The 144,179-nt window shown below is 46.9% G+C and overlaps 2 protein-coding genes across 2 annotated transcripts; both read right to left on the bottom strand.

Moving 5' to 3' along the window:
• Positions 1-39,074: 39,074 nt before the first annotated feature.
• On the bottom strand, positions 39,075-84,569 carry LOC144823829 (uncharacterized). Its single transcript, XM_078682728.1, has 3 exons — positions 84,315-84,569; positions 50,930-51,921; positions 39,075-39,583 (listed from the first exon to the last, which is right to left on the bottom strand). Exons 2-3 carry the CDS (start codon positions 51,205-51,207, stop codon positions 39,127-39,129), a joined length of 735 nt encoding a protein of 244 aa, XP_078538854.1. The 5' UTR covers positions 51,208-51,921; positions 84,315-84,569; the 3' UTR covers positions 39,075-39,126.
• A 42,059-nt stretch (positions 84,570-126,628) lies between these two features.
• LOC144758266 (uncharacterized) lies at positions 126,629-128,083 on the bottom strand. Its single transcript, XM_078646419.1, has one exon. It carries the CDS (start codon positions 128,081-128,083, stop codon positions 126,629-126,631), a length of 1,455 nt encoding a protein of 484 aa, XP_078502545.1.
• Positions 128,084-144,179: the final 16,096 nt, after the last annotated feature.

Below are 144,179 nucleotides of genomic sequence, written 5' to 3'. Positions count from 1 at the left end.
CGCTACGGCCAGTCCGGCCCTGGAAGCTTGTCATCTACAGAACCATTGGTCCTAAAGCCTTGTTAAAGGGGGGAGTGGGTTTTCAGGAATGGGCTGGGGGTGTGTAGGGGGTTGGGTAGGCATGGGTGATGGGTGGGAGGGGATATGGGTGTTTTGGTGGGTTAAAAGTAAAAATAAATTCCACAGTATCAATTTGAAAAAAATGTTTGGATACCGAAGATATGGTACATTTTGTAAAACTGCAGTAATGATTGGCCTGCATTCTGTTTCTCTCTTTTTATTTGTTTTCAATAGCTAGCAGGGGGGTCAAAATATGTTCCTTAAATGTATGTGGCCTCAATAATTATAATAAGAGAAAAAGGGTTGCTACAGATCTCCACACGACCCAACCAGATTTATTATGCATTCAAGAGACACATATTTCTTGCGGGAAATGTAACATGCTGACAGACTTAGGGCTTTCACATCTTGTCTCCTCACAACAATCGTCAGTGACGCGTGGTGTTGCAATACTTGCTAAACCTGCTATACAGACTACAGGTCATTTTTTAGCGGATAAACTGGGGCGGTGGGCTATTGTGGAATGTGTCTTGGGTAGTATTAAATTTACACTTTGCACTATTTACGGTTCTAATCTTGATTAATCAGTAGTTCTGAAAGAATTAAATATAGAACTTGCATCTTGGCTGTTTGTGGAGACTTTAATATTAATTTGTTAAAAAAAGAATTACAAATTAAGTTACAAGGATACACGGGTCGGAAACCTAGAGTATTTAAAGCTTCATATAATCTGATAAATGATCATGGTCTATTAGATGCATGGGATAATTTCCAACCAACAGCGCCTGGTTATACTTTTTATTGTTTTCCTCACTGGAAATTGGTACGTCTTGAATACTTTTTTATATCTGCTGCATATCTTACGGGGCGCTGAAGCATATATTTCCTAGGATCACCTCTGACCATGCTCCCATAGTCTTAGAAATACCTACACTTTCTGTTAGTTACATTCCAAGAGCTTTCTCATTTGATAGGAAACTATGCCTTGATAATAACTTTAAAGAACATATGCATAGATGGATTAAGGACTTTTTTGATTATAATCGACAATCAGCTCATGTAGCGGCTGGGTGGGGCACTTTTAAAGCCTGTTTTAGAGGTGAAGTACTGAGCTTTGGCATACACTATCGAAAGAAAGCTAAATTGGAATTACAAGAATTATATTCTAAACTGAGATTGGCTGAGGGAAAATTGACACAGGGAATTACAAAAAGAAAAGATGTAGCAGATCTTGAAACCAAGGCTGCAAGACGCTGCACAAATATCAATACTCTTTGGAACAAACAAAATACTAGGAAATATCTGATTTATAAAAGACAATGTCATGAGTATGGTGAGGCGGTAGGTCGCTGCTTAGCGTTACGATTACGGATGAAGGAAGCTTCCCAGAGCATTTTGGGTCTTAGGGATAACTCAGGGGTAATTATTCATGACCCTCAAGGGATACTTGCAATTTTTCATCAGTTCTACACAGATTCATACACTCAGCAGAAACCACAGGATGTAGTAAATAACTTATCTATTGTAGGGGATATATTACAGGTAGATCCAGAGGAGTCAGAGGTATTAGATAGTCCAATTACAATGGAGGAGTTAGAGATGGCTATCAACAATCTGGCGATTGGGAAAGCTGCTGGGCCGGACAAACTCCCAGGGGAGGTTTACAGGGTCTTTTTTCATGATATTAAGAATGAGATGTTAGCTACTATTCGAGCCGCACAAAATGGGCATGCACCTAAATCGTGGGATGAGGCCACAATAGTGGTTTTTTAGAAGAAGGGGAAACCATCAGAAATGCCTGGATCTTACAGACCGATTTCCTTGGTTAATTGTGATGGAAAAATTTACGCTAAAATATTGACCAATCGGCTGGCCAAGGTTATTCTCCCGTTATTCTCCCTGAATCAGCATGGGTTCATACCTCGTAGAGGGATGGTGGCTCATGTTAATAAGGTTGTGACTTTATTTGATATTGATCAGGCCGAAGTGCGGGACTTGGGGTTAATACTGTTAGACACTGAAAAAGCATTTGATCGCGTTGTTTGGGACTATTTATGGAACATCATGAATCGGGCAGGATTTGGACACAGGTTTATGCAGGCCTTACAGATATTGTACTAGTCCCCGTTTGCCAGAATTTTTGCAATGGGTGTGGTATCGGAAGCAGTTAAAATAACTAGAGGAACTTGACAAGGATGCCCCTGCTCCCCCCTGCTGTTCGTTCTGTATATCAACCCTTTTGTAGACATGCTGGGAAAAAGTTCCCTAGTTAAACCCTTTATAGTTCGGGAGATTTCACATTCTGTGTTTGCTTATGCGGACGATATAGCCATTACTACTGTAGATCCGGTCACAGCTATTACAGAGGTGAAATGCTTAGCACAAAGCATTTGGGCAGATATCAGGTTATAAGCTCAATATAACAAAAACACAAATATTATGTACAAATAATATTATGTCAGCTGATTTAAGAATGGTTAAAGAAGTAACGTATTTAGGGATTAAAGTTCGAGTATCTATGAAAGAACTGGTAGAACTCAACTGGTTAGATATAATGATTAGGATTAAAGAATCCTTAGAAAGATGGGGGCGGCTACATCTTACATTGGTGGGCAGAGGTAACATCTTAAAAATTAACATATTGCCTAGGGTTTTATATTTTTTTAGATCTATCCCTTTAGAAGATACGCGGGCTCAACTTCAACAACTGCAATCTCTGTGTGTTAAATTCCTTTGGGCCCCGGGTAAACCTAGACGAGCTATAAGGTTTATGACTCTTGCAACAGAAAGGGGGAACTGGTCGATACCCAACTTTACATTTTATTATATGGTCCGGGATGGCCGCCACCCCTTCCACCATCAATCCCAATGGTAGGAGACAGACACAGTTTTGAACTTTTGGAAGGCAGGGGGGCCTCGCGACCCCCCCGGCCGTATTTATTAAAATATGAAACAAATTTAAAACTTTAAATAAAAACGTTTCATTTATCATGTACAAAATTCAACTTCCATTACACTTGATGAAGACAGGTATTGAGGCTAACCTTAACAAATCTCTAATACAAAGATTTTCCTAGCCGAGTCTAACATCATGGCATCGTGCATTGTATACGAATTTTGTACATCCTATCGTTAAGGGCCAACGGCAAGGTCTTAACCGGTGTCAGATCCCTATCACCAAATCCGCCCTCTCGTAGTGGCGCATGCGCAGAGGGCTCTACCCTCGTAGCCAACCGTAACTTCCCTTGTCATGGGGGCCCCTTTTCCACTCTGCGCCATCTTAAGGTCGTCCGAGTTCCCGTGCGGCGTAACCGTAAGAAGGACAGCATAGACTCCCCCCCTTTCCCCACACTCTCTTCCGCCGCAGCGGATATCTGGCCCCCGGGAAATTCGTGGGAGGGGCATATAGCCGTCTCCCCCTGGGAGGGGCCTATGGCCGTCTCCCCCTGGGCGATCCCATCCGTACTGGGTGCCGCCCCCCCATGGGAGGGGCCAATGGCCACCTCCCCCCAGGCGCTCCCATCCATACTGGGTGGCGCCCCCACTAGGGACCTTGAAAACTGCTCACCGATCATGACCTTACCGCCCGACCGAAGACTAATAAATACGACAGTTTAGGAAACTACTAAATGGAGAAAAAGACAACCTATGCAAAATTTCTATCGCAGCTGGGTGTATTTCTCACCGTTACTCCCGCCCTTGTGGAGCGGGAATCCCCAATCTTATACATATTGCTACGAAGGAGAAAAGGTCATATGATACCGTTTATACAACTCTACAAAGGAAAAAGAGGCCTATCAACAGGTAGTCAGTTGCGTAAACAATCTCGACTCAGTCTGGACACGACGTTCTCTGTGCCCTAATCAAATGCTGATTACTATCTTGCTTCATCCCGAACTCTGCATCAGGGGCTGGTGGGTGGGTCAAAAAACTGCTGCTTGTTCCCTTGTTGGCTCACGAGCGACGAGTGGTGCAACCTTCAGAGCGCGGGAACAAGAGGACGCCTGCTTGGGCCCCGCGCCTTTTAAACTTCCACGGGTAGGCGGGGCGGCATCCCCCTCCCGCCCACAAGTGCACGGACTTCCGGGCGGGGGTTTAGGACAACCCTCGTATGCGGCGGGGGCGTGCTCCGGCCACGCCACTTCGGGCATACCAGCCGGGGCGACGCCCCTCGCCTGCACAAGGTTTCCCGGGCGGGCGGGGCACCCAGCCATACGTTCGGGATGACCGAGAGGTTCCCCCTTTCCATATGGTCCGGGATGCCCGCCACCCCTTCCACCATCAATCCCAATGGTAGGAGACAGACACAGTTTTGAACTTTTGGAAGGCAGGGGGGCCTCGCGACCCCCCCGGCCGTATTTATTAAATTATGAAACAAATTTAAAACTTTAAATAAAAACGTTTCATTTATCATGTACAAAATTCATTACACTTGATGAAGACAGGTATTGAGGCTAACCTTAACAAATCTCTAATACAAAGATTTTCCTAGCCGAGTCTAACATCATGGCATCGTGCATTGTATACGAATTTTGTACATCCTATCGTTAAGGGCCAACGGCAAGGTCTTAACCGGTGTCAGATCCCTATCACTAAATCCGCCCTCTCGTAGTGGCGCATGCGCAGAGGGCTCTACCCTCGTAGCCAACCGTAACTTCCCATGTCATGGGGGCCACTTTTCCACTCTGCGCCATCTTAAGGTCGTCTGAGTTTCCGTGCGGGGTAACCGTAAGAAGGACAGCGTAAACTCCCCCCCTTTCCCCGCACTCTCTTCCGCCGCAGCGGATATCCGGCCCACGGGAAATTCGCGGGAGGGGCATATGGCCGTCTTCCCCTGGGCGATCCCATCCGTACTGGGTGCCGCCCCCCGTGGGAGGCGCCAATGGCCGCCTCCCCCCAGGCGCTCCCATCCATACTGGGTGGCGCCCCCACTAGGGACCTTGAAAACTGCTCACCGATCATGACCTTACCGCCCAAGGCCAGATAGTTGACCGACTATCTGGCCCCCCCCACAACTCCTATAGGTCATGTCTCCTCAATCCCACTAGCCAGGCTAGGAAGTCTCCTATCAATATGTCATTCCCCGCCCTGGACAGGTGTACCCCATCGTGAGAATAACAGTGGTCCCCCCAGATGCACCCGTGAGGTATACTGTGAAGGTGGGCAGACCGAAACAACTTCTCCATCTTATTGTTGACCCTTTTTACCGAATGGTTCAACGCTGTTGTGGACCGCCCACCCCTCCATACCCTCCTGGGAATAATGTGTGACCAGGCTAGTGTGCACCCCGGGAGGGTTTTCGCCAACCAACTAACTGTTGTCAGTATGTGCTCGATTAAGGCCCGTCTGCCCAATCTCACCAAGTCATTGCCCCCAATGTGCACTATGACTACTGATGGCGGTGACCTGTGCCGCCCTACCAATTCTTCGACAAAACATTGCAGTTGGTCAATGCCCAAACCGCCCCGTCCATAAAAGGACACCCTAAAACCATATTCCTCAGATGTGTGAATCGCATCACCTGCTCTGAATATGTCCGCGGCCCGTCTCACGTATGAGTGGCCCACGACCCAGACCACTCGTCGTCCCTCCTTTGCTCCTGACGTGGTGGATAGCTGATACTGGGCCGATCCCAGTTCCCGCCCTGCGTCACAGGTCCGTGAAACTGTAATCCAAACAAAAGACAAAGAACGTGAGTGCACATCTTCCATGAATCACAACATATGCAACCGCACGTACCGTTTAACAGTCCGAAGACCATCGCCCCAACTGTTTAACTTTGTCTGCCTGCAGACCCCTGGCCGTCGCTTCCGTAGCGGCTCCAATCCTGAAAGAATGAGTCCCAAAATCACTTGACTTCAAGCCCGCCGCTGCAATTGTCATTGCCAGCACCCTTTGGAACTGAAATCTTGTTAACGGGGTGTCGTCCGTATGCCGCAGCATGGCCCCTCCCCATGTCGCCACCCTTTGCTGTAGGTAGGCCTCCACGTGCGCCACTTGACAACAAGGACTACCAAGAGCGCGCTGCAACACAATGCTACTCCCCTGGGCCTCTTGGTCTGTCTTGGACCTGGCAATCGTGATGAGCAGGGAATCCCCTCTCACTTGCACGTGGTCCCTACGCAGACCCCCCTCGGTATCCCTTTTATTGGTAGCCACTAGTTCGCCTATTCGCAGGGCCCCATAGAATGCCAGCGCAAATGCTGCCCGGAATAGGACAACTTCACTAGGTGAGGAGCATGTCGCCTCCAGTGCAGCAAGCAAGATGGTTAACCTGTCAAATCCTATTGGATGCCTAGTATCCTTCTTGCGCCCCTCTAGGCGCCGCCAGCCCTGCAGAGCCTTCCTGACCATGAAGGAATCTGTGGGGTCCCCGACCCCCCGGAGCTGAGCCATAAACGATATGGCGGCCTTATACCGACTGGCGGTTGCCGCCGACCGGCCTTCCTCATGAAGAACCACTAAAAATTGGGCAAAGGCGCCCTCCTGACCCCACTTATGCTCCCATGCGGGACCCAAAAAGGCGCAGTACGCACGGAACGCCCCTTCATAAGCTTTCCTTGTCCTGAGCCCTAGACTGGCTGCCACGAGGTCTTGTAATCCGGAGCGCCGATTTGCCACAGTGCTTCGGGAAATGGCGCTGCCGCTAGCTCTGCTGATGGTAAACACTCCCTGAATGCCTGCATTTTGAAACGAGAGAGCGCATCCGCTGCATTATTCAGTATTCCCGGCACATGTTTTGCCCTGAATTGCACATTCAGCTTTAAGCACTGCAACACAATTTCCTTTAACAATCGCAATATCCATTTGCAGCGTGCTGCCTGTTGGTTAATGCATTCTACTACAGTCATGTTTTCCGACCAGAATATCACCGAGTTATTCCTGAACTCTTCTGGCCAGGCCAATAATGCCACCCAAATCGGGAACAACTCTAGGAAACAAATGTTGTTCGTCAGGCCACTTGTCGCCCACCACGCTGGCCATCTCTGGGCCGACCAGCAATTCCCCAGGATTGCGCCAAACCCCACACTGCCCGCCGAGTCTGTCCAAAGACCCAACTCTGCTGACGAGGCCGGGGCTTGGTCCAGACTACCCGACCATTGAAGTCCGCCAGGAATGCCAGCCAAATGAGCATGTCCTGACGAACCTCGGCTGACAGCCTCGTGCGATGGTGCCCTTCCCTGAGGCCCACCATGGCGTGAGCAATGGATCGTGAGAACGGGCGAGCCATCAGCATCACCCGTAGCGCAAAATTTAGCTGTCCCACAGTTTGCTGCAGTTGGTGCAGTGTCACTTTTCCGCTTTTAAGACATTGCTGCAAGGAGGCCCTGAATTTGGCGACCTTTTCCATCGGCAAACGGAAGCAGCCTTCCACGGAGTTTAGTTCGATGCCCAGAAACTCCAGGGAGGTAGTCGGCCCCACCGTTTTACCTGGTGCCAATGGCACCCTGAAACGCCGCATGAGCACGCAAAAATCCTGCAATGCCCTTGCACAGTCCTGAGAGCCAGCTTGGCCGAGAAACAAGAAATCATCCAGATAATGCATCACATGCTGATGCCCTGAGACCACGGTCGGGTTGTGCGTAACGGATAATTGGTTCCTGCACAATGGGGACCCCCGAAAGTCACCCGCCGGGATCCTGAAGCCATATGAGAAGCCATCCCGCAGGATCCCGGCGGACACTCGATCAGGGTATTTGCTTAGCCAGGGGGTCATAGCCAAAATCTCCACGGGTGACTGCGTGATCCTCCGTGACACCGTGTCAATCCTGCTTAGTACCCCCTTTTCCCCGGTAACATTGCCCTTGGATCGGCAGCTAGTTTCGGGGTGGGAGGTGTTGCCACAACCTGCGCAGGCATGCCTAAACCTGCATGTTCCCTGCGGCCTACTACATGTTCCTTTGTTGAAACCCCAACATACCCCTCGCTTGCCTCCATTCCCACCCGATCTCGACTGAAAGTCTCCTCCGTGGGCTGGCCGTAAGGGCTGCGGCTGCTTCTGTTGAACCGCCTTGAAACCATTTGTGCTCGACCCCGTCCCTACCACCGAGCCTGGCGTGAACTGCCCATGCCAAGATACAGTATCCAAACAATCCCAAGTCAATGAATCATTAAACTCTTTCGCTTTTCTAAAAGACACATCGTACCCTTTCCATGCGTCCCCCCCGTATTTTTCATTGTAGCCCACGATCCTGCTCTGGTAGCAAGCCAGGGCTCCCAATAATTCCGGTGTTCGTTCATTTATTATGGCCACAAACACAGAGAAGGCCCTAATCCAGGCCATCATAGTCTCCTCCACCCTGAATTCCGCCATTTTGGCCCTCCATTCACTTGGGTGTAAGAATTCCTTCTGGGTCTTGGCATACTCAAATTCTCGATTGTCCGTCAACAATGAAAACATATTAATATACTTATTGGCCCATACCTACTCTTTCGTGACCATCGGCACATGTTGTGCCAGGCTTTCCCGCCTCGATGGTATAGCCCCCTCCCCCATTATTGGGAGCGACCTCTTACCATCTTCCGCCGTATCTCCGGTCTTGTCTGTTGCCGGATTTTGGTTCTCGCCTGCGGCCGGGCTCGCCACCTGTAGAGGGATAGAAGGCATGTTCCCCCCCCAGACCCTCTCGCCCGCCTGAGCTCGTCGATGATTTGCCTGGCCTTCGCGGCTGGATCTTCCGCAGCCGCGGACCCTCCCGCTCCCTTCTTCAACCAAGGCAATACCGCTGCTAAATGTACCGCCAGCTCGGGGGGTATCTGTTCCTTATCAATTGGTGTGACAATCACAGGGATCGGCAATCCCCCCTCCGGAGCGGGCACCGGGTCAGCCGCCGGGTCACTGGGACAAGCGGGACTTCCATCGGGACCGGGGCCTCGCTAGGAACCCTTTTCCCTTTCTTCATTTTTCCCTTATTCCCTCCCGGAGTGATATTTGGCAAAGCAGGCCCCGCAACCCTCTTAGGTCTCCCTGCTGGCCCGCCCTGAGCTTCCACTTTTTTCTGGAGCACCGCTAAACTGCGATCCATTCGGTCCATTTTACCAAATTTTCTGTCCATCGCCGACATGCGAGTTACCAGTGTGCGCAGCATTCGGTCCATCTCGGAGCTCTTTCCACTCTTTTTTCCAGGCATATCAGCTATTCTGCTCTCCTCTCTGGCTCCTTCGATCACAGAACACGCCTGGACAACTGAAACAGAAAGAACAACGATTACCACGTTCAAAAAACTGCTGCTTGTTCCCTTGAGGGCTCACGAGCGACGAGTGGTGCAACCTTCAGAGCGCGGGAACAAGAGGACGCCTGCTTGGGCCCCGCGCCTTTTAACCTTCCACGGGTAGGCGGGCGGGGCGGCATCCCCCTCCCTCCCACAAGTGCACGGACTTCCGGGCGGGGGTTTAGGACAACCCTCATATGCGGCGGGGGCGTGCTCCGGCCACGCCACTTCGGGCATACCAGCCGGGGCGACGCCCCTCGCCTGCACAAGGTTTCCCGGGCGGGCGGGGCACCCAGCCATACGTTCGGGAAGACCGAGAGGTCCCCCATTTCCATAATGCATGTTTTTTGTTAAAAATGCGGGTAACGTTGACTGGAGAAGAGGTTAGTAATATAGCAGAAGCTCTGTCAATTTTTCAATTGTTGCTTGAGGCGGAGGTAAAAAATTGTAGGTTCAAAGAAGTTGATGGTAGTTACTATAAGAAAACACGCTTTAAAGGTGTGGAAAGGTATACGGAATTTTTTTTCTTTGGAGGAGTTAACATATTATACACCTACAAATGCCTCAAAGTTCCTCCCACCCATTTTTTGGAACTATGTTGCGCTAAGTTGGAGAAATAAAGGCATCCTGCAAATTGGTGACTTTTATGAGGCTGGGGGGTTTTGCCATACATTTTTGGACTTTGCAAGGCAATACAATGTATCCAAGATGCAGTTTTAAACATTTCTTCAAATTCGGGACTTCCTTGGTAGGAAAAAGTTAGTACCAGAACCGCATAAACTCATTGAAATGAAGAACCGGGTTATTTAAGACCCAGCGGCGTCAGGGGACACGCCCAAAGTCTCCGAGTTCACCTGTCTTCTAAACACAGAGACACAGAATCTTCTTGGTGACGTCAAATATCGTATTTATTGGCTGCAACCAGAAACAGAGGTCCACGAAGTACAATGGCTGTATATTCGTAGGAGACTGCTCAATTTTTACAAAGCAAGCCATCCTTTTTATGCCAAAAATCACATTCCAGACAAATACCTTACATTTACAAACTGTCCAATCACATGTATCTAAATCAGAGCTATCACATGACGGTAAAACCCACTTTTCGGTTGCCCAGCCCACGATCGATCATTGGTCGAACCCAACATTTTTCATTTTTGATCCTCAATCTTGATCAGCTACTGGGAAAGGAACTGGCCTAACAAGTTTGCTTCGAAATCATCAGCCTATGTGAGGGCAACCACAAAATGGCTGCCGTACACAAAATGGAACCCAAGGGTTCAGAATGAAACCCCTAAATACGTAGTGAATCCATCGGTGTAACGTAACGAAAACACTCATGCTTGCCGTACTAACTGGTTACGGTTCGCTAATACCAAATTCGTAACAAAACAATGACCTTTATGAAACGGGTTCAGGATTCACGGAACCTCAGAAAGTATAAGGCGTCAGGAGAAAATAGGGGTGCTGTATAAGATTCTTTTATCCTCTACGGTAGACGATTTGGAGAAATATAATATTAAATGGGCTAATGCATTGGGAGAACATGAGATATCCTTAGAGAAAGCCATCATAATGTCTAGGGGAACCCTTCTATCTGCAGACTTAAAGACCGAATGTTCTAAAACTGCTTTCGATTTATATTATACTCCCACAAAGATACTGAAATGGGGGGGGGTGGGGTGGAAGGGTAGTAAATGCTTTAGCTGTGGGAGGGACAATGCTGATGATTTACATATTTTTTATTCTTGTAGCAAACTGTCTAGCTATATCTCGGATATCAAAATGTTTTTGTCAGAGATTACTGGAATACCTATTAAAATTACTGCAGCTATGATGCTATTAGGTATTGAACAGGATCTAGAAATTGGGAAACCTATGTTCAAACATCGTTATTTAATTTTTATGGCCATGGTTGTTGCTCGTCTCTGTACTGCTGCTGTTTGGCTTCAGTCTGAGGCCCCCGCTTTTGAAAGGTGGCGAGCCAAAATGTATAATATATTTAAATTAGAATTTAGTCTGTACTCGGCAAAAGGCTCAATTAAACGAAAGACTGGTATTTCTATTTGGGGGGCCTTTTACGAGCATATGAATGTATGAAATAGGATGTATTATATTGTTTTGATACTGTGGAGTAATAAATAAAAATTAAAAAACAAACAGCTCGAATGTGCATTATTGCTTAAAGAAAATAACATCAAGCAGACATTTATAACAGAGACCTGGTTTGACAATACCTCTGGACCAGATCTAGTTAAAGTAACACCGTTAAATCAAACCCTGGCACACATATACGAAGATTATTACAAGTCAATAACTTATATTCAAGGCACAGTCATAAATAATGTGAGTAGTTTAATGATTTTCTTGTTGTGACTCCAGCCAACACGTGTTTTGACGCTCGGGACAAGACACCGGCAACTTCCTCAGGGCTTAGTAAAGATGGGACAGTCATATGTGCCTTCTGACTGGTTATAATTCCGTCCCAGCCTAATTGTGGCTGGGAAAAATTCAATGATTCTACCAGATGTTCTATCCTATCAAATATCAGCGATCCACAATATAAAATCAGTCTTGTGCTTAAATACAGGCTGCGTGTTAAGTCAGCCACTTTTACGCCGAATATGGCAGGGTTCGCGCCGTAACAGATTCCTGGCACCTCAGTATGGCCGCAGTGAGTAACTAGATACACACCGAGAATAGTGAGCGCCATCTCCACCCAGGGCACAATCATCCCAACCAGTATTAATTAAAGTAACACCGCCGGGCTTTCTTTGCTATTCTCATGACAGACCCATCAGGAGAGGTGGGGGCTGGCAGTTATTTACCATAACTCATTGGAACCCTCCTTACTCCCAGCCTCAAATGCTGCTTGCAAAGCCCTAGCGTTCAGTGTACGCACCTCCGGTAATGACCCATTTAAAGGAATTCCTCTCTATCACACTCCTGGTCCCAGAGGAGAGTTTCTGGAATCCATTGAGACACTATTAGAAGATGGGCTATGCTCAATTGTTTTTACTGTCATGGGGGACTTCAACTTCTATCTTGAAGATGCCCAAGTCCCAGATACAGTAAAGCTGTGCCAAATGATGAGCGGTGGGGATCTCAAGCAGATCTATTCTAATCTTCCCAATTTGAGCTGCACAGCAGTGCTGCCGCTCCCTTGGACAGATCACTCTGCTATTCTATTCCAAGTGGCACAGTTAATGTATCCTCAAGGTAAAACCTGAGCCCAAGAATAAGATAGCCACAAGGGTCTGGAAAGATATCAACAGCATAAAACTAGGAAACCTACTCATAGAGACTGCCCAGGACCTACAGAAGGGAGTTGACGATGCAACTGTGGCCTATACGGAATGGGTAGAGGCAGCTTGCAATAAACTTGCCCCGATAAAATGGCGGACTCCTAAACAGATACGTCCATCAGCCCCTTGGTATTCGGATGAATTAAAAGTACAAAAACTAGCCTGTAAAAGGTTTGAGCGACTTTGGAGAAGTGCCTACCTCAAAACTGACAAACATGCCTACAAAGAAAGCCTCTCCTTCTACAAGAGACTACTTCAGGACACAAAAAAGAGGTTCTTTTTGGAGCAGATAAATTTGGTTAAATCTTCGTCCAAAGAACTCTTTAGAACAATCGCTAAAGTTACAGTCCCCCAAACGCCTACAATTCAAAGTAGCCCAGAACTGTGTGAAAATCTCGCCTCTGCTTTTTAGTTAAAGGACGAGGTTATATTTTCATCTTTTTTGCTCACACAAGTGAATGATATTTGAGACTCCACAATGATGGAACCTAATGGGTCAAACGTAACATCAACGATAGACAGCTTCTCTCACCTGGATACACAAGACGTGACTAATATCCTGATGTATTTTCAATCTGGTTCTCCGTTGGATCCATGCCCTGCCATCGTGATAAAGTTAATTCCAGATACCACTGCGGTAGCTCTCACTCCTTTATTTAATAACATTTTTAATATGGGACAGTTCCAGAAGAAATGGAAAATGGCATCAAATCTGCCCTTGCTGAAAAAACAGAACCTCGACCCCAAAGCCCTGAACAACTACAGACCTATCTCTCGCCTCCCACTACTCGCGAAAATGATTGAGAAAGCCCTGAATGTGCAACTCAGTCAATTCCTGCAGATTAACAACATTTTAGACCCAACGCAGTTTGGCTTTAGAGCGGAGCACAGCACCCAACTAGCTTTGATCAATCCACCCTGGAGGTTAGAGAGGCCTTGGACCAAGGAGGCGTCGCAATTCTGATCATGTTATATCTCTCGGCGGCCTGCGATATGGTCCATCATAAAGTTTTGATGGACCGGCTTTCCAAAAGTGGAGTTCAAGGCATGGCCTGGAACCTCCTTAAATCATTCCTTACTGATAGATCATAATCAGTGGATCTGGATAAGGCCAGGTCCAAGCCTCTCTAATTGCCATGTGGGGTATCCCAGGGGTCCTCCTTAAGTCACACACTTTTTAACGTATATGTGTCACCGCTGGGAGCCCTGATAAGGACATTCGGGTTCCAATTGACGTCCTATGCAGATGACATGCAGATAGTACTGTCCCTTCAGCGGGGCCAGGAAGTGGAAGCTGGTAGGAAATGTCATGACTGCATGAAAGCTATCTCGGGTTGGATGGCATCCAATTGCCTGAGATTGAATTCCAGGGAAACCAAAGTCATTATCTTCAGGAAAAACATCAACATCTGGACACCAGAAAGGTGGCCTAGTGAGCTAGGAAAGCTACCAGAACCAGCTGAAAATTTGAAGAACTTGGGGGTGATTGTTGACAGGAAACTCACTTTAGAAGACCAGATCAACGGGTTGGTCTCCTAATGTTTTTTGTCCTCAGAATTCTGAGGAAAGTAAAGTTTCTTCTTTCTGGAGACAGTTTGAGGACTGCAGTTACAGCACTTATCATGGCACGCTTGGACTACTGTAACGGTCTCTATCTGAACATTCAAAAGAGACTTTTGAACAAACTCCAAGAAGAGCAGAACGCTGCAGCGAGGCTGTTGACGGGTACGCCTAGTTTTGTCTCAGTTAAGAGGGAACTAAGGCAGCTCCACTGGCTCCCTGTGAAACAGCGAGCTCAGTTCAAAGCCCCCTGCACAGTTTTCAAGGCACTAAATGGTAATGGCCCTATTTTTTTGAATCAACGATTTCAATGGTACGTCCCTAGCAAAACCTTGCGCTCTTAGACAGCAAAACAAGTGATCATTCCTTCAGTCAAAAGGGCCTCATGGGGTGGTAGGAGTTTTATTACCTCCGCCTCTAAGGACTGGAATGACCAACATTCCACCTTAGAAATGCAACTGGGCTCCTTTCCTTTAGAAGGCATCTGAAAACGTAGTTTTTTACAGCACAGAAACATCACTTTGAGGAAACCATTTTGGCAGTAATCAGAGCCAGGACACCTTAGGGTAACAACTGCGCTTTATACAATTTAATAACATAACATAACCCGACATAGCTGAGGAGTGCTGCTGCCTGTGGACAGTTGAAAGTCAGAATTTCCACAAAAAAAGGAACAGCTGTTGGATCATTGGGTGATGAGTGACTGGGTGAGATGCTCCTGGGTTTGAAGTGTGACTGTGCGATTTTATATTCATTGTGTACACCTTTTAATAATTATTGTTGAAAATCAGCAGCTAAGACCCACATATATTATGATTACACTGCTCAATGTTATTTGAATTACTTGAGTGTTTGTTTTCGGTTTGTGCTAGAGGTGGGTGAAGTTGCAAGGGCTTTATGTCCGCAACACTGTAAAGTTTTTACAAACTTTGCAATCTTTGTGAACTTCATCAGTTCCGCAAAGCATTTTCTTTGTTTAACGGTTTAATAACGCTTTAACTCACCCTATATTTTCAGGGGAAAAGTACTAAAAAAATCACTACTTTTTTGAGAAAATACTCTGATAAAAAAAATGATGATTAAATTTGCCTTCAATTGGGAAATTTGGTAACTTTCAACTTGATTGGTTTGGATGTAAACTAAGTACTAGGCCTGGACATGCATGTAGCAACTCAGAGGAAAACTGCTCCTACAATGAAAGGGATTTCAAGTAACCCCCCCCACACACACACACACACTTCCCCACCTACTTCCAGTATCAGGTAGGGGAGCCAAAGCAATAGAAATGGTCAGGTTGTCAGGCACATCAGGGACACAGGACAACCAGCATGTAACAGCAAACAGCCAGACAGCCAGACAGACGGACACATACCTGCCCTCCCCACCATCAGCCAGCAGCATTCCCCTTAGGGATGCAAACGAACACAGTGGTACCCTGACGAATAATCTGCTGCCATCACAGCCAGTCACATCATAGCATTGTTAGAAGGGGAACTATCCACTCTCAGTGTGATTGGGGTACACTTTGGCCGTTTATAGTCTCTTGGTGTATGGGATCACAGGAGACTGGATGTGTATTCCACGTAGTATTGAAGACATCAAGTAATTAACCAGAGAGGATACAACGGTTGCTATCTGAAGAAGGTGATCTTCACACGGATCGAACCCCGTGTGGGAAAACCACAGTTTTCTTTTCCCCCTCAACTGTTCACAAACTAAATGCGGTTCTCATTGGGTAAGAGATTGAAGCATTCAGTCACAGGGGGCAAGTCAACAAACGAACAGCGAGAGCCGAGCAAAGAGTGTGCACAGATTTCTCATAGAGCGCTAAGATGCAGTGCAATGTGAACAGATTTTTCACAGTGCAGTAAGATGCAGTGAAGTGGCACAAATTCCTCAGTACAGTAAGATGCATTGTAGTGTCACAGATTCCTCATAGAGCATTAAAGGGCAGTGTGCAAAGATCTGTCACAGTGCATTAAGATGCAGTGCAGCGTGCACATATTCCTCATAGTGCAGTAAGATGCAGTGCACAGATTCCTCACAGTGCAGTAAGATGCAGTGCAGAGTGCACAGATTTCTCATAGTGCAGTGAAATTCAGTGCAGTGTGCACATATTTCTCACAGTGCATTAAGATGCAGTGCAGTCCTGTCAAGTATCACGCCTTAGACGTGACTCTAACGCATTGCAGTGTGGTGATCCGCATTACCGCACTGAAATGCATTGTCACGCATGTGCATAGTGCTTTAGCAGCCTCACTGAAGCTCTACCTTAACATATTTCACGGAGTGACTTGGCAGCTGGTAGCGCACCGCTGGTGGCGGCGCGCGGTTCCCATGCAAGCTTGAGTCTTGCAGTTAAGGCTGCTGGCTCACAGTCTGATGTGCAACAATGTTTCATTGTCAATATTTCCCGTGGCGCGGTTCTTACAGCCTGACGTCACGGTAGTGCCCAGTGTAATTAGAAGTCTGGCGCCATGGGGGTAGGAGGTGGCGTCACGTCCTGCCACTAAAGGCGGGGAGTGTTTTTTTCAGAGGAAACGGGCCGCTTCTTGGGCTGGATTGGCAGGCGCCGCCCCAGTTATGGAGCTTGGAGCGCTGCCTGCTGCTCACACCTGCCAGGGCCCGGCCGCCGTCGTGTGCTGTCCCCAACTTCCCACGGTGCCTGCCCGCAGATAGGTGGGTAAATGTCGATTTTAATTGCTAAGTATTTTTGAGATGGTTGCGTAGGTGTAAATGTTCGGCTTGCACATTTGCAAAATAAACTAGAGGTGTAAATGTTACAGTTCGGTTTGCCCCTTTGCAAAATTAACTAGAGGTTGCCAATTTTGAAAGTTATCATATTTTTGGTAAAAATATGGGCACTGTGTCAAAGCGAGATAAAGATCTGACGTGCCCACCGTTCTACAATTAGGTATAATGGCGACCCCTCACCTCCGCCCTCATTTCTTTGGCTGTGTAAAGTGTAGTCTGTTCCATCGTGCACTGCCTTGAAATGGTATGTTGCACCTGACTGAATCTGTGAAGTGTGTGTCGTGTGGGGGAGGGTGTCCTTTTATGCGCATCTGAGTTAAATACTGTTCTGATTTCAAAACAACAGCAACACACAATATGTCTACATATCCTTCCCCCGCGGAACATTCCAGCCATTGCCTGACAACTTAGAGGTGCATTCTTTCCCCGTCCCCATGAAATGCCTGGCCTCTCTGCTGAGAGTGTCAGTGAGAGGCCTGTAGCCGTTGCTGATGATGTGTAGCTGGACATAGTGAAGCGGGACCAGACGTCTGGCACGGTGCTTGTTGTCATAGATTTTATTATACAAACTCGATAACAGCGGTGAAAAGCTGGTTGCGTGCAGCAGCCGTAAGAACACCTGAAGGCCCAGAGTAACCATCCACTTCTGGTGATTGCCCACTCTCTTTGCTGCCTATTCCTGGAGGTTACATAGTTTAATGAATAATTTCATTGCCAGATGCTGTCAAGAGGCTCAGACAAGTACACTTTTGCTGCTGGGGTGAGTGTACCATCTGTGTAAACTTCGGTAGAGCCTACTCAGCCTTTAATCCTTCCAAGGTTAATCCATTGAGTAGAAGAATACCGTATAGAAACGAAAATGTATGGTATTTCAGCACTACATAAAATGCTGTTATTATGACCATTTTCTGGTTACAACTAATTGCCAAGTGCTCAACTTTATCCTGGTGGCCGGTATCATATCAGGTAAGAATAGGTTTATATGAAAATTAGCTATTGTTGCCCCAAACTAAAACTGAAATGGAAATTAGTTTTACGCAATTCAACTACTGCTGCCAGAAAACTTTATGGGGCGGTCACTACTAACATGGCTGGTTAAAATGCAGCACCACTTTCAGTCTCTCTCCAAGAACTCATTCACTCTGTTTTTAACCCTTTAATGGGGGTTGCAAGGGTACACCCACAGTGAGCTCACTTCCTTTCGTATCTTGCTCACTCAAAATCAGGCCTGCCTGTTGATATGTTCTGGCAAGGCGTGCCTGTGCTGTGACTACGCTGCATGACTTTTTAGAATTGCCAGGAGGCAGACATTCCAGCCCCTCACCAAAAGCCCACTAGCTTTGCAGCAGGCAGCAGCAGTAAATGAACTCTTTACTGATGTGCTCGAGCCTGCCCTGGTCAGGTCAAGAGAGCAGTCGGTCTGCTGCATCCTAGCGCCAGATATCAGAGTGACAACTTGGATAACTTCATGTCTGCAGCCAGCAGACTCTCATGCAGGTGGACTTACAGCAGCCCTGAGCCTGGCCCTCAGCACAAGCACCACTGCAAGGTCACAAGTGAAGCGCTCCGATGGGCAGACACACTCCCACAGGCACTTGTGAACTGGCAGCCTGGGGGGTCGCACACTAAGTCTCTGACTGTACTGAAGTTCACTCTGACCGCTGCTGGCATGTGTTTTATTAGTAGGAGGCCAAAATTCCAATTAGTTTACACCAAAATGAGTCGGAGGCATAGGTTTCCTAATTTATATTTCACTCATTTGAAACGCACAAAAAAGTAATGTGTGCAGCGATGTGGGTTAACCTGTTACATCCACAAAGAATGAATGAATGCATGAAATAATTTGAGCTGAATGTTGTGTCTTCAATGAATTCTTAGAGTTTCTTGTTGCTCAAATGGATGTAATTTCTATTATTTATATGTTTTCCTATATGTTTAATTTGCTCGTGAGAAAGTGTCACTTATAGTCATTGAAATGTCAGTCATAATTACACTGCAATTATGAAAATGTCACACACAGTCATATGAATCCATGGCAGCTTTGGCAGAGCAGTGCACAGATCCTCTCTTTAAAACAAATGATGACCACAAACAGCCCCAGGGCCGGACGGAACCCCCCTTCCCCCAGAGGTCCCTGGTTAGAAGAGCCCGGCTCCTGAAGGAGATTTCCTCCAGGATCATTCAATCTATGTCTACAAACGCAGCAGAAGGTGCTGACAATCTCCTACCTGAGCAGAAACCAGTGCAGACATTTCCAGGCTCTCTCCTCCTCCTAGGGCTGGGGTGGGGCTGGTGCAGATGTGGGGTCTTGGAGAGGTGGTGGGGGGGCTGTGAGGGTCTGAAGATGAAGATAACTGCACAGACAGACAGGGTGTCCTTGCTCCTCTGCAGCAGGCTTGACACAGAGGGAGAGGCTGTAATTGATGTCAACACCTGCTGCTTGTACTGTCTCTGCCACCGCTGACCTGGAACAGGAAACCCTTCTCCCTTTCACACATGTGCTCAGTGGATTTTATCAGCAGGCGAGGAGCGCCCTCTGCTGGCCACTTAAAGAACCATCGCATCCAGTCTCGAGTAGATTTACACAAACAAGCGCTTTGTGGCCGGAAAAGCCTGGGTTTTTAGATGTCTCAGAAAGTATTTTACAGCTTCACTTCACATGAGTATCTTCAAAACACTGATGCAGAGATCTAAAGAGTATTTACAGAAAGTTGTGAACTGGAAGTGACAGTTTATATTTCTTAAATAAATGAGAATATGTGTTAGTGGTGCAATTAAAATGGACAGCTTATTCATTTATCATGTAATTTTTTAACGCTTTATTTATTAGGTTTTTTAGATGCACATCATGGTGCATAGCAAAGTAAATAGATAAAAATACCATGCAATTTCATACACCAGACCAAATACAGTGTGGCATAAGTCATATGTCAAAGCGAAAATTAAAAGAACAGAGTTTTTCTAATTTTTCTGTGTTTTTGGGTTATTCCTTATTAAGCATAGCCACCGTTTTAGATTGCTATGAGTGACATTTCAATGACTATGAGTGACACTTTCTTGCCAGCATACTTCATAGCTGCCAAGGTTTCAGATTGCTATGTGTGACATTTTCATAATTTCAGGGCAATTATGAGTGGCAGAATGTACTAATAGCCTTATAGCCTTTCGTAGCAGGGCTATACAGCTATTAAAGTCCCGCTGTTTCGTTAAAGTCCCTCGCCTTCGGCTCGGGCCTTTAACGATTCAGCGGGCCTTTAATAGACTATGGAATTGTGACCCTCAGTGGTCTCCCTTTAGCAACAACTGCACCCCTAAGAGCCTCCTTGAACGCTGCCTCGAGACTCATTACGGGCTCAAGAAAATACTCTCATATAACCCCCGACTTGAAATCTCTGAAATGGCTGCCCTTTGAAGCCAGAATACAACAGAAAATTGCTGTGATGACACACGCGGCTGTACACCACAGTGCACCTAACTACCTCACTCAAAAGCTAACTATATCAGGAGGGTCGAGATCCAACAGAAGTTCAAAAAACCTACTCTTGAAACCTCGCAGATTCCGGAAGGAAAAAACATACAAACGCTCCTTCTCAGGAATGGCGCCGAGGATCTGGAACGCACTCCCTCCCGAAACCAGGCTTATCTCCTCCACGGCCTTCTTTAAGAAAGAGGTGAAAGCCATCCTCATGGCTAAGTTCACCTGAACTTTAATGTCTGTTCCTCAGTGACTTTCGTGCCGCTTGGGTATTACTGGTTTCATGTCTGTCTAATGTCAAATAATGTCATATGTTGCATGATCTAGATTTGTTTATTCCTCGTGTTTGCCACAATTACATGATGGTCAGTCGATCCTTTTATGCTACTCACTAAATATCTATTATTAGACTATTCATGTTAGCCTACTGTATATCGAGGCCCCTTCCCCTTGCTCCCTGTAACTTTTAGATACTTATAGCATAAGTTCTCCTGATTTTTATCGTAGTTGTATGTAAGACTCAGTATCGTCTTTTATTTTCGCTTATCTGATTGTTTACTGACATTCTATTAGAACATGACTGCTATCCGATCATGCTACTGAAGTTTATATTGCACCCAATATTATGTCACGTCACCCTCATGCTATCGTGACGCCCTGTTTCTGTGAAGCGCTCTGATATCTGTAAAGATCTTGTTCGCGCTATATAAAACTCTGAATAAATAAATAGCCGTTATAGCCCGCTACGGCGGGCTATAAGGCTATATTAGAACATTGGAATGTTGGGAGCTCCATTGAAAACAATGGAGTGCTCTGGGCTTATAATGGCTGGTATAAGCCTGGAGCTCCAACATTCCAATGTTTCTATGTTCACAGCTCTGGCTGTGAACAAAGGCTTCAGGGAGCCTGAGGGGATTCCAATCCCCTCACGCTCCCAAAAGGCTTTGTTTTTTTTGTTAGAACATTCTGTCCTCTAGTGCCAGAATGTTCTAATAGCCTTATAGACCTTCTTGGCTGGGCTATCCCGCTATTAAAGTCCCTCTCCCTTGTTTAACGCTGGAGAGCTCCTTTAATAGCTGGTATTGCCCTCTACGGCGGGCTATAAGGCTATAGTAAAATCAAGCGATGGGAAACCCATAAATATCATAAGCTGTATTATTTCCAAAAGACTTTTAGCTCACTCTGCTAAAAAGCATTAACAGTTGAATGGCAGCCTAGCGCCCGGAGTCCACCATGCTGCTCGCTACCTGCAAGTTCAGTGGCACCACAATCAGTGGCTCTAAAGCATGGTCACGGCCTAAAACGAGTTAGTGTGCACAAAACTACTGAGGCAGACTGTGTGACTGGACAGTTCTCAGTAACACGGCCGCAGGCAGCTCCAGATCATGACCGGGCTTTTAAAAGCATAGTGAACTTAAGTATTACCGTTAGGAGAATTAAGCACAGCAACTTACTTCTATGGGGCAACAGACGGGCACTGTTCCCGCTCGCACTCCTGGACTTTCGTTGCAACCAATGCCACGCAAAAATCTGGCTAACAGACTGACTGGACTCAGAGAAACCACTCCTGCAGCCACGGTCCGTGCTTCATACTTCGTGACCCTCAGCCTGCTTGCCACCTGTGTCGAGTGGGTCTCGTCAATGACATTCCTTAGCATAATTAATTAATAAATAAATACCGCCGCTGTGTGAGTGGCTCTTCCATGTTGCCAGCAGGAGGTACTTTCACGAGGAGTCTGCCCTGGAATGTTCGGGATAATTATCACGCTTCAAAATAGTTCACACTTCTGCTTCAAGCCCTAGTGGGAGCCCGCTCTTCTCGGGGCGTGCTGCACCAGAGCACCCACCACACCATTCGATTGTAGGGGCTGAGCATAATTATCTATTTTATTTCTTTGGACTGTCTTTGTCTGTTGTCTTTAGCCATGCTGGACCTTCAATACTTTGCCCCTAGCTGACAGTCTGCAGTCTGCAAGCGCCTTAATCCACGTGGTGCCCCGAGTAGCCATCTCCAATGGGGCCCCACAAGGACCCGACACAGCTCAATGTTCAATACAGTTAGGGGGCCCCCCTGTCAGCCCCCGGCCGCCACACTATGGCCCTGTCTCCCACCTCTCAGGTCCCATGGCCCGGCCTCGGTGCTGGTCAGACTTACTGTGGTCCGGAGCATAAAATATTTGCCCCAGTTGAGGCCTAGTAAGCTGTACATGGGTCATCTTCAATTAGTTTAGCCACCGTGCTTCATTCAGGCTATGTGGGACCCATCTCGGGCGGGGCACTCTCTTGCCTCTGGGTGCCGCTTTGCTGTCCTGAAACTCCTTTCGACAGCCCCACCCACTTGTGCTCACAATCCCTGGGCATCAGGGATCTCCAGCAGCGGCCCGGGGCTCTGGTTTCACTACGGCCCGCGGTGCCTCCATCGGGCTCCACTTCCGCCCGTAACTTAAGAAGGCTCAGTTCAGCATCCTCGTTGTCCGTGTATTTATTTGCGCAAGACATTCATGACGTCCAGTTTTAAAATGTCTGTGCTGCGGTGCAAGCAGTAGTGCCAAGATTTGCCGCAGTTCCACTCCTCTGCCTACTCAACCATGACCCCCGCTTGCGCCAAATGTGGCAGCTGAGCGTAGCGTACGTACTGCCCAGCCCCTGACGTCAGGCTGTGACAGTGGCGCAGCGGTGGGCGAGAATGCACTTGGGTTTTTAAAAAGATACATTGTAGCAGCCTCACTGCTGTGCTACTGGCAACGCGCGCGCGGGCCGGCAAGTGACTTCTGTGGGAGCAGGCGTGCACGCAAGCTAGCAGCCTCGAGTGGCCAGTAGTGTACTTTTAGCCTTTGTGTGACAGCAGAGAGAGTGGCATCAAATGCGTGACAATGCATTGCAGTGCGGTGATGTGGATCACCATGCTGAAATGCGTTAGTGTCACACCTGATGCGTGATACTTGACAGGACTGATACTGAGGCGAAGAAGAAGAGGAAAGCATATAAATATCAGAAATTACACCCATCTGAGCAACAAAAAACTAAAACGTTAAGTGCTGCAAAGCACCAGAAATGGAAGGGCACTAACCTAGTGCACTTGTACAGTCAAAGGCACAACACTACTGTTAACTGCTGCAACTAGTTAAAATATCTAAAACACTCCTAAAACCATTCATAAGAAATAGCTGTGTCACCTATGGTTTCACCATTCATTTTCCCCATGCATGCCATGATGTAAAGCTGTTTCTGTGATATCGACTGATGGAGCTAAATCTGTTTGTCTATTTCTGTATTACACAAGCAGCACAAATGGAGTAATTCATAAGGATTCATGCTGACTGCTGTGATTTGTGTCCCAAATCAGAAGGCACGCTGGACGTGAGAGGAGCTCTATGAACTGGTGGATGTCACCAGATTCAAAGTACTAGTGTTGCCAGATGATAGCAACAATTCCATGGGCCCGGGCAGGTAGGAAATTGAACTAGGGACATGTTGCCACAGCCTCAGATACCTGCTGCAGGATGGGCCGGTGTTCTACGGGCACAAAAAGACGCGGAGCTCAAATCAACGTTACACCCACAGAAAAGCAATTAGTCATGCCAGCTTTCACTAGCCTTAGTACACCCACTGGGCCCTAGGCTTTTTGCTGGCAATCAATTGAGGCAAAGGACGAACATCACTGGCCAGGCGGCTCTCTCTGTCCAACGCAGGACCCGGGTCCAGTCTTGTCGGATGTGAGAGGCCAGACACAGATTTCCGCTGCCTCACCCTTCATAATTATAGTCCACTAACAGTAGTCAGGTCACAGCCTGGCATGAGACTAACCCATTTCATTGTGTTGGTCCGCATCACCGCACTGAAATGCGAAGTCACGCATTATAGCGCCTCCTCAGCTGCTATCATGCACCATGACTGAGTGGCAATGCGCGTTGTGTGCTGTTCCCGCTAGTTTTCAGGGGCGTGCTCATGATCTGCTCCTCGCACCTCTGTACTTTGTTACAATGTATTGGGACTGGACACACCAAGGGCTGATACCACGCCGCATCACTGAGGAGTCACTACCGAATGGCTTGGCTACTTAGATACTTAAAATATGATTGTGAAGCCTTGAGACATTGTAATAAGCGGGGGGTGAGTCACAGAGTAACCCTGCAGTGCTGCCAGCCCTCGCTACCTGCAGCGATGCGAGTGCGTGGCATTTCAGGAAGTGTTCACTGACACTTGTCAGTGTGTTGGGCAAATTATTGGTAGCACAAGTCCTCTTCGCCGCTCGCACCACGGCATTGTGGATGAGGATCGATTCCCGGACCCAGAGTTGGCCACGCCTGACTTGCCATTTTGGTGCAGCTGGTCAGCATTGCCATATGCTCATCAGCCCGGCAGTATGGATTCCGTGAGTTACCATATCATACACAGGCTGAGCCACCAGCACCAGCAATAGAGCTGATGCCAGTCCGAGTCAGCAGATTGCCCCCTGCCAGAGTGAGTACTGTCCCCGTAACACACACAAAGGAGTAGGAATGTGGATAATAAAAGTTGGCACATGCTCAGTGAGAAAAAACTGCCCTCACTTACAAAATTGTGACATGCTCCATCATTGGGGTTGCTTACTAACAACCTTGTGTTCCATGATGTCCCTTGCCCCATGAGCATCTATCTGTGAATAAAACTAAATAAAATATGAGAAATACAAACAAATGAACATGCTGTGTGGCTATAGAAAAAACTTGATGAACAAAAACGTAGGAGAGACACAAGTTAATGCGAACCTTAGTCGTAACCACACAGAAGTACCATTAGATGCCAGAAATACAATACAAAGTTTTCTATACACTCCCTAGAGGAACACCACACAGTAAATGACCTACCTTGGACGGTGCAGCACTAACCCAGAATCAGACCATCTACAGAGGATAAAAAGAGATTACTCTTAACGAGGGAACAGGAGTGGGTGTACAGACTAAAAACCCACGTGGGGGGATTGAATGATGATATCCCTTGAAACACCCTGAATATATACAGTTGACCACTATATAGACTCCAGTTTTGATTAGTGGCCCCCTTGACTCCTAACTCCCCCACATTGATGGAACTTTTCCCGTCTTAGGGTAGGAGGAGGACAGCAACTCGCCACCTACATGGAAAGAGTTGGAGAATGTCCAGGAAGAGTACCCACCTTGACGAAGTAAGGAGCTAGGGGTAGGATTCTGTGGGATGGAACATCTACAAGATGTGGACATAGATTACGGTACTGGGTGTGCAGATACACAGACAAAGTAAATACGTGATTGCTTACTTTAATTATGACAATGTGTGGTAGTACACACGTGTATATCATGAACTGCAGCATTTCCACGGTAATCTAGGCATTTTTTCAGCATCATGACCCTTACGACTGTGTGAAATGACACTATGAGTTGCTTACGAATTAATTTATTTTCCACATTTATACTGGGTGTGCAGTTACACCGACAAAGTATAAAAGTGATTGCTTACTTTAATTTTGACTATGTGTGGTGGTCTACACATTTATATTGTGAACTGGAGCATTTCCACTCTAATTTAGGCATTTTTTCCAAGTCATGACCCTTAGAACTATGTCAAATGGCACTACGAGTTGCTTCCAGATTTATTGATTTTTCCCCATTTAAACATATCAAATAATCATGCCGATTTATAACACCATTATGTATATGTTTTATCTCCTTATAGAGATTGACTATAGAAGGTCCCTCCCAACCCCTTGCTAATCCTAGCGATTCGCATGGTGAAACTCGTTGAGAGAGATTTTCATGCGCAGCATTAGTGTGTGCATTTGATTAAAACGGATTTTGGTGCGGACACTGTTCCACGATGAATGTTTAGACCGATTTGGACGCGATACTTGGGTACTGTGAGCTTTGAGGGAAGAAGCACCCAGGGGTATGGATTTTCCACTCCCTGATACTTTGTGGCGGATCAAATGAAATCTAGTAATAATTCTCTCCCCTCCGTGTGCTTTTCCCACAGATTACGAAGTGTGCGTGAAATAGGGAACACCATGTTGGAAGGAATGCATTCCATGGATACCTAAGCCAGGATCAGAGGGGACTACGTTTTGGGATCCGGAGGGTCCTGATGAATGCCAGAGTGACCTGACAGTGTGGGCACGATTTAAATGGCAGAAACATGTAGACGCCTTGGCAGTAAGGAGGGGTGAAGGAATCTTAATCTTTTCCTGTAACCCCCACCCTTCACGTTTTAAAAACTAGCCAGAGGACCCAGGAATAAAGTTTCGAGTGGGCACACATCCAAGCTAGTTTTAACTTTCACTAGCTGCACTTTTCTTCGGTGAGCCCAAATTTTCATTGTTTTCCCCTCCCCTTTGCTCCACACCAGGCGTTGGTCTGCGCAGGGGTGTTAGTAACCAACCCAATGATGAAGCATGTCACAATTTTGTGAGTGAGCAGTTTTTTCTCTACCTGAGCATGTGTCACCTTTTATTATCCACTTCCCTACTCCTTTGTGTGTGTTGCAGTCATAAATTGGGGAGGTCGGAATAGGGATTTCACCTCTCCCCCCTTCAGGTTGTGTTAAAGTGAGTGCTGTCACCATCGGAGTGTGTACAGTGGCACATGAACATGAATCATGCAGGGGTGGTGTTGGTTGCACCACAGGCCCGGGAGTCCACGACGAGTTGTTGCAGGCTGGCCATGCAGTGAGTCCATCTGTTGCAGCAGCACCAGTTTTCCGTTGTAGAAGTAAGTACCTGAGAGCGAGCCAGCATTCATCCGTCTTCATGTAAACTTGTGCCATATCTGTTATTTGCTTTCAAAAGACTATTCATACATAGCTACCAAGGTTTCAGGTTGCTATATGTGACATATTTCATATTTTCTGTGTAATTATGAGTGACATTTCAATGACTATGAGTGACACTATCTCCGTCACCACTGACCAGAGTCGCCCAACGTCACCGGAGCGGCCAAAGACACTTCTGATGCAGAGAGACAAAAAATGAGCATTTGAACGTGGCATTTCTTGAGACCAGTTGTGAGTAGCCCTGTAGCTTGTCCCATTTCTCCTCAGTGAATTGTTTGCTCTATGTTTCCTCCTATGTTCTGCATTTGAATCACCTGGTATAATTCGGTCACAGCCTTACATCCAGTGACCAACATACAGGTGGGCTTACTGGTGGGATTTTAGTAGGGTATTTGTCACACATTAAATAAAGGCATTTTTTGCTTAAAAAATCATTAGTATTCCACCAGAATCAGAACTGTCGATAGGTATGTGTCTGTTCATTGGTCAGCGCATTCTGCCCTGTCGTCTTCCGTTAATTTCGACCTTTCCTGAAGCATGCCCTGGTACTTGTGTGTCCTTCCACTGTTTGGGTTGTGGGATCTACTTTTCCCTGCTCCCTTGATGTCTGCTTACAAACACTTTTAGCCTCACAGGCATACTCTGTGTGAATGTATTTAGTTACCAGAGGCTTTATTTCTCTTTTTAATAATTCATTTTATAGTTTTCTTTTAATGATATTCATGTATATATTTTAATCTTGCCTTGTAACTAGCCCTTAGCAGATGCACATCCAGACCGCATACTTTAAATACTTTGCTCAACATTCTTTGTTTAAGTCTTAATTTCAATCAGACCTACACTTTAAACTCTACCTGTGACTGTATGTCATTGACAGATGCACATCCTGGACGCATACATTTCTGTCAACCATTTAAAATAAATGTTCATCTATACTACTATAATAAAGCAGAAACGTTCAGGCTTTGAGGCGGGTAAACTCGGGAACCATTGCGCCAATCTACACACCCGATACACCGTTGAAATCGGCAGGGTGTGTAGATGGTTATAGGCTACATAAATTAAAAAAATAAACGTTATTTAAAATTTTGGATTAAAAAAAAAAGTAGTCCCTCAAAAGTAGCGCAGCCGCGACATGCGTGGTTACGTTAGGAGCACGGGGAGGAGCGGCGGTCGGGGAAGCCTGAGGACAAGAAAGAGGAGGCAAACGGTGCACTACAAATGTCAGACAAACGGTGCATTACAGGAGGAAAACGAGGAAAAAGTGACGTGTAGCCAGAGGGGTTTTCGATGCTGTAAACGTTTGAGCCACCTCGGCTTCCGTAGGATAATCCCATGCTCTTCTCAATGGGACTCTGTGCTCCGCCGTTAATAAAGTGCGCAACGAAGGCCTACACACGGTCAGGAGAAAAACGGTACCCCCTCGAACGAGGCCACCTTCTGTCAAAAAGGGGAGAGTTTGCTCACATAACTGTCAGCGGTGAATATGTTATTGTTTAGATGCGTTTGCTTCACTATAGGAGATTATATTTATATAGGAATATTTCCTTCACGAATACCTGCGTCCCTTGGGTGGAGTGGAAGGAAGGGGGTGGATGGACGTGTGCATGAGGAAAAAGTGACGTGGGCAGGTTACAAAAGTGGGGCGGGCGGGGGCCCTGAAGCAAAGTAAATTACAGGAGGAAGAAGTGACGTCTGCAGGTTACAAAAGCGGGGCGGGAGGGGGCCCTGAAGCCTAATTGCTCCCGGGCAACGTCGGGACGGGCTGCTAGTATTATATATTTTTACAGACTTGAATTGCAACAGATTTTTACTTTTAAATATATCTACTTAACCAGACTTATAATGCTACATCTTACCCCAGCACCCATACTACCAACCTGCCGTAAGAAAATAAAGAGCTATGACGCAGCCAGTGCTTGCCACGTCAGAGCTCTTTTATCCTAACTGTACTATTTGGTTTAGTTTTTCATGAAATCGGTTGATGTTTTCACACTTTCGAGACAACAGTGTTGCGTAATAAAAGTGTTTTTCATAAACTGATATATGGTTTCTTTGCTGCTATATGATAACTTAAGTTTGTTTGACAAACTCAATATATTTTCAAAAGCTCACAAAGTATTGCAATCTGTTCTTTCACAAACTTTTCCTTTCATTATTTTAACTGACCTTACTGCTGCAAAGAACCTGAAATATAAGTAAGGGCACTCGTGACAGGCCCCTGCGGTGAGCGGGCCTGAGCCAGCTTTATGAAACTGAACAGAAGTCAACTAGTTGTGCAGACAGTCCATGACTGTAGAGCTCTGAGCTGTGTAACTTTCACAATTGCTTAAGGATCTCCCAGCTGTGAAGTTACTTTGTGCATCTGCCTGCATACAAGGAAATGCAGAGCAGCCTCTCAGTTAAACTAACACTTACAGGCGGAATAACGAAGTGGATTTGGCATCCGGTGCTGCAGGAGACAGTACGGGCTAATCAGGTTGAAGATGCAGTCCCTCCTCCAGCAGACAACAGGTCTCCTGGGATTTGTACCCTTTACCAAGCAGCTGCAGTGGTGTGGCGTCCAGGGCTGCATTTGTTAGTCCCGCCCTATATAGCGTGTAGAAGATGTGACCCATCTTCCTCCAACAGCAGACAAACAGTTCTCCTGGGACTAATAGTCACTTTAGCAGGCAGTCTGCTGACAGTGTGCATGGCTCTTTGTCGATAATGAATGCTTGCCACAGTGGGCTGCTCTCCAGACCAGGCCGAAGGGGGCTTTTACGGGTGGTCAGTCATAGCTCCGATCCTGTGCTTTCCTGTCTCCTCTGATTCTGTACTCTTGCATGGACACATACTGACTGGGTTACTACTTTGTCCCTTTACCATAGGAGAGCAGAGCCACAGAAAGCACAGTCCCTAGAGACTGCCTGTGCCTAGGGGCGATAGCCAGGCTAAGGTGTCAAGCACAGGAAATACATGCCTATAAGAAACACTTTGCTTCGGGGGTCGTTCCCATCTCTGGCCCAAGGGTTCCTTTGCTAACAGTCCATTCTCTCAAACTCAGATGCCTTTTTCAGCACCTTTAGTACTACAGCTGCCTCCAGGCCTCCTTCCTGTCATGCGGGTTCTCTCTTTTTTCCCACAATGTAGGATACAGACTTGGTATACATAATAACCTACCAAGTGTCTTTTCTGACACTGAAAGTCTCAGTCTTATTAAAGACAGCATTACTATTCCACTAACGTGACTTATAGTGGTAATGCGGTCCTTGTTGTTCAGAAATAAAGACTTGACAATAAATGCGTACATTAAATAACAGTATACTTATCTACACTAATCGTAGGCTGAGACATAATGCAATAATTAATTATACACAATATAAGTTGGAGACTCTTACATTAATTCAGCACAAGTCCGCCTCCAATAAGAGTAGGAGTATTGTCAATTAAAATAACCTATAAGAAACAGGTATAGGATTTTTCTTTTAGCAGAGTTTACATTTTTTCTCTAGAAGTTAGGAGTAGGAATTCAGAAAACTCCCAAAATCTTCGATCACTGAATTCTTTATTATTTCAATCTTTAAAAAAGCCTCAGCCAACGTGTTTCGTTCCACTGGAACTTCGTCAGGGCTCGATAATCACTTGCGGCCACATGCATCAACCTATTTAGGAAGTGCAAACGGTGCAAATCGGTAAATTCGGCCATTTGCGATTCCTAAATAACTTTTTGGGATGCATCATACATTTTTGTGAAATTCGCTATTTTTAGCGATTTCCAAAAATGCGATTGCTTTTAAGGAATCGCAAATTTGCGATTCCTTAAAAGCAATGCATGATTGTTTTTCAAATTGCGAATTAGCAATTAGGGGGTGCAAATTAACACGAGGTTGAACCTCGTGGTAATTTGCGAAAAGTTATGAAAATGCTAAAAAATGCATTTTTTAAACTTTCATGTTACAGACACACATGTCCTTAGGACATGTGTGTGTGAAACATGCACTTTAAAATACATTTCAGGGGTGCAGGGGAGGGTCCTTTGGACCCCCCTCTGCACCCTTGGAATGCATTAACAAATTGCGAATCGCATTTTCAAATTCGCAATTTGTAAATGCCTTCCCATTGACTCCTATGGGCGTTTTGGCCCATAGGAATCAATGGGATTTGCGAAATCGCAATTAGGAATTCGCATAATATTTGCGATTCGGTAAAAATAGCGATTTTTAGCGAATCGCAAATATTATGCGAATAAAATCATGCATCCCATTTTGCGATTCCTTATTTGCGATTCCCTAAAAATCGCAAATAAGGAATCGCAAAACCTTACAATGATGCATGTGGCTGTTGAAGTTTAGTACATGAGATCCCAGGTCAGTCTTTTACTGAGTTCCCGATACGATAGCTCGCATCTTCAGGTTGAGATTGGATGGTCACATGACTGGGGGGCCGTCTGGGTGTACACATCTTTGGGGATTATAAATACTTCTACTCTTATTGAAGACGGACCTTATTTACTATTTCCTTGAGGGCTTACTATTGCTCTTGGAGGACCACGGGCCGAATTGAACACTATAGCCCATCAGAGTCTTTTTCTTGAATTATAACACCTCATCAGTTCTCACAAGATTGCCAAAGGTCTATGTGCGAGAACTTGTGGTACCTATGATACTTGCTGATGAAATAGATGCAACCTTCCTTGTTTACTAGTAACAAGACTTGAGAGAATATGAATATGCATGGTCTAATCTGACCTGGGATCTCATGTACTAAACTTCAAGTGATTATTGAGCCCTGATGAAGTTTCAGTGGAACGAAACGCGTTGGCTGAGGCTTTTTTAAAGATTGAAATAATAAAGAATTCAGTGATAGAAGATTTTAGGAGTTTTCTGAATTTTGCGTCTTGGTGCACCGTCCTTTTTGGAAAACGTCTGGTATCTGTTGATCAGTGGAGCATATGTGTGGCAAGCTCCGGACGTGCTTTGCACATAACAAGGACTAATTTGGTGACTGTAAAATTGAGGAGCCTAACCAGGGTCAGCCATACGGTTTGTTTTTTGAGGAGTAGGAATTCTTATTCATTCATAAATTCTTTATTTTGGCTAGTTTCGCCATAAAAAGAGTACAAGATAAAAACATTGATTAAAAAGAGATTATGCATAGAGTTCATTTAAGTTGGCACAATAAGTTATAAATTTCATGCAACGTATAATACACGTATTCACAGTACAATAATCTTATAAATATTTAGTCATTAACATTCATTTGCGGTTAAGTGCCGTCGCTTAAACCACATGGCTAACAAGTACTTAGAAAGTGCAAATACAATGTGTCCAGATGTATTCGTTTTAAGAATTCTAAAAGCATATATACAATGTAGAAAACCCAGATTTTTACATAAAGGTACTAGCCAATGCTTCTTGGATTTACTGTACGCTGGACAAAAGAAGAGGACATGGAGTTCATCCTCTACGTCACAGCTACATCCTGGGCAAGACTTATTTATAGAGGCTGACCATTTGCTTGTAAAAGCTCTTAAGGGTAAAGTACCGTATCTCCATTGTTTAAAAAGTTTCCTGGCTAAAATCGGATAAACAACATCCATAAAATCCTCAAAAAAGTAGGAAACCTTGAATAATAAAAGGAATTGGTCAAAGTGCCAGCATGGGAGTCGTACAAAACAGAATTACGTTTTTTGTCCATAAAAATCCTAGTAAGGGACTTACCCGAAACCTCGCGACAGCCCCTTTCCGGATCATGCCACAGGGCAGGTAATCCCAATCTCTCAAATTCATGTTTAAGGAACATCAACCAGGGAATTTTTGCTGCACTATTATAACTTAGTATTTGCTTAAGCTCTAGCCTATAATTCAGCAGATCTGGCGTTGTCCAGAGCCTGCGTCAGAACCTAAGAGGTTTGAGTGCCAGCTCATCTTCTATGGGACTCAGCCCTAGATCTAGACTTAAGGGGAGAAGCGGGGTGCTTTACGGAAGTGTTCATAACTGTCTGATGAATTTAGTTTCCATTTTAGGGATTTCAGACCTGCATGAGTGCCCCCATAACTCCCCACCATAGAGAACCGCAGCCCTCGCTTGAGTCTTATAAATCTCCAGTGCGGGGTTCACTGGTTTAAAGGTCGAAGTGTTGGAGACTCTAAGAATGCCCCCCGCCAGCTGGGACAGTTTCATTTGCGATTTTACTTGTTGGGGTCCCCAGGACAAATTTTCATGCAGTGTAACCCCTAAATACTGGAAAGTCGTAACCCTTTCCAATCTCGCAGAACCCAGAATAGGATTAGGACGGGAGGATGCCGGAGGATTAAATATCATAAATTTCGTTTTGTCAACATTTATTTCCAATCCACGGCATTGACGGAAATCCCCAAAGCCGTCCAATATTCGTTGGATCCCCATAGGGGACTTGGAAAGCAGGAGGGTGTCATCAGCTAACATAATCGCCGGCACCCTCCTGCCTGCCAACCTTGGCGCATCATTATTAGGGACATCATCCAGATGTGAGATTACGCCATTTACGTAGAGGCAAAACAGGGTTGGGGCCAAAAGGCACCCCTGCCTCACCCCCCTGTCAACTGGGAACCTAGATGACAGCGCCCCATTCCTCCCACATCTTACCTGTGCATAGTTACCCGTATGTAACCTCATCAAGACATTCAGGAGTTGGGACGGAGTCCGTGTCTGCCCATAGGAGCGGGCAGACCAGAATGACAGGCCGGCTCCCGCGGCAGCACGGAAACGTGCAGGCCAGTTGGGAAGCTGTGATTGACTTGCATTGATCATGTTACCAAATATGATATGTACCTGTCATTCCAAGTGATGCTTAGGCATGTATTCTTGCTAATGCGTTAGTTCAACAACCAGACTGTCAGCCACTGTGATTTAAATATGTATACTGTATGGTCAGTATGAGATGCTCCTCTGAAGACCCAGGGATAGCCAGGTTGGTGGAGATCACTAAATATGGTGGATGGTAGTCCAACGGGGTAGTGGAAGTTGTTACGCCTGCTCCTCTGGCAGACCGTGGGCTACCTGTCAAACTATAAATGAGGGGGACAGTCTTCAAATGTAACTCAAAATAGACGGGCTGGATTCAGACGTGGTGGACAGGGCACTCTATCAAAAACGCAACTAAGCATTATATCACCCAAAACAATGGTCCACCCACCAGCCCTGTTTAGAGGTGGACGGATTGTCAGCCTTTAATCAGAATTTTTTTTAAATGTATTTGACAAATTCATGTTTAAAGCCCTTGTATGGCAGACTGCTTTCAAGTACTAAACATTCTGTGGTATTTTTATGGATTATTAACAAGAGAAGTGACAGACATATTTTCAGCACCTCTCACTCTGAGAGAAGGCACACTGGCGAGAATAGTCCCCTCTAATGCCACCTGTGGCAGACTCCTGCTGAAAGCAGTGATGCTATGAAGACTAGGGTCCTCTAATGCCACGTGTGGCAGACTCCTGCTGAAAGCAGTCACGCTATCGAGATCAGTTGACCACTCTAGGGCCAAATAAACTAGGCTCTTTGCTGACATCACAAATTATCTTTATAGTTTAGGAACTAAATCTCATTTAAGTTTTCCTATACAATCAACAGTCAAATACCATGAATTTAAATAAATGTGTTGTTTTATTACATATCAAAAAACATACATTTCTTATTAACATGTAAAATCTAGTCATGATTGTGTACATTCCATAGCATCATGATTGTTCTTGCTGTATCATAATTTAGTTCATGTAAATGTTAAAGTAAATCCTGGTACACACCTCTGTAGTGTGGTTTCAAAAAGGCTCTTGGATGTCCATACATGGGTGGTGTTTGGATGTTTGGTTATGTATCAGTAATACAGATCTATAAATTACTGGGTTTCAAATGTATTATGCCACTAATGGCCGTACAAACCACTTGTTCTTGAATATAAATTGTCCAGTTTAGAACTTGTTGCTGTTGACGTGAAAGTAAAGTGAGTTTGACCCTGGAGCAAACCCCTGTATCGTGTTTTGTATAAGGATGGGTGCTGAAGAGCAGTCTTGTTGCTGTTCCTCAATTGCTGGGTGGTGGTGATGATGGTCGGCAGCAGAAAGAACTTCCCAGACTCAGCACTTTGTTAAAATGAACTCAGTGTAAAGCATTCGTTTCTACTATCTTTGGCTACTGAAGATGTATCCTTTCTTCTGATGTGCATATTATATCTGTGACACCGGCAGCCAATGTAGTTTGCGGATGGAACTAGCAATGGAACGGATTCTCAGCAGACCAAGGAGGGCCTGGGCCTGGGCTGCTACATTTTGTGCCTTTTGTAAACACAGTATCTCTGCCCTATTGGTCCCGATATATAGGGAGATCGCATAGTTCAGTCTAGAGAGTACTGTGGCCTGAATGATTACCTGATGGATGGTAGGGTCGAAGAAACCCAGCAAAGGATTAAGCCCACGTAGGAGCCCGAAACAAACTCCGGCTACCACCTTAGTCTGGGTTTGAAAAGAAGGTCTAATCAGAATCCTAGATTTTTTACTGCCGTTTTAAGAGCCGGCGGAGGGCCCAAAGAGGACAGTTACCAGAGGTCACTCCACAGATGGATATCTTTGCCCACCACCAAGATCTCCGATTTGTTGCCATTGAGCTGAAGACAATTGCCCGTTATCCAATCTGCAATAGCTGCCCAGAGTCGTCAGATAATGCCACCACCAGCTGTGAGTCATCCGCGTAAGATACCACAGCTAATCCTCTGCTCCTGGCCACTGTTGCCAGAGATTGGATATAGATGTTAAAAAGAGTTGGGCTTAAAGCTTGTAAATGAAAACCTGAATATCATTTGTGTCAAAACTCAGTATCTTTTGTGTTCCTTTACTTATGAATCCATATTTCTTTTCCAGTGCAAAGGATCAAGAAATGTAAAGCAGCGAGTCAATATTTCTGGATTCCAAGAGCTGAATTATTTACTGTTAAAGATTCAATCTTTACCTAATCGTCAAGCTTTCAGAAACCTATTAAGAACTAAACTTTTCAAATGCTTTCTCTCTGATCAATAATGTTGCCATCATGCAAGGATTTTGTCCTTTCACCAGTTTGGTTGGGTGATTCTCTGTAAATAAGAAACATCTAAAATATAATCAGATACAATTAATCTGGCCGTGAATCATTTACAGTCAGTGGTGAGCCAGCGAATTTCCCAAGACTCCAGCTTGATATTGGACACCTCTGGGGAAGTGCCACTATGGTGGGTGCATGAACAGATGCATGTGATGATCGAAATGAGAGTCTTTTGCCCTGCGTCAGGGCTTCGGGTGTAAATGTTGTGCACTGCAAGTACTATTTCTCACATTACAGGTCACAATTTACTTCTACTTCTTCTGCCTTTGAACGTTGTTCTCTAGCAGCTGTCATTGAACCGGTTGTTGCACAAAATGAACTAACACCAAAATCAGCTAGAAATATTCTCCAGTCTGTGCTTGTTAAACTTGTTCAAGTGTGTTGTGTTTATAGGTTTTATCACTAATCCCTGTAGTTTGTTGAAAATCCTTTCCACAACTACTTCCAAGTCCACTGCAATGGTATGGTTTCTCCCCTGTATGTGTTTGCTGATGTCTTCGTAGAATTGATAATCGACTAAAGTACTTTGCACATTCACCTCACTTGAATGGCTTTTCCCCAGTGTGTGTTCGCTGATGTCTTTGGAGATTTGATAACCGACTGAAGCTCTTCACACATTCACTGCACTTGAACGGTTTTTCCCCTGTGTGTGTTCGCTGATGTCTCCTGAGATGTGAGGAATCAGTAAAACTACTTCCACATTCACTGCACTTGTATGGTTTTTTCCCAGTGTGTGTTCGCTGGTGCCTCCGGAGGGTTGATAAATGACTGAATTTCTTCACACATTCAGTGCAATGGTATGGTTTTTCCCCTGTGTGTGTACGCTGGTGGCTCCGGAGGGTTGATAACTGACGGAATTTCTTCACACATTCATTGCAATGGTATAGTTTTTCCCCAGTGTGTGTTCGATTATGTTGCAACAACTAAGAGGTCTTTTAGTGCTACAGAGTAATATGGCGCACACCTGGGTAACCGCTGATTGGTGTATAATAGCAAAGTGAACAGTGTAGGCAATGGGGCGAGTGGTAACACCTCCCAACCACTCAATTAGATCAGAATTCTGGTCTGTATCGATTAGAACTGCAATGCCCCTGCACTAAACACAAATTGTATGGTATGATAATAAAACGTAGTTAAATACAATGGTTAATATAATTGCAGCAATCCAAACACATAGTGAGTATTCAAAGTTCAGTGATCAAGAGCACAAAAAGAAGCTGTGATAAGATCAATGGTCCGTTCATATGTTCATTTTCTGTTTAATGTTCCCAAAACATAAGCCAACACGTGTTTCATCGCAGGGAGCAACTGCGAATCTTCAGGGCTGAACAAAAAATACAAATAGGGTTGTGTAAGAACATATTCTGTTTGTGCCAAACTTAACGTAAATGACTGTATGGTGTGCACCAAAGTGACAGGAAGCATGCCTATAGGGTGACTTGGAGTGTTTGTGTTGGGAAAGAAACATACATCAGGTGACATATGTGAATAAGAAACGACATATGTCAGGTCTACAAAAAGAGATATGTTTTCATGAAAAAATTATAAAATAATACACTGGCCGGTTTGAAAGGTGAGTGAGGTGAAATAAGTGTGTCCGGTAGGCAGGACGGTATCCCATGTGACTCCTAGCTATAACATATCGCAATCGGGTAAAAAGAAATGTCTGAATTATACATTTGTAAGTTTGGGCTAATATTAGTAGTGCTCTAAGTATTCTGATGAGTCTGGTACATTCTAGATATAAATTCGGTGCAGGTCACGCTATCCGTTTGTAGGGTTATGGTACGATGTATGGGGCCTTATTTAAGAATATACACTCAAACATAGAAATCTCATATTGGTCGATACGTAAAGTCACTGGCCTACCTGGAAAAGATGGCTCATATGATAAGTGTTCTAAGTCGGAAACACCAAAGTATAAGGGCGCGAAAGAGCCGGTCAGTGTGTAGACTCTGGTTCTTGTCTACAGAGAGGAGTGTAGATGGTACGTAGTCAAAAAAAAATATTGCACCAGAAAGCAAAAAGCAAAAAGCAAAAAACACAAAAGAAAGCAAGAAGGAAACTAATGACTCGTGAGAGATATATATAATTGACAAAGGCTGGGTGTAGGTATGCTCCTACGTAAGCATAGTGATAATCATACTATGGTGATGAGGTAGTGACGGTGCAGAGTAAACGCAATTCGGCAAAAGTCTTTTGCACAAAAGGGGGATAGGATAAATTCTACTCGTATTGGGGGCAGCATGTCACTTTCTGTGATCACACTTATTCAGAATCCCTCCATCACTATCCGTGAGGCAGACAAAGGAGGAAACATTGTAGTAATGAACGCCGACGACTACAACAATGAGATATCAAATCAATTAGCAGACCCCTCTTGCTATGAACCCTTTGCATCCAACCCCATGGGTGTACTCACAAAGACTATAAATGACCATTTACTCAAATGGAAAGAAGATGGTCTTCTAAATGACAATGAACATATGTATCTGAAAGTATCTAAACCAACCTACCCGTGGCTGTATACCCTTCCTAAGATCCACAAGGATCTTCCTTTTCCTCCAGGAAGACCTATAGTGTCAGGCATCGGAGGCCCGACGGAAAGGATAGCGGAATATGTGGACGTGTTTCTGGGCCCACTGGTCAGAAACTTACCATCATATATCCAGGATTCAAAACACATTCTCAGCTTGCTAGGTGATTTAGAATGGCAACCAGGGACCACGCTAGTCACTATGGATGTTGTTGCCCTCTACACCAGCATCAATCCAAAGCTAGGCATTGAGGCAATTACTAAAGTACTATCCAAACGTCCGGCCTCCCTTTGGGCACACACAGAAATGTTAATTTCTATGATGAACATAATTTTAAACAAAAAACAGTTCTAATGTGTTCGATTATGTATTTGTAGGTCTAATAACCGACTAAAGCTCTTCACACATTCACTGCACTGGAATGGTTTTCCCACTGTGTGTGTTCGGTGATGAATCCTGAGATTTGAGGAATCACTAAAACTACTTCCACAATCATTGCAATGGTATGGTTTTTCCCCAGTGTGTGTTCGGTGATGTGATTGGAGATTTGATAACCGACTGAAGCTCTTCACACATTCACTGCACTGGAATGGCTTTTCCCCTGTGTGTGTTCGGTGATGAATCCTGAGATTTGAGGAATCACTAAAACTACTTCCACATTCATTGCAATGGTATGGTTTTTCCCCTGTGTGTGTTTGCTGATGTCTTTGGAGTTGTGATAAACGACTGAAGCTCTTCACACATTCAGTGCAATGGTACGGTTTTTCCCCTGTGTGTGTTCGCTGATGTCTTTGGAGTTCTGATAACCTGTGGAAAAGTAAATTTTGCCATGTTCTGTGTCCCTACGCGTCCTCCATCATATGTTATGTGTGCACGATTAATATGCATATGTATTCCCCATGTTCGATTAATGACGCAATTACAGTTGTGTCCATCTCTAGTATGTCTATTTCCAGTTCTCGTGAATACTACGAATATCAGGCCTATGTAAAGTTACGTTGCCACGTTTCTCAGTGTGCACGTTATTCCATTGTAAAGTCCCCGGACACCAGATTCAGCTCCTGTCTCCTGAAGCCCTCGCTGAGGAGCGATACAGCCCCCACCTGTATCCCTGACCCTTCACTTGCTTCCTGCCTCACAGTGCCCGGTTCAGCCTGGCTCTGCCTCTGAGTCTGCCAAGAGTATGTTATGATCCTAGTTATCAGTCCAGCCCTCCTTCTCTGCATTCCTAAAGCTACTGAACCGCATCAATAGTTTCCGTCATTGTCTAGCCTTTACGTCTCCATGTAAGAGAAATACTGTATTTTATGGTCATTTAATATTCTTCATCACGCACTACATGTAGAATAATGCATGCTCCAGTCTTAGAGTCTGTTAGCCTTTACCCCGATAACTTTTGTATTCTATCAACATGTTCTCTAAACATCAGATACTAGATACTGTTTAGGTACATGTCGCCCTGACTCTCCAGACTTCAGTCTCTGCTCCTAACACAGAGTTCGTAGCCCCCAGCTTCTCCTAGTAATACGTCATTGCCAGTTTGCGCGCACCATCAGGTTAGAGGTCCCGGCTCCTTAGGTAGCCCCCTCCATGTTTCCGCCCTATTCATGACATATTCTGTTACGTTTGCATCACATGTCTATGTATACGCCCTGTTACACCTACTTTCACCCTTATCTTTCGCGACTGCTACGCGTCACACCCTTTGCTCCACCCACTGCTCCGCCTATCATATGTACTGTAATGCAACTGTTTTAATATATATATGCCTGTGTATTGTTATTAAAGGTTACGCTAGTCCTTTCCCAGAGCGCGCTCATCCCAGATCCAGCCCCGGCAGCTGCCGGGCCACGCTATCCAATCCGGCCCCCCCTGCCGGGCCCTGCCATCCTATTCCTATGCAGGTTGTCCTGTTCCTGTCCTTTATGCTGTAATAAACCTGCAAACTCCTACTACCTCGAATCTTGACTCTTATTTATTGAGCTATCTGTTATTGCTATGCCTAGTCAAACCTAGATCCGGTATTATTTATTTATATACCACATAATGGCGCCCGAATAGGGACTTGCCCTTTCCCCACGCGCCGGTGAAGCCACGCCGGCCCCCTGACCCTCTGCAGCCGTGACGGAACCATACCGTGCACCGGCAGATATTTCTGCTTCAAGTATCCCTCAGGCCCACGGAGGAGACGGAGGTGGCGGTCCAGCATCCAGACGAGGCGGTGGAGGAACGCGGCGAGTCCCGACCAGAGCCCAAGCCGAGAGTCCAAGGTCCGAGGTATCCGGAGGCCCACCCGTAACAGAAGTCCGAAGTTCGTCCGTCCGGCGTCGAAGCAGTCCAGTCCAGTCCGAGGCCTTCCGTTCTTGCTGCCCGGTGAGTACCGTTGCTGGGGTAGTATCTAGACAGGGTCAATCTAAATTGTCTCTGGTCCGATGGGTCTGGGTACGCAGATCTGAAACGAAGTGTTCACCTAGGTGGATACGGGTCTTGATGCGTCCCTTTATGGGACCGGTATGTTCCGTGCTGTTTCAGCAGCGCATCCAGTAATTCTAGCCTGTTCCGTTCTCGAGAAATTCATGTGTTTCTGTTCTCAGTGTTCCAGGTAGTATTCTGTCCGAACTGTTGCTTCATAATGTTATTCAATGTATTTTCAATGTCGTGGTATGCCTGAATTGTTTTCTCAAATGTTATTGTTCCTCGTGTATTGTATGGTGTTCAGATTCAAGTTTGCAATGTCCCTCTTTTCGAGATTACGTCAGTTAAAAACTAGAAAGGGTCTGCTAGAAGAAGCAGTTCCTGTCCCGCCTAGGGACAGTCCAGGTCATTTTATGTATCAGAAGCATGGCATAAGTGCCATATTATATCTAGATTTATGGGTAGAGTATACCAAAGAGTTAGAGGAAAAGTATAGATGGCCCGTATCAGGTACGTGGAATGCCGAGTGCATCATGAGAGTAGAAGAGGCATTATGGAAAAAGAAAGCCAGACAGTCACAGAAAGATGCCATTGAGTTATGGCGCAAAGAATCTCATAAAAGAACCGAAAAAGAAATCAGAAAGTCTGAATTAAGTAGAGAATCCTTAGAGCGAGCACAAGAAAAAGAATTAATCGAGATAGGTGAACGAGTTAAAGCCGAACAGTCAGACAGACAGAGGCATGCTCTTATTAAGGGTATGTATCCTCTTCTTGCCGAGGGCTTGCCAAAAGCGACCCCGGAGGCATTCAGTAATTTTCCGCCACCCTTAGTTCCGACCAAGCTACGTCACAAACCGACCGCAGCTGATATTTTCATTTCGTCCTATTTGGACGACACAGTCCCGGAATATGCAAAACCCGCATCGCCAGTCCCTGTAAATCAGGCACTTCCCGCTCCTCCAGACACCGGAGTACCTGTTACGGTACCCCCGGTCCAGCCCGCCATACAAGTCCAGCCTGCATTTCCATTTCCCACTCTGCCAGGACGAAGAGCATCAGTAGACGACTCTAGTTTAGGGGCCGCAGGGGGAGGTCCTCCAGGAACCCCGCCGCCACACAAGCGTTTAACGTTAGCCGAATTACATGCACAAGCATCACAGCGTACGCCCAGGTATCAGTCTGTTGCAGAAATAAGAAAAGCCCTTAACGAATGTGGCTATGATCCAGTCCCAGGCGAGGATAATATGGTTCTATATTCATTACGCGTGAGAAAGGTGACCGAGTATCTAGTCACCCTACCAGATATGAAAGGAGATCTAGACAGAATATATCGTTTCATCCGTACAGGGAATGATCCAGAAAGTATTAGTGACGTTATGTGCCAAAGAAAAGTTGAAGTCCAGCTCATGCTATTAAAGTTTCTGATTAATTGTCTAATAAGAGAACAAGATTATCCGACCAAAGATCAAGCCGAAATGAAAATCCTGACAAAGTGGAGTGATAATATAGCCGAGGGTAAACACAAGACCATCAGCAGTATAGAGAGTATGTATAAGAAAATTCGTAAAGAAATAATAAAGTTACACGAACAACGTAAAGCAGCACAAGTAAGCGAAAAAGAAAATGACTCTGCGGAAGAGGTAGAGGACGAGAATCCCGACAGAATAGCGTATGTAGGAAAATCTAGATTTCCAGATCGCCATTTACGCCTAGAACACAAGTCAACTTTACATCATCCAGCACCAGAACAAGGTTCTCTGGAACAAGTATTTCAAGCTACCGATCACATTCTGAAATCACGAATCGGTTATAACGAGTTAAGTACTATGCATGAACAAGAACTAGTCCGATCAGCAGTCCGATGGATTACTGATTCTACCACTTTTCCAGACGAAATAGTGGCACAAATGTTCCTGAAATTGCCCCCAGCCGAGCAACGACTGGCGGGTATGTATATGATTCAACACCTCATTACTTTGTATGAGGGTCAACATTCTGATCCAGGTCCGTTACACGATGTCCTGAACGAGTTACTCCAGTATAAATGGAAAGGTTTAGGTACCGATTTGATTAGTGTCATTCTAGAACAGCGCCACAAATATAGTATGTTTCTGAACCCGCATTTTGTTCATGTTTCACCCCCAGAAAGTAAACCGTTTTACATAGACAGACAGAATCCGTTACGGGAAGTGCATCCAGTTAAGACAGACGGTGGTGAAATGCAACGAGTGTTTGTTTACACCCCGATTACAAAGATGGAACTCTTAGAGATGAAAAAGTTAATTCCCTGTCATGATAAAGATCCAGCAGGGTTCCACCGAGAATTAAAGGACATGCTCCGTATGGGAGAATACACGTATCCAGATATTATTAAAATGTTAAAGGTCCTGTTGCCCGCAGGGGTATATGAGAAACTCAAGGAAAAAGAATGGGAGGTGGGAGAGAAAAAGATCGATTGGGCAGTTCTAGAAGCTGAAGATAAGACACGAGTACCAGGTACCGGTCTTGGAGATAAATGTAAAGAATTACCTGAACTGTTAATACAAGTTTTGCCCAGACTATTAGCAACTAAAAAGGAAGACTGGGATGCAATCTCAGCATGTAAACAGAAACAAGACGAAGACACTAGTGATTTTTACTCTAGATTTGAAAAATGTTTTATTATAAACAGTGGCCTCAAGACAAGTAGCGAGTCATACCCTCATCTTTTTGTTACTAAACTAGTCGAGAATTCAAGTCCACCAATTAAAAACCGAGTTTTGAAAGTCGAAAGTACCTGGCAAGCTAATACCCCGTCCCAGATGTTGCAGATGCTTCAATATCACCAGAATAGAATCAGAGAAGAGCAAGAACACGAGAGAAAGCGTATGAAAGACACGAAAATGAAAGTACTAGTTGCACAATCTGTTCCTCAAGACAGTCAGAAGAGGGGTCCGAATCAAGCCAGTCACCCTGCAGCTCCCGTTAAAGGGAACTGCAATTATTGTAAACAGCCAGGTCATTTTATAAACGAGTGTGCAGTTCTGAAACACAACATAGCTACCGGTAAGACTAAAGAAAGACCACGTCCGCCTAGACAAGAGCAAGTTTCACAGACTTCTCAGCCACAGAATGCACCACAGACAGTTACTGTACCGCAGCCCATCGCTGCAACACAGCATGTTACACAGCAGATGTATCAGTATGCGCAGTCAGAGTATCCAGAGTATCAGCCATATTCATGAAACAGCCTAGAGAGGGAGGTAGGCTTGCCTCTCATCGAGATACCTGTAGATCAAGAGGGTCCCTATGTTCACAGTCAAGTACTAGGGAAAGACAGAAAGTTCCTGATTGATACAGGGGCAAGTAGGACCACCATCAGTCACGCCGAAGTTCCAGGGGCTCCGCTCTCAGGCTCTAGAAATGTTTCCCTTGGATTTTCAGGAAAACCTATCGTAAATGAGATATCAAAGCCAGTTACTCTAGAAGTAGGTCCATTGTCCCGCACTACTGATCTGTTACTTACTAAGTCATGTCCAGAAAATCTATTAGGCATTAAAACACTGAAAGAGTTAGGTGCAGTTATATGCTGTTCCCCAGAGGGAATACGATTGTTCCTACGTGACTTCAAGGGTCACTATGTATTACGAGATTTTGATCCGAGATTGTCTAATGTCCCGCAGCATCTATGGGCGCAAGGTCCAACTGATGTTGGCTTTATGCAAATCACACCCCATCGTGTGACTCTTAAACCAGGTGTAGTCCTGCCACGAATCAGACAGTACAGATTGCCACCTGAGGCTGTAGCAGCCTTATCCAAAATTATTGACGAGCTCATGGCTCAAGGAGTAGTTGTAGAAACTGACTCCAATGTATGTAATTCTCCGATCATTCCTGTCATGAAACGTACTGATCCAAATGCACCCCCGGTATATCGATTAGTGATTGACCTTCGAGAACTTAATAAATGTATTATTCCCCAGTACCCAGTTGTCCCAGATATCTCTTCCCTATTGACAGCCATTGATTCCGAAGCCTCATTTTTTACGGTCATAGACCTCAAGAACGCATTTTTTAGTGTCCCCATTCATCCGGACAGCCAGTTTCTTTTCGGATTTTGTTTAAATGGAAGGAGCTATATGTTCACACGCGCTCCTCAAGGTTTCACAGAAAGTCCTAGTATTTACAGTCAAGCACTTAAGAGACAACTAGACAATATTCACATGCCAACTGACACTGCCCTGCTCCAGTATGTCGATGATCTACTGATCACAGCCCGTTCTGAACGTGCTTGCGAGCGAGCCTCACTTACAGTATTGTATTTCCTAGCCGAGATGGGGCACAAGGTGTCCCCTTCTAAGCTTCAATTCTGTGTCCAGCAAGTGATCTACTTAGGCCACTTGCTGTCCAAGTGGGGTAGGCAGTTGACACCAGACCGTATCCAGTTAATAGCGAGTCTTCCTCAGCCCAAGACCCAGAAGGAGGTACGTGCTTTTATCGGCCTTACTTCTTATTGCAGACAATGGATTCCTCAGTATGCATTTCTAGCCAAACCACTGATACAGTTAACGACACAGGAGGCAGCCGTATCGACTGTCCTCCCTTGGACATCTGAACATACACTTAGTTTTAATGAATTAAAGAAAGCCCTATGTCAAGCTCCAGTTCTAGCAACACCGAACTACAGTAAGCCTTTTACACTTTTCGTTACTGAACGCGAAGGTACAGCATTATCTGTTCTCACACAAGATCAAGCAGGACAATACAAGCCCTGTGCTTATTTTTCGAGCACATTAGATCCTGTAGCCCAGGCTCTGCCTGCGTGTCTCAAGTCAGTTGCAGCCACAGCACTAGCTATCAGACAAAGTGATTCCATAGTCTTAGGACACTCCCTGACCGTACAAGTTCCACACTCCGTGGAAGTTCTTTTAAACCGAACACAAACTCAGCACTTGACAATTGCACGTTTAACAGGTTATGAATTGACACTGTTCCAGCCACACATAGAAATCAGACGCTGCAACGTTCTAAATCCTGCTACACTGTTACCATCAGTTAATCCAAATCCTGCCACACACGATTGTGTGGAAGTAGTTAACATCATGACCAAGCCAAGACAAGATCTGACAGATATTCCATTACCAGATCCCGACCTGACACTTTATGTGGATGGTTCATGCATGAGAACCAGTACAGGAGAACTAGTAGCCGCGTATGCAGTGACTACTGACACTGAAGTTATTGAAACACACCGTATTGACACCCTGTCTGCTCAAGCAGCAGAGCTAGTTGCTCTGACTCAAGCCTGCATACACGCCAAGAACCTGAAAGTTAATGTTTACACCGATTCACGTTACGCATTTGGAGTCGTACACGACTTCGGAGTGCTCTGGCAGGAGAGAGGTTTCATGACTTCTCATGGAACCAAGATTCAGCATGGTCTCCTTATTCAAGCTCTGTTAGATGCAATACACTTGCCGACATCCATTGCTATCATGAAATGCAAAGCACATACGAAAGTTACTGACACTATTTCCCAGGGTAATGATCTAGCAGATCGCACAGCCAAGCTTACAGCACAGGCTCCAGACATTTCAGTTAAGCTAACACAGACACTTACTCCAGATCCGACTACATGTATGACAGTTAAAAACCCTACTCAAGATGTCATAGATATCCAGTTACATGCTACTCCCGATGAAATCAAGAAATGGTCCGAACAAGGAGGGGTCCAGACAGATCAGGGATGGGTAACGAAGGGTAGAGCCACATGGTTTCTCCCCGATTCTATGGTTCAAGTCATTGTTAATACCGCACATAGTCCAGCACATTTAGGAGAAAAAGCAATGTTAGACAGTATCCAGAACATTTGGTTCAACAAGCATTTACGAGCTGCAGCCAAGCAGAAAGTCCGTACCTGTATGATATGTTGTCAGTTTAATCCAGGTAAGAGTGTCCCGGTGGAACAAGGTGGATTCCAGCCCCCTGACCACCCTTTTGAAGTCCTCCAGATGGATTACATTCAGATGGAGCGATGTCGAGGTTTCAAGTATGTCCTTGTAGTTGTATGCGCTTTGTCCAGGTGGACAGAAGCATATCCAGTCCCAGATTACACAGCCGCAACCACTGCTAAGCAGTTGGTTCGTGAGTTCTTCCCCCGTTATGGACTCCCTAGAGTCGTATATTCTGATAACGGCCAGCCATTCTCATCTGAGTTGATGAAACATGTTTCCCTGTTGTTAGGGTACCAGTGGAAGTTCCATTGTGTACGCCATTCTGAAGCAGCCGGTCTCGTAGAGAGACATAATCAGACCCTGAAAATTCGCATCGCCAAAGTATGTAAAGAGAAAGGTGTAGACTGGCTAGTAGCTCTGCCAGTCGCTTTGTTCTATATGCGCATGGTCGCACATTCCAGATCAGGTCTGTCCCCGTATGAGGTCGTTTTCGGCCGCCCCCCTAACATGTGGGGTACACCTAGACCTCGAAGTATTACCGATGTTTCAAGTAATATGCTGACAGATTACCTAGCTTCCTTGATGTCTGCCCTCAACTCTTGTCGTTCACAGGTTGCCGCCGCCTTTCCAGACAATACCGAGGTGGCACCGCATGAAATCGTTCCCGGATCCATGGTCCTAGTGCGAAATTTTGACCGTTCAAGTCCGCTGGAGCCTCGCTGGAAGGAGCCCCGACAGGTCCTCCTGGCCACCCGTACAGCCGTGAAGTTGGAGGGACGCAAAGGCTGGGTGCATCTTTCGCATATCAAAAAGTTTTATGGATTGAAACCAGTTTCAAAGAACATTTCCGAGGATTTAAAGGACTGCCAAAGTACTATTCTTAAGGACTGTCCCGCAAAAGACAATGTTACTACACCCTCCCTGTTAGAGACAACTCCGCAACAGGAGTATAAGAAAAAGTTAAGGTCTAGTAAAATAAGTCAGCCAGTTTGATTGTCTAAGTCCTCCCCTAGGTGAAACGGTTAGACCGGTTTCTGACATGTATAAAATAGACCCCCATAGTGAGAGAGTTAGTCAAAACTCAATCCGATGTATCGTTTTTCTAAGTTTCATATTATTTCTCAGCATTATGATTTCCTGCACCAGTTATGCATTTTACTTGTATTTTCCAGTTTCTCATGTAAATAAGTCTTCTAATGTTACAGTAGAGCACACGTTTAGTGATCTGCCTCCTCATGAACTCTCTTACCGCCTCGCTATGCGTAACAATTCCTTTATCCGCATGTTACATTACTCACACCAGACCAGCAATGCCACTAATTGTTGGGTGTGTGGTCGACTCCCCCCTTTCCAGACACCGAAGGGAGTTCTGCCACTCTTTCCTTATCCATTTTCACATAATGGTTCGTGTGGAGCATGGTCCCCGTTAACGTCATCCTCAACAGATATGTCTTTCCTTAACAGTACATGTTTCCCAGACAAGCAAGGTCTTCCCCACAGAACCGGGTTAGATCTAGAAAACGAAGTTTACAATTTAGGAAATTATTCTTCGAATTTCATGGTCCTGAATGTTCAGTCTGATTCCACTCCAGACTTACCTGCTATATCAGTACTACCAGTCAAAGGTGAATTATGTGTCCGAAATAATGGTTCCGTACATGTAGGACATAGTGATTGTACTACTATTGTCAAGTATAGTGACAGTGGGAAATCTATTTTCAAAGCTTCACGTCATTCTTATTTTATTTGTGGTCAAACCGCATATGTTCGTCTGCCCCTCGATTGGGAGGGAACCTGTTACATTGCCTTCCTACTGCCACCAGTTTTCCTAGCCCCATCTGATTATCACAGAAATACACATCAAGTACACATTAGACATAGAAGGGAGATCGAGTCCCCGATTGTCGATTATACTGAAACTGCTCTAGAACAGTATACAGATTTCAATAGAGGTTTCTTCTTTTTTATAGGCCCTATCCAGAATAGCAAGCTAATTCGTAGGTTAACCAGAACCCTTGAAGCAGTAGTTAATGAGACTGCCTCTGCCCTAGGTAATTTGACTGAAGAGCAATCTGCTATGAGATTTGTCGTTTTACAGAATCGTCTCGTCCTTGACGTCATATTGGCCGATAGGGGCGGGGCATGTAGAGTCATCGGATCTAGTTGCTGCATTTTCATTCCTAATAACGCGCCGTCTGTTTATTCAGCTATAACCAGACTCCATAAAATTGCCCATCTGTTACACCAAGATCCAGGCACCTGGACATGGTCCGGTTGGTTCTGGAATATAATTTCCGCCTGGGGATGGAAAGTATTGTCCTTTCTAGGTATTGCAGTAGCGATCATATTCAGTTGCTGCCTCTGTATACAATGTGGCCCTGCGATTTGCGGCATTTGTGCTACATCATGTGTTCCTAGTCCCAAGCCCCGTTCTAAATCCCGTTCCAAGAAAATTCGAGACGAGCAAATGATACTGTATGAAATGATAGATGGTATCATGAATATTGATGTTTCCTGATGGAAACGTAGTGACAAGGAGGGAATGTGGAAAAGTAAATTTTGCCATGTTCTGTGTCCCTACGCGTCCTCCATCATATGTTATGTGTGCACGATTAATATGCATATGTATTCCCCATGTTCGATTAATGACGCAATTACAGTTGTGTCCATCTCTAGTATGTCTATTTCCAGTTCTCGTGAATACTACGAATATCAGGCCTATGTAAAGTTACGTTGCCACGTTTCTCAGTGTGCACGTTATTCCATTGTAAAGTCCCCGTTTCTAGGCCTCAAAAGGGCCCGGACACCAGATTCAGCTCCTGTCTCCTGAAGCCCTCGCTGAGGAGCGATACAGCCCCCACCTGTATCCCTGACCCTTCACTTGCTTCCTGCCTCACAGTGCCCGGTTCAGCCTGGCTCTGCCTCTGAGTCTGCCAAGAGTATGTTATGATCCTAGTTATCAGTCCAGCCCTCCTTCTCTGCATTCCTAAAGCTACTGAACCGCATCAATAGTTTCCGTCATTGTCTAGCCTTTACGTCTCCATGTAAGAGAAATACTGTATTTTATGGTCATTTAATATTCTTCATCACGCACTACATGTAGAATAATGCATGCTCCAGTCTTAGAGTCTGTTAGCCTTTACCCCGATAACTTTTGGATTCTATCAACATGTTCTCTAAACATCAGATACTAGATACTGTTTAGGTACATGTCGCCCTGACTCTCCAGACTTCAGTCTCTGCTCCTAACACAGAGTTCGTAGCCCCCAGCTTCTCCTAGTAATACGTCATTGCCAGTTTGCGCGCACCATCAGGTTAGAGGTCCCGGCTCCTTAGGTAGCCCCCTCCATGTTTCCGCCCTATTCATGACATATTCTGTTACGTTTGCATCACATGTCTATGTATACGCCCTGTTACACCTACTTTCACCCTTATCTTTCGCGACTGCTACGCGTCACACCCTTTGCTCCACCCACTGCTCCGCCTATCATATGTACTGTAATGCAACTGTTTTAATATATATATGCCTGTGTATTGTTATTAAAGGTTACGCTAGTCCTTTCCCAGAGCGCGCTCATCCCAGATCCAGCCCCGGCAGCTGCCGGGCCACGCTATCCAATCCGGCCCCCCCTGCCGGGCCCTGCCATCCTATTCCTATGCAGGTTGTCCAGTTCCTGTCCTTTATGCTGTAATAAACCTGCAAATTCCTACTACCTCGAATCTTGACTCTTATGTATTGAGCTATCTGTTATTGCTATGCCTAGTCAAATCTAGATCCGGTATTATTTATTTATATACCACAAACCGACTGAAGCTCTTCACACATTCAGTGCAATGGTATGGTTTTTCTCCTGCGTGTGTTTTCTGATGATCTTTGAGGAGTGCTAACTGACTAAAGTTCTTCATACATTCATTGCAATTGCACGTTGCTTCTCCTGTGTGTGTTTGCTTATGGTTCTTTAGTAGCGATGACAAACTAAAGCTTTTGCTGCATGTGTATGATTTTCCTTTCTTGGTCAGTGTCTCTGGGTCGGGTTTATATTTGTCTGCATCCCATGACTGGGTTTCCTGAAGAGCTAACATAGTTTATAAAGCACATGTGTTATTCTCACAATCCCTGTATGTGTGTGGTATATTGGATGCTTGATTTCAGATTTCACAATGAAATACAAAACTCACCAACTACATATATTATAATTGTGACAAGTACATTTCTTTGTAGGTGGGTATGTCTTTAGATCACATAATGGGTTTGCATGTTTACGGGTAAAGATTAGTCTTCCTTCAGGTCGATGCAAATTGGGACAGTCTGTTGTAGATCAAAGACCCTCTCTTTCCTTTACCCTTCAGTTGTCTGGCTCCACTCCCTTGTGTTTTTCTCGTGCTCATGTGGTTTGGCCAGAAAGAGTTTATAATACACCTAGCACACTGAATGGTGGCCTGCCATCATTACAGGAAGCAGAGCAATGCTGTATCCACCTCATACCGTACACATGATCAAAGCTGATGGTGGAGGCCTGTTTCTACAGGAGGTGGTTTGTCAGTGTTGTTGCCTTCATTTCCTAGAGATCATTTCTTAGTCCTGTTGCGTGGAGCTGCACAGCTCAGGCTCTTAGATCCACTGAATTGCTCTTGACTGCTTCTTCCAGGATGTATCAGTTCATGTTCAGGTTCCTCAGTCTCTGACTGTGCAGATCTTTTCCTGAATATTGGAGCTCATTTTTTCTAACCGTTTTTTTTAGATTTGCACGATTACTGTCATTATTCACGATCATTTGTGAATTCAAGGCTGGTTTCCTATTGGATGTAAAGAGATATAAAATCACTAAATGGAAATGTAAGAGAATGTGAATACACAATATTTAACTAGTTGTAAAATACATCTCTTCTTTACCATTTTTTAAAGTTACCAAGGGCTATATCACCATACACAGATATTTAACTAAATCTTCCATTGAACATGTCACTCTTACCTAATTCAGAAAAGGAGGTGATTTTCAGAGTAACTTAGTACAGAAAGAGCACTCATGGAGTGCCCGCTTGCTAGAGGTACAGCTTTAGGAAGATGCCAAGATTTCATTTCAACAAGAAGGGATTGTGGAAAAAGAGATGGCTCAGGATGTGTTGCCGTCACTTCAGTTTCAGGAAGTGTATAACAGCAGTAACGCTTTCAAGACTACATGACAAAGAAAACTCTTCATGAAGTATATAATAATGGTAACGCTTCAGGAAGTATATAAGAAATGTAGCTCCATTCACACTCTTCTTGACAATACTTTCCAGTTCACACTGGAGCAGCTGAAGTTCCAACTCCTATCTTTTCTGTTTGTTAAGTTATCTTTACCACATTCCTAGGGATGGTTCAAGCATCTGTTGGAAGATTGCAGCATTTATTATCGAGATTCCATCACAGGCAGTAATATACCTGCGATATCTCTGCTGCCAATACATGTCTGCTTTTTGTCTTTTTCTACCTTACCAGGGTATCTGACAATTTTTTGCATTTGGTGCCATCATGCTTCTCTGTCGGTGGATAGAGCATTGGCAGAGTGGGACAAGATGTCCGTTGCTTGAGGGTGAGTGCAGCATTTACACCCCTGCACATTTCTTACATTCAGCTTTACCATACTCCCTGTTCATCACCTTCCATACTCCCTTATGTCTGTGTACTCGCTCATCAGGGTTCATTGACAGCTAAAGCAGGGGAGTGACTCGATGCACACAGCAGACATAAGGTAATGGTCTGATAGTCAAATGCCATGGTTGGCAGTACAAGGATCACAAGCGTAATTAGAGAAGCTCGCCCGGGGCATACAAACGGAGGAAGTACACAGGTAGATACTTATGAGGTACAAACAGAAGAGGCGAACATGTAGGTACACGCTCCTTTATTTGGGTCTGTTTCAGGCCTTTACTGGGCTGGGAATTGGTGTGCACTGTCTCTTATTTCCTCTGCTGATAATGGCACTTAATGCATGGGTGTTAGCACTTTGACCCTTTACAAGAGGGGAGCAGAGCCTTAGAATGCACAACACCTGGAGACCTCCTGCCTTGAGGGGAAGGTGTGTGTCTAGGTGTCAGACAATATCAGCAAGGGACATAAAAGGATCCTAAGAAAAACAGCGGCAGAAAGGCGAAATCATCAGCCCAGATGGAGAAGAGCCGGGTCTTCCACTGTTTCCGAATCAGTAAGTGATATTGAATCTTTCTAAGGTTAAGGGCATAGAATTCCATCTGGTCAGAGCTAAGACATGAAAGGAGCAACCTCTCATTCTGGCTCTGCTATCATGAGGGATGTGGGCCAGGTTTAGATTAGCGAAGCGCAGTGTAGTGTTCTGGAGGGCATGTAAAATTACATCTAGGCAGCTAGGCTGGGTACTCCTTGGATCTCAGTTTTTTTGGAGTTAAGTTTTAAACCGTTGGTATACATCCATCTGGCCACCACTGTGTTAGACTTGGCATCTTTTGGTGCGTTTCCCCCGAGTTTTTGCTTTCTGCCCTCTTGGTTTTGACTTTGTTTTTGCTGGTATAACGTTTCTGTGCGCTTTTCGCACTGCTGATCAGTGGTAAAGCGCAGGTGGTCCTGTGGTAAATTGTGTTATGATTGGATGTGTGACTTACTTGTCAGTCCCCAGTAACGAGCACTGCGGGTGCTGGGGCTTGTGAGCCCACCGCTACTCGTAGGCCTGCAGCACGGATTGTGCCACTCGCGTACGTAGCCCGAGAAAGGTATAAGTGAAGGAAGTTTGGTAGGCCTGAACTCAGCCTCTAAAGACACAGCCTTTAGCGAGGGTACCCTTTTCCTTCTGAGTTCATAAAGGCCACTTTTACAAAGTGGGTATTATTTTGCTCGGTCATCCCATGTGCCTCTGCTGGAATGTGCATTGCCTGTCTGGTTTTTGGACGACAGATGGCTAGGGAGCAGGGGGGCTCCCGATAGTTTAGGTAGGTCAGGAAAAGGCAAAATAGCCCTGGGTTACGACGGGGGAAGAGGGAGGAGATTTCCTTACACCTCAAAGGGCCTGGTCTGCCTCTGACAAAGCCGTCTCCACTCCTGCCAGGAATTCACGCACGAGAAGGCCCAATTGGTTCTGGCTGGACACCAACACCCGCTGCCTTGCAGGTCAAAGGATTTTTGTGTACAAATGCTGGGTCCCAGACCCCTGAACTTTAGAACTCATTTGGATCAAGAAGACTGCACAGAAGGAGAGCCGAAGAAACTGTGAAAGGACAGACCGCTTTGCTGCGTGCTTTGCTGGGCTGACCTGCAGTGGCTCCTTCTGTCTTGGGCAGTGAAACGCCTGGACTGGATTTCTGCAACCAAATTGGTGAGACTCTCCAAGGGCTTGAGTAGAGCTTGCCCCCTGTTCACGAAGTCTCAGGAACAGCAAAGACTTCATGTTCTTCGACCCGCAGCAATGGGGACAGTGTGTTTTGTGCTGCCACCCAAAGAACGCCACCCGACGACGTCTACCAAGATCCTACTGAACCCGTGTCCTGAAGGCAACGCAAAAGGCACCGTTGCAATGCCACACCACAACTCTGCTCTCACCGACGACGCCTGCTGATGCCATCACCGAGCCGCTGCTCGCACCTCGACCTTTGGGCCCGCACTCTGCACCACCTCGCTACAAGAGGACATCGTGCCCTTCCTGACGCCGCCACTTCCAGCCGAAATCAACGCCACTGCCTGCACAGTGGTTTGGGGGCACCACTTGTAAGTTACACGACGCACCACCCTCATCCCACACCGCAGCCTTGGCCTACCGACGCCGGCGCCATCGACTCCACTTCGTCAGCCGACGACAGTGCTTCAGCAACAACAATGCCGCTGCTTGCACCATGACCTGCTAGCACCGTGACGAGCACCGTCTATATAATCCACATATAATATATAATCCACATTTGTAAAGCGCACAATCACCCGTTAGGGTCTCTAGGGGCTGGGGGCTGTCAGGAAGATTAAGTAAGCTATTGCCCAGAGTCACATGGTGCTGGGCTAATCTGCCGCCGGTGCCGGGGATCGAACCATGATCCCCAGATTCCGGAGTCAGTTCCCTAGCCGCGGCACCACACCTCTTCCTCCGCCTCCATCTTGCACCGCGACCCTGGTCTCACAGACGACACCATCTGAAGCAGCCACCTAGCCGCTGCTCGCACTGCGACCTGAGAGCACCACACGCTGCCCTGCCCTGCTTCGCTTCACACCACAGCACCCAACGCCTGTTGGCGCCAGCGCTCCGGATCTCATCTGAAAGGAGCTCAACCTGCAACACGAGTGACTTCAAGGGCCCCATCGCCCTGCATCTCTGAAAGGCACTGTTTGAGGGTCTTCCCAACCCCGTAGTTGGCCTGCGACCCAGCGGTCAGCCAGAACTGTTTTTGGATTTGTTGTTCATGACGTCGTGATAGCCCCGGATGGAGCTATCGACAACAAGGAACTATTTTTAAAGCATATTTTGAAAAGTGGCGATTTTGAAGTATAGAATTGTGGATTTTTATCGTATTTGGTCTTGTCTTAAGTATATCAACATTGAATATTTTTCTAAACTGGTGTGGTGTCCTTCTGTAGTGAGTACACTGCTTTACCGTTGGTTATGTGCAAATGCTTTACACACTGCCTCTAAGATAAGCCTGGCTGCTCGTGCCAAGCTACCAAGGGGGTGAGCAGGGGTTATTTTAGAAGGGTAACTCCCTTATCCTGACTAGAGTGGTGGTTTCTGTCTCGCTTTGGCGCAGGTCTGATCTAGCCATGAATCCCATTTCTATCACTAGTTGTCAGCGGTGAGGATCGGACTTGCATTTGCACTTGACTTACAGTGATTGGTGTGCACTACTGCCATATCACAGACCATTACGTGCCACATACTAACCTGTTTTCTTATTGCCCAATTTTTGTTATCTTGCCAGGTGAACTTTCTGCTTCATCATGCCGGAATCAATAGCATCATCCGTTGCATCCATGGACATTGCCTATGAGGAGGATAGGTTGGAGCTCTACTCAGTGAGAGAATTGAAGCCTTTGTGCATAAACCTCAAAGTCCAAGTCAGAGGTCTCACTAGGAAGGACGAGCGACAAAAGGCGCTGAGGGCCTGGGTAGCAGCCAGAGATGCAAGTGGGCAATCTGGTGACCTTAGTGGAGAGGTGGGGGAGTCTGGTTCTAGGATGGATGTGCTTTTGGGAGGGGGGAACCCTTCCGGCCAGGCAGCAGTGGCCTGTCCCCAGAGGAACTGGAGGACAGGTAGGAGGCAAGGAAGTTTGAGTTGGAAAAACTCAGGATGGCAAGTGAGAGGGAAAACAAAAGACTAGCCATGGAAGAAAAGAAAATAATGTTAGACCATGAGCAAGGTCTTATGGCGCTGGAATTAAAGAGTAGACCCGGCTCAGATGGTGGCGGCAACTCGTCAAGACAGGCAGACAGAATCATGCACATCTTTAAGAATGTGGGCAAGTAATTCAAGAAAGGGGATTACATACAAAGGTGGTTTCAGGGGTACGAGGCAGCAATCCACATGAATGGGGTCCCTGAGGAGAATTGGGGAGCAGGATTGTGACCTCGCTTCCCTGAAGAAGCGAGGGACACTTTAATAGCTTTGGGTAAGGGGTATCACCTCACCTATCCAGACATGAAGGACGCCTTCCTCAATATGGTCTTAATCCTGAAAAGAACAGGGACCAGTTTAGGTCCAGTAAGAAGTTCGATGCCAACACATGGTTGGAGTGTGTGGATGTGTTTTGCCGATCATTGGATGGCTGGGTAAAAGACAGTAATGTGACAGATTATCAGAGGCTCTATAATTTGATTGCATGGGAGCACCTGTCCAGTCTATGTTTTGCAGATCTACCCCAGCACCTAGTTGATAGTAAGCTGACTGTCTTCAGGAAGCTTGCTATGAAGGCGGACTGCTGGGTGAGTACCAGGGTCCACAAGAAAGCGTTTGGGAGAGACTCAGCCAAAGGGGGGGCCGGGTCCCCAGCAGAAAGGTGGGGGGACAAGGGTAAAATGCAGGAGTTCTCTAAAGGGCCCCAAAATAACACCCAGAGTAAAGGTTCCCATCTCCCCGGAGATAAGAAGCAAGTGGTCTCAACCGGAAAGCCGGCTGAGACCGGCCTCGCAGATTTTTTGCTTGTGACCATGTAGGGCACATGAAGGGGGACCTCAGGTGCTCAAAGGAGACGCAGCCACCCACTGGTGGACAGTCCAAGGTGTTGGCTAGCGTAGTGCTTGGGGAGGAGGAGTACCCACAGGAGGGTGGGGACCCCGCAGAAATGACTCTCGTCTCACTAGGGGACAGTGAGATGGTCCCAGGAGCCCAGGTGCCCCCTAACACAAAGAAATACAGCACCTGGGTGACCATCAACGGGAAAAGGGTGGAGGCTCTCAGGGAAAATGGAGCCAGTGTAACCTCAGTCCGGTGTCACCTGGTCGCTAAGACGCAGGTAGTCCCCGGGGCATTCAACCAGCTTATCGCAGTCGACAATTCAGAGCGCCAGTGTCTAGCAGCGCAGGTTCCCTTTGAGTGTGGGGGGTCTCAGGTCCCTTGAGGGTAGTTGTGTGAGCCCTTCAATGCCTGTCGATTGTCTGCTCAGTAACGACCTGGAGCAGTCCTTATAGAAGGATATTGAGCTCAGGTCCCACTTGGAGATGTTGGGGTTGCCAAAGTGGACATGCGTGTCCACTCGGTAGATGGTGGCCTGAGAGGGGGATCACAGGGACCCGGAGCCTGATACAGTGGCCCAGGTCCCTACCAAGAGAAAGGGCAAGGGGCAGAGGAAAATGGCCCCCCCTGAGGTTCTCACGGGAGGAGGCGGACCTCAAAGGGGAAGCCCAGGTGCCTACAGAGGAGCAGGTAGCCGTACTGAGGGACATCACTGAGCTGACCCATTGGCAGCAAGAAGGGGGCTCCACCAGGGAGGAGTTCTGCCGGGAGCAGAAAGAGTGCCCGTCTCTGGAGGGCCTGCGGTGGCAGGCCGCAGCTCAGGCGACTGGTGATCAGTCCGGATCACATTGGATCTATTGAGAGAATGATCTCCTGTACAGCGACCCTAGGGTCGTGGAAAATGGATCAGCCCGTGTGCTGGTGGTACCCCAGCGCTACCGGACCTTTCTACTGGGTCTGGCTCACGACGTGCCTTTGGCAGGACAAGACTGTTGACCGGCTTGTCACCCACTTTTTCTGAACTCAAGTACGAAGGCAGTCGGATGTGCATTGTCGGTCTTGCCAAACTTGCCAGGCGAATGGTAAGAGTAGGAGGAAGGTCAAAGCGCCTCTCCAACAGTTCCCTGTGGTGGGGACACCCTTTGAAAGGGTGGGGATGGAAATCCTGGGGCCACTGGATCTCAAGACAGCCATGGGCAGAAAGTACATCCTTGTCTTGGTGGACCATGCCACCAGTACCCGGAGGCAATCCCTCTCAGGACAACGACGGCGCCAGTGGTGAGCCGAGCGCTAATGGGGATCTTTTCCCACGTGCGGTTTCCCAGAGAGGTAGTTTCCGAGAGGGGGACCAATTTCATATCAAACTATATTACATCCGTGTGGAAGGAGTGTGGTTTTTAGTACAAGTTCACCACCCTGTACCGCTCCCAAGGTAACAGTCTGGTGGAAAGGTTAAACAGGACCTTAAATAGCATGATCAAGTGTCTCACTGAACCCATGAGGCGTAAGTGAGACGTCCTCTTACCATGCCTGCTCTTCGCATACAGGGAGGTACCCCAGAAGTCTCAGGTTCAGCCCCTTCGAGCTTTTGTACTGTCACCCCGTGCGAGGACCGCTCAGTTTGGTGAAGGAGGGCTGGGAGGCCGCTCCCAAGAAGACAACCCAGGATGTGTTCAGCTACGTGCAGACCTTCCGCAACCAAACGGCCCGCTTCAGGAAACACGCTCAGACGAAACTCGAGGCCAGCCAGGAAGAAATGAGGCAGTGGTATGAACAGAATGCCACTCTGGTAGAGGTTCAATCTGGACAGAAAGTGTGGGTTGTGGCCTCTGTGGAACCTTGTGCCTTGGAGAACAAGTGGACAGGGCCCTTTGAGGTGGTGGAGCACAAAAGTTAGGTCACCTACCTGGTGGATTTTCAGAATCCTTGGAACCCGTTGCAGGTCCTCCACGTGAACCACCTCAAGCCCCACTTCAAAATGTCCGAAGTGAGCATACTCTTGGTGACAGAGAGAGAGAGAGTGAGCCTCTCCCAGACCTCCTTCTGCCAAAGAGGGGGATGGTTCGGTGGATGGTGTTACCCTCTCCCTGGCCCTGACCGCGGAGCAACAGAGCGAGTGTCACCAGTTGTTGGAGCAGTTTGCCTCCCTGTTTTCCTTGACCCCCGGTGTTACTCACTGGTGTACCCACGACGTGGATACCGGTGACAGCCCCCCGGTGGAACATAAGATTTACCGGTTGGCTGACCAGGTCAAGGCTAGCATCAAAGAGGAGGTCTGGAAGATGTTGGCGTTAGGGGTGGTTGAGCGTTCCAGCAGCCCCCTGGGCCAGTCCCATGGTCTTGGTCCCGAAGGACACGGCACCCGGCGCCGCCCCGGAACTGCGGTGAATGCCGGACTATCGGGGCCTCAATGTCGTCACGCGGACTCAAGTAACCCCATCCCCCGAGCCGATGAGCTCATCGACCGGTTGGGAACGGCTAGATTCCGGAGTACGTCCTAACCGAGGGGGCCAAAGAAAGATTCGCATTCTCGACCTCACACAGGCATTACCAGTTCTGCGTGATGCCCTTCGGCTTGAAGAATACCCCTGCCACGTTTCAGAGGTTGGTCAACCAGGTGTTGGCCGGGTTGGAGGAATTCAGCGCCACATACCTGGATGACATTGCGGTGTCTAGTTCCAGATAGGACGAACACCTACAACACCTCGGGGAAGTGTTGAGGACACTGCAGACGGCAGGCCTCACGATTAAGGCCAGTAAGGGCCAAATCGGGCAGGGGTCAGTGGTGTACTTGGGACACCAGGTAGGGAGCGGCCAGGTGGCACCCCTACAGCCCAAGATCAACACCATTCTGGCTTGGGAGCCCCCCCAAGACCCAGACCGAGGTGAGGGCCTTCTTAGTACTCACCGGATACTACCGGAGTATTGTTAAGGGATATGGCATAATGATATAACTGAGCTGACTTCCAAGAAGCAGCCGAAAAAGGTGATCTGGACTGAGTCCTGCCAGAAGGGGTACCCTGAAGGCCGCCATGTGCACGGCCCCCATGCTCAAGGCCCCCAACTTCTCCAAAGAAATTGCTGTGCAGACCGACGCGTCAGAGCATGGAGTGGGAGCGGTGCTCTCACAACTGAACGAAGAGGGCCTAGACCAGCCAGAAGTCTTCCTTAGCAGAAGACTACTCCTCAGGGAGCAAAGGTGGAGTGCCAAGAAAGGGAAGCTTTCACAGTGGTCTGGTCACTGAAGAAGCTGAGGCCCTACCTGTTTGGTACTCACTTCTAAGTTCAGAACGACCACAGACCCTCAGATGGTTAATGCAGATGAGGGGGAGAATCCAAAATTGCTGAGGTGCTCCATCTCCCTTAAGGGGAAGAACTTCACGGTGGAACACCGTCCTGGGACAGAATACGCCAACGCAGATGGCCTGTCCCTGTTTTTCCGCCTTAATGAGGAAAACTTCCAGGAGTGTGGGTAGTTCCCCCTAAATTCAACTGGAGGGGTCGTGTGTTAGACTTGGCATCTTTTGACGTGTTCCCCCGAGGTTTTGCTTTCTGCTCTCCCGGTTTTGACTCCGTTTTTGCTGGTATAACGTTTCTGCATGCTTTTCGCACTGCTGATCCGTGGGAAAGTGCTGGTGCTCCTGTGGTAAATTGTGTTATGATTGGATGTGTGACTTGCTTGTCAGCCCCCAGTAACGAGCACTGCGGGTATCGGGGCTTGTGAGTCCACCGCTACTCGTGGGCTTGCAGCACGGATTGTGCCACCCACGTACGTAGCCCGAGAAAGGTATAGGTGAAGGAAGTTTGGTATGCCTGAACTCAGCGTCTAAAGACGCAGCCTTTAGCGAGGGTGCCCTTTTCATTCTGAGTTCATCAAGGCCACTTTTAGAAAGTGGGTATTATTTTACTTGGTCATCCGGCTTGCCTCTGCTGGAATGTGGATTGCCTGCCTGGTTTTTGGACGACAAATTGCTAGGGAGCAGGATGTCTCCTGATAGTCTTGGTAGGTCAGGAAAGGGCTAAATAGACCTGGGCTGCGATAGGGGAATAGGGAGGAGATTTCCTTGCACCTCAAAGGCCCTCGTCTGCCTCTGACAAAGCCGTCTCAATCTCCTGCCAGGAATTCACGCCAGAGAAGGCCCAACTGGTTCTGGCCGGACACAAAGACCCTCTGCCTGGAAGATCAAAGGATTTTTGAGTACAAATGCTGGGTCCCAGAACCCTGAACTTTAGAACTCAACCGGATCAAGAAGACTGCACAGAAGGAGAGCCAGAGAAATTGCTGAAAGGACCGACCACTTTGCTGCGGGCTTTGCTGGGCTGACCTGCAGTGGCTGCTTCTGTCTTGGGCAGTGAAAGGCCTGGACTGGACTTTCTGCAACCGAATTGGTGAGACTCTCCAAGGGCTTGACGTAGAGCTTGACCCCCTCTTCACGAAGTCTCAGGAACAGCAAAGACTTCAGGTTCTTCGACCCGCAGCACTGGGGACTGTGTGTTTTATGATGCCACCCAAAGAACGCCACCTGACGACGTCTATGATGACCCTGACGAACCCGTGTCCTGAAGGCACCGCAGAGGGCTCCGCTGCAACGGCACACCGCGACCCTGGTCTCACTGACAAGGCCTGATGACGCCATCACCGAACCGCTGCTCGCACTGTGACCTGTGGGCACCGCACTCTGCACTGCCTTGCTTCATGCGAAGCTTTGGCACCTCAGAGGGCACTGCCACCACGCCTCTGGTCTCACCGACGACACCTGCTGACGCCATCACCGAGCTGCTGCTCGCACCACAACCTGTGGGCCCGCACTCTGCACCACCTCACTACACGACAACGCCGTGGCCTTCCTGATGTCGCCACTTCCCGCCAAAACTGATTCCACTGCCTGCACCACAGTTCGGGGGCACTGCTCGTAAGTTACACAACGCACCGCCATCATCCCACACCACAGCCTTGGCCTACCGACGTCGGCGCCATTGACTCCAGTTCATCAGCCGAAGACAGCACTTCAGCAACGACAAAACCGCTGCTTGCACCGTGACCTACTAGCACAGTGACGAGCACCACCTCCATCCCGCACCGCGACCGTGGTCTCACCGACAACACCATCTGATACCGCCACCGTGCCGCTGTGTGCACCGAGACCTGGGGACACCGCACGCCATACCGCTGCGCTTCACACCGCAGCACCTGAAGCCTGTTGGCGCCAGCGCTCCAGATTCCATCAGAAAGGAGTTCGGCCTGCAACACGAGTGACTTCAAGGACCCCATCACCCTTCATCTCTGAAAGGTACTGTTTGCGGGTCTTACCGACCCCGTAGTTGGCCTGCGACCCCACTGTCAGCCAGAACTGTTTTTGGATTTGTTGTTCACGACATCGTGATAGGCCCGGATGGACCCATCGACCTCAAGGAACTTTTTTTAAGGAAGATTTGGATAAGTGACAATTTTGAAGTATAGTATTGTGGATTTTTATCGTATTTGGTCTAGTCTTTAGTATATAAAAATTGGATATTTTTCTAAACTGTGTGTGGTGTCCTTCTGTAGTGGGTACACTGTTTTACTGTTGGTTATGTGCAAATGCTTTACACACTGCCTCTAAGATAAGCATCACTGCTCATGCCAAGCTACCAAGGGGGTGAGCAGGGGTTATTTTAGAAGTGTAACTCTATTATCCTGACTAGAGTGGTGGTTTCTGCCTCGCTTTGGAGCAAGTCTGAGCTAGCCAGAAATCCCATTTCTAACACAAAGTTTTTAGATACGCACAAAAGCCAGTCGACTGCTGACAGGGAAATAATTACACAATACTTACACTAATCGATCCTTAGCCATAGCTACACTTGGGAGAATGCATTTAGCTCCGTGAGAAGTGAGTGGTATTTCTTCACATACTGAACCACTGATAATTCACTGTATCAGTCGGGTGGGTGTGGTTAACCTTAAATCTCACCTTTCATTCTCCTACGCCCATGGCAATTAATTAATTAATATTGCTGAGTTAAGCGCCTTCTAGTGCGCTATTTAACTTTTGTAATATATTATCTATTGATTCAATTTCCTCTCTTATAGAATCACTTGCCCCACTTCACTCTCTGCGTCCTGATGAAGACCCCGTTTTAAGCTCTCATGTGTACCTAACCTGCTAATTGGGGGTCGAAACGTCGACGGATACCACCTTCAACCAGCTTGCGCTCCCAGCATTGAATATATTAATATATGTGCTGCCGGCATGGTTATTTGACATTGTATTGAGCATTGATTGCTTCAACTGCGCTACTGGCTATTCTTCCTTAACCAGACTGATCTGTTGTATATTTCATGATGCATTAATTGTTTATTTTGCACAATTGACCAATTCTGCACATTCCTTTTCTCACATCACTTTCCCTCTCACCCTTCCCACCCCTGGGGCACCATTACGATAGTATGATTATAAATGATTTATCCTCCGCTAGAGGTCTGAAAGAAATATTAAAAAGGGCAGGACTGAGGTCCGAACCCAGAGGGATGCCAGGAGCCAGTCCTCTTTGGGATGAGGCAAAGGGAGGGGTGTGGGGCATAAATTGAAAGGACCGCTCCTTTAAAAAGGAGGTAAACCAGGCCAGACCTTTGCCCTGTACCCCCAGGTCAGTGAGAGAAGTTAATATTATTGCATGTGAGACAGTGTCGAAGGCCGCACTTAAATCCAGGAGGTACAGAGCCTGGGATTTGCCAGCATCTGCTGTACAGCAAAGGCATTCAATAACTGTGAAAAGAGCAATTTCGGAGCTGTATGATCTAAATCCATTTTGCGAACAATCTAATATTTCATTATGTTAAAAAATTTTGGTAAGAGATTGTTTACATGTTTCTCCACAACCTTGGACAGAAACAACAGAACAGAAATGGGTCGATAGTTTTCTGGCTGAGTGGCATCTAGCGAAGACTTTTTTAGAAAAGGGATAACCTTGACATGTTTCCATGATATTGATACTTCTTCAGTGCTCAGCAAGAGTTTGGCTAATTCTAGAAATATGGGTGTGACGCTCTACTGAAATTGAAAAATATAATCAGGTTTAAATGGGTTATCCGGAGATCCAGATTTCACTTGACGCATTAAAGTGGAAATAGAATCTGTGTCAAGTAGAGCCAATTGCTCCAAGGTAGCCCATTGCGAGTGGTAGGTCCCTGTCTCAAGAGAGACAGGTTTGACTGTTTTTCCACCCCTGTTAAAGTAAAGATAAAGATCATTGACCAAGCTTGTTGCAGTGGCTGTTAGAAGTGTCCGCTAATCCAGGACTGGAGGTGGGTTTAATCAGATTGTTCACAATAGAGAAGATTTCCTTAGAAGGCTTACAGTTGTTTTTGATTTGTTTGCAAATAATTCGACATGCGCTCTTTCAATCAGATTCTTGTAGCATTTATTAGCTCTCATGTATTGCATTCATGCTGCCGCATCATAGGATTTATGCCAAGGGCGCTCTCGTACTTTGAATCCTAAGGGCGTAGCCACAACATTCTCTCAAACTCAGATTCCCTTTCCAGTGCCTCTGGGACTGCAGCTGCTTCTAGGCCCCCATCCTTTATTGCTGGTTGTTATTAGATTTGGGGGTGTCTAGTTGGCAGAGGTAGGTACCTTTGATCAAATAGGGACCCTTGCGTCTAGTCAGGGTAAGGGGCTACATGCCCAAAATAACCCCTGCTCACCTCCTTGGTAGCTTGGCACGAGCAGGCAGGCTTATCTCAGAGGCAGTGTGTAAAGCATCTGTGAACACATACAGTAGTACAGTGACAACACTACAGATGGACACTGTGAGAAGTTGGCCTGGTAGGGGATGTTTCCAATTCTGGAACCACCTACTACCTGACCAAACAATCCCTTATGGTGTCTGGTTGTAAGTCAACCTTATTAGACAAGCTATCCTAGGGGTAGCATGGACTAAGCAGCCTAAAGGCTTAACTTAAGAGGTCGTGTTAAGCGAGCTGTTTTACCACATACAATCCTGTAATACCAAATGAAAGGACACCACATAAGTATATATTATAAAAATATATGTGTTTATTACTAAAAACAATCCCCAGTATTCTTTATGAATAAAGGGGCACAAGCGTTAAATCAAAAGCACTGTTTAAACATACAAGTTGCACAATTATGGATGAGGGCGGGTGGCCACTCAAACCATATACTAAACAAGTGGTATAAGAGAGGCCACTCGAACAGTGGTTAGGCCTAGGGCCTAGGGAATCGCTGGGAGCAGTCAGGACAAGCAATGCTGAAGTCGGGAATGGCCCTCGGGATTCGGGAGATGTGCGGAAAGCGCACGCATGCACCAATGTTATCCAATGGTGCGTAAAAGTCATAGAGTTAAAGTTTAAGGACACTTCCGCTGAACCTAGAGGAACAAAACTTAACACACAGACCCTAGAGGTGTGCACCAGTGTGGGAACACCGGCGGAGCAAAGTTACCTCACCCACAGGAAGTGGGTGCACAGGGTCGAAGTGGCGTCGGGTTTTGACACGCAGGCTCTTGGTGCTTGAAGCTGAAAGGGCTGCAGGCGGGTTAAAGATGAAGTGTCCGGTGGAGTCCAAGGGTGGACTCAAGTTGTAGAGTACCTGAAAGCAGAGGGGACAGAGTCTGGGTCACTCAGCAGTGACCAGGGTGGAACCAGGACGGAACCAGGCAATGTCGGGCGCAATCAGGTGGTCGTCGAGGAGCTTCTCTCCGCTGTCACGTGGGCTCTGGGGCATCTGCGACGTCCAGGAGCAGGTCACGATCTGTCCCACGCAGGCTCTCACCGTCGGTGCTGTCGGCTTCAAGTTTGGAGCAAACAAGCCTTGGCAAGAGCAATCCACGCGGGATCGGAAGATTGCTTCTCACTCGGACCAGGAAGGTCAGAGTCGGGGCTCCTTTTCAGGGGAGCTGGTGTGGATCTGGAGCAACCAGATTCACAAGTCTTCTTAGGTAGTTCGTCGGCACAGGGACCACTAGCCAGCTGGCAAGTGACCGGGCCAACGCGTTGAGCCAAATAGAGCCAAAGGGCCCCACGCAGCACTCGTCGAGTGTGGAGGGCTGAACTTCGGCTCAGGAGCAGCTCAGGATGGGGGCTTCTCAAACCCCGGTGCACAGCTTCGAGGGTCACTCGTGGGCTGCACGGTCAGCGTCTCGTGGTCAATTCAAGATGGCGTGCCCCACGCTTCCGGTCGCCTCCACGGGTCTCAGCTCTGCAGGGACTGTGGATCGGGCTGTTGGAAGACAGGCAAGCTTGATCTCGTCGATCTCAGTCACTCGAGTTCCGGCGGGAACTGCAACTAAGTAGACGTCGAGGGCTGGATGGTGCCTGCTGCTGCAGGGTGGTCACTCCTTGACCACAAGGGAGATTCTTCGGGCTTCCACGTTGAGATGGAGGTCCAAGGGTCCAGAGTTTCGTTTCTAATGTTTCTTCCAGGAAATCTGATGTGCATTGGCACTGCTCCCACTCTTATTCCAATCCGGGGGGCGTGATTACCTGCTAGGTCCCCTCCTATGGGTGGGACCCAGGAAGTGGGTGGATACACCCCCTTCCTTTGATCCAGGCCGCCCTGGCACGAGGGCTGGAGTGCCCCAGAACCGGTTTGGCCGGATTATGCAAGGGGCAGCCTTGTGCGCCCCAGGCAGTGTCTGGTTTCTTTCAAACCTCCCTGCTACAATACACTATCTCCTGTCTGGAGGGTGGTGACACCCTCCTGTGACAGGAAACCCTTTGTCCAGGACCCATTTGGTCGAGTTTCGGTCAACTGCAGGGGTCCAGACATTTGTCTGTGGCAGAGGCATCCATTTTGTGGATCTTAAGGTCTTTGGAGAAATTAACCGCATTAAAGTAAAGTAACATGTCTTACCCCTCTAGAGGGGTGGAATGCCATCCCCGTCGCCAGAACTGGCGAGGGGATGGTATTCCAAATCGTATGACACCTTACACGACATGTTTTGATAAAGCCAAACCAAAGTTGCTATTTAACCGCGAGGATTATAAGGCACTTAAAAGTATATGGTATGGCATTATCCTGAAACAGCTTAGGGATTTGTTCCCGACAGCTGCAGACAGGCTCAGCTCATGCTAGAGCTCCATCTCACATAAAACCACGCACTCAGCCTCCAGGATTGATGAGGCCTTCTATAGGAGTGGCTCACAGGTTTACATGTGTCCAGATATAGGTTTAGATATAGGTATACTATATCTAAGCAAGGGGTGTTTACACCACCTTACCCCAGCTGAGTGATCAGCCAGTTGTGTCAATTTAAGAACCAGCCAGGGGTGGCAAAAGATATGCTGCAGCCCCTGGTAGGCCTTGGTGGCCCCTATGCCCTGGGCACCTATAGTGCATTATACAGGGGCTGACAAGGAGTCCATTTCCAATTGGTATGTGCCTATAGCACATGTGTCATTAATTTAGTGAGAGAACAGCAGGCTGGGGGTCTGATTAGCAGGCCCACAGCCTCAGTAGTCGAAAACCAGTGAAGCAAAAAGCAAAAATTTGGGGTGACCATAGGATAGCAGACCCTACTCTCCTACACAACCCCCCCCAAACGCAGGGACATTAAACTAACCTTGACCAGATAAGTCTTCATGTTCTAAGTGGAAGTACCTGGAGAGACCATCTGCATTACCATGGTCAGTCCCTGGGCGGTGCTCCACTGTAAAGTCCATCCCCTGTAGGGAAATGGACCACCTGAGCAGTTTGGGATTTTCACCCTTCATCTGATTAAGCCATAAGAGGGGCTTATGGTCTGTCTGCACCAGGAAGTGAGTTCCAAACAAGTAGGACCTCAACTTCTTCAATGCCCAAACCACAGCAAAGGCCTCCCTCTCAATGGCTGACCAGCGTTTCTCTCTGGGAGTCAGCCTCCTGCTAATGAAAGCAATAGGCTGGTCTTGACCATCTTGATTAAGTTGTGAGAGCACAGCTCCCACCCCCAACTCAGAAGCATCTGTCTGAACAATGAACTGTTTGGAGTAGTCAGGACTCTTCAGGATAGGTGCAGAGCACATGGCCTTCTTCAGGTCATCAAATGCCTTCTGACAGCTAACTGTCCACTGAACCTTTTTTGGCATCTTCTTGGATGTCAAGTCATTTAATGGTGTCACTATAGACCCATAGTTTTTCACAAACTTTCTGTAATACCCAGTCAGGCCCAAGAAGGCTCTGACTTGTGTCTGGGTAACTGGAGGAGCCCAGTCCTGTATGGCCTGGATTTTGCTTTCCAGTGGCTGAACCTGGCCTCCACCTACTAGGTGGCCCAGGTATACAACCTTACTCTGCCCTATCTGGCACTTAGTGGCCTTGATAGTTAGGCCTGCCTTTTGCAGGGCCTCCAAAACTTTCTTCAGGTGGATCAGGTGATCCTCCCAGGTGGAGCTAAAGACAGCAATATCATCTAGATAAGCTGCACAAAAGTCATCCAACCCAGTAAGGACTTGGTTCACCAACCTTTGGAAAGTGGCAGGTGCATTCTTCAAACCAAAGGGCATTACCACAAACTGATAATGTCCACTAGGGGTAGAGAATGCTGTTTTGGCTTTTGACTCCTCAGCTAGTCTGATTTGCCAGTAGCCAGCTGTCAGATCAAATGTGCTCAGAAACTTGGCAGAAGCCAATCTGTCAATGAGCTCATCTGCTCTTGGAATGGGGTGAGCATCTGTCCTAGTGACAGCATTGAGACCCCTGTAATCCACGCAAAACCTCATTTCTCTCTTTCCATCTTGGGTATGAGGTTTTGGCACCAGGACTACTGGGCTGGCCCATGGGCTCTCTGATGGCTCAATCACTCCAAGCTCCAACATCTTTTGCACCTCAGCCTTGATGCAATCCCTGACATGATCAGGTTGCCTGTAGATCTTATTCTTGACAGGCAGACTGTCACCAGTGTCCACAACATGGGTACACCAGTCAGTCTGGCTGGGTGTGAGTGAAAACAAATGCCTGTGGGCCTGCAAAACTTGTCTGCAGTCCATCTGTTGCTGGTCAGTGAGGCTGCCTGCCAAGGCTACTCCATCAACTGAACCATCATCAGGGTTCTGAGAAAGCAGGTCTGGGAGAGGGTCACTCTCTTCCTCCTGTTCCCCATCTGTGGCCATGAGCAAGCTCATGTCCTCCCTGTCCACAAATGCTTTCAAGCGATTCACATGGATTACCCTGTGAGGGCTCCTGGGTGTTCCAAAGTCTACCAAGTAGGTGACTTCCCCCTTCTTCTCAATAATAGGATAGGGTCCACTCCATTTGTCTTGGAGTGCTGCTGGAGCCACTGGCTCCAGTACCCATACCTTCTGTCCTGGTTGGAACTCTACCAGCACAGCCTTTTGGTCATGCCAAGCTTTCTGTAATTCTTGGCTGGCCTCCAGGTTTTTGGATGCTCTTTCCATGTACTCAGCCATCCTGGAGCGGAGACCAAGTACATAGTCCACTATGTCTAGTTTGGGCTTTTTGAGAGGTAACTCCCATCCTTCCTTCACCAAACACAATGGACCTCTCACAGGGTGGCCAAACAAAAGTTCAAAAGGGCTGTAGCCAACCCCCTTCTGTGGGACCTCTCTGTAAGCAAAGAGCAGGCAGGGTAAAAGAATGTCCCATTTCCGCCTGAGCTTCTCTGGTAATCCTTTTATCATGCCTTTAAGGGTCTTGTTAAATCTCTCCACAAGCCCATTGCATTGTGGATGATATGGGGTGGTAAACTTATAGTTTACTCCACATTCCTTCCACATTGCTTTCAGATAGCTGGACATAAAATTGGTGCCCCTATCTGATAACACCTCCTTTGGGAAGCCCACTCTTGAGAAAACTGCAATGAGGGCTTTTGCCACCACAGGTGCTGTGGTGGTCCTCAGGGGAATAGCCTCTGGATACCTGGTGGCATGATCCACTACCACCAGTATGAATCTGTTCCCAGATGCTGTTTGGGGGTCCATTGGACCCACAATATCAATTCCAACTCTTTCCAAGGGGACCCCCACCACAGGTAGTGGTATTAGGGGGGCCTTTGTTGTGCCACCTGACTTACCACTGGCTTGGCAAGTGACACAGGAGCGACAAAACTCCTTGACATCCTCTGACATGTGAGGCCAGTGAAAGTGTGAAACAAGCCTGTCCCACGTCTTGTTTTGGCCTAAGTGTCCTGCAAGGGGAATATCATGGGCCAAGGTAAGAAGGAACCCCCTAAACTGCAGAGGTATGACCAACCTCCTGGTCATGCCAGGCTTGGGGTCTCTAGCCTCTGAGTAAAGGAGTCCATCATCCCAATACACAGTATGGGTACCTTGGGCATCCCCAGCAGCCTCAGCAGCAGCCTGCTGTCTGAGGGGTTCAAGGGAAGGGCAATCTAATTGAGCCTGCCTCAGGTCTGCCCTTGAGGGTCCCCCTGTCCCCAGGAACTCAACCTGGTCAGGTTCAAGCTCCTCAGAGACAGTCTCCTCTTGGACTGCAGAATCAGTTTCCTCTGAAACTTGATCCTCAACCTGGGGCAAGGTGGAAGGCTGAGCCTTTCCTCTCTTGCTCCTTCTCTTGGGTTGTGGCTGGTCTAGTGTTTCAAGATCCACCACTGGTTCAGGAAGGCACTTCTTAGCCTGAGCCCTTGTCATGGCAAGGACATGCTCTGAAATCCCTAGCATTTCTGCATGAGTCCTGTACTCCACTTCTGACCATGCTGAGCTTTCAAGGTCATTGCCTAACAGACAGTCTACTGGTAGGTCTGCACTCACCACAACTTTCTTTAGGCCATCAACCCCTCCCCAGGAGAAGTTCACAACTGCCACACTATGGGAGGTAGTGGAGTTGCTGGCGTTGGTTACTAGGTAGCTCTCTCCTAGTACTATCTGTCCAGGGTCCACAAAGTCAGGTGTCACCATGGTGACACTGGCACATGTGTCCCTGTATGCTTGAGCCAGTTTCTCATTAATTAAGGGAGTCTGCCTGTATTTGCCCAGGTTAGTGGGGCTTACTGCAGTGGGCAACTCAATGTCCACATCATACAGGAGAACTGCCTGTGTAGGGATTCTGACTAGGCCAGATCCTACTTCAATACCCAGGGTCAACCCAGCTACACCCTTGGACTGTGTTCCACCACTGCTTACTGTACTTGGGGTTGCAGTTGCTTTAGGAGCTGTAGTGGTGGGAACTGGATTTGCCTTGGTGCACTCACTGCCCCAGTGTGAAACTGATTTGCAGGTATTACACCAAGGTGTCTTTGGACCTTTGTTCTTCTTCTTCTTGTTACCATTTTGGGAACCACCCTCCTTACTATTAGTTTGGGGGCCTGAAGACTTCTGGTCTTTTTCTTTATCTTTCTGATTCTGGTTACCACCCTTCTGGTCTGTTTTCTTCTGGTCACCACCTTGGTTCTGGGGTTTCTGCTTAATCCTTGTTCTGACCCATTTGTCTGCCTTCTTTCCCAATTCTTGGGGAGAGGTCAGATCAGAGTCAATAAGGTATTGATGCAACAGCTGGTTTGTGCAGTTATTAAGGATCTGTTCTCTCATCATAAGATTGTACAATCCTGTATAGTCTGAAACTTTACTTCCCTGCAACCAACCCTCCAAAGCCTTAGTGGCACACTCCACAAAATCAGTCCAGTCTTGAGTCTGTGCTTTTTGGGTGTCTCTGAACAACAACCTGTATTGCTCAGTGGTTAGGCCATACCCTTCAATAAGAGCACTCTTCAAAACAGAGTAGTTTTTGGCATCCTCAGGTCTAACTGTGAGGAGCCTGTCCCTCCCTTTCTCAGAAAAGGAGTACCACAAAATTGCAGCCCACTGATTCTCAGGAACCTGCTGTACCATGCAGGCTCTCTCAAGAGCAGTCATCCATTTGTGGATGTCATCCCCTTCTTTAAAGGGGGGCACAATTTTGTTCAGGTTTCTATTGTCATAGGCCCTGTCTTTTTCTCTTGGAAAATTGCTGCCACCAGTGACATCTAAGCCACTTAATTTCTGCTCTCTTGCCAAGGCAAGTTTAGCTTGAGCTAAGGTAAGTTTAGCTTGACTCAGGGCTACCTCCTCTCTCTCTATCTGGAGTCTGACAGCCCTCATCCTAGCCCTATGCTCAGCTTTCTGAGAAGCAGTCATGCCTCTCTCTGATTCTCTGGAGGCACTAGAAATATGAGAGTCCCCTGAGGGAGATCTCACTCTTCTGTTGCCTGGGAGAATCCCATGTGGGGTTCTGGGGAGGTGCTGGCCCTCTCCATTCCCCAGTAGGTCCAAGTTGGCCTGGCTAAGCCTGCCAACTGGAACCTGGCTACCCTGATCCTGAACTTCTAAGTCCTCAACATCTGAGTCCTCATCTAAGTCATCATCATCCTCCTCCTCCTGAGGGGGATCAGTTTCAGGGGGGTTCCCTCCACTTCCTGTGTCTAGGGAAGCTGCCTTTGCCTTTTCTAAGTCATCCTGTTCTAGGATTTCTACCAGGATTAGGCAGGTGGGGCTTCTGCCCCTTTTTAACCCTCTTGCTTTGCACAAGGCAATCAAGTCTCTGCGGGTTAGTTTGTCATATCCAAAAGTTGCCTGGGTAGGGTCAACTGTCACAGGAGTAGACCCTGAGGCTTTTCCTGTGTCAGACATGGTTACTAGTGAGGTGTAAGTGGTGCACTTACCTACACTAAGTGTTTTCCTACTGTACCTTGCTAGTTAGTTGTAGTCAGGGTGTGCTAATCCCTTCAACCTACAACTACTAAGTTCAGTAGAACTTAATATGCTAAGCTTTTGATTTATATGTACCTAGAGGTACTTGATGTGATCTTTCAATTTGATATAAAGATTGCAATGGTAAAACAACAGCAAGCTCAAATCCGCACCGCTGCTCACCAATGTGAGAAGTTGGCCTGGTAGGGGATGTTTCCAATTCTGGAACCACCTACTACCTGACCAAACAATCCCTTATGGTGTCTGGTTGTAAGTCAACCTTATTAGACAAGCTATCCTAGGGGTAGCATGGACTAAGCAGCCTAAAGGCTTAACTTAAGAGGTCGTGTTAAGCGAGCTGTTTTACCACATACAATCCTGTAATACCAAATGAAAGGACACCACATAAGTATATATTATAAAAATATATGTGTTTATTACTAAAAACAATCCCCAGTATTCTTTATGAATAAAGGGGCACAAGCGTTAAATCAAAAGCACTGTTTAAACATACAAGTTGCACAATTATGGATGAGGGCGGGTGGCCACTCAAACCATATACTAAACAAGTGGTATAAGAGAGGCCACTCGAACAGTGGTTAGGCCTAGGGCCTAGGGAATCGCTGGGAGCAGTCAGGACAAGCAATGCTGAAGTCGGGAATGGCCCTCGGGATTCGGGAGATGTGCGGAAAGCGCACGCATGCACCAATGTTAACCAATGGTGCGTAAAAGTCATAGAGTTAAAGTTTAAGGACACTTCCGCTGAACCTAGAGGAACAAAACTTAACACACAGACCCTAGAGGTGTGCACCAGTGTGGGAACACCGGCGGAGCAAAGTTACCTCACCCACAGGAAGTGGGTGCACAGGGTCGAAGTGGCGTCGGGTTTTGACACGCAGGCTCTTGGTGCTTGAAGCTGAAAGGGCTGCAGGCGGGTTAAAGATGAAGTGTCCGGTGGAGTCCAAGGGTGGACTCAAGTTGTAGAGTACCTGAAAGCAGAGGGGACAGAGTCTGGGTCACTCAGCAGTGACCAGGGTGGAACCAGGACGGAACCAGGCAATGTCGGGCGCAATCAGGTGGTCGTCGAGGAGCTTCTCTCCGCTGTCACGTGGGCTCTGGGGCATCTGCGACGTCCAGGAGCAGGTCACGATCTGTCCCACGCAGGCTCTCACCGTCGGTGCAGTCGGCTTCAAGTTTGGAGCAAACAAGCCTTGGCAAGAGCAATCCACGCGGGATCGGAAGATTGCTTCTCACTCGGACCAGGAAGGTCAGAGTCGGGGCTCCTTTTCAGGGGAGCTGGTGTGGATCTGGAGCAACCAGATTCACGAGTCTTCTTAGGTAGTTCGTCGGCACAGGGACCACTAGCCAGCTGGCAAGTGACCGGGCCAACGCGTTGAGCCAAATAGAGCCAAAGGGCCCCACGCAGCACTCGTCGAGTGTGGAGGGCTGAACTTCGGCTCAGGAGCAGCTCAGGGTGGGGGCTTCTCAAACCCCGGTGCACAGCTTCGAGGGTCACTCGTGGGCTGCACGGTCAGCGTCTCGTGGTCAATTCAAGATGGCGTGCCCCACGCTTCCGGTCGCCTCCACGGGTCTCAGCTCTGCAGGGACTGTGGATCGGGCTGTTGGAAGGCAGGCAAGCTTGATCTCGTCGATCTCAGTCACTCGAGTTCCGGCGGGAACTGCAACTAAGTAGACGTCGAGGGCTGGATGGTGCCTGCTGCTGCAGGGTGGTCACTCCTTGACCACAAGGGAGATTCTTCGGGCTTCCACGTTGAGATGGAGGTCCAAGGGTCCAGAGTTTCGTTTCTAATGTTTCTTCCAGGAAATCTGATGTGCATTGGCACTGCTCCCACTCTTATTCCAATCCGGGGGGCGTGATTACCTGCTAGGTCCCCTCCTATGGGTGGGACCCAGGAAGTGGGTGGATACACCCCCTTCCTTTGATCCAGGCCGCCCTGGCACGAGGGCTGGAGTGCCCCAGAACCGGTTTGGCCGGATTATGCAAGGGGCAGCCTTGTGCGCCCCAGGCAGTGTCTGGTTTCTTTCAAACCTCCCTGCTACAATACACTATCTCCTGTCTGGAGGGTGGTGACACCCTCCTGTGACAGGAAACCCTTTGTCCAGGACCCATTTGGTCGAGTTTCGGTCAACTGCAGGGGTCCAGACATTTGTCTGTGGCAGAGGCATCCATTTTGTGGATCTTAAGGTCTTTGGAGAAATTAACCGCATTAAAGTAAAGTAACATGTCTTACCCCTCTAGAGGGGTGGAATGCCATCCCCGTCGCCAGAACTGGCGAGGGGATGGTATTCCAAATCGTATGACACCTTACACGACATGTTTTGATAAAGCCAAACCAAAGTTGCTATTTAACCGCGAGGATTATAAGGCACTTAAAAGTATATGGTATGGCATTATCCTGAAACAGCTTAGGGATTTGTTCCCGACAGCTGCAGACAGGCTCAGCTCATGCTAGAGCTCCATCTCACATAAAACCACGCACTCAGCCTCCAGGATTGATGAGGCCTTCTATAGGAGTGGCTCACAGGTTTACATGTGTCCAGATATAGGTTTAGATATAGGTATACTATATCTAAGCAAGGGGTGTTTACACCACCTTACCCCAGCTGAGTGATCAGCCCGTTGTGTCAATTTAAGAACCAGCCAGGGGTGGCAAAAGATATGCTGCAGCCCCTGGTAGGCCTTGGTGGCCCCTATGCCCTGGGCACCTATAGTGCATTATACAGGGGCTGACAAGGAGTCCATTTCCAATTGGTATGTGCCTATAGCACATGTGTCATTAATTTAGTGAGAGAACAGCAGGCTGGGGGTCTGATTAGCAGGCCCACAGCCTCAGTAGTCGAAAACCAGTGAAGCAAAAAGCAAAAATTTGGGGTGACCATAGGATAGCAGACCCTACTCTCCTACAGACACCACACAGGTTGTATATCAAAAATAAGTATCTTTATATAGACTTAACACAAGACCAAAAACGACAAACATCCACAATACTGTACTTTAGAATGGTAGAAATAGCTTAGTTCTCTTTAGATGGTAAATGCAACACTTTACGTTACCTTCAATGTACCTTTGGATGCGTAATGCTATACAACAAAAGAGTTGCAGGGAAGGCGATGCGTCTGTTCCTTACACGCAAGAACAGTGATGCGTCAGTTCCCTACTGCTGCGTAGGGGACGGTGATGCGTTGGTTCTTATCTGCTTGGGGAGGTGATGCGTCGGTTTCTTACTGCGCTTCTGTGGCGATGCGACCCGCAATGCCGTGCTGCGATGAGGATCCGATGCAATGAAACAAAATGCGTCTTCTACTTGATGCAACAACAATGAGGCGATGCGTGCACGCCTGACGGCCGTGCGGCAACTCAGTGAATCTTCTGAGCCGCGACAGGCCCTGTGACATGCTTCTCTGGTGATCGACGGAATCTGTTGCAACGGCGATACTCTTCTCCGTTGATGCGAGGCACTTCGGTGATGCAATGAGACAACGGCAGCTGCGGCACCCTTCTTCAGTGATGCGACGACAGCAGCGGCGACACGCTTCTCCGGTGATGCGACGGCGTATGGTGCAACGGCGACACCCTTCTCTGGTGATGCGAGGCGCTTCCAGTGGCGGCACCCTTCTTCAGTGATGCGAAGACAGCGGCTGTGGCGGCATCATGCTTCTTCTCCAGAAGTCGTGCTTCCAGCTCCCAGCGACACGCAGTCTCTCAGAAGGCCCAGCACAACAGCAGGCACTTCAAATTCCCAGCAAGGGAACTCAGGGGAGCTGGTTGGTGAAGTCTGTTTTCCCAGAGACTTCAGCAGGAGACAAGATCAATTTCCAAGCCCTTGGAGATCCTTTACAAGTTGAAGAAAGCAGCACAAATTTCCTTTCTACTTTATTTGGTAGTCAGGCAACCACTGCATACCAATCCACCAAACAGCACTCAGCTTAGGGATAGTCTCCTCCTTCAGGTTCTCTCTGGTTCCCCTCCTCAGCAAAGGTTCTTCCTGTTTCACAAAAGTGATCTACATTTCTAGGCTCTGAGTCCCCTCTTTTATACACCTATTTTCTTTGTTCTCTGAAGGCAGAGAGTTTCTGTACCTAGTCCAAACGAGTTCTGGTCAGTCCTGAAGCACTTCGTTGACAGTGTGGGCCAGGGACATCAGACGCACCACAGGAGGTGGAGCCAGCATTGTGGAAGGCAGGCACAGCCCTATTTAGGTCCCAGGTACTCGCCTTTCCTCACTCTACATGCAGATGGGTCTATTCAGCACTGTGCTGACTCACCCTGTCACTCAAACTCCAGACAAGGAATACACAACCTAGCAGAGGCAGGCTTGGATAGTTAGGCAAGAAAATACCTACTTTCTAAAAGAGGTATTTTCAAACACAGAATATTAAAACCAACTTCACTAAAAGATGTATTTTATCATTCTGAGTTCAGTCATACGAAACTCGAATTTCTACCTAGTTCCCTGAGTCAGGTAGGATTACAAAATGTTATAATCAAACTGCCCATTCTGGCCTATGGGGAACAGGTAGCCTTGCAATAGTGAAATACGAAAACGGCTGTAATTCACTATTAGGACATGCCACACACATCAGGGCATGGCCTACCTTTTACCTACAATCGACCCTGCCCTAAGGCCTACCAAAAGGGTGACTAATATGCAGAAAAGAAAAGGTTTAGGGGCTGGCAAGTGGGTGCACTTGCCAGTCAACACGGCAGTACCACACTGCACCCAGGTTCTGCAATGGCAGGCCCGAGACACACTTTACAGGCTGCTTCTGTGGGTGGCACAACCATTGCTGCAAGCCCACCAGCAGCCCTGGGCACACACAGTGCACTGTACTAGGGTCTGGCAAGTAAACCAAGTAGGCCAATCATGGAGTAACTAATCCATACATTAATTTATAATAGGGAGAGCATATGCACTTTAGCACTGATCAGTAGTGGTAAAGTGCCCAGAGTCATATAACCAACAAAAACAGGTCAGACAGAATACAGGAGGAAGGAAAAAAGTTCAGGTATGACCCTGCAAAAAGGGCCAAGTCAAACACTGGTTTTCTCTGCTACAACATTGGTTGCAGACTTGAAGATTGATTTGAATTTTAGCAGCCTGGTTATTGCATCACAAATGTGACAGATATCCCAGTCCATCTTACTACAATTGTCACTGGATTAAATTCACTTCTAATGTGGCGGGCGGGATACTCGTCATGCTTGTGATGGAGTAACCTGTCCACCAAAATCTAAATGAGACCCTTGGTGTACATCATGTCCAGTGTCATTTAAGTGTCAGACCAAGCAGAGACCACCATCTAACCGTCCCCCTTTCAGCTAGTCACTGGTAGATCAATTCCGAAGCCAATACCTTAGAGCAGAACCAAACTAAGCGCAGAGTCCAGCTCCGAGGCCTAAGGTAATGAAATGTATCTATATCTCTCTGAACTGACCAAAACTTGCAGACTCCTCTCTAAACAGGTTACCCAAAGGAAGGCGGTGCGCACCTCCGTGGGTCTACTCTACACCATACCGCTGCCCGGGGACCGAGTCCTGATCCACAACTTTCATCGCCAGGGGAAAGAACGCAAGTTTGAACAGCTCTTCAAAGTAGTGTTTTCAACTCCCAAAGCTGTCAAGGTCAAAGTGAAAGAGTCATGGTACCACTTGCCAGATATTCGCTTGTACTCATCACTACAACAACCATCAAAGGAGTCATCATTACAAACTTTTTCTAATATAAACTATTTACACTTTGGGGACAGAAGCGCCTGTGGGGCTTCCACTGGACTTTGCGAACACTTTTCAGATAGGAGCGCCCCAAGGGCTACCCCCGGACATTACATCGACTCTTTCATATCCCGACTAAAAATATTCACTGTAGGAGAGTAGGATCTGCTTACTATGGTTACCCCCATTTTTTGCTGGTGTTTCACTGTTTCTCGACTTTAGTCTGGCTGGGGCCCTGCTATTCAGGACCCCAGCCTAGCTGCTTCATCTCTAAAATTATTGCATGTACTTTAGGTACACTCCAGATTGGTTACTGGGATACCCTTGTGAGTCCCTAGTATATGGCACCTTAGGTACCAAGGGCATAGGTACGCCAGAGGCCTACCAGGGGCTGAATCATGTATTATTCCACCCCTGGGAAGCCTTCCAAAATGGCACCATAGGTCTGCTACTGCAGCCTGGGTAAGGTGGTGCATGCACCCATTACTAAGATATATGCTACCTATATCTACATTTAATCACTGACACATATAAACCTATCAGTCACTCCTATGGCAGGCCTTATGAATCCTGAAGGCAGAGTGCTTGGTTTTGTGTGAGAGGGTGCCCATGCATGAGCTGGACCCCTCTGCAGCTTTCGGAGCCTATTCTCTGAGGCCGTTCTGTGATGCAGCCAGACCATATACTCTTAAGTGCATTATAACCTCGCGGTAAATGCTAACTTTTGAATGGCTGCATGGTAACATGTCATGTTTGGTGTCAAACATTTTGGAATCCTACCGCCCCCCCCCCCCCCCACCCCCGCCAGTCCTGGCAGCAGGGGATAGAATTCTAGAGGGAGAGACATGTATCCACTGACCTAACCGGTAATAATTTAAAAGAACCCTAGCATCACAAAACGGATGCTGCAGCCACAGACACAGGTCTGACCCCCTGCGGCTTGACGAAACTCCGGCAGGGGAGGCCTTGACAATATGTTTTCTGTCACAGGGAGGTATAACCACTTCCCAGGCAGGTTTTAGTGTATTGGGGTTGGGTGGGTGCATTCAGAGAATGCTTTTCAGACAGTGCTGGGGGCACACTTGGTGTCCATGTGCATACCCCTGTTCAAACCGGTTGCAGGGGCACTCAGCCCCAGCTCTGGTGCGAAACTGGACAAAGGGAAAGGGGTGTAACTACCCCTCTTCCTAGACCCTCCCATAGGTGGGTCCCCAGAGTATGTCCAACCCCTTTCTTTAGTATAAGTAAGGGACCCCTGGCAACAGGACTTTAGATTACACCTGGATGAAACTCTGATACATATATCCTGGAATTTCTACATTCTACACGACTAGAAGACGGAAGAATCTCCCTTGGGGTCAAGGAGTGACTCCCCTGTTCAAACAGGCACCAAAGAAGCATCTTGCCGGTCTGCATTTTCGAAGCTCCTGCCGGAATCCGAAGTATTTGCGACTCAGGACATAGACTTCCAGACTTCTCTGAGGCCGACACGAGATCCCAGCAAAGCTGGGACCTCCAGCCCTCACAAGTGACGTGGGACCGGAACTCCTAGACACTGTGCACATTTGCTAGTACATCGACTTCCCGAGCTTTCCTGAAGTTGTGCATTGGGCTACCTGTAGTCCTAGCACAGAGTACCATCTGCACCGAAGATTGTGGGCCTACACTCCAAAAGTGTTCCGTGCCCGCTTCTAGCATTTCTGCTCGAGGCCAATTCGCGATCCCTGGTCCGTTGACTATTGGGTCCCCATGAAGGTAACTCTACTTTCCTTTGGGCTTCCCAGGTTGCTCCAGACATGCCCTGACTCCCCACCGACCCATGCTGGTCTGCACCAAAGCCAATCTCTGCTTTTAGCATGGGTTGCTGTTGCCAAGGCTTGTTGGGTCCAATCCGGAAACCGACACCACAGCACTCGACATTCTTCGTGGGACAGCTCGAATCCAGTACCTGGTTGTTGTTGACGCCTCCTGATCCTCGTGGCTGAAGACGCAGCTTTACCTTGTTCACTTCCAAGTACCCGACATCGGTGGGCGTACGCTCATTGCCTTCCTGGTCACTGGCAAGTGACCCAGACTCTGTCCCCTCTGCTTTCAAGTTCTTCACATCTCAGATCCAGCATTGGATTCACCTGGACACTTTCCACTTGGACGCCAGCAGCACTTTGCAGCAGATCGCCATTGAAATCGACGACGAAACCCAACACGAAAAGACACCCAAGCACCCGGCTTCCCTGGGTGAGCTAACTCGAGTACGCCGGTGCTCCTGTGGGTGTTGACTCTAGAACCTCCTATTTCTAAGGGGTTTGCTCTAAGTCCTCTTCTAAGTGTCCATTATCTCTAAAACTCCAACAGCGACTTTCCCCATAGAAATTAATGGTGATTCGCTGCTGTGTTCAGACACTGCACACGTCCCCCGTGGGTCCCCTGTGTCACTACCTTGGGTGGTTCCTGGTGGCCCCAGGAGTTCTACAGGCTCTAGGCCTGGTCTCCATGTCAGTCATGGTTCTTATACCACTTTCTTAATATATGGTTTGGTACGCCCCTAGGGCTCAACGTATATTATGGTAATTTACTGTGTGCTAATTAATTTTACTGAATGTACTTTTGCCTCTAGCCTCATAAAGAGACTGGAGGGATGTGTTTAGAATAAATACATATATTTTATATATATATACACATGGTGTGGTTCTCCTTTCATTTGGTCATTCACAAGATTATAGACTGGTAAAACAAGCTGTTTTACATTCCTTCAGGATTTAGCCTGAAGGCTGCTCTCCACAGCTACCACTAGGATAGCTTTCTATAAAGGTTGTTTTAAACCTACCATTAATAAGGGTCGTTTGGACTGGTGCAAGGTGCCCACTAGAATAGTGGACAGCATATGCCAGGCCAACTTCTCACATTCACTTGTGTATTGTTTTTTGCCCTATGTGCTTTTATGTTTCTTCAGCTATGAGTCACAGTACAGGAACAGGACAAGTTTCAGCAAAGGAAACCAGGTAAAGTGGTCCAGCTTGTGCCACGGGATCTAAACCGTTTAATATAGAACTTCACGTCATACAACGATTACATAGCGCACTACTACAGCACACCTGGTATCAACACATGATCTCAGTGGGGAGCAAAGCATCCCCCCAACTCTTGCTATGTTTGCTCATTCACACCCCATGCAGTGGGTTCAGACTATACCTGTCCCAGGAGGTACCCCCAACACAGCCTCATGCTGAATAAAAGCCAAACTCTAGCCCAACACTATAGCACCACAGGAAGTCACAGTGAACCTAGCCAAGTACGATATCATACCTGAACTCCTTTACATCCTGACACATTAGGATGAGATCCAATCCAATGTAGACAAACTCAAGAAAAAGGGACAGACATGGTCTTAGAACACAGGGCCTAAACCCAGCCCCTACAAGGGTTTCTTGGGGTTCACAAGCCCTCAGCCCGGTGCAATAACAGATCTGCACAAGTACCAACCTGTGGACCAAGGCTAGCCCTTAGTGTAAATGGAAGTGTATTTATGAACAACATGTGGAATCCCAATGTTGAGTTTATCTGCAGATCCTGTGGAGTCAGTTTGAATGACACTTTCCTGACCTCATGCCAAGACTCTTGGAAATCAGAGGTAGGAGTTACACATGGATAGAAGGTTAGAAGAAACCCAGTATAGTCAGGAAGCTACCAGTGTATTCCTTGTGTTTTCGGGGAAGGGGGCAATACCTGTCGGGGTGAAAGAGCAAAATGCAAGAGTATAACCAATAATAATGATATGCAGTGGGGCACCTCCACCTTGATGGATTCCCAATGGTAATGCAGCGACCACGCCTACACCCAGCTGGGCCCAGACTGGAGAGGGGTCTGCTCACTGGTCACCGTCTACATGCCAAAATTAGTCATACCCGGAGAAGATATTTCTGCACTGCATCACCACCCCATCAGCAAAGGCACCACGCTTCTACACCAAGTATGCAAAAAAAGGTCAGCAGAATACTTTGGATTAGGATTAGGATTAAATCCTAGATCCAAAGCTATAAAGTTGGTTCAAGTATTGGTACCACTAAACAGCACATTTCACCTATAACACTTGAAGACTCACATTCACGTCAAACTTAAATCAAATTTATAGCTCCTAAAATATAATTCAACTTTTGGCAATCTACAAATAATGTTCATCACATTTCTTTTCCTGGCCATCTTTTAGAACTCTCGTTCCCTCCCGTACAATTTTCTTTCTTTCATATTTTGTCCGATATCTATTAATTACTTTTCTCCACCCTTTGTGTTTTTTCTCTCTGTATCACTCTTATTTCTCTTCTTTGGCCTCTTCTTGCTTTTTCTGCTCGTTCATCTTGTTCGCCCCTTCCTGCTGAAGTGACAACTAGAGCAGAATGACTTCAAGAGTCTCTTGTACTCCTTCATGTAGGCTTCACACCATAGCAGAATCCTCATCAACACACTGTTGATGAGAGCGTGAAGCAACCCCTTGTAGCATTGTCATACAAGTAGCCTTGGGTGCTTGTGGGCACTCACACATTTGGAAGTCGGGCTGAAGTCTCACTCAAAGCTGGCTGATTCTTCCAAACTATGGGGAAGAACTAGAACTTCACATGTGACTTTGCTCAGACGTCTGCCGTGTGCCGAGTAGCTCCTGACTATTCTGCACAGAGCAGACCCTCTTACAGCAAGTGATCCTAAAGATTCCCGTACAGAGAGGAGAGGCCAAGAAGAGTGACTGATAGACCCGCCACCATCTGCTAAGACAGACGCCCTGCAAAAAGACTCACTGTAGACGCACCTCATAGACACACACACAAACACACACAGCCTGCAAAGACAACTCTACCCTGTTCAAATGCACACACATCCAACCTGCATATGTACATTAAAAATACAGACATGTATGTTCCACTGCTTGAAAGGCCTCCGACCTGGCAAACCCAAGGTTAGTGCACACACACCCACAATCACTGCAGCAGACACATAACCTCTGCAGCAGATAATGCTATAAGCCAACCTATGCCGCTGGAAACTAATGCAGTGACTGAGGTTTTACCTAGACTGAGATATGAAAACAGGGGCAAAGGGGCATGGGGCAGCACAGAAACCTTAACGTTCAGCTGCCTGGGGAACAAGCTTCTGGCACAGGGGTACAGGTGGGTAAGTCAACAAACTAACAGCGAGAGCCGAGCAGAGAGTGTGGACAGATTTCTCATTGAGAGCTAAGATGCAGTGCAATGTGAACAGATTTTTCACAATGCAGTAAGATGCAGTGCAGTGGCACAAATTCCTCATAGTGCATTAAAGTGCAGTGTGCACAGATCTGTCACAGTGCATTAAGATGCAGTGCAGCGTGCACAGATTCCTCTTAGTGCAGCAAGATGCAGTGCACAGATTCCTCACAGTGCAGTAAGATGCAATGCAGCATGCACAGATTTCTCATAGTGCAGTGAAATGCAGTGCAGTGTGCACATATTTCTCACAGTGCATTAAGATGCAGTGCACAGATCCACTCTTTAAAACAAATGATAACCACAAACACCCCCAGGGCCGGACGGAAAGGCCCCCAGAGGTCCCTGGATAGAAGAGCCCGGCTCCTGGCAGAGAGTTCTTTCAGGATCATTCAGTCTATTTCTACAAACACAGCACAAGGTGCTGAAAATCTCCTACCTGAGCAGAAACCAGTGAAGACATTTCCAGGCTCTTTCCTCCTCCTATGGCTGGGGTGGTGCAAGTACAGACTTGGGGTCTGGGGTAGGAGGGGGGTCTACGAGGGCGTCCTGCCTCCACTGCAACAGGCTGGACAGAGGGAGAGGCCGGAAATGATGTCAACATCTGCTGCTGGTGCTGTCTCTGCCACCGCTGACCTGGAACAGGATACCCTTCACCATTTTACACAATGTGCTCAGTATATTCGTCCCAGGAGGCGCGCCCTCTGCTGGCCACTTAAAGAACCTTCACATCCAGTCCCTAGGAGTGAATATACGCCAATAAGCATTTTGTGGCAAGAAATGTCTAGATTTTTAGATGTCACAGAAATAAATGGTTTTAAGAAACACCCAGTCCACGTCCTTGGTTGCTGCTTTAAAAAACAATTTACAGCTTCACTTCACATGAGCATCTTCAAAACACTGATGCAGTGGACTAAAGAGTATTTACAGAAAGTTGTCAACTGGAAGCGAGTTTATATTTCATTAAATATATGAGAATATGTGTTAGTGGTGCAATTAAACTGGGCAGCTTATTCATTTTTTCATTTTATTATTTAAAACGCTTTATTTATTGGGTTTTTCAAATGCACTTCATGATACATAGCAAAGTAAATAGAGAAAAATACCATTCAATTTTATGCACCAGACCAAATACAGCATGGCATAAGTCATATGTCAAAGCAAAAATTAAAAGAACAGACTTTTTCTAATCTTCCTGTGTTTTTGGGTTATTCCTTATCATAGCTGCCAAGATCAAAAAGAAACTAAAACGTTAAGTGCTGCAAAGTACCAGAAATGGAAGGGCACTAACCTAGTGCCCTTGTAAAGTCAGAGGCAAAACACTACTGTTAACTGCTGCAACTAGTTAAAATATCTAAAACACTCCTAAAACCAATTATAAGCAATAGCTGTGTCACCTATGGTTTCACCATTCCTTTTCGCCATGCTTGCCATGATGTAAAGCTGTTTCTGTGATATCGACTGATGGAGCTAAATCTGTTTGTCTATTTCTGTATTACACATGCAGCACCAATGGTGTAATTGATAAGGATTCATGCGGACTGCTGTGATTTCTGTTTCGAATCAGGAGGCACGCTGGACGTGAGAGGAGTTCTCTGAAGTGGAGGATGTCACCAGATTCAAAGTACTAGTGTAGCCAGGCGACAGCAATAGTTCTAGGGGCCCGGGCAGGTAGGAAATTGAACTAGGGACATGTTGCCACAGCCTCGGATATCTGTTGGGAGGACGGGCCGGTGTTCTACGGGCACAAAAAGATGGGGAGCTCAAAACAACGTTATAACAGCAGAAAAGCAATTAGTCATTCTAACGTTCATCAGCCGTAGTATACCCACTGCGCCCTAGGCTTTTTGCTGGCAATCAATCGAGGCAAAGGAGGAACATCACTGGCCAGGGGGCTCTCTCCCAGGTCCAGTCTTGTAGGATGTGAGAGGCCCCGATACAGATTTCCGCTGCCTCACCCTTCATAATTATTGTCATCTAACAGTAGTCTAGGTCACAGCCTGGCAGGCTGCTGTATTTCAAAACACACTCACTGACAACTCACAGTAGGAAAATATAAATCACTCATTACAGCTGAGATTCCGACTGCACCGTGAGCCGGCACCCCACGTGCCCATGACCTCATTTTAGTTGCATCAGTATGGCAAGCCCTGCCACGTGCCACGTACCACGCATTAGACTAACTCATATCAGTGTGGTGGTCCGCATTACCGCACTGAAATCCGAAGTCACACATTATAGCGCCTCCTCAGCTGCTATAATGCACCACGACTAAGTGGCAATGCATGTTGCGCACTGTTCCCGTTAGGTTTCAGGGGCGTGCTCATGATCTGTTCCTCGCAGCTCTCTACTTTGTTACAATGGATTGGGACTGGACACACCACAGGCTGATACAACACGGCATCACTGAGGAGTCACTACCCAATGACTTGGCTACTTAGATACTTAAAATATAATTGTGAACCCTTGATACATTTTAATAAGTGGGGGGTGAGTCACGGGGTAACCCTGCAGTGCTGCCGGCCCGCGCTACCCGCAGCATTGCGAGTGCGTGGCATTTCAGGAAGTGTTCACTGACTCTTGTCAGTGTGTTGGGCAAATTAATGCTAGCACAGGTCCTCTTCGCTGCTCGCACCACGGCATTGTGGATGGGGATCGATTCCCGGACCCAGAGTTGTCCAGGCCTGACTTGCCATTTTGGTGAAGCTGGCCAGCAATGCCATATGCTCCCAAACCCAGCTGTATGGATTCCGTGAGTTACCATGTCATACACAGGCTGAGCCCACCAGCAATAGAGCTGATGCCAGTCCGAGTCAGAAGCCTGCCCCCCTACCAGAGTGAGTACTGTCCCCGCAACACACACAAAGGAGTAGGAAAATGGATAATAAAAGTTGGCACGCACTCAGTGAGAAAAAACTGCCCTCACTCACAAAAAAGTGACATGCTTCATCATTGGGCTTGCTTACTAACAACCTTGTGTTCCATGATGCCCCCTTGCCCCATGAGCATCTATCTGTGAATAAAACTAAATAAAAAAAATTAGAAATACAAACAACTGAACATGCTGTGTGGCTATAGATAAAACTTGATGAACGGAAACGTAGGAGAGACACAAGTTAATGCGAACCTTAGGTGTAAGAACACAGAAGTACCATTAGGTGTCAGAAATCCAATACAAAGTTTACAACACACTACCTAGAGGAACACCACACAGTAAATGACCCATCCTGGATGGTGCTGGAGTAACCCAGAATCAGACCATCTACAAGAGATAAAAAAGAGATTACTCCTGATGAGGGAACAGAAGTGGGTGTACAGACTAAAAAGCCACATGTTGGGATTGAATGATGAGATTCCTTGGAACACCCTGAATATATATAGTTGACCACTATATAGACTCCAGTTTTGATAAGTGGCCCCCATGCCCCCTGAACATTTATCTGTGAATAAAACTAAATAAAATATAGGAAATACAAACAACTGAACATGCTAGGCGGCAATAGAAAAAACTTGATGAAGGAAAATGTAGGAGAGATACAGGTTAATGCGAACCTTAGGTGTTAGAAGGTTCCCTACATTTAACATCTATATCTATACTAATATAATAAAGAGAGAGCCCAAACCTTTGAGGCGGGTAATCTCAGGAACCACAGCACCAATCACAACACCCAATAAGGCGTTGGAAAGGGCAGTTGCAGCAGAAGGACATAGGCTATGCAGACGCCCACCATATACATTTAAAAGGTAAAAGAACCGTGCCGGCAAAGTAGTCCCTTGTGGGCGTGTCTGCGTTGTGCTGTGGGCGTGACAAACACAGGGGGCGTGTGGTACGTTCCGCCCTTCATGCCATGTCTCATATCGTGTGCTAATCCCACCCTGCTCCCTTTAAATACCACTGCACCCCATAATCATAACCCACCCTTACTCCTTAAAATACCTCAACAACCTTAACCCCTTCGGGGCTGATGACGAGCTGGGCTCGTCATGGCGTAGCCTCCTCGCACGCTCATGACGAGCCCAGCTCGTCATGAGCCCCACCCTCGGGGGAAGCGCCAGCGCTCCCCCCGAGTCAGCCCGATTTTTTTAGTTTCTGCGGGGATGGCAGGGGAAGACCTTCCCCTGCCTCCCCCCGCCCTCCCCGCCCGCGTCATCAATGACGTCAGCGCGCGAGGCGCGCTGACGTCACCGGAGGCTCCATTTGTTTACCGACGCGCAGGGAAGCCATTTGCTTCCTGCGCGTCGGATGGTAAACAGGTTAGTTTTGCGGCTGGGGCGGGGGAGATTTCAGTATTACTTCTAAGGAGGGAAAGGAAAGGCTTTTCCTTTCCCTCGGTGGCATTTAGAGGTTTCCTGCTGCACGATCGTGCGATCGTGCAGCAGGAATGTTAGGGATTTTTTTTTTTTTTCATTGATGATCAATTTCGTAGTTCGGGGAGCGGCCCCTTGGGGAAGGGTCGCTCCCCTTGTTGGGGGAACATTATCTATGAAGTCTTCTCTTGGCTGCAATGTTGTTGAAAGGCCGTTTTTTCTACAAAAATGCTGATGGGGGTCATTTATAAAGTAAAATAATAGTGCTCATTGTAATGAAGGATGCAAGTGCCTCTGTCCTTCATTACTTATACTGATGTGTGTTTCTGAAGTGGCTAAAAAACACACCTGTGCTGCCTAGGCAAAGCTCACTAGTGTTTTTGGCCTGATGAATGTTTTTTTGTGTGTGCTGCTTTTCAAACACATGCTTTGTCTCCAGTGACCATGTGTGTGTTACTATGCCATGTGCGAAGGGGTCCCTTGAGTGAGCTGTCCATCATAGTGGGAAGCTCACAAATGTTTTTGGGCTGTTGATTGTTACCTGAATTTGTGCTGCAACTCTAGCGCCATCTTTGTCTCCATTGACCATGGGTGCGTTACTATGCAACTGCACAAATGTGCGCAGGGGTCCCTTGAGTGAGCTGTCCATCATAGTGGGAAGCTCACAAATTTTATTGTGTTGATGATTGTTTTCCTGAGTTTGTGCCGCAACTCGAGCGCCATCTTTGTCTCCAGTGTCCATGTGTGCGTTACTATGCAATTGCACAGATGTGCGCAGGGGTCCCTTGTGTGAGCTGTCCATCATAGTGTTTGGGGTATGCACGAAACATGTCGACGATAGGAGTTGATAGGTACATCTGGACACATTACGTTTAGGGCAGCCTATCTTTGCACCCCGTTTATTACCACCTAGAGGCAAGAATAAAGTTTATTGTAAACCTACTGGGCAGGTATTTCACACATCACATAGTCCACTCCTCAAATACACATGCACCACACATAGTCTAATAAAGTGCTCCTACGTAACTTTCGCAAGTCGCAGCACGCCCCAGCCCGTAGAGGACTGGGATGGCCCCAATGATGAAGCATGTCACCGTGGGGCAACCCTGGTGAGTGAGGGGACACCTAAAAGAGGAGCATTTCTCCCCTTTTTTGTACACAATACCATATTTTCACAATCGACCCCAGTGTGTGTTGGTTGTTATCTGAATAAACTAGCAAGGCTCTTAGGTATCTGGAAGCAGAGACCATTTGTTCATCATAGTGGGAAGTTCACAAATGTTTTTGGGCTGATGATTGCTTTCCTGAGTTTGTGCTGCAACTCGAGCCCCATCTTTGTCTCCAGTGTCCATGTGTGCGTTACTATGCAATCGCACAGATGTGCGCAGGGGTCCCTTGTGTGAGCTGTCCATCATAGTGGGAAGGTCACAAATGATTTTGGGCTGATGATTGCTTTCCTGAGTTTGTGCTGCAACTCGAGCGCCATCTTTGTCTCCAGTGTCCATGTGTGCGTTACTATGCAATTGCACAGATGTGCGCAGGGGTCCCTTGTGTGAGCTGTGAATCATAGTGGGAAGGTCACAAATGTTTTTGGGCTGATGAATGTTTTCCTGAATTTGTGCTGCAACTCGAGCGCTTGCTTTGTCTCCAGTGTCCGTGTGTGTTACTATGCCATCGCACCAATGTGTGCACAGGTCCCTTGAGTGAGCTGTCCATCATAGTGGGTAAATTTAGGAAAGATGGTGCACTCCGCTAGTTGGTGGGCGTTGCCAAACGGGGATCTTCTGTGTGAGTTCACATGCCTCTTATGTGTATAAATGGTCAGAGACTGTTGAGAGCAGCAGATGGGGAGAAAGAAGCTCCTGGTTATAGGAACTGTTTTAGGATTGCGCTTGTGAAAATCAAGGATGCAAGTGCCTCTGTCCAGCATCGCAGTGAACCACAGTAATTCTGTTGTCCCCCTCCCCATGAGAATCCCTGATGATGTCAGCGCGCACAGCACGCGCCAACATCTTCAGGGATTCCCAGGCGGTCGGGAAGCCATTTGCTTCCTGCGCCTGGAGGTGTTAGGTTGGTTTTGAGATATTTGGGGGGGTTTGCAAAGAGGCATCAGGGGAGAGGTAAGTGATTTTCCTCTCTTCTGATGTCTCTTTGCAGGGCATTTCTGGCTCACGGTCGCGCACAGCATTGCGATTGTGCGGTGGAAATGCCCCCACTAGCACCAGGGATTTTATTTTAGATTGTAGGAAGTGACCCATTGTGCAAGGGTCGCTTTCAGGTGGGTCGGATTTTAAATTTAGATTTTCTGGCCTCCCCCCCGGTGGGCAAATCAACCCGTACTTTTGTCCGTTTTGCCCTTTTTGATGGCCCATCTGTGTGGATGTGATTTTGGGGGTAAATTTGTGTATTGTTTATTCATTTGTTATGTTGTTTGTGAAATGTAGTATTAAATTATTTTTTTTCTTCTTTGTTTTTGATCCAGGCTTTTGCTGTTTGTATTGGTGTAGGTTGTGGTTCGGTTAATGCTGGTTTTGCAGCTTGTGTAGTTGCATGTGCTTGGTAAGTAAATGTTTTTTGTACTATTTTTCCTAGATAAATGTGTTGTTATGAAAAGTGAAGTTATTGCTGTGTGTGTGGCTTTGTGTTTCTTGATTGTTAACTTTTTTTTTTGTATTGCTGCTTGATGTGTACTTTGTCTAATCTATACTTTTTTTTTTCTTTCCAGTGGGATTTCCTTTCTTTTTGCTGTGTTTCAGCAGAGTAGGTGCTGGTGAGTCTTCTTATATTTGGTTAGATTTGAATTGTTTTTGAGTGTATTGATTTTTGTGTGAAGAGTAGACTCTACCTTGTTTACTTCTTCCTTTGCACAGTGTAGGTTGTTGTTCACTTGTGTGTGTAGTCTTCTTGATTTGTAAGGATAATGGCTGCTCGCAGGATTACTGCTAAGCAGGTTGTTAGTTTGCTTTTTGAGTCTTCCTCTGACCATGGTCCAGACACTGACTCCGATTCGGAGCATGAGGTAGGTGCAGAAGATTCAGGCAGTGAGTTTTCTCTTCGCATGGTATCATCGGATGATGATTCTTCTTCTAGTGCTGATGAAGTGCCTGTGGTAGAGAGGGACATTGATGTGCCGGTAGAGAGGCAAGAGCCATGTGAGCGGCAGCCTAGGTCCTCAAGGTTTCCCTTTTTTTCACGTCAGGAACAGGCAAGTGTGGTAAAGGCTGCGCCCAAAAGGTTTCACATTGCTGTGGTGCGCCAAAGGTTATCTGGTGCTGCTAGTCTTCCTGTTGTAGAGCAGCATGAGGCATCTGGTGCTGCTAGTCTTTCTGTTGTTGTTGAGCAGCAAGTGGCATCTGGGGATGCGAGTTCTTCTGTTGATGTTGAGATGCAAGAGGCAGCTGGGGATGTGAGTTCTCCTGTTGGTGAAGAGATGCAAAATGTATCTGGGGATGCTAGTATTCCTGTTGGTGTAGTGAGGCAAGAGGCATCTGGGGATGCTAGTGTTCCCGTTGATGTAGTGCAGCAAGAGGCATCTGGCCTGCAGGCTAGGGTGGCTTCTTCTCCTCATGTTAGTGATGACGTCTGGGTTGCCCCTGGCATGGTGCAGCCGGAATTGCCAGACTTCACTGGTGTTCCAGGGTGTAGAGTGGATACTGACAATTTTTTGCCAATTCAATATTTTCAGTTGTTTTTTGACGATGAGTTTTTGCAGGAGATTGTGGAGCAAACTAATTTGTATGCAGAGCAGTATTTGAGGGACCACAGTGCCAGCCTTAAGCCCCATTCCAGAGCTACCCATTGGTCTCCCACATATGTTGAAGAGATGAAGAAGTTTTTGGGATTAACTTTTTTGATGGGCTTGCTAAGGAAGCCATCAATGTCTTCTTATTGGTCCACTAGTCCCTTGATGGCAACATCTATATTTCCAGCAGTTATGACTCGTGATCGATATATGCTTCTTCTTCGCATGATGCATTTTGTTGATAATGATTTAGCGTTGCCACGCGATCACCCTGATTGTGACCGTCTTTTTAAGATTCGGCCTGTCCTTGATCACTTTGTTGATCGTTTTCCTGAGATGTTTGCACCTGGAAGAGAAATAGCTGTGGACGAGTCTTTGGTATTGTTCAAGGGCCGCTTGGTTTTTAGGCAATACATTCCTAGTAAGAGGGCACGCTATGGCATCAAACTGTATATGCTGTGTGACAGTGAGACTGGATATGTTTATAATTTCAGGGTGTACACCGGTAAGGATTCCAGCATTAACACTTCTGCTTGTCCGTCCACTTTTGGAGTGACTGAGAAAATTGTGTGGGAACTAGGTAGACGATTATTTAACAAAGGCCACCATTTATATGTAGATAACTTCTACACTAGTGTGCGTTTGTTCAAGGAGTTGGCCAAAGTGGGCACTGTTGCATGTGGCACGATGCGCAGTAACCGGAAAGGTTTTCCAATAGAACTTGTTTGCAAAAGGCTTGTGCGGGGACAGTCTACTGCATTGCGATGTGGGAAGCTTCTAGCTGTGAAGTTTTCAGACAGGAGAGATGTTTACATGCTGACTACTATCCATGACGAAAGCACTGAAGCTCTGCCAGTTCGGGGTGAGACTGCTGAAGTGCGTAAACCTGTGTGCATTTTAGACTATAATAGGCACATGGGTGGTGTTGACAGAGTAGATCAGAGGTTGGAACCTTATGCTGCTCTTCGAAAGGCTTACGTTTGGTACAAGAAGTTGGCTATCCATCTTTTCCACTTGGCATCCTTTAATGCTTTTGTTGTTTTCCAGAAATCTTGTCCTGAGTCAAAGATGCCTTTTGTTAAGTTTCAGGAGACTATAATAGGCAGCCTTGTACTAGTGGAACAGGCAAGTGTGCCAAGATTTGGAGTGGTGGAGGAAGTGGCTAGACTGAAAGATCGTTATTAGGCTATGTATCCTGTGAACACAAGATGCATTCCGTCCATGCACTCCTTTTCAGACTTTCATAAATTTTCATGCAAATTTTGTCATATAGAATAGTTCATTTATTTTTCTTTTTGTTAGAGATGTGTCATTATATTCATGACTATTCAACATATTCCATGTCTCAAAAACATTTTTTTCACATTATTGTGGTTGCCCAATGCATTTCAAGCGAAAACGCCCTTCCTCAGGGGACTTCATAAACTCTTAATACATGGAATTGTTCATGCACGCCGAGATTAGCGAGGGAGACTCCACGTTCCCAATACCCCGCTAAATATTCCGAATGAACAATTCCATGTATTAAGAGTTTATGAAGTCCCCTGAGGAAGGGCGTTTTCGCTTGAAATGCATTGGGCAACCACAATAATGTGAAAAAAATGTTTTTGAGACATGGAATATGTTGAATAGTCATGAATATAATGACACATCTCTAACAAAAAGAAAAATAAATGAACTATTCTATATGACAAAATTTGCATGAAAATTTATGAAAGTCTGAAAAGGAGTGCATGGACGGAATGCATCTTGTGTTCACAGGATACATAGCCTAATAACGTTATACCACGATCTTGGAAGCCCAGCAAGATCACCATCCATTGCACCAACGACAGTTTCACACATATCAAACAAACCTCTTAAAATAATTACCTAGGAGTGCGGGACCCACAACAAATCATTTAGACTGAAAGATCGCCACTTTCCAGAATACATTCCTCCCACAACTGCAAAAGACAAACCCACTAAAAGATGTAGAGTCTGTTGGCGAAGAGAAGTGCGGAGGGAGTCTCGTATGCACTGTCCTGACTGTCCTTCAAATCCTGGATTGTGTGTGCCAGCTTGTTTTAAATCGTACCACACACAAAAGAAGTTTTGGGAGTTTCATTGAGCTTGTAAGTGTACTGTCTGGTCTTTTTTCTGTAATATTTTTTTGTTTGCTTTTAGGTTTCCATTAGTGCAAAGCATTTAGGTTTTGAATTTGTGTTAGCAGATTTGTAGGTTTCTACATTTGATTTGCGGTATTTCTTTAAAAATTTTTAATTTCGATGGTGGTGTGTGCAGGATTGTGCTTGGATTGTTGGTGTGCGTGGACTGGCGCTTGGCTGGTGGTGTGCGTGGTCTGATGCTTGGCTGGCATAGTGCATGGATTGGAGTTGTGCTGGGGGGGTGAGTGGATTTTTGCTTGGCTGGCTGAGTGCATGGTTAGGTGCTTGGCTGGTGGTGTGAGTGGATGGCGCTTGGCTGGTGGTGTGCGTGGTCTGGTGCTTGGCTGGCATAGTGCATGGATTGGAGTTGTGCTGGGGGGGTGCGTGGATTTTTGCTTGGCTGGCGGAGTGCATGGTTAGGTGCTTGGCTGGTGGTGTGAGTGGATGGCGCTTGGCTGGTGGTGTGCGTGGTCTGGTGCTTGGCTGGCATAGTGCATGGATTGGAGTTGTGCTGGGGGGGTGCGTGGATTTTTGCTTGGCTGGCGGAGTGTATGGTTAGGTGCTTGGCTGGCGGTGTGAGTGGAGTGGTGCTTGGCTGGCGGTGTGTGTGGAGTGGTGCTTGGCTGGCGGCGTGTGTGGAGTGGTGCTTGGATGGTGTTGTGTTTGTGGAGTGGCGCTTGGCTGGTGGTGTGCGTGGAGTGATGCTTGGCTGGTGGTGTGTGTGAAGTGGTAGTTGGCTGTCGGTGTGCGCTGAGTGGTGTTTGGCTGGCAGTGTGCATGGTCTGGTGCTTGGATGGTGGTGTGGGTGGACTGGCGCTCGGCAGGCGGTGTGTGAGTAGTTACTTTCTGTTGGTCAATACACACACTGCTAGTTGAGTGACACTCCACACAGTCCATCATTTTGTGTAGTTGCAGTGTCAGAAATGTGGGCGTGTGAAAGTGATGGGCCCTTGAATGGCGCTGTTTGCTGGTGTGAGTGTTGAAATGTGATGGGTCCGCGGCTGGCGGTGTGAATGTTTTGTATGTGTCACGCGTACGAAAGGTGTATGAATGGCCTGTAAAGAGGTTGGTGCCTTGACGTGGCTTTACAGCTCACGAGCTGCGAGTCAGTGGTTCAGTTTATCATACTTTCAATTATACGCAGTGTATTTCATTTTTGATGAAATTACTTGCGTATCCAATTGTATGTACTGAATCATCACTCACCCTCGTGCCAAATCCAACCAGTATGTGTGTGTGCTTGCGGATTAGATGGGTGTGCAGTAATAATTGTTTTTTTTCTCTTTCTGCAGTAGGGTGTACATTGCCCCTTATTGTGATTGTTCTTATGTGTTGCTTTTCCATTCGGATGGTGTCAATGGTCTGGTTTGTATCAGGTATGAAAGGTGCGTGAATGGCCTGTAAAACGGTTGGTGCCTTGTCGTGGCTTTACAGCTCACGAGTTGCGAGTCACTGGTTCAGTTTTTATGCATTTATTTATTGACAGAGTATTTCATTTTTTTGAAATATCTTGTTAATAAAATTTTATGTACTGAACCATCACTCGCCCTCGTGCCAAATCCAACCTGTATGTGTGTGTCTTTGAGGAATAGATAGCCGTGCTTGAATGTTTGACTTTTGAGTAACTCTGTTAAGGTGTGGTATCCTTTTACTCGGGAGAACAAGGGGAGCGCAGGGTGGTAGGACTTTTTTGCCGGCACGGCGATCCCACGCCAAAATGTTTGGAAAATTGCTATTTTTACCTATTTTTAAGGTTTGCAAGGAGTTCTGGGTAGGAAAACATTGGTGGACCCACACATGCCATACCTCCCTGGACTCTCCCGGGTGTCTAGTTTTCAGAACTGTTTGGGTTTGCTACTTTCCAAAGAATACCACCCACCCCGGCCCAAAAACTCAGGTGCCTCCCCCCAAAAAAATCAAAGTTATATTGCTTCAGGGTATTTTATATTCACCACTGTTAGATTTGGACCTTTTCCTGTTGCAGCCACTATGGCTACCCACGCAAGTGAGGTACCGTTTTTATCGGGAGACCTGGGGGAATGCTGGGTGGGAGGTCATTTGTGTGAGCCCAGTGATGCCACGCTTTCCCAGACTACAACGTGTGAAAAAAATTAATTTTTTTCTGCTAAAATTGAGGTTTGCAAGTGATTCTGGGTAAAGGAACGTTGGCGGATCCACGCAAGCCATACCTCCTTGGAAGCGCCCGGGTGTCTACTTTTCAGAAATGTGTGGGTTTGGTAGGTTTCCATAGATGGCTGTCTCGCACGGGGCCAGAAACCCAGGTAACCCCTAAGTCCACCAGCTTTTGCAAGAGGGGTTACCTGGGTTTTTGGCCCCGTGCGAGACAGCCATCTAGGGAAACCTACCAATCCCACACATTTCTGAAAAGTAGACAACCGGGGGCTTCCAAGGAGGTATGGCTTGCGTGGATCCTTCAACGTTCCTTTACCCAGAATCCCTTGCAAACCTCATTTTTTGCATGGAAAAAATCAGTTTTTTCACACGTTTTAGTGTGGGAAAGCGTGGCATCACTGGGCACACACAAATTACCTCCCACCCAGCGTTCCCCAAGGTCTCCCAATAAAAATGGTACCTCACTTGCGTGGGTAGGCATAGCGGCTGCTTTATGAAAAGGCCCAATTCATACTGTGGAGACGAAAACATTACCTTTAGCCAAATAATCTGATTTTTTGAGGGGGTCACCTGAGCTTTTGGCCCGGGGCTTGGCAGGCATCTTTGGAAACTACCAAACCCAAACAGTTCTGAGAACTAGACACCCGGGGGAGTCCAGGGTGGTATGGCATGCGTGGGTCCCCCAATGTTTTCCTACCCAGAAACCCCTGCAAACCTGAAATTTTGGTCAAAAAAACCACTTTTCCATACTTTTTTGGGTGGGATCTCGCTGCCGGAACAAATGTCCTACCACCCAGTGTTTCCCTTGTTCTCCCGAGTAAAATGATACCTCACTTGTGTGGGTGGGCCAAAGGCATGTGACTTAGGCTGGGGTGCTTAATTTGTAAAACGTAAATATGAGTAAAAACTACTTTTTTCAAAATTCATTTTTGGCGTATTCTGCTTTGGGGCACCCACACAAGTGAGGTATCCTTTTACTCGGGAGAAGAAGGGGAACGCAGGGTGGTATGACTTTTTTGCCGGCCCGGCGATCCCACGCCAAAAAGTTTGGAAAAGTGCAATTTTTACCTAATTTTAAGGTTTGCAGAGAGTTCTGGGTAGGAAAACATTGGGGGACCCATGCATGACATACCTCCCTGGACTCCCCCGGGTGTCTAGTTTTCAGAACTGTTTGGGTTTGCTACTTTGCAAAGAATACCACCGAGCCCCGGGCCACAAACTCAGATGCCCCCCCCCCAAAATCAAGGTAGTTTTGCAATAAGGTAATGTAAATTCACCACCGTACGATTTGAACCGTTTCCTGTTGCAGCCACTATGTCTACCCACGCAAGTGAGGTACCATTTGTTTCGGGAGACCTGGGGGCACGCTGGGTGGGTGGAAATTTGTTGATCCACGCAGATTCCAGAACTTTCCACCACAGAAATGTGAGGAAAATGTGTTTTTTTGGTCAAATTTTTATGTTTTCAAGGGATTCTGGGTAACAAAACCTGGGGGTAGGCAGGCGAGTCACCCCATCCTGAATTCCCCTGGGTGTCTAGTTTTCAAAAATGTATAGGTTTGCTAGGTTTCCCTAGGTGATGGCAGAGCTACGGCGCAAAAACAAAAGGTAGTCTTTTTGTCCGAATCGTGCTAAATTTCACTGGGAAATTGAGGTGTGACCATGCTGCGTTTTGCGCTGTTTCATGTCGCAGCCACTATGCCTACCCACGCAAGTGAGGTACCATTTTTTTTGGGAGACCTGGGGGCACGCTGGGTAGGTAGAAATTTGTTGATCCACGCAGATTCCAGAACTTTCCACCACAGAAATGTGAGGAAAATGTGTTTTTTTGGTCAAATTTTTATGTTTGCAAGGGATTCTGGGTAACAAAACCTGGGGGTGGGCAGGCGAGTCACCCCATCCTGAATTGCCCTGGGTGTCTAGTTTTCAAAAATGTATAGGTTTGCTAGGTTTCCCTAGGTGCTGGCAGAGCTACGGCGCAAAAACAAAAGGTAGTCCTTTTGTCCAAATCGTGCTAAATTTCACTGGGAAATTGAGGTGCGACCATGCTGCGTTTTGCGCTGTTTCATGTCGCAGCCACTATGCCTACCCACGCAAGTGAGGTACCATTTTTTTCGGGAGACCTGGGGGCACGCTGGGTGGGTGGAAATTTGTTGATCCACGCAGATTCCAGAACTTTCCACCACAGAAATGTGAGGAAAATGTGTTTTTTTGGTCAAATTTTTATGTTTTCAAGGGATTCTGGGTAACAAAACCTGGGGGTAGGCAGGCGAGTCACCCCATCCTGAATTCCCCTGGGTGTCTAGTTTTCAAAAATGTATAGGTTTGCTAGGTTTCCCTAGGTGCTGGCAGAGCTACGGCGCAAAAACAAAAGGTAGTCTTTTTGTCCGAATCGTGCTAAATTTCACTGGGAAATTGAGGTGTGACCATGCTGCGTTTTGCGCTGTTTCATGTCGCAGCCACTATGCCTACCCACGCAAGTGAGGTACCATTTTTTTTGGGAGACCTGGGGGCACGCTGGGTGGGTGGAAATTTGTTGATCCACGCAGATTCCAGAACTTTCCACCACAGAAATGTGAGGAAAATGTGTTTTTTTGGTCAAATTTTTATGTTTGCAAGGGATTCTGGGTAACAAAACCTGGGGGTGGGCAGGCGAGTCACCCCATCCTGAATTGCCCTGGGTGTCTAGTTTTCAAAAATGTATAGGTTTGCTAGGTTTCCCTAGGTGCTGGCAGAGCTACGGTGCAAAAACAAAAGGTAGTCCTTTTGTCCAAATCGTGCTAAATTTCACTGGGAAATTGAGGTGCAACCATGCTGCGTTTTGCGCTGTTTCATGTCGCAGCCACTATGCCTACCCACGCAAGTGAGGTACCATTTTTTTCGGGAGACCTGGGGGCACGCTGGGTGGGTGGAAATTTGTTGATCCACGCAGATTCCAGAACTTTCCACCACAGAAATGTGAGGAAAATGTGTTTTTTTGGTCAAATTTTTATGTTTTCAAGGGATTCTGGGTAACAAAACCTGGGGGTAGGCAGGCGAGTCACCCCATCCTGAATTCCCCTGGGTGTCTAGTTTTCAAAAATGTATAGGTTTGCTAGGTTTCCCTAGGTGCTGGCAGAGCTACGGCGCAAAAACAAAAGGTAGTCTTTTTGTCCGAATCGTGCTAAATTTCACTGGGAAATTGAGGTGCGACCATGCTGCGTTTTGCGCTGTTTCATGTCGCAGCCACTATGCCTACCCACGCAAGTGAGGTACCATTTTTTTCGGGAGACCTGGGGGCACGCTGGGTGGGTGGAAATTTGTTGATCCACACAGATTCCAGAACTTTCCACCACAGAAATGTGAGGAAAATGTGTTTTTTTGGTCAAATTTTTATGTTTGCAAGGGATTCTGGGTAACAAAACCTGGGGGTGGGCAGGCGAGTCACCCCATCCTGAATTGCCCTGGGTGTCTAGTTTTCAAAAATGTATAGGTTTGCTAGGTTTCCCTAGGTGCTGGCAGAGCTACGGCGCAAAAACAAAAGGTAGTCTTTTTGTCCGAATCGTGCTAAATTTCACTGGGAAATTGAGGTGCGACCATGCTGCGTTTTGCGCTGTTTCATGTCGCAGCCACTATGCCTACCCACGCAAGTGAGGTACCATTTTTTTCGGGAGACCTGGGGGCACGCTGGGTGGGTGGAAATTTGTTGATCCACGCAGATTCCAGAACTTTCCACCACAGAAATGTGAGGAAAATGTGTTTTTTTTGGTCAAATTTTTATGTTTTCAAGGGATTCTGGGTAACAAAACCTGGGGGTAGGCAGGCGAGTCACCCCATCCTGAATTCCCCTGGGTGTCTAGTTTTCAAAAATGTATAGGTTTGCTAGGTTTCCCTAGGTGCTGGCAGAGCTACGGCGCAAAAACAAAAGGTAGTCTTTTTGTCCGAATCGTGCTAAATTTCACTGGGAAATTGAGGTGCGACCATGCTGCGTTTTGCGCTGTTTCATGTCGCAGCCACTATGCCTACCCACGCAAGTGAGGTACCATTTTTTTTGGGAGACCTGGAGGCACGCTGGGTGGGTGGAAATTTGTTGATCCACGCAGATTCCAGAACTTTCCACCACAGAAATGTGAGGAAAATGTGTTTTTTTGGTCAAATTTTTATGTTTTCAAGGGATTCTGGGTAACAAAACCTGGGGGTGGGCAGGCGAGTCACCCCATCCTGAATTGCCCTGGGTGTCTAGTTTTCAAAAATGTATAGGTTTGCTATGTTTCCCTAGGTGCTGGCAGAGCTACGGCGCAAAAACAAAAGGTAGTCTTTTTGTCCAAATCGTGCTAAATTTCACTGGGAAATTGAGGTGCGACCATGCTGCGTTTTGCGCTGTTTCATGTCTCAGCCACTATGCCTACCCACGCAAGTGAGGTACCATTGTTTTTGGGAGACCTGGGGGCACGCTGGGTGGGTGGAAATTTGTTGATCCACGCAGATTCCAGAACTTTCCACCACAGAAATGTGAGGAAAATGTGTTTTTTTGGTCAAATGTTTATGTTTGCAAGGGATTCTGGGTAACAAAACCTGGGGGTGGGCAGGCGAGTCACCCCATCCTGAATTGCCCTGGGTGTCTAGTTTTCAAAAATGTATAGGTTTGCTAGGTTTCCCTAGGTGCTGGCAGAGCTACGGCGCAAAAACAAAAGGTAGTCTTTTTGTCCAAATCGTGCTAAATTTCACTGGGAAATTGAGGTGCGACCATGCTGCGTTTTGCACTGTTTCATGTCGCAGCCACTATGCCTACCCACGCAAGTGAGGTACCATTTTTTTCGGGAGACCTGGGGGCACGCTGGGTGGGTGGAAATTTGTTGATCCACGCAGATTCCAGAACTTTCCACCACAGAAATGTGAGGAAAATGTGTTTTTTTGGTCAAATTTTTATGTTTTCAAGGGATTCTGGGTAACAAAACCTGGGGGTAGGCAGGCGAGTCACCCCATCCTGAATTCCCCTGGGTGTCTAGTTTTCAAAAATGTATAGGTTTGCTACGTTTCCCTAGGTGCTGGCAGAGCTACGGCGCAAAAACAAAAGGTAGTCTTTTTGTCCGAATCGTGCTAAATTTCACTGGGAAATTGAGGTGCGACCATGCTGCGTTTTGCGCTGTTTCATGTCGCAGCCACTATGCCTACCCACGCAAGTGAGGTATCATTTTTTTCGGGAGACCTGGGGGCACGCTGGGTGGGTGGAAATTTGTTGATCCACGCAGATTCCAGAACTTTCCACCACAGAAATGTGAGGAAAATGTGTTTTTTTGGTCAAATTTTTATGTTTGCAAGGGATTCTGGGTAACAAAACCTGGGGGTGGGCAGGCGAGTCACCCCATCCTGAATTGCCCTGGGTGTCTAGTTTTCAAAAATGTATAGGTTTGCTAGGTTTCCCTAGGTGCTGGCAGAGCTACGGCGCAAAAACAAAAGGTAGTCTTTTTGTCCAAATCGTGCTAAATTTCACTGGGAAATTGAGGTGCGACCATGCTGCGTTTTGCACTGTTTCATGTCGCAGCCACTATGCCTACCCACGCAAGTGAGGTACCATTTTTTTTGGGAGACCTGGGGGCACGCTGGGTGGGTGGAAATTTGTTGATCCACGCAGATTCCAGAACTTTCCACCACAGAAATGTGAGGAAAATGTGTTTTTTTGGTCAAATTTTTATGTTTTCAAGGGATTCTGGGTAACAAAACCTGGGGGTGGGCAGGCGAGTCACCCCATCCTGAATTGCCCTGGGTGTCTAGGTTTCAAAAATGTATAGGTTTGCTAGGTTTCCCTAGGTGCTGGCAGAGCTACGGCGCAAAAACAAAAGGTAGTCTTTTTGTCCGAATCGTGCTAAATTTCACTGGGAAATTGAGGTGCGACCATGCTGCGTTTTGCGCTGTTTCATGTCGCAGCCACTATGCCTACCCACGCAAGTGAGGTACCATTGTTTTTGGGAGACCTGGGGGCACGCTGGGTGGGTGGAAATTTGTTGATCCACGCAGATTCCAGAACTTTCCACCACAGAAATGTGAGGAAAATGTGTTTTTTTGGTCAAATTTTTATGTTTGCAAGGGATTCTGGGTAACAAAACCTGGGGGTGGGCAGGCGAGTCACCCCATCCTGAATTGCCCTGGGTGTCTAGTTTTCAAAAATGTATAGGTTTGCTAGGTTTCCCTAGGTGCTGGCAGAGCTACGGCGCAAAAACAAAAGGTAGTCTTTTTGTCCAAATCGTGCTAAATTTCACTGGGAAATTGAGGTGCGACCATGCTGCGTTTTGCGCTGTTTCATGTCGCAGCCACTATGCCTACCCACGCAAGTGAGGTACCATTTTTTAACGGGAGACCTGGGGCCACGCTGGGTGAGTGGAAATTTGTTGATCCACGCAGATTCCAGAACTTTCCACCACAGAAATGTGAGGAAAATGTGTTTTTTTGGTCAAATTTTTATGTTTTCAAGGGATTCTGGGTAACAAACCCTGGGGGTAGGCAGGCGAGTCACCCCATCCTGAATTCCCCTGGGTGTCTAGTTTTCAAAAATGTATAGGTTTCCTAGGTTTCCCTAGGTGCCGGCAGAGCTAGGGTGCAAAAACGACAGGTAGGCACTTTGCCAAAAAAGGGTCAATTTGTAACTGCTAAATTTAGGTGTGACCACGTTGCATTTTGCGCCGTTTCCTGTCGCAGGCACAAGGCCGACCCACACAAGTGAGGTACCGTTTTTATCGGGACACTTGGGGTAATTCAGATTTGTAAATCAACTGTTATTACCAATTGAGCTTTCATGGATTTCTCCCTTTGAATGAAAGACATTGTGTAAAAAAAAAATCTTTATGAAAAATGACCAATAATTCTCATGCTAGTATGAGTATTCCCAACTTTGAAAATGTGCAATTATATACTGTTTCTGAACTCTATAATTTGTACCCAATTCAGAAATACATAGGTGTCTTTCATACAGATTATTCCATGTATACATTTTCCAAGACAAAGTGCACTATACCCAGTAAATGAAAAAATACCATTGCAAGTTGCTGCTCAGTTTTTGGATCTGGGTTCGTCGGGTTCTTGGTGAAACTACAAGTCCTATATATCCCCACAACCAGGAAGGTCTAACGGATGTAACGGTATATTGCTTTCCAAGAGCTGTCAAAATTAGAAAAAGTTATAGGTGAAAACGTTGAGACAAAAGGCTGTTTTTTTCAACAAAATTTCAAATATTCCAATATCTAACTGTTAGTTTCTATAACGAAACCTTCATGGATTTAGACAAATGACCCCTTTCTGAATTCAGAATTTTGTCTCCTTTTCGAAAATGTAAAGCTTTCCAGGATCCATTATTGCTTTCAAACTCATTTCTACCATTAACTGGAAGGAGGTGGAAAGCTCTAAAAATAGCAAAAATAGGCTATGTCCCAGAAAAATGCCAAAACTGAGTGAAAAATTTCGGTTCTCTGACAAAAGTCTGTCATTCCCTGAAAGCTGAGAAAATGGAGATTTCAGCCCCACAAACCCTTTTGTGATACCATTTTCAGGGAAACACCCAGAGGCTTTCATTTGCAGCCCGTTTTTCCCATTTTTCTGAAAAAAACAAAAAAATCACTATATTTTGGTTAATTTCTGGGCCCCCTCCAAGGGAATCCACAAACCCTGGGCGCCTTTAGAATCCACATGATGTTGGAAGAAAAGGACGCAAATTTGGCGTGGATACCTTATGTGGTCAAAAAGTTACAAGGGCCTAAGCGCGCACTACTCCAAAACGCCAAAAAAAGCCTCAGCACAGGAGGGGAAAAGGCCTAGCAGCGAAGGGGTTAAACACTAAACCATTTTAACCCTATAAATATACCCTGTACTCCAAAACCCAAACCTATCTCTAAACCCTGAAATATCCCTGTACCCCAAAACTAGCCCTGAACCCTTAAAATACCCCTGTACCCCAAAATCCAAACCTACCCCTGAACCCTAAAAATACCCCTGTACCCCAAAACCCAAACCTGGCCCTGAACCCTAAAAATACCCCTGTACCCCAAAACCCAAACCTAGCCCTGAACCTTAAAATACCCCTGTACCCCAAAACCCAAACCTACGTCTGAACCCTAAAAATACCCCTATACCCCAAAACCCAAACCTAGCCCTGAACACTAAAAATACCCCTGTACCCTAAAACCCATACCTATCCCTAAACCCTAAAACTACCCCTGTACCCCATAACCCAAAACTATATCTGAACACTTAAAATACCCAAACACCCCAAAACATATACCTCAGTACCACAAAACATATACCCCTATACCCATACTTACCTTATCCAAACATTTTTAAAAAAACGTGTTTACCATTCATGCATTTACAACGAATTTCGTTGTAAATGTATGCGTGGTAAAAGCATATAAAATGTAATGCCATGTGTTAAAATGGCATTGCGGAGTCATGGTACTTTCGTAATGAAAGTATGCGGAGTGATGGTATGCGGAAAGAAAGTTGCGGAATAATGGGTGTTTACCCTCCCCCGGTAAGTACATTGGTGGCACGGCGGCCCACATCTCCAGCAACATACTCATATTTTTTCTCCACCCATTTGAAAAATGCAGAGGTCTCTCTCATTGATGGCCAGCACCGACATACACTTTTAGACACACCTCCCGCCACAAGTTCTAGAACTGCGAACTTTAGAACTGGGGAGCTCCGTTCGAATCTCGGCATCAGCTCAACATCCTGTGATTCCAGGCAAATCGCTTTGTCTCCCCGTGCTTACCATAAATTAATGTGTTCTTCTGTAATGTAAATTGTGCTCATGCCATGTTGTCGAGTTCGCGCTATATAATATTGCAAGGAAAAATAAAGTAGGGAAACTCGAGTTCACACACTACTGAATGCGCACTCTTAAGTGCATCACCAGTGCACTGTGAATTGGAGCGTTTCACAGGCCTGTCACAGATAAGAAATGCTATCAAAACGAAATCCTACAAAACAATATACTACTGGCCGGCAGCAATTCATACCCGGACAACGTTGGGACGGGCGGCTAGTTATCTATATATTGTATCAGTTGTAGGAGAGTAGTATCTGTTTCTTATAGTTACCCCCACTTTTTGCTGATTTTTCACTGTTTTCGACTTAGTCTGGCTGGGATCCTGCTATCCAGGACCCCTGCCTAGCTGCTTTCTCCTCTAAATTGATTGCATGTACTTTAGATACACTCCAGATTGGATGGAGGCCTTTCAGGGGCTGCAGGATGTATTGTGCCACCCCTGAGAGACCACTCAAACTCACACTGTCCATTTGCTACAGCAAACTGTGTAAGCTGGCGCTTGTACCACTTACTGCAATATAGTATCCCTATATTGCTACTCATATCACTACACCTATAAACCTATCAGTCACCCCTATAGCAAGCCTCATCAATCCTGACGGCAGGGTGTTTGTTTTTTTACGTGAGAGGGTGCTCCTGCATGAGCAGAGCCCCTCTGCAGTGCTCGAAGTCCATTTCCTGGTGCTGACTGTGATGCAGCCTGACATATAGGTTTAAACGCATTGGGCCTCATTTATGAAAAGTGACGCATCGCTGCGTGAAAACAGCGATGCGTCACTTTTCACTGCGTCCTCCTTGTGACACCAATGATGCGTCATATTTACAGTATGACGCATCATGTCGCAAGGAGTTACAGATACGTCAGTATTTCTGATGTATCTGTAAGCGCAAAAGTCACGCATTGCTGGGGTGTGTCACAAAAGTCACGCAACTCCAGCAATGCATCCTTTCACATGGGGAAAGTCCCATGTGAAAGGGTTTGCGTCAGTCTTACGCCTGCTGTGAGGCAGGCGCAAGATTTTGACGCAACAGTGTCCTAAAAGTGATGCAGTGAAATCTAATAGATTTCACTGCGTCACTATTACGAGGCTTTTTGCGGGGGAACGCCCCCTCTGCATACATTATACCTGACACAGGTATAATGTAGCGCAGGGGTTTACAAAGTGAGGCATCTGATTAGATGCGTCACTTTGTAAAAAGTGTCCAACAGGAGGCATGTTTTACGCCGCCGATGCGTCACAAAAAGTGACGCATCAGAAGCGCAAAACTGACGCAAGGCCTCATAAATGAGGCCCATTATATCTCTATGGTAAAATGCAACTTTGGAATGGCTGCTCAGAAACATGCCGTGTTTGGTGTCAAACACCTTTGAATCATGCCTCCACCCTACAACTGGGATGGGAGGCATGATTCCTCCATTCCACTGAGACATGCGTGGGCCACTGGTACACCCAGTACCAGCTTTCCAGAACCATGCATCACAAAATGGATGCTGCCAGCCACAGACACGCGTCAGCCATCCTGCTGCTGGACAAAACTCCAGCAGGGGAGACTGGACAATAGGTCTCCTGGCACAGGGAGGTGTAACCACCTCCCAGACAGGCTTTAGTGTATTGGAACTGGGTGGGTGCACTCTGATAGTGCTTTGATGTCTGCACTAAGGATACATTTGGTGTCCCTCTGAATAGTCCAGCTCAAACAGGTTCAGGAGCCATTTGGCTGCTGCTCTGGCGCGAAACTGGATGAAGGATATGGGTATATCCACCCCTCTGTCGTGATCCTCCCATAGGTGGGTCCCCAGAGTTTGTCCAACCCATTCCTTGGGTATAAAGTAGGAACCCTGACTACAGGACTTTGGATATTACCTGGACTAAACTCTGACTACAGAAACCAAGTACTTTGATGATCTGTACATCGCTGGATGACTGAAGAATCTACCTTGGAGTAAAGGAGTTACTCTCCTGCAAAGCAGGCACCACAAATGCATCTGACTTGTTTGCATCTCCTAAGCTCATGAGGAATCTGAAGAACTTTGCAACACAGGAGGTGGGTTTCCGAGGTCCCTAAGGTTGATCTGCACTCTTAGCAATTCTGAGGCCCGTATCCCTCGTGGGGACCGTGCAACCCGTATCCCTGGACACAATGTTCTTTTGCAGAAGCACCCGCTGTCTGGCAACACCTGAAGCTGTGCTTTGGGCTACTTGGAGTCCAAGCCCTAAGCAGTGATTCTCCTGAGGATTTCTGGCCTACATTCCATGAGTGTTCAGTGGGCTGGTACTTCGTGATTACTCTCGAGGCCCCTTCCCGATCCCTGGTCCTTTGGCCTGTGGGTCCCTGAGAAGTCAACAATACTTTACTGTGGTCTTACCTGGTTGTTCCAAACATGCCCTGACTCTCCATTGCTTGGGGAGTCACCAGGACCTTTCTGTTTCTCACTTAAGCTGATTTCATCTGACCGCGTGGATTACAGTTGCCAAGGCTTGTTGGTGTTCCATCAGCTCTCGGCATCCATCATGGGACAGCTTACCTCCAGACTTTGGTCATCCTTGACATCTAAAGGTCCCCTTGGCTGCAGAGTCAAGCTTCACCTCTTCGAAACTGAAACACCCAACATCGGTGGGCATTTGTCTACTGTGCCCCTGGTCACTGGCTAGTGACCCAGACTCTGTTCCCTCTGCTTTCAGGTTCTTCACAGCTCCGATCCAGGCTTGGATCACCCCAGACACTTTTCCTCTTCACAGCAGCAGAACTTTTCCACAGCACGCCATTGATAACGACGAAGATTTCCGACAACGTTTGACGCCTATGCACCCGGCTTCCCTGGGTGAGGTAACACGAGTACTCCGATGCTCACATGGTTGCTGGCCTTAGAACCTTCTAAATCTAAAAGGGATTGCTCCAAGTCCTCTTCTAAGTGTCCTTAAACTTTAAAATTGCAACTGCGACTTTCTCATAGAGTTGCACGGAGCTCACGCCTGTCTTCTCACACTGCACCCGTCCTCAGTGGGTCCCCTGTGTCACTACCTTGGGTGGTTCCTTGGGGCCCAGCGATTCTACGTGCTCTAGGCACTGTATCTAGTTAAGACAGGGTTGTTATACCACTTATTTAGTATATGATTCGGTCTCCCCTTGGAGCCCTCTGTGTATTATGCTATTTACTGTTGTTCTAGTGATTTTCCTTTGTGTATCTTGTGCTCTAATTCCATGAAGGAATTAGTAGAGAGTGTTCAGTAATAAATACATATTTTTATAATAACACTGGTGTGGTTCTCCTTTCATTTAGCCATTCAGGAGGTTACAATCTGGTAAAACAAGATGCTTTGCATTCCTTCAAGACTTAGCCTGAAGGCTGCTCTCCATAGCTACCACTATGATAGCTTTCAATGTAGGTTGTCTTAACTAATCATCAATTAATAATCGTTTGGACAGGTGCAAGGTGCCCACTTTAATTAGTGGACAGCATATACAAGGCCAATTTCTCATATCGGTTTAAACATGTATAGGAATTATCCCCTTGTTAGTTCGAGTAATAGACTTAATTAAACATCAGGTACTGTTCTTATAATTTATATAACACTACGATGGCTGACCCCCAAGCCATAAACAACATTCCCCCGAAGGGAATCTGTATATTACATTCACGCTTCCAGCCAATTATTTGTATTTTTATTTGTAATTTTTTTGTATAGCGCTAGAATCGACCCCCTGCGCTTCAGCGGAGCCGTGAAAGAATAGCAATACATTTAACAGAAATCAATCAATGTTGGCAAAAAGGAAGGTCTTGAGCATTTTCCTAAATTCAGATGTTCAGAGCACTGTCTTAAGGGGAGTGGGAGTTTGTTCCATAACTGTGGTCCCCGATATGAGAGAGCTCTATCTCCTAAGCTGGCCCTTTTTACTTGTGGAACCACCAGAAGATGTTGAACACCTGAACGTTGGAGGAACATAAGGCAGGAATTTCTCAACAAGATAGGGAGGGCCCAGATTGACTAAAGTCTTGTGGCTAATTTCCCAACATAAATCCAGACTCAGGAACCGGGTTGAGACTGCACCATTGGTCAACCATTGGAATAGAATGTCCCATGAGATTAAGGATCTAAAATGGACTATCATTTCCAAGGTGGAGCGTGACCCCCGAGGAGGCGACTGGGATGCCAGACTCTCCAAAAGGGAAGCACTCCTTATTGTGAAATTTAACACTGCTGTCACTGGTCTCAATGAACTATCAGAAATGTATAAACTCTAATCCATTCTGACTCCGGCCGCCTGCACCCTCTTGTTTTGACAAGGGAGAGATCATGATGTCTGATTTCACCGTGCGTTTAAGCCAGGTCTCCTCTATATAATTAATGGCTATATAACCCGGCGTTTTAACACCATAAAACGACGTGTGCGTGCGCAAGAGAATAGTACCTCCTGGGCCGCTCACAGACATCCGTCTAAATCTGCCCCGATAGCCTAATAATAATGTCATAGAATCCGGCCAAACCCGAGCTTACACACGCAATGGATTAGCTTCCCCCGCTGACCTCACCACTTGTTTTACAGGCAGGTGACTTTTTTGGCGAAAACCACAGGGCGCATGCGCAAGGGAATAGCATCCCCCGCGCGCCTGACTACATTTACAGGCAGTCGACTCCGGACGACTTTCATCCGGCGCATGCGCGAATGATTAGCGCTTCGTAGACGCCAGAACGGGCACCCAGGAAATCCTCGACACTAGGTAAGCCCAGTCTAAACAGGGACGTTTTGTTTATCCTCGGCCTTTTAAAATTCCGGCAATAACCCCCAGACTCCCGTTGCAGGAGTCAATTACCTGACGGCTGAATTTTGACCTACACTCCGGCGACGTTCTTCAACTGAGCGAAGATACCGCCTTACTGCAGGTAATTACTTGTACCATCTGTCTGTGAATTTTGCTACCGGCCTAACTTCCCTTACCAGCCGGCCCTGTGAATTGCATCTCTGGGCATACCGCCCCTGATACATACCTCGTTCTCCCTAGGCTAAAAAACCCTGGATGCCGCCCGCCTGAACTTTCCTACAGAGCATTGAAAACATCTTTTTTTCGCATTTGTGGGTCCGCTCGGACACAGTGAGGTAAGAGCCAGTCTAAAACCTCCCTTGATGTGCACGCCTTGTGTATGAGAGGAATGGAAGGTAATGTGTAAATCCCCTTGCCTTCCAGTGAGACCACGTCCATCCAAAGGTAGAGCGCCCCTGGTTGCGCCTCAATATTATACATACCTCTACACCCGTCAAGTGGCCTAGGAGACCTGCAGGGTAAGCTGTTTGAGGGAATGGTCGTTTTACTCTTTAGTTCCTTAAAAAAAGGTCTTGAATGAAGTGTTTACATAGAGATATTTCTCTCTTTTTCCAGATACTTCTTTGGCCCTGATGAGAGTCCCCCCCAACCACTGATTGGGACTCGAAACGCGTAGGCCTTTGTACATAGTGTTGCTCACATTAACTTCTAGAATTGAGAAACCCAGTGCTTTAATTTATGTATATACAGTGTGTTCCACCAATCAAGTCAATTGAGATTTATTTCCAAGTGTATATATATATATATATATATATAGAGTATATTACAGATGTTTACTGTTTGAGCAACCTCTGTTTCTTCTGCCTTCTCTCACTTTTTCCCTCTCCCACCACTATAAGTTGTTTTTTCCTCCCTGGTAATTCTCCAAATCCGTATGTATTAGTTTTGTGTACATATGTATGTCTGATGTTGAATGATTGTGACATGTCTGATAAGGCGAATGAGTTTTGAATAATGGTGTAGTATTTGTATATGAAATGTAAAAAAATGTTGAAAAATAATCATTTAAATTTGTTGAATAAATCGCTATCGATTAGCAATGTCTCAGGTTGAAATGAGTTTTTCTTCCTTATAGAGTAAATTTGTTGTTAAATTTTTTTTCCATCAGTTAAGGCATTTCTTTCTGGTCTAGTGTTGTGGCTAATACAGCATGTTTTAAACTCAATCCATTGACTGATTGGAAGCCAATGCAGTTCTGCAAGAAGAGGTAGTGAGGGGGTCCAAGGTGAAGCGTTGAGGACCAGCCAAGCTGCCGTGTTCTGCACCACCTGTAGTCTACAGAGTGGGGCATCATTTGCCGAGATCAATAGGCCACTACAATAGTCCAGGCGACTTATAACCATCGCCTGGACTAATGTTTTTCGTGCAGAGTCTGGGAATAGAGGAAAGACTTGACGTAGCAAACTGATTACGTGAAACCACGCGCCTGCTGTCTGGGTGACATGTTCCTTCAAGCTAAGATCGTGGTCAAGACGGATCCCTAGATTTTTGACTATAAGTTTGGGAGATGGAGGGGAGCCCAGATCCGTTGGACACCAATCTGGGGTCCAGAGGAGAGGAGCTTCTCCCAGCAGCATAATCTTGATTTTTCCCACATTGCACTGGAGGAAGTTATTCCGCATCCAGTGCGATATGGCCCTCATCCCATTGGAGAATGCTAGTTGTACCAAGGAAGAGAAGGTGTCAAAAGTAAAGAGAAGCTGAGTATCATCGGCATACGATACGGGGATGAACCCATACATCCTCACAAGGTCGGCCAAGGGAGCAATATAGATGTTGAAAAGAGTAGGGCTCTAACATGAGCCCTGTGGTACTCCCTTGGTCATGCCCACCAGAGCCGACTGATACGAGCCCAGGTTAACAGCCTGAAAGCAATCCAATAAGAAACTTTCCATCCAGGATAGAGCTGAGTCTCTTAACCCAACTTCCTCCAGTCTTTTGAGCAGGACACTATGGGAGACCGTGTCAAACGCCGCGGATAGGTCCAAAAGCACCAGAATCATAGAGTGGCCCTCACCAAGGGTCATTCTGATGTTATCTGTTACTGTAAGTAACGCAGATTCGGTGCTATGTTTGGGCCTAAATCCGGACTGGGAATGTTCTAAACTTCCAGACAATTCGACATGGTTAGATAGATGGGTGTTCACGTGTTTCTCCATTATCTTGCTCCAGAATGGAAGAAGAGAGACGGGACGAAGGTTAGAGAAGTCAGTCCACAGGATGTTGGTTTTCTTGCGGATAGGTCTAACCTGGGAAACCTTCCATTCTCGTGGGACATATCCCTCTGAAAGAGAGAGGTTGATGATATCCTGCACCACTGGGGACAATTGATTCTCCAAAGGAAGAATGAATTTAGCTGGGATGAGATCCGCAGGGGATCCAGATTTAATTCTTTGAATTAAAGTTTCAACCTCAGCTAAAGTAATGGGTGGGGAAAAGCTCTAGCTTATGCTGATTCCTCATTTCTAAATGGGCCAAAGCCATTGGGGGCTGTGATGGATTACCAGCAGCTATTATTTTCTCATATATGGATTCAATTTTCTGGGAGAAGTATGAAGCAATATCATCCCACAATTTTATTATAATTATAATAATAATTTAGCGGCAATGAGAAAGTAAAATACACCGCCTTATGCCGTGGTCTAATTGAAAAAGCAAGTAAGGGACAGAAGTTTTGAATTCCTTTTGTTCAACGAACCGTTTTTAGTGCTTCAATTGACAACAGTGATCTTTATCAGATTCAAAACTGATTCTAGGGGCAAAATGTTTTAAAAACAATTGCAGATGTGCTGGAGACCACTCCTGTAAAATTGCAACCGTGCATTGTGAGACCTCAAAGGCTTTTACCATATTCTTATTAAAGGTGTACCCAGACGCTTCCTCTCTAAAAATCTCCAATTTTAACAAATGTCTTGAGGTTTCTGGGGCTGCATGTAGCAGATTGTATGCCCACCTAATAATATTACACATTACTCTGGCAAAAATTCCCGTAACCGATAGCTCAAGACGTAGGGCTTGAACTGGGACCGACTGTGCCACTTTTATCAGTTTTCGAAAATGGTCCCTTCTTTTACTTTTAAAGATTGCCATGTTTTGATTTGTGAATATTCCATGACATATGATAAGATTGGGGGGATTTACATATTGTAGACTTCCAGCATTGAATTAAAGTGTCTGTTTCCTGTGGAAAGATTCAATCTCTGTAGAGCCCCAACATGGGAATCTGCCTTCCGGTACAGATAAACGTACTCACTTACAGTCTCTATTAGCTTGTCTCCTAAAGACCAAGTATAAGGTAAAGGCTTCCTTCTGCCACTAAAGGGGAGTGCTTTAGTTTTATTGATATTTGGCATCAGGAAGTTTTCGGTTGCATAGAGATGTAGTTCATTCAAAGATCTTTGTAGACCTATCGGGGTCTGGTCAAGAATTACGATGTCACTCATCTGCATACATTAAACACAGTATATCTACTTGAGCTAATTTTGGAGGAAAATTATTTGAGAGAGACGCCCTGGGAGATCGCTGATATAAATAGAAAATTATAGGAGCTAGTAAGCATCCTTGTTTTAGCCCATTCTGCGAAGGGATGGGTTTGGTTAGGCCTTTTTCGCCCCCCATTTGAACTCTACACCATGTAGATGTATGAAGGGTGATTATTATTGTTAAGAGATCTTTGGGTATACCTAATTTAGCCAATTTTCCCATAGTGTCGGACGGTCTACACTATCGAACGCCGTCGATAAAAGCACAATATAAAATGTGGCCGTTTGACTTCACAAACTTATCTAGCACAGTTTGGAACACAGCAATATTGTCCAATGTAGAATGCTTTGGGCGAAACCCAGCCTGATACATGGGAATTACTTTCTTGGAAAAAGCCCAGTCTTTTAAGTGTTCCAAAATACAAGCAGCAAAGATCTTGCTGGAGGCGTCTAGGAGAGCTATTTGCCTATAATTTGCAGAGTTTGTTCTGACGCCTTTTTTAAGGGGACGACCACGCTCCCTCGTCAAGATTCAGAAATGTCACCACTTTCCAGGCAATATTGAAAAAGAGGGGCTAAAAATGTTCCCCAGTCATCAGAGTTTTTTTGTAAAACTTTTTTAGGAATCTTATCTGGGCCCATTGCCGCTGAAGACCTGGCAGAAGAAATCAGAGTAGAGATCTGAGCGGCTGAGATTTCCATTGTATTCTGTTCGGGGAGTTTCATCGATGCCTGATCCAGTCCGGGGGATAAAAGGTCTTGATGGTTGGATTTATAGAACCTTAAGATATACTTTTCCCAATCTGATGATGATACAGGAGTTTCTTCAACCGATTTTCGAATCCCCGTCTGCGCTGAGATTATTTTCCAGAATGCTTTATTATTATTGTGCTTTACTGCTTGTTGGAGGTCTAACCAGACACAATCTCTCAGAGCTTGTCTTTCTTTTGCCTTTTTCTGTTGGTGTTGTTTTTTCAGTTTCCTTATTTCTCCTTGTCTGAGGACGCTAAAAGAACGAAATTGCGTTCTAATCAATTTATTTAATTGTCGAGAAATATTGTTCTCCAGAGTTTTTCCTATCTGGCATGTTTTAACACATTCTTGTCTAGAAATACTACCTTGGAGAGTGGCGACTACCGTCTGCAGGGTTACCTCGAATCTGTTTATTGGGTTACCGGTATTGCTTACTGATGTTAGCAATTCTTGTGAGATCAAATGATTTATTTTACTAATAGCTTTAGAATTCCAATGGATCCTTCCTGTTTTCTGATTTACGACTGCCTGGCCTTCATAGGAGACACAGTGGTTTTGCACAAGCCCGGTGTAGGGTAAGAGAGCTGCACACTACTTTTAAACATCATCCGATTCAACAGCACAGCCTCGGAGGGTGGCGCACTGATTTTACACAACATTTGATGCAACAAAGCTGCCTTGGAGAATGTCACACTAGTTTTACACAACAGCTGACACAAGGCTGCAAGCTTCCAACCAAGGTCTCTAAGGAGAATCTTCACATATAACAGTTTTTACAATTTAGGAGAAACTGCGCAAATAAGGCTCTTTCATGAACCAACTGGAATTCTTGAAGAATAAATTGTTGGTAGAGGTTATCTCAGAAGGATTGCAAAGCAGGCGAATAAGAGACCAAGAATAAGAGAAGAAAGCTTGGCTGTGATTCTCATTTATATTCCATTAACAAATTGTATTTTAACGGAACATAAAAATAAATAGGAGCATGTTGGAGGTTGGTGAGAAGAAGCCATCAATGTTCACTTCTACTTGAAGTGAGGTCAGAACCTCAGGAACCCTCACAACAATGACCGACATATCTGGGGCCGTTGGTGTACATACATCAGACCATCCGCCCTACTTATGGTAGGCATTCTGACCGGCTTGCTTCTCTTCAGGAACATTATGAAAAGACAGGCAGTCTCAAACTAAAAAAAAACTACGAAATATGACCCAGACTCCCTTGTGGAAGCTCTCAGTGTAGCAAGCACATTTTATTTTGTTTTCCAAAAAGCAACCTCTCACTTTAGGAGTAAAACAAAAAAGTCTGCTGGGCACCCGTGTGAAACATGGCAGCCTCTCAGCAAACTTTAGGTGCTTTTAGAGGAGCTCCTGTCGCTCCTCTGAAGACACAGGGATAGCCAGGTTGGTGGAGATCGCTAAACATGGGAGGCGCTAGTCCAATGGTGTAGTGGAAATTGGTACACCTGCTCCTCTGTCAGACTGTGGACCCCAGTCAAATTATACATGAAGGAGACAGTCTTCAAATATAACTCGAAATAGAACAAGTATTTGCAATGCAATAGGTATTGCATTAGGAAAGTTTGAGCTATTGGTATTGTAAATGACAATTTTTTTTTATGTGTTGGGTTTGAAAATAGCGAAATTAATAGCTTTGTCATTTACAATGCCAATAGTTGTAACTTTTGCAAATGTGACACCTGTAGCATTTGTAATGCAATATGTGTTGTATTTACGTGACTTAGATGTATTGATATTATGTTATGTTATAGGCATTTTGTATCGCGCACAATTACTCAAGAGTATCCTGGCGCGCAAAGTTACCAAGTCCTGGCAGGGCAAAGGAGTTTAAACTGAAAAGTTGAAGAAGAAGGTTTTGAGTTGTTTTTTAAATAACCTAAAGTCGTGGATGTTGCATAAATCCAGGGGAAGGGAATTCCACGCTTTAGCTGTTTTCACAGAAAGGGACTGACCGCCAAGCCGCATTCTCCGGAATCTAGGAATCACCATCCTGCGTTGCGAGGCTGAGCGCAGTACCCTACTTGGAGCATAGAACGCAAAACGCTTCATCAGGTACAATGGACCCAGGCCATGCAGGCCTCTGTGGGCCAGAGTGAGAGCTTTAAATTGCACTCTATATGCCACAGGGAGCCAATACAGATCACAAAGGGGCTGTCTAACACTCGATCTTCTGGAGATGTTAAACAGAAGTGTGGAGGCGGCATTCTGTGTGGTCTGCATTTATTTAACCAGGTAGCCTGGGATGCTAAAGTACAGAGCATTGGCGTAATCAATGCGGTAGAGGATAAGCGCTCGGGTGACCGTTTCCTTAACAGACCTAGAGCAGAGGAAAGAATCGTCTTAGAGATGTAAGAGTGCCAGAGCACAACCCGGTTAGTTTCTTAATTTGCGTCGAAAAACGCAGGTCTTCTCCAAACCATATTCCCAAGTTCTTAACTGGGGTGCCCACAGAGTTTGGTTGGGGAAAGTCAGGAGGCCACAAACATTCTCTAAAGGCAGGGCGGAATTGGCCGTACAAGAGGACCTCCGACTTGTCCTCATTGCACTTCAGTTGAGCGAGTGCAAGCCATTTAAACACCGATGCAAGACATCTCTGGGGCCCTTCAGTCGACAGTTCAGAGTCTTTCCAGGTGAAAAGCAGCTGGGTGTCATCGGCATATGCAATTATTTTTGCTCCTAGCTCCTCCGCCAGAAAGATCAAGGGAGTCAGATAAATATTAAAGAGCAGAGGGCTTAAAGTGGAGCCCTGTGGGACTCCCGTAGCTACTATCTTGGCAGCTGATGAAAAGGGTGGCATCCAGACCTGCTGGGAACGTTCTTTCAGAAAAGATTTCAGCCAGTCCCAAGCCGAACCGAAGATGCCAATGTCACAGAGCTGTGCGAGAAGTAATTGGTGGGGCACCGTATCGAAGGCGGCAGAGAGATCGAGGAGCACCAAAGCTGCTCTGCCGCCCGCATTCAGACATTCCCTTATCGCCTCAGCCATTTCCACCAGAGTAGTCTCCATGCTATAAGATGCCCTGAAGCCAGATTGCGCCGGGTGTAGAACACCGGATGCTTCCACATATGCCTCACGCTGTCGGAAGACCGCTTTTTCGCAAACCTTGGACAATGCCGAGAAGAGAGAAATGGGGCGATGGCTAGTGGGTTTCAGCGGATCCAAGGAGGGTTTTTTAAAAGTGGCAAGAGCTTAGCCTGTTTCCAAGTCAAAGGTACCAGGGCAGTCTGTAAGGAAAAATTAATAATCGAGGTAACCTCAGGACAGACCACCTCGGCCACCTCAGCCAAAACTCTAGCTGGGCAGGGATCAGTGGGGGAACCCGATTTGAGAGATCCAAGAATGGCCAATATATCAGATTCAGCTATGGGCAAAAACTTCGTAAAAGGAGGCGCTGAGAGGGTGGGGACTAAGGGGAGCAGAGGGAAAGAGTCCCTTGGCTCCTGAAGTCTGGCCCCCAGGCTGTCTTGAATAGTCCGTATTTTATCAATAAAAAAGGAAGACAGCACCTCACACCATTGTGATGAAGTTGGAAGGGCTTATTGTTTGGCGCTAGAAGTTAGAAAGCTTCTAACAATGGAGAAAATCTCCTTACTATTGTTATTGGCCATGGCGATCCGCTCTGCGTAAAAGCTACTCTTTGCCTCCCTAATGGCTGCATAGTAGTTGCTCTGGAGAGCAGATTTGGCTAGGGGGCAGTACTTACGACGCCATCGAAATTCAAGTTTTTTACAACCCAATTTAAGGACCCTAAGAGAGTCCGAGTACCAAGGTTTAGAAGGAGTTTGTCTCAGACGTTTGTTTGATTGAAATTTGGAGGTAGCATCAGCCCCTTGGCTAATCCAGGAGGTAAAACTCTCAACCCCTCCTTCAAGACTCGAGACTGCCGGCGGGCATGAGAGTGAGAGGGCCTTAGAAAAGGCTGGGATGTCAATCTTCTGAATAGGCTTGCTTTGGACCGTACCTAACGGGTCCGTTAATTTCCCTATGGTCCAGGAGAACTGGATCAGATAATGATTGGACCAGGTGACCTGAAGGGGGTGAGTAACCGACAGGGCAAAGTTGGAGCACACTAAATCCAGCGTATGACCACCCTTGTGGGAAGGAGACTTAATCCACTGGGTCAGCTGTGCCAGATCAAACAGATCCATAAGTTCTCCTTAATCGGGGGCCAATGGGCAGTCTAAATGAATATTAAAGTTGCCCAGGAGAAGGAAACATGGAAAGCGGAGGGTGCGGGGAACAATAACATCGTCCAGGGATTTCAGGAAGGGGCCAGAAGGACCAGGTGGGCGGTAAACTAAAGTGCCACCCAGTGTGTAATGCTGGGACATAACGATAGAAAAGTCCAGGCCCTCCCCATCCACCAGTCCCATAGAAGGCTCGCTCGAGGAAGCCCAAATGTCCCTGAACACCACCGCAATCCCACCCCCCTTCCCAGTTCTGCCGTCTACTCTTACAATTTTGACGCCATCTGGAATGGCCAGCTCAACCACTGGGGCACAGTGATCGTTCATCCAGGTTTCAGTTATGAAAAGAATATCTAAATCGCCATCAGAGAGAAGCTCATGGATGTCCGGAGCATGTTTCACCATAGAGCAAGAGTTAATAAGTGCAGCTCGGATCCTGTTCTCCCTCTGAGTACAACGAGCGGAAGCTAGCGGTTTAATATGAAAACAGAATTGGCAGGTGGGACAGGTCCTATGAAGACTCTGGAGGACAGCCCACTGATCCCCCCCTTACACTTGGAGTTATCGAACGCTAAGAGTTCCTTATGACTGTAGGATCTCCGACCAGCCTGGGGCTCCCAGGAGTGACGGACAGCGTGGCAGGCGCTAGGCGCTCCCGGTGCGTGGACGGGCGCAGACGGGCTTGCCTTTGGCGCGCCCGCTGTGTGCTCGCTCCAGCCTCATGATTTATACAATGAGGGAGCCAACCGGGAGCCAGGTGAGAGAGAGCAGGAAAAGCCTGGACTGCTCACCTTGACTCACCCAAGATGGCGGATCGGCACCACGGAGCTAGAACCGGCCTCCGGGACTCACTACAGCCAGTATCAGTGCAAGAAACAATCCAAATCGGGTCACAGCCATTTAATAAACAATTTCCATATCATGGGCTAAAACGGTACAAATATATAAAACACAGTTTAAAAAGGTAGTGTGTGCAAAAAGAAGCTGGAGAATAACGAGAGCAGTTCGCAATTTAAAAGTCAGCAAGAAAAACGCTAGACTATCTCCCGGCTGAAGCCTCAGGAGATGTAACAAAGGCTTTTATTTTATTTTAATAATTAATACTTAAATCAAAGTTATTGTAATTTATAATGGCAATAGCTTAAACTTTTGCAAATAACTTTTGTGAAGATTATGTTCAGTGTATTTTATTGTGACAAAAATCCAAGAACAGAAGTGAAATATTAACATCTTTTTGTGACATTTGTAATAAAGCTGGAAATATTTGGAGTGTATGTTGCATTGAGTGCAGTGTAATTATGTCACGTGTAATTATGTGGCACTGAGTTGTATTTGGAGTGTATGTTGCATTGAGTGCAGTGTAATTATGTCACGTGTAATTATGTGGCACTGAGTTGTATTTGGAGTGTATGTTGCATTGAGGGCAGTGTAATTATGTGGCACTGAGTGGTATTTGGAGTGTATGTTGCATTGAGTGCAGTGTAATTGCTCATTGACAATTGTGTGTACTTGAGGAGAGATGGGAGAGGAGAGGGGAGAGAAGGGAGAGTGAGGAGAGAGGGGAGAGTGGTGAGAGGGGGTAGAGAGGTGAGAGTGGAAAGTGGTGAGAGTGGAGAGTGGTGAGAGGGGAGAGTGGTGAGAGGGGAGAGTGGTGAGAGTGGAGAGTGGTGAGAGGGGAGAGTTGTGAAAGGGGAGAGTGGTGAGAGGGGAGAGTGGTGAGAGGGGAGAGTGTAGAGGGGAGAGTGTAGAAGGGAGAGGGGTGAGAGGGGGGAGAGAGGTGAGAGTGAAGAGTGGTGAGAGGGGAGAGTGGTGAGAGGGGAGAGTGGTGAGAGGGGAGAGTTGTGAAAGGGGAGAGTGGTGAGAGGGGAGAGTGGTGAGAGGGGAGAGTGTAGAGGGGAGAGTGTAGAAGGGAGAGGGGTGAGAGGGGGGAGAGAGGTGAGAGTGAAGAGTGGTGAGAGGGGAGAGTGGTGAAAGGGGAGAGTGGTAAGAGTGGTGATAGTGTAGAGGGGAGGGTGGTGAGAGGGGGGGTGGGGAGAGTGGTAAGAGGGGGTATAGTGGGGAGAGGGGGGAGAGGGGTTAGAGGGTAGAGCGGTGAGAGGAGAGTGGTGAGAGGGGAGAGTGATGAGAGGGGAGAGTGGGGAGAGTGGTGAGAGGGGAGAGTGGTGAGAGGGGTGAGAGGGGAGAGTGGTGAGGGGAGAGTGGAGAGGGGAGAGTGGTGAGAGGGGCGAGTGGTGAGAGAGGCGAGTGGTGAGAGAGGCAGGTGAGTGGTGAGTGGGGGGAGGGGTGAAGGGTGAGAGGGGAGAGGGGAGGGTGGTGAGTGGGGAGAGCGGTGTGAGTAGGGAGAGCGGTGAGAGTGGGGAGAGCAGTGAGAGTGGGGAGAGTGGGGAGAGTGGAGAGTCAGGAGAGTGGTGAGTGGTGAGAGGGGAGAGTCCGGAGAGTGGGGAGAGTGAAGAGAGGAGCGAGAGAAGAGAGGAGAGAGAGGACAGGGGACAGAGAAGAGAGTGGTGAGAGGGGAGTGTGGTGAGAGGGAAGAGTGGTGAAAGGAGAGAGTGGTGAGAGGGGTGATTGGCGAGAGGGGAGAGTGGTGTCAAAGGGGAGAGTGGTATGAGAGGGGATACAGTGGTGTGAGAGGGGAAGAGTGGTGTGAGAGGGGAGAGGGGAGAGGGGAGAGTGTAGAGGGGAGAGTGTAGAGGGGATAGTGTAGATGGGAGAGTGTAGAGGGGAGAGGGGTGAGAGTAGGGACAGTGGTGAGAGGGGTTAGAGTGGAGAGTGGTGAGAGGGGAGAGTGGTGAGAGGGGAAAGTGGTGAAAGGGGAGAGTGGTGAAAGGGGAGAGTGGTGAAAGGGGAAAGTGGTGAGAGGGGAGAGTGGTGAAAGTGTAGAGGGGAGAGTGGTGAGAGGGGAGAGTGGGGAGAGTGGTGAGAGAGGGTAGAGTGGGGAGAGGGTAGAGTGGTGAGAGGGTAGAGTGGGTAGAGGGTAGAGTGGGTAGAGGGTAGAGTGGGTAGAGTGGTGAGAGGGTAGAGGGTAGAGTGGTGAGAGGAGGGTGGTGAGAGGGGAGAATGGTGAGAGGGGAGGGTGGGGAGAGTGGTGAGAGGGATGAGAGAGGAGAGGGGTGAGAGGGGAGAGTGGTGAGAGGGGAGAGTGGTGAGAGGGGAGAGTGGTGAGAGGGGAGAGGGGAGAGGGGTGAGGGGAGAGGGGTGAGGGGAGAGGGGTGAGGGGAGAGTGGTGAGAGGGGTGAGAAGGGGAGGGGGAGGGGAGGGTGGTGAGTGGGGAGAGTGGTGTGAGTGGGGAGAGCGGTGAGAGTGGGGAGAGCAGTGAGAGCGGTGTGAGTGGGGAGAGTGGTGAGAGTGGGGAGAGTGGGGAGAGTGGTGAGAGTGGGGAGAGTGGGGAGAGTGGTGAGTGGGGAGAGGGGAGAGTCAGGAGAGTGGTGAGGGGTGAGAGTGGTGGGAACGGAGAGTGGGGAGAGTGGGGAGAGTGAAGAGAGGGGAGAGAGGGGAGAGAGGAGAGAGGGGAGAGAGGAGAGAGGGGAGAGAGAGGAGAGGGGACAGAGAAGAGAGTGGTGAGAGGGGTGAGAAGGAAGAGTGGTGAAAGGGGAGAGTGTTGAGAGGGTAGAGTGGTGAGAGGGTAGAGTGGTTAGAGGGTAGAGTGGTGAGAGGAGAGTGGTGAGAGGGGAGAGTGGGGAGAGGGGAGAGTTGTGAGAGGGGTGAGAGGGGAGAGTGGTGAGGGGAGAGTGGTGAGGGGAGAGTGGTGAGAGGGTAGAGTGGGTAGAGGGTAGAGTGGTGAGAGGAGAGTGGTGAGAGGGGAGAATGATTAGTGGGGAGAGTGGTGAGAGGGGAGAGTTGTGAGAGGGGTGACAGAGGAGAGGGGTGAGAGGGGAGAGTGGTGAGGGGAGAGTGGTGAGAGGGTAGAGTGGTGAGGGGAGAGTGGTGAGGGGAGAGTGGTGAGAGGGGAGAGTGGTGAGAGGGGCGAGTGGTGAGAGGGGTGGGTCGGGAGAGGGGAGGGTGGTGAATGGGGAGAGTGGTGTGAGTGGGGAGAGCGGTGAGAGTGGGGAGAGCAGTGAGAGGAGTGTGAGTGGGGAGAGTGGTGAGAGTGGGGAGAGTGGGGAGAGCAGTGAGAGGGGTGTGAGTGGGGAGAGTGGCGAGAGTGGTGAGTGGGGAGAGGGGAGAGTCAGGAGAGTGGTGAGGGGTGAGAGTGGTGGGAGGGGAGAGTCCGGAGAGTCCGGAGAGTGAAGAGAGGGCAGAGAGGAGAGAGGGGACAGAGGGGAGAGAGAGGAGAGGGGACAGAGAAGAGAGTGGTGAGAGGGGTGAGAAGGGAGAATGGTGAATGGTGAAAGGGGAGAGTGGTGAGAGGGGAGAGTGGTGTGAGAGGGGAGATTGGTGTGAGAGGGGAGAGTGGTGAGAGAGGAGAGAGAGAGGTGAGAGGGGAGAGTGGTGAGAGGGGAGAGTGGTGAGAGGCATTGAGACGTCTTCCCGTTTAAATTTCACTTGATTGGTTCTAAGAAGAATTTGCAACATATGTTTGGAGGGCATATTCTCTGTGTGGAAGTAAAACAAGTAATGTAGGATAAGCAACAATGAAGAAAAAAAAGGGATTCTGACATGGAATAATGAGTGAAGCGCGTCCATTTCCTTCCCTTTGATCTGCGAGTACAAAGAGGTACCTCTGACAAAAGCCCGGCTAATCAGTGGAAAAGAGAGAAAACGTTTGGGAGGATGTACCGTAAATAATGACACAGAGTAACAGCTTGCTGAATAGAAAGCACATGCCTGCGTGTGTGTGCGTGTGAACTGCCATATGTGTTAGTTAAATAAACTGCTCTGGAAATTTAAGTGGGAATCTCAACGTTTAATGCATGATAAAGCATGTAAGCGGTAAATATAGATCTGTAAACGGAGCTCAGGAGAACTCAACATAACACTCAACAAGCTTTGGCAAAGCAGGCAAGTCTTGCCTTTCAATGGCAGAGCGGCTGCTGTAAGGGGGTGGTGGTTAGAGGGGGGAGCTGAGACTGGCACAGCGCAGCCGAGCAGTGTGGTGCATTATTTAAAGGCTGAGCCTGCAGTGGAGGAGGGGGAGATGAAGAGAGATACAAGCACAAAACAAATAGACACACTCGTGGTGAAGTGTGAAACACGCAAAGGCGTGAGGTGACGCCGCCGATACCCAGCTAGCCAGAGAGAAGAATCATCTATTTATAATAAGATGAACAGAATCGCAAATACGGAGAGTGATACAAAATCAGAGAGAAGCTTTACAAAGCAGGCAAGTCTTCCGTGCACCGTACTGAAAGTGAAACAAGGAAGAGAACAACATGAGAGGTGGGGGACAAAGGGACAGCAGAAAACAAGCTCACGGCATTGCTTTGGCTGGGGTGGGCGGGGGAGTTGTAGCCTTTGAGGTCTGATGCGAGGCACAGACAAATGGTGGTGCGCAATGTGCACGCGGGGGGCGGCAGCCTTTAAAGTCTGATGCGAGGCACAGACAAATGGTGGGGTGACGTGGCTGGCGATGGCTCACATGAACTGGAAGCGGTCCGCAAGTTTAGTAGAGTTTTTGAAGTGCCGACTATAATCTCGCCTATCTATCCCTGCAGGATATAATAGTCAAGACCTAAAAATCACTAAAGAAAGACAAGCAGGATTCAGGGTGTGGCAGACAGAGCACTCTCTCACAAATGCAACACAGCGTTGTACCAGCCAAACCACCGGTCCTCCCACCAGCCCGGTTTAGACTTGGAGAGACTGTCATCTTTCTATTGGCGATCACATTGGGTCTGTCAATGAAAAACTTCTTCCGAAGGAGAAGGGGCTCTCGGAGAAAACCCATCAGGCATTATTAGATAAAGAAGCTTCAAATAAAAATGTAAGTCAATTTTGCATGTGACAAATGCATATTTAAATCCCTCGTATGGGAGAATGCTTTCAAGTACTCATCATTCGGTAGCATTTTTATGGATTATTAACAAGAGGAATGCCACTATACACACATTTTTCGTTTTCCAAAATAAATCTGGTATTTATTGGGTAAAAACGACTGACTTAAGTTCCCAAAACAGGAGTGAATCCCAGATCTCAGTATTACAGATAGCACTTCTCTCTTCATTAACACAGATGCAGAGGTGTTACCGTCTCAAGCAAAGAACCGCCTCTCACTCTGAGAAAAGGCACACTGGAGAGAATAGTCCACTCTGATACCACTTGTGCCAGACTCCCTGCTGAAAGCAGTCATGCTATCAAGATTTGACCCCTCTATTGCCAAATAAACTACACTCCTTGCTGACATCACAAATTATCTTTATAGTTTAGGTAAGAAATCACATTTAACATCTCTTTCCATACAATCAGAACTCAAATACCATGAATTCAAATACATTTTTTGTTTTTATTACAAATCAAAACATACATTTGTTAGTATTATTTAAAATCTAGTCATCATTGTGTACATTTCATAGTCTCATGATTATTCCTGCTGTATCATAATTTAGTTCCTGTTAACGTTAAAGTAAATTGAATTTGATCCTGGTACACACATCTGTAGTGTGGTTTTTAAAGGCTCTTAGATGTCCCTACATGGGTGGTGTTTGGATGTTTGGTTATGTATCATTAATACAGATTAATAACCTATTGGGTTTCAAATGTATTATGCCACTAATGGCCGTACAAACCACTTATTCCTAAATAAAAAAAATTCAGTTTAAAACTTGTTGCTGATAACGTTACACTAAAGTGAGTTTGACCCTGGAGCAAACACCTGTAGTGTGTTATGTATAGGATGGGTGTGCTGAAGAGCAGTCTTGTTGCTGTTCCTCACTGGATGGGTCGAGGTGGTGATGATGATGGTCGGCAGCAGGAAGAACTTCCCGGACTCAGCACTTTGTTAAAATGAACTCGGTGGAAAGCATTTGTTCTACTATCTTTGGCTACTGAAGATGTATCCTTTCTTCTGATATGGATATTATATTGGTGAACTCCTTCCTCTAAGCAAGGCTCGGCTATGAGAACACTGTGTATTTGGCAGCTCCAGAAACATAAAAGCACATTTCAGATGATTCAGAATGCTAGGAACTATCTTATTTGTGGTCTGAGGACGTCCCAACTGCATCACAAAGTTTCACGGTTTTCTCACGAGGCAGCACTTTTTATTGTCCATTCATTCACCGGCAGAGTTTATAAAACGCAGGTTTCTTTTTGCTTGTAAATATTATCATTTGTGTCAAAATTCTGTATCTTTTGTGTTCCTTTACTTCTGAATCCAGATTTATTTTTCAGTGCCAAGGTCCAAGAAATGTAAAGCAGGGAGTCAATAGTTGTGTACTCTTAAGAGTTGGAATTTTTTACTGCTCAAGATTCAATCTTTACCTAACATTCAACCTTTCAGAAACCTATTCAGAACTAAACGTTTCAACAGCTCTCTCTCCGATCAATCATTTTGACATCATGCACGGATTCTGTCCTTCCACCAGTTAGGAGTTGGCTGCGTGATTCTCTGTGAATAAGAAAGGTCTCAAATATATTCGTATACAATTAATCTCACTGTGAATCATTTACATAGTTAGTGGTGAGCCAGCAAATTTCCCAAGGATCCAGCTTGATATTGGACACCTCTGGGGAAGTGCCACTATGGTGGGTGCATTAACAGATGCATGTGATGATCAAAATGAGCATCATTTTTTCCCGCGTCAGGGCTGCAGAGGTAAATGTTGTGCACTGCAAGCATTAACTCTCAGAGTTACAGGTCACATTTTCCTACTTTGACTTCTTCTACCTTTGGACGTTGTTCTCTAGCAGCTGTCATTGAACCGGTTGTTGCACAAAATGACCAAACACCAAAACCAGCTACAAATATTCTCCAGTCTGTGCTTGTTAAACTTATTCAAGTGTGTTGTGTTTATAGGTTTTTTCACTAATCACTGTAGTTAGCTGAAAATCCTTTCCACAACTACTTCAAAATCCCCTGCAATGGTATGGTTTCTCCCCTGTATGTGTTTGCTGATGTCTTCGTGGTATTGATAATCGACTAAAGCTCTTCGCACATTCAGTGCACTTGAATGGCTTTTCCCCTAAGTGTGTTCGCTGATGATTTCTTAATGTTGAAGGGTCACTAATACTACTTCCACATTCACTGCAGTGGTAGGGTCTTTCACCTGTGTGTATTCGTTGATGTCTTTGTAGGTCTGATAATTGACTAAAGCACTTCTCACACTCACTGCACTTGAATGGCTTTTCTCCAGTGTGCCTTCGCTGAGGATTCCATAATTTTGAAGATTCCTTAAAACTACCTCGACATTCGCTACAACGGAATGGTTTCTCCCGTGTGCGATCGCTGATGTATTTTGAGGTCTGATAAACAACTGAAGTTCTTCACAAATTCACTGGCTTCTCCACTGTGTGTATTCTCTGATGTCTTTGGAGATTCGATAACTGACTGAAGCTCTTGAAACATTCACTGCAATGGTATGGTTTTTCCCCAGTATGTGTTCGCTGATGTTTTTGGAGTTGTGATAACCAACTGAAGCTCTTCACACATTCACTGCACTGGAATGGCATTTCCCCTGTGTGTGTTTGCTGATGAATCCTAAGAGTTGAGGATTGACTAAAACTACTTCCACATTCACTGCAACTGTATGGTTTTTCCCCAGTGTGTGTTCGCTGATGTACTTGTAGATGTGATAACCGACTGAAGCTCTTCACACATTCATTGCAATGGTATGGTTTTTCCCCTGTGTGTGTTCGCTGATGAATCCTAAGTGTTGAGGATTGACTAAAACTACTTCCACATTCATTGCAACTGTATGGTTTTTCCCCAGTGTGAGTTCGCAGATGTACTTGTAGATGTGATAACCGACTGAAGCTCTTCACACATTCATTGCAATGGTATGGTTTTTCCCCAGTGTGTGTTCGCTGATGTACTTCTAGATCTGATAACCCACTAAAGCTCTTCACACATTCACTGCACTGGAATGGTTTTTCCCCTGTGTGTGTTCGCTGATGAATCCTGAGAGTTGAGGATTGACTAAAACTACTTCCACATTCACTGCAATGGTATGGTTTTTCTGCTGTGTGTGTTCGCTGATGTTTTCGAAGATTTGATAACTGACTGAATTTCTTCACACATTCATTGCAATGGTATGGTTTTTCCCCAGTGTGTGTTCGCTGATGTACTTCTAGATGTGATAACCCACTGAAGCTCTTCTCACATTCACTGCACTGGAATGTTTTTTCCCCTGTGTGTGTTTGCTGATGAATCCTGAGATTTGAGGAATGACTAAAACTACTTCCACATTCATTGCAATGGTATGGTTTTTCCCCAGTGTGTGTTCGCTGATGAATCCTGAGATGTGAGGAATCACTAAAACTACTTCCACATTCATTGCAATGGTATGGTTTGTCCCCAGAGTGTGTTTGCAGATGTGTTCGTAGACTTGATAATTGACTGAATTTCTTCACACATTCATTGCAATGGTATGGTTTTTCCCCAGTGTGTGTTCGCAAATGTGTTCGTAGATTTGATAACTGACTGAATTTCTTCACACATTCATTGCAATGGTACGGTTTTTCCCCTGTGTGTGTTCGCAAATGTGTTCGTAGATTTGATAACAGACAGAATTTCTTCACACATTTATTGCAATGGTACAGTTTTTCCCCTGTGTGTGTTTGCAAATGTGTTCGTAGATTTGATAACTGACTGAATTTCTTCACACATTCATTGCAATGGTACAGTTTTTCTCCTGTGTGTGTTCGCTGATGTCTTTGGAGTTGTGATAACCAACTAAAGCTCTTCACACATTCAGTGCAATGGTATGGTTTTTCCCCCATTCTTGTCCGCTGATGATCTTATAGGAGTGCTAACTGACTAAAGTTCTTCACACATTCATTGCAATTGCACGTTGCTTCTCCTGTGTGTGTTTGCTGATGGCTCTTTAGTAGTGATGACAAACTAAAGCTCTTGCTGCTTTTGAATGATTTGTCTTTCTTGGGTAGTGTCTCTGGGTCGGTTTTATATTTCTCTGCATCCCATGACTGGGTTTCCTGAGGAGCTAACACGGTTCATTACAGGAAACAGAGCAATGCTGTATCCACCTCACTCCGATCCAATCATTAGAGCTTGGAGACTTGTTTATACAGGCAGTGGTTAGTTAGTATTGTTGCGTTAATTTCTAGAGGTCATTTCTTCGTCTTCTTGCATGGAGGTGCACAGCTCAGCCTCTCAAATCCACTGAATTGCTCTGGACTGCTTCTTTCAGAATCTATCAGTTTATGTTTAGGTTCCTCATTCTCTGACTGTGCAGCTTTTTACCTGAATATTGGAGCTAATTTTTTCTGATGACATTATGCACATTTACACAATTAAAGTCATTATTCACATTCATTTGTGTATTCAAGGCTGGTTTCCTGTTGGATGTAAAGAGATTTAAAATCACTAAATGGAAATGTAAGAGAATGTTAATACACAATATTTAACTATTTGTAAAAGCCATCTCTTCTTTACCATTTTTTAAAGTAACCAAGAGATGTTTCACCACACACAGATATTTAACTGAATGTTCTATTGAACATGCCACATCTTAATTCAGAAAAGGAGGTGATAACTTAGTTAAGAAAGGGCACTCACGGAGCACCCATTCGCTAGAGGAATAGCTTTAGGAAGACGCACAGTCAAGATTTCATTTAAACAAGAAGGCATTGTGGAAAAAGAATTTATCAGGATATGCTGCTGTCACTTCAGTTTTACAAAGTGTATAACAACTGTAACTCTTCAGGAAGTATAAGACAAAGGAAACTCTTCAAGATGTATGTAATAAAGGTAACACTTCAGAAAGCATATAACAAATGCAGCTCCATTCACATTCTTCTTGACAATACTTTCCTGTTCACACTGGATCAGCTGACATTCCAACTCCCATCTTTACTTTTCTGTTTGTTGAGTTATCTTTGCCACATTCCTAGGTATGGTTCAAGCATTTGTTGGAAGATTGCAGCATTTATAATAGAGATTTTATCACAGCCAGTGATATACCTTTGACATCCCTGCTGCCAAGAAGTGCGTGCTTTTTGTCTTTTTCTACCTTACCATGGTATCGGACTTAATGTCTTACGTTTGCTGTCAGACGGACGCGCGCTGCTCCCGGAAGAAATACGATTATTTTGTCATCACTGAATATTTAGTGAAGGCTGCCAACACGTGACTCCAACCGACTGGTGGATGCCAATCAAGCCCATAGATGAGACTTGTTAGAAATGGGATTTCTGATTGGCTAGGACTTGAGCCTTATCCAGCCAGAAACCACTGATCTAGTCAGAGCAAGGGAGTTACACGCCAAAGATAACCCCTGCTCACCCCCTTGGTAGCTTGGCACGAGCAGTCAGGCTTATCCCGGAGGCCATGTGTAAAGCATTTGCGCAATCCACACAGCAACAACATACTAGGCACACCACAAAAGGAACTCTACAAAAGGTTATGTAAAAAATAGCCTTTGTATTATCATAAAACACATTAGAATAGTAATCACACAATATACACTGTGCCAACTGGCACTGGGTAATATTTACAGGGGATTATATACACATGACAGGGCCACCTGGACCACTGTCAGAACCATCACTCAGTAAAGATAGTAAATAGAGAACATATAATAAGCTTGGAACAAAACCAGCAATTAATGGGAAACACTGGACTCGGCATCATCCTGTAACATAAATCATATTATCCACTGTATCACATTAGGCGTGAAATATATCCTGCGCCAACCTCATAAGCCTAAACATTTTAGACCATAACCTCCTAAGCATAACTCACCTTAGGAAATAATCTCACTAGCATAAACCACAGTAGAGGATAACTCAAACATAAATGCAGTCTGCAAAACCTCTTAATCATAAACCACATTTATAGGCATAACACAGGGTGCGTAAATCATACTACATAAATCACATTTCCTAGCACCCATCCATCACATTAGGGCCTGGCGCCCTACAAACCTGACAGTCCCTCTGGCCAACCGGCCTTCTCAAGGGGTTAAAAATGCCCTATGTCCAAAGTGTCAGGACGGCTGCCAATGCAGCAGAATCCATGTGCGCAATTGCGCAGACCTAAACGATGCAGCTGGCACTAAGTGATGCAGAGCTGTGAAAGTACGGGCCTTAAAGGTGGGCACTCAGCAGCACAGCTCCTCAGCTGCAGCGGCCCTCCGGCCCTCAACATTGTTAGCAATGATTTTTGTAGTATGGCAAAGGCGGGCACTCAGCAGCATAGCTCCTCAGCTGCAGCGGCCCACACTAGCTGTAGCGATGATTCTCATAAGACGGCAAATTCGGGCACTCAGCGGCCCAGCTCCTCAGCTGTAACAGCCCACAATAGCAATAGCGATGATTCTCATAGGACGGCAAATGCGGGCACTCAGTGGCAACAGCTCCTCAGCTGCAGTGGCCCACAATAGCGATAGCGATGATTCTCGTAGGACGGCAAATGCGGGCACTCAGCGGCAACAGCTCTTCAGCTGCAGCGGCCCACAATAGCGATAGCGATGATTCTCATAGGATAGTAAATGCGGGCACTCAGCTGCCACAGATCCTCAACTGCAGCGGCCCACAATAGCTATAGCGATGATTCTCGTAAGACGGCAAATATGGGCACTCAGCGGCACAGCTCCTCAGCTGTAACGGCCCACAATAGCGATAGCGATGATTCTCATAGGATGGTAAATGCGGGCACTCAGCTGCCACAGATCCTCAACTGCAGCGGCCCAAAATAGCTGTAGCGATGATTCTTGTAAGACGGCAAATGCAGGCACTCAGTGGCACAGCTCCTCAGCTGGAACGGCCCACAATAGCGAATACGATGATTCTCATAGGACGGCAAATGCGGGCACTCAGCGGCCACAGCTCCTCAGCCGCAGTGGCCCACAATAGCGATAACGATGACTTTGGTAACACTGGCAAATGCGGGCTCTCAGCGGCAAAAGCTCCTAAGCTGCAGCGGACAACAATAGCAATAACAACAACTTTGGTAACACAGGCAAATGCGGGCTCTCAGCGGCAACAGCTCCTCAGCTGCGGCGGCCCACAATAGTGATAACGATGACTTTCAGTCCGCGTGCCCCGCAGTAGAACCCGAGGCTCTGGAATTCTCAACAGAAGCCTCACCTGCGAGGAGAATTCCCCTGAAATAGGAATCCGGACGGCTGATGGGTGAAGTCTAATGTCCCTGAGACTTCAGCAGGAGGCAAGCTCAAATCAGGCCCTTTGGTAGTTACTTCAGCAAGATGGATGAAAGTTTCAACGTCCTTTCCCTCTAGTTACACAGACAGAGGTTGGTCTTGGCATCCAGAAGTAACACGTTCTTCCTCCAGGAAAGAATTAAAATATATCGCTCACAGGGTGCAGGGAGCCATAGCTCCAAAAGAAAAAAGCACTCAGCAATCAATGGGGCAATGCAGGGGCCAGGGAGGCAAGCCCTCAAGGCAGTTCCTGGGCCCCAGCAGCAGCATGCCCCAGCAGGATCAGGAACAGCACATCATCCTAGAAGAGCACCATGGAACTGAACAATTTTATTGGGTCACAGCCCCTTTACTTATACCACCAAAAGTCTTTGTTCTCAAAAGTCACAAGTCACTGAATCAAGCCAGAACCAGTTCGGGTGGTCCTGGAGAACTTTGTTTACAAGGCTGCATCATGCCTTTGGGGAAGAGGGGGTCTGCCATCAGCCGCACAATGGAAGGTGGATCCATCATTCACCTTGCAAGGCACAGCCCTGCTCAGATCAAAGGGTCACCCGTCCCCATACTCCAACTGCAGATCTCTCTATTCAACCCACGCCAGGCTCAGCCTGCCCTGTCTCACCAAAACCAGACATGCAATTCACATCAGGCAGGCGGACACATAGCACACAGAAATGCCAACTTCTAAAAGTGGCATTTCTCACATAGTCATAATAAATCTGCGCACACCATTGCGCAGCATTTATTCTCACAGTTTCATAAATACCAGACTTGACCATACTGCTACTCTCATAACAGGAATTACCACTGACACACACTGAGCAGGAAATCCCCCATGCATTCCTATGGGAGGGCAGGCCACTCTCACTCCCACTAAATGTAACAGAGCACACTTACTTTACACTGGACCACAGGGCTAAAGTGCCCAGCGGCCTAAAGCCACTAACACTACACAGAGAAAAGGGCTGGGAGAAATGCTAAAAGTTTAGGGGTGAACCTGCAAAAAGAGCCAACTCCAACACAACCCCCTTCCAGCCAAAATGCAGGGTAGACCAATCACTACGTTGATGGGGTTACCTACTTCGGGTGATAGAACACGGACGTGGGCCTGCACTGCAGGGACACCCTCCGGTTCTACACCACTCTGAACCCACATGGTTCCCTCTGAAATAAAACTCTCAGGCCCAACTAGGCTACCACACTGGTACTCCCTAGTTGTCCACGGCCAGGACCAGGCCATCCAGATGTCATTGGTCCTTAACCCCTGGCACATAATAGCCATTCTCCACTCTCCCTCTCAGTGTAGTTCCAAACTACCACCGATCCTTCAACCTAGGGTCCGCACCCTCAGGCTGACCAGAGGTCACGGGTGAAGCGTCTCCTAACCCTGCCTCTACTTCTGGGGTTCCGCACTCTCCCAGAACACAACTCTCCCACCAGTTCAGGACCTCTCTCCATCAACTGGTCTACCACCTTGGATCCACATTTACCAGCTGCACCGGGGTCAGAGGTAAGGACTCCCTCCCTCTGCTCACCCTTCCAGAGCCCTATACCCTCCCTTCTGAAGATCAGGGTCCCTTCCCTTAAGGTGGGCCCCACCTGCTCTCAGGGTAGTACTACCACACTCAGCCAGGGACCCTAAAGATCCCGGCTAGGCCTGCACCACGCCTCTGGAGTGGTATCCCTAGAAGGCAAACCGGTCAGGACACTGATTACAATTGCCCTGCCGTCCAGTTCGGAAAACACCTGCTCCTGGCTCCCCAACCCAGAGACGGTACCCTTTGGTCAGATGCCCGCAGAACCAGGACATCATGGGGAGCACGCCTACCCTCTCCCCAAGGTTGACACATACCTAATGTGTTGTGTGAAAGTCTGCCTGGCACAGAGCTCGCGACCTCCAGTCCCTCCAACAGTGCGCGAAGATGCCCCTGGACAGAAGTGGCGTCACCATAGCCAATCATTGGTGACTTAGCCCTTCTATCTGGCCCCTGACCCAATGGTTCTTCCACTGGGGACTCTTTCCCCCTGTCACCCCTCAATCTGGACTTCTGCACACTTCACTTAGGAGTGGCACTGTCAGACACCAGAACTGATGGAGGCCTTATTACAGACACTCCCAGCTTACCTAACACGGGGAGATCCCCCTCGAAGAACGGTCTGACAGGACAGACTAGGCTCCCTACCTGGTGTTTCCTCTAAGAACCATCCAGTACTGGAGACTGAGGTTGAGGCTCGGAATACAGCCCAGTCTCACACCTTCCCCTGCGGGACAGGATGTGAGGGCTTGCAACCTCCTCACTTACAAGGTCACCTAGATGGGTTAATATGAACCACTTCCACCACTCTGGGTTGGAAGACACCTGCACCATTCTTCTAGTATCCCTCCCCAGTGTAAGCTCCGTACAAACACAGAACTTACACACTCCAATAGTGTTGGCGCGACTCCGAAAAACAATTACGGGGCCTGTTCGGTCTGACAAAACATTTTGAAAAGCCCTTAAACGCCATTTACCGTGCTAACCAATCTCTCAAATGTCCAGGGCATCACAACATTCATCCACACTCCCCCCACAAGACTGGTGAGACAGCATCTTACTTCCCCTGAATCTCAACCTGTCCCCCTCTTAACCGGGAACCAGGTACCATACTCTGGGATCTGGGAATGGGACTTCCAGGTGTGGAAACTTGGCAGAGACTACTGTTAGGATGAGCTGAAGCCATTTTGTTTTTAGCATCAATTTTAGTTAAGCCATGTGTTTGCCATGTGCTTCCCCGTCTTCGCTGTTGCCTGCTTCTCTATTTCGCCGAGTCATCATCTATAATTAGCTCCGGCACATGTTTTTAACTGTCAGGCGGAGGACGCCTTGTCTAGAGACTTCTCCCACCTTTTACTTAGCCTTAACTTTGTCTCACAGGTCCATACCCCCACCCATTCCCATGGCCACACTCTGGACCAAATCTGGACTATTAATGTCCCGAACACCGCCCCCTTCGTTACTCCGTGTGCATGGTCTGACCATTTTCAGATTTCTTTTTTCTTAGACCTCAGCCTAGCAAAAAAACCTTCCTTCCCCAGAAATATCCGAGCTAGGAATTGGAGTAGAGTGGATATCCCTTCCCTCTGTGCCTCTTTGTCAACCTCGTGCCCGGATCCAGCTGGCCTTGCCCCTCTGCCTCAAGTAGCCACGCTCAACAGTTGGCTTTCAATGGCTTGCGACTAAGTGTCCCCTATGAATCGCGTCACGGTTAGACGCGCCCATGATGCCAATAAGTGGTTCTCCCCTGGCCTTAAAGCAAAAAAAATTGGAGGTGCGCCAAGCAGAGCGCGCTTGGAGGCTTGCCTATTGTCCCACTCTTAAAGCACGTTACACAGTAGTCCTTAACGCATATAAAAGGGACATCCTCCACGCCAAGACCGAATACTTCTCGGGGAGGATCCTTGCCGCAGAGAACCAGCCAAGAGAAATCTTTGCCACTGTATGTGAGCTCGCCTCCTCTGATAGGATATCCCATAAACCCCCCCCTCTCAGTTTCTGTGCGACTCCCTCAGCGAATTTTTCGTTGAGAAAGTCTCATTGATCAAGGCCAACATACGCCCTCCGTCCTCTTCCTTCTGTGATCCCCAGCCTCCCCACAATGGGTCTACCCTTACCCATATACAGCCGTTGACCAAAGAAACCCTTCTTCCTCTCCTGGCTCGTGTTAAGTCAGGATCCCCTGCTGAAAATTTTCTTTGATTCGTTTTTTCCCCCACTCACCTTTATGAATGATTCCCTCAGACAAGGTATAGTCCCTACCCCTCATAAAGCGGCCACCATCATCCCCATCTTAAAGAAGCCTGGGGCCGACCCCTCCCTCCCCGCAAATGATCGGCCAATTTCCCTCCTCCCTTTTCTGGGCAAGGTCCTTGAGTCCTACGTCACCCAGGTACTCAGCTCATTTGTGGAAGACAGTGGGTATCTTGCCTCTTGCCAGTCCGGCTTTCGCCCTCGACATTCGACCGAGATGGTCGTCATCTCTGTTCTGGACCAGCTCAGGGAGGGATTGGATACAAACACCCCTCAGGCCATCGTCCTTCTAGATCTGTCCGCCGCCTTTGACACGGTTGACTATTCAATTCTTTTGTCCCGTGTCAAGGCGGCGGGCTTGGGGGGCTCGATACTGGCCTGGCTTAGCTCCTTCCTGAGCGACCGGACCCAGGCCGTCCATCAGGCTGACTTTTCTGCTCTTCCTTGCAAAGTGCAGTGCGGTGTCCCCCAAGGGTCCTCCCTTTCCCCTTTATTGTTTAATTTGTATATCTTTCCTCTTGTTTTTGCATTGCAACAGATAGAGGTCACAGTGTATAACTACGCCGATGACCTCCAGCTAATTTTTAATCTTTCCTCCTCATCAGTCGGTATCCACAGTTTCCAATCGGTCATGCTGTTTATCCGGGATTGGATGAATTGTAACCAACTCAAACTCAACCCGGATAAGACGGAGTTAGTCTTGACCGGTGGCAGCGGCAGCCCCTGGTCCCCTACTTTTTGGCCCTCTTCTCTCGGTCCCCCTCCTTCTCCCTCAGTCTCAGTCAAAACACTAGGTATCACATTAAACCAACATCTCACACTTCACTCCCAGATCAGTTCTGTTGTTTCCTCTTGTTTCTTCATTCTTCGAACTATCCGGAAGATTTCCAGGTTTTTTTCTCTCCCGGCCCTTAAGTTGCTCCTTATGGTGATGGTTCTATCGCGGCTTGACTACGGGAACATCGTGTATAACGGTGTTCCCGCTTATGCCCTTCAACGCCTTCAGTTAGTGCAGAATCAGGCCCGACTGATCCATGGCTTACCTAAATTTCACCATGCCACCCCTTTACTTAAAGCACTACACTGGCTGCCTATTAAAGAGCGGGCTCTCTTTAAGATGGGCTGTATGACTTTTCAAGCCCGTGCAGGGACGGCCCCGCTTTCATCTCCTCTGTAATCCAGGCTTATCACCCTACTAGAGAGCTGCGCTCCTCTTCCAAATGCCTTCTCTCAGTTCCTCGCTTTAAGAAACGCAGAATGGGAGGCTTGACATTTTCCGTCCTGGCCCCATCATTTTGGAACACACTCCCGCTCACCATGAGATCAGCTACCTCCTACATGGAGTTTCGTAGAGCCCTTAAAACTTTCCTTTTCCGGCAAGCCTTTTCGTCCTAGGCACCCGCCTTCCTGCCCTTTGTATTAGCATCCTCCAGCGCCAAGAAACCGCATGGTATACGTGCGCTTTATAAATTCTTTTAAATTCAAAATTCAAAAATTCAAATTCAAAATTAAATTAAATTCAAATTGCCTGAGGGTTCTGTATCGATGTAGTTCCACTCATGTGTCCTAATAAAATACTTTCGTGATATTACAGCTTCCACGCCAATCTCTACTTTGTCAGTCTAAAGGACCAGTGCGCAAGAGGGCGAACCCCTACACCAGGTGGGCTCCTGAAAAGGCTCACCCCCACAAATTGGCACCCATTACGTGGGGCTCATCGGCGACTCGGATGCCCGACGGAGTGGTCTTGACGGAGGTTTGGAATCTCGCTAAGGATGTGCACTGCATGAGGAGGCCCTTGTCTTTGCAGGCTGAAGTGCTTTTCCGATTTTCCCGACTCGACCCTCCAGGTGGTGCCGGTCTTCGACTGAGATTCCTTTTGGCGTTCATCTTACAGTGACCTAATTTCGATTCAGAGCATGGCAATTGGATGCTTGAGACTTTTGTTTGGTAAGATCGCTAAATGTGATGCTTTTTGTTTGGATTTGCTTGGCCAAGATTTTGGTTTGGTGTGGGTATATATAAATTGCAATTTATATAGGCAAGTAATGTGGAGATTTTTCTCTAATTTTTTGAATTCTTGAATGGTACAATATTCGTGTTAATTATCACTTTGTTATAATATTATATATACTATACTATTTTTGGGTGCCTGTTTCACGCACGCTTCGAAGGATGTGTTGCTTTCTTGGAGGTACCAATATGGATTTAGAACGAAATCAGACAGCTCCCCCCGAGGGGAGACCAAATAGGGATATGTACATTAAAAATGGTATTTCTTCCAGAATGTATAGTGCACTATGTAATAAATATACTAAGAAGGATCCTGATTTATGATGGCCCATACATGGGTCATTCGATATTAGAATTTCAGTATGTGGAACAGGGTGTGTTTAAGCGCAAAAGTAGACCAGATATGTTTGACTGTGTGCGAATGTGGATGAAAGAAGCGCATGAGAGAGTGAGGAAAGAGCAAGTTTTAGCAGACAAATTACAGGGCAAAAACATCTATCTGAAAGGGCAGGATATAAAAAGTAAAGAAATTAGGGAAACAAAAGAAAAAGAGGATAGGGAGCGCAGTTTACAGGTAAATGGCTAATACCCTGTCGGGTGTCCTCTCTATCATCTACTTAATATACCACAGGATGATTCAATTTTGTTAGATTGATCTCCGCCACCATATACTTTTCCCTCTGCCCCCAAAGATTATTCTAATGTTGAGAAATCTTTCCCAGATCACACAGAGAAACAGCTAGACCCTAACTTACAGACTCACTCTTTTTTGACCGTTGACCGTGCAGCCACTCTCAGATCCGCTACTCGACAAGGCAGCGCGTGGTGATGCCTCTGCTCCAGACATTGCAGCAGATGTTCAGCAATGGCCGGACTCAGAGCAGTTATATTTTACAGAGTCATTTACCGTAGAAGTAATTGTACATTTTAGGAAACATTCCACAGACTTAGAGCCTGTTGATATAAAACGTGATCATAAACAATGAGGGGACAGTCTTTTTCTCCCTTCCCAGGTGGCCGATTTAATTAGACGTGTGTTTAAACTACGAACTGATGCGTTCCGTTTGCAAGAGGAGAAAAAGGCCACTGCTGCAGCTGAACAAACAGCTCAGACCCCCATTCCGCAGGAGGAAGTTCCAGGTACAGATAAGGATACTGTATTTCATGGGAAATCAATGTTTGAAGCTGCACTTTTATATTTCCTTCCTAGGGGTGTAGGTACATGTGAGAAGTTGGCCTGATAGGTGATGTTTCCAATTCTGGAACCACCTATTATCAGACCAAACAATCCCTTATGGTGTCTGGTTGTAAGTCAACCTTATTAGACAAGCTATCCTAGGGGTAGCATGGACTAAGCAGCCTAAAGGCTTAACTTAAGAGGTCGTGTTAAGCGAGCTGTTTTACCACATACAATCCTGTAATATCAAATGAAAGGACACCACACAAGTATATATTATAAAAATATATGTATTTATTACTAAAACAATCCCCAGTATTCTAATAAGAGTGGGAGCAGTGCCAATGCACATCAGATTTCCTGGAAGAAACATTTGAAACGAAATTCTGGACCCTTCGACCTCCATCTCAACGTGGAAGCCCGAAGAATCTCCCTTGTGGTCAAGGAGTGACCACCCTGCAGCAGCAGGCACCATCCAGCCCTCGACGTCTACTTAGTTGCAGTTCCCGCCGGAACTCGAGCGACTGAGATCGACGAGATCAAGCCTGCCTGCCTTCCAACAGCCCGATCCACAGTCCCTGCAAAGCTGAGACCCGTGGAGGCGACCGGAAGCGTGGGGCACGCCATCTTGAATTGACCACGAGACGCTGACCGTGCAGCCCACGAGTGACCCTCGAAGCTGTGCACCGGGGTTTGAGAAGCCCCCACCCTGAGCTACTCCTGAGCCGAAGTTCAGCCCTCCACACTCGACGAGTGCTGCGTGGGGCCCTTCTGCTCCATTTGGCTCAACGCGTTGGCCCGGTCACTTGCCAGCTGGCTAGTGGTCCCTGTGCCGACGAAACTACGAAGAAGACTCGTGAATCTGGTTGCTCCAGATCCACACCAGCTCCCCTGAAAAGGAGCCCCGACTCTGACCTTCCTGGTCTGAGTGAGAAGCAATCTTCCGATCCCGCGTGGATTGCTCTTGCCAAGTGTTGTTTGCTCCAAACTTGAAGCCGACTGCACCGACGGTGAGAGCCTGCGTGGGACAGATCGTGACCTGCTCCTGGACGTCGCAGATGCCCCAGAGCCCACGTGACAGCGGAGAGAAGCTCCTCGATGACCACCTGATTGCGCCCGACATTGCCTGGTTCCGTCCTGGTTCCACCCTGGCCACTGCTGAGTGACCCAGACTCTGTCCCCTCTGCTTTCAGGTACCCTTCGACTTGAGTCCACCCTTGGACTCCACCGGACACTTCATCTTTAACCCGCCTGCAGCCCTTTCAGCTTCAAGCACCAAGAGCCTGCGTGTCAAAACCCGACGCATCTTCGCCCCTGTGCACCCACTTCCTGTGGGTGAGGTAACTTTGCTCCGCCGGTGTTCCCACACTGGTGCACACCTCTAGGGTCTGTGTGTTAAGTTTTGTTCCTCTAGGTTCAGCGGAAGTGTCCTTAAACTTTAACTTTACAACTTTTACGCACCATTGGTTAACATTGGTGCATGCGTGCGCTTTCCGCACATCTCCCGAATCCCGAGGGCCATTCCCGACTTCAGCATTGCTTGTCCTGACTGCTCCCAGCGATTCCCTAGGCCCTAGGCCTAACCACTGCTCGAGTGGCATCTCTTATACCACTTGTTTAGTATATGGTTTGAGTGGCCCCCTGCCCTCATCCATAATTGTGCAACTTTGTATGTTTAAACAGTGCTTTTGATTTAACGCTTGTGCCCCTTTATTCATAAAGAATACTGGGGATTGTTTTAGTAATAAATACATATATTTTTATAATATATACTTGTGTGGTGTCCTTTCATTTGATATTACAGGATTGTATGTGGTAAAACAGCTCGCTTAACACGACCTCTTAAGTTAAGCCTTTAGGCTGCTTAGTCCATGCTACCCCTAGGATAGCTTGTCTAATAAGGTTGACTTACAACCAGACACCATAAGGGATTGTTTGGTCTGATAATAGGTGGTTCCAGAATTGGAAACATCACCTATCAGGCCAACTTCTCACAGTACAAGTGATAATAAAGATTCAGCAGATGCTGAAATCAATAGAACATAAAGGTTTTTTTTATCATGACGCTTAAAGCTGCCTTGTGCAAAAACAACAGTTGAGGAACAGAATGCAGAAAAATGTCACACATTCACCCCAGTACAGAGATCTGGGCCTAAATCCATCGTTGTTTTGCTCACCATGCCATTCCAGTTTGAACCCAGCAATATGCAAATCAGTCTTGACGCTTTGCCTCATGGGAACAGTCCAGCCCAAACTGCCAAGCCAGGTCCTCCCTGGCTGGCCCTCCCAGGGATGGTGGCCTGCTAGGTTCAGCAGACCTCCATGTCTGGGACTGCTTTTAAATAAAGCAGTTTTTTTTAAAGCAGCCCGTTTTCCTTAAAGGAAAAGGGGATCCATTTCAGAAAAAAAAGAACCATTTTTGTTTCTTTTTTTAAGGGCAGGTGGTGGTCCCTGGAACCCCTAAACATTTTTACCCCTGCATTTGCAAATGGGACCCCTTCCCTTCATTTTGTAAAGGCAGGGAGTGGCCCCTGGGACCCTTAAAAAATAATTTCCCCTGCATTTGCAAAGGGGACCCCTTCCCGTTTGCGAATGGGTTACCACGCAGCCACCTGGACCACCTCAGAATGTGACTTTCAGTTGGTATTCATGGTCCCTTCTATCAGAGTGGGGTTAAGCATGTAAACACACAATTTATGAACCACTGTACCAGTATTTCCTGCCTAAAGTGGGACAAGCTTCACTTTATCGCATCGGGTGTACAGTATAAAGCATGCTATGTACCTAATGCAAAGGGAATTTTAGCAAGCAGCTGTAGGAGATGTGGCTGCTGTTCCTGATCATTATTGTTTAATTACATTTAAACTGTTACTGATTGCCAAGCCTCGCTGTACTCCTTTTTGATAATCAGAACCTCCTTCAACACAGCAATGGTTACAGCATTCCACATTATCTGCAGTTAAACCCTTGCGTGCTCATGACGAGCTCAGCTCGTCACGAGGCACAGTGGAGCTGTGCGCATGACGACCTGAGCTCTTCATGACTGCCGCTGCCGGCCCACGCGGGGCTAATTCCCCACCTGTGCGGGCGTTCTAAAGGAGTGGGCGGAGTCATGATGAGCTCAGCTCGTCATAAGCACAGCTCCACTGCGGGGGAATTAGCCCAGCGTGGAAGGGGTTAAGGAATATCTATATTTACTTTCTGATGACATGGATTTACAAGATTTCTTGTTGGGTCCTAGGTCACCACATTCTAAAAGATTCATCTACACCACTTACAATGAACTGTGGACGCCGCTGAAAGCTTAAGATTAATATAAATTGACAGGATTCGTTAATCAGCTTGCTGCTGAAAGGATTACCTCGGACTCTACTGCTCGCGGAACCCGCTTCGCGGGTCCCGCATCGCCTTCGGACTGTCTCTTTCACCTGGGAGTTGCTGCGAGTGCGGACTCGGGCAGGAGGGCTGCGAGCAACGGGTTGTGGACTCGCTTTCCCAGGAGTCCTTGGAATACCCGCGCCCGATACACCTGGGCTGCTCTCCCTCATCGCCCCGCCCCACTGGAACGAGTTGAAGAACCCCACCCGCTGTATCAACGTGGGACTCGTTAATCAGCTTGCTGCTGAAAGGATTACCTCGGACTCTACTGCTCGCGGAACCCGCTTCGCGGGTCCCGCATCGCCTTCGGACTGTGTCTTTCACCTGGGAGTTGCTGCGAGTGCGGACTCGGGCAGGAGGGCTGCGAGCAACGGGTTGTGGACTCGCTTTCCCAGGAGTCCTTGGAATACCCGCGCCCGATACACCTGGGCTGCTCTCCCTCATCGCCCCGCTGGAACAAGTTGAAGAACCCCACCCGCTGTATCAACGTGGGACTCGTTAATCAGCTTGCTGCTGAAAGGATTACCTCGGACTCTACTACTCGCGGAACCCGCTTCGCGGGTCCCGCATCGCCTTCGGACTGTGTCTTTCACCTGGGAGTTGCTGCGAGTGCGGACTCGGGCAGGAGGGCTGCGAGCAACGGGTTGTGGACTCGCTTTCCCAGGAGTCCTTGGAATACCCGCGCCCGATACACCTGGGCTGCTCTCCCTCATCGCCCCGCCCCACTGGAACGAGTTGAAGAACCCCACCCGCTGTATCAACGTGAGACTCGTTAATCAGCTTGCTGCTGAAAGGATTACCTCGGACTCTACTGCTCGCGGAACCCGCTTCGCGGGTCCCGCATCGCCTTTGGACTGTGTCTTTCACCTGGGAGTTGCTGCGAGTGCGGACTCGGGCAGGAGGGCTGCGAGCAACGGGTTGTGGACTCGCTTTCCCAGGAGTCCTTGGAATACCCGCGCCCGATACACCTGGGCTGCTCTCCCTCATCGCCCCGCCCCCTCTTCCAACAGGGGGTTGACCTACATAAGTAATCTGTGCTTCCCGCTGCGCTGGAGCGCGCAGGAGCGCCCGGGGCGAAGCCCGGGCAAAGGGCGGGCCGTCTGTGGCCGTCCGAGGTCGGCCGTGGTTGGGTTGGGCCAGATTCCCAGGCCCCTGCTTACGGCTATCCATTTCATTTGTAACTCACTTCTCAGACAGTATTCCTCTTCGCTCTGGAAAAGATCGTTTTGTTACCTTGCAGACGCCTAAAGGGGTGGTTTCTGGTCCATTGGATGCCTTCATTTCAAAGGCAACAGGTATACTGGAGAAAGAGATAGCTTACGTAGAGAAAAGACTGTCATTAGATCTTGTAAATGGGAAGCGTTCATCCTTGGGGCCACTTGCTTCCGTCACTAGTCCATTACCTACATCCCGGCCTGTTCCAAGTTCTAATATTATTCCTGTTGTGGTGGATGTTCATTGTGGAGTCGAAGGACCTCCGTTGTTACATTGCAGCGATGACATTGACAGGATTGACACACAAGGGAGTGGGGAAGAAGATAGTATTCTGTCTAATAGCCCTTCCCTACTAGCCTCTTCTATTGAAGATGAATCCCCGCATAATAATCAAGCTGGCAAAAGGAAGCGAAACAGGGAACACCAGAGAGGGGGTGTATCTAAACTACCTAAAACGGCAAATGACACGTTGACATCAAACATTCATGATGTAACTAGCGACACTAATAAGACCCCACTTTCTAGTGATCATGATGTTTCTCTTTTAGGTCCTTCAGTGGTTACGAAAGTTTTCCCAAAAAGTATGGGTAGTAGTGATATTGATTTACTTTCTAAAATGGAGGTTCTCTTCAAGACCCTTTTGCTACCGGTCTTGGAAAGAACCAGGTTGATGAATTTAAAATTAGATAGTCTTGAGACTCTTGTTACCACCAATTGTCGCCTACTCAATCAACTGGTGGACGCCCAAGCCATTCCACAGGCCACTGCCACTGTTAGAAACACTAAGACTCAGGGGAACAAACCTACATCTATCCAGGCTCCTCCATCTGTTAGGCAATCCCATAGTAAACTTCCCGGAGAAGGTCCTATCACTTTCGTGGCCCGCCCACCAATACCTGAGAGGGCTAGTTCTAAACCTAATGGTTCGCTGCAACCAAGTTCCAACATGGCAACTAACATACAAGCTAAGACCCTCAACAAGGGAGCGACCAAACCTCACCTACCATCTTTAGGGACTCCCAGTGTTGCAGCTGGGCGGAACACCAACACCAACACCAACATCCATCCTACCCAACCCCCTAGGAAAGTATTGAAAAGAGGACCACCACCGGCGGATCTACCTA

This window comes from Lissotriton helveticus, chromosome 1_1 (genome assembly GCF_964261635.1).
Source record: "Lissotriton helveticus chromosome 1_1, aLisHel1.1, whole genome shotgun sequence".
NCBI lineage: Eukaryota > Metazoa > Chordata > Amphibia > Caudata > Salamandridae > Lissotriton > Lissotriton helveticus.
The sequence above is the reverse complement of the archived record's forward strand: the minus strand, read 5'-3'. Positions and strand labels throughout refer to the sequence as shown.

Excerpts from the sequence above, each read along its gene's own strand:
- LOC144823829 (XM_078682728.1), bottom strand. The coding sequence starts at position 51,207 with ATGTTAGCTCTTCAGGAAACCCAGTCATGGGATGCAGACAAATATAAA. Across the intron at positions 39,584-50,929 it reads TGTGTGAAGAGCTTCAGTCG|GTTATCAGAACTCCAAAGAC; the intron begins GTTTGTGGTATA and ends ACTTTTCCACAG.
- LOC144758266 (XM_078646419.1), bottom strand. The coding sequence starts at position 128,083 with ATGGGGGAAAAACCATACCATTGCACTGAATGTGTGAAGAGCTTTAGT.